This window comes from Oryzias latipes, chromosome 23 (assembly GCF_053564925.1).
Source record: "Oryzias latipes strain Hd-rR chromosome 23, Olatipes_Hd-rR_3.1".
In the NCBI taxonomy this organism is placed as follows: Eukaryota; Metazoa; Chordata; class Actinopteri; order Beloniformes; family Adrianichthyidae; genus Oryzias; species Oryzias latipes.
In genome coordinates, this window is record NC_136259.1 from 14,255,690 (window position 1) to 14,356,737 (window position 101,048).

Here is a 101,048-nt window from a genome sequence, read left to right on the forward strand (position 1 = left end):
TGAAATACTCCAGTTGGATCCAAGGACAACAGAAAACACGACTACTTCGCCTCAATGTGATCCATCGTGATGCACACTAGCTTAGCAGCCTCCGCTCCCGACTCCAGCGCCGTCCTCTCCGACCCAGAAAACGGCTCGCTCGCTTCCAGCTCACCCGCCTTTCCTCGACTCAGAAGCCAAGATCCTCCTCCCAACTCTCCGTTCAAAATTCTTCGTTTGTGTCCCGGTTTTTGTCCCTTCGAAAACGCAGACTTCTCTCCTGCAGATCTGGAGGGAAAAATCCTTCGCCGTCCACCTTCTTGAACTTTCCCCTTTTCAGCAGCGTTTCTTGTTTGGGAATTTTATACACAGATACACTTTCAGTAGATGTATTGCTACATCCAGCTGCCACACAACGACTTGGCATGTTGATGATTAACAGATTTAAACACGAGAGAAACGAAGACTACCGGTTTTGTTTACATGCTGTCCGAAGCGGAACTGCGAAAATCAACGCCTTTCATGACGTCACAGGTCATATCGGGTTCACTTCCAGCCTGCGCTCTAGCGGCAGATCCAAATCTCTGATTCCTTCGAAAGATGTCTATTATTCATATGCTTCGGATTTTTTTCGACGCGAACTATTGGTATCAATAGAATCAGCGTTTAAAGGGCTTTTTTATTTGACAAAGTTGTTCAAAGCATGGCATCCACACTTTAATATTTATATTCATATTCTATTAGAAAAATGACCATGAAATCAAAATGTCTTCTATGTAAACATATAAGGCACAGCTGTAAGCTGTGTGAAGGTTTTGAACAGAGCCAGGCTGCACAGCAGAAACTGACTGGAGATGTTGCTCCTTACTGGAGAGTTGAGTACGAGCTGCTCGACAAAAAGAGAACTGGTGACCTCCAGTGGAGAATCGTACATGGTGCTGCTTGCTTTCAATTCATATTATCAGGTCTTAATCTAACAATTTCTCAGAAAAGCTTAAGATAAAGAGGTTATCAGACCATTTCACTCTTAAAACATTTCCAACTATTTCCAAATATTATTTGTTTTTTGTGCAAAGGAGGATTTGTGTTGGGATGCCCTATCTTGCATTTTTTATGTTCTTTTCTGATTCTTACACTGGATTCCTACACCTATGAAAGAAAATAAATAAATTAAAATATGAGAATAAAGTCAGTAACCTATGAGAAATAGGTAAACATTTAACAAGAAAAAAAGTCATCCATTTACAAGGAAAAGCCATGTTTTTTCAAATATAAAATTGGTTATGTAAGCCTCCAACCCATGTGCCGACTAAATCCATCAATCCAGCCATTTCTGGTGTCGTCCTTTAGTTTATCATTGGAATCCATGTGCCATGATGCATTGTGATCTCTGCAAATACTGCCGACAGTGTAAACTGTACACCTGCTAAAAATCCACTCCTTGTGGATCAAGAATCTGTATAACCAGTCTCATTGTCACCACAAAACCCTTCTGATTTGCTCATCGATGTAACCAGCGTTTACCTGCAGCCAGCCAACTTCAACCATTTTTATCTTTCACGAAAGACACGATTTCTTCAGAGTATACATAGATTTTCTTCTGAAGAGGCCAAAAGTCATGCACATTTTTTTTCCAACTTTTTTATTAAGTTTTTAAAACATATTAACACACAGAGCATATTTTCAAAAGGTAAACGTGTTCAACGGACAATACAGCTCTGTGTTTCTCCATATCCCTCCCAACCCGAACACAGAACAGTCCCATATCCAGGTCATGTGGATACACACTCTTTCACAAACACACACATACACCCAAGACATAACAGAGATCCAGTCTATACTGATGTGCACATATACAAGAACACATGCCACACAAAAAAAGAGGGGTGGGGGGTTATTTGTATGATTATTGAATTGAAATGCTTATATCTGAAGAGAAAACAAAACAAAAAGGTGATATTTCTGCACACTTTTTTAAAGGACCTATATTTTTCTTAAGCCTCTCAGAGTAAGCTACTATAAACCCACACATATGATAATATATTACCTTTGGCACACTAAAGAACAATTCCTAATAAAATATGAGTTATTTTCAAAGCTTAATTTCATACTCAGAAGTAAGAGGACTCAATCTGAGGCTCCGCCTTTCTTTCCTTGTGACTGCCGCCCATTTCATGACGTCATCCTAGAGCCAGCATCGGCAGGCATGTCTGCATTTCACCAAAAAGAACAAGCAACATCTGAACTTTTGCAAAGATGGATGCATATAAAATGAAAGCGTTTAGCACAGGGGTCCGCAACCTTTACCATTCAAAGAGCCATTTGGATCAGTTTCCCACATTTAGCCGCATTAGCCTTTGGAAAACCTGGTGTTTCCAGATAATGGCATAATTTCTCTCATTTTTAAAGTTCCTGAAGAGATCTTAGTTTTTTTTATCCTCTATCATTTAATGGGTTCTTATGAGAAGTGTTGTGTCGCAAGGTTGGTGCAGGACACCAAATGCAGAGACAGGAGGAAGGGTGTTCCAAAAAACAAGGGATTTTAACTTGACAAAAGGTGCTGCCAAGCGTGCAAACTAGAAAACCAACTGACAGGTTACACTGAGGAACATAGTAGCAGACAGTATGGACCAGCACAGAGGAAGGCAGTGACAAGACATATATACTCACAGGACTGACGAGACACAGGTGCAAGCAATTAGGGGAGAAAGGGACAAGGGAAGTCAAACCCAAACAAAGACAGGCAGGAAGAAACCTTCAAAATAAGACAGGAAGTTAAATTAACACAAACAAAACCCAAACCACAACACAGAGGCCACAGAACTAGCAAATATGTCGTACTTAACTAGCAGTTAAGCCGTTTCTCCAACTTTTTATTCTCATCTGCATCAGGAATTTTTTGGGCAAAAGCTGCATGTTTATTCTGGAATGTCTTGTAACATTTGAGACTTTGTTGTCAGCAACATATTATTCATACCGGTGAAGTCATTGAAAGCAAACAAATCTGCCCAGGTGTCATGAAACATACTGTTTTCTTCGGGAACTTCAATTTTCTCCAAATTCTCCATCCTTGTCCTACCTGGGTCGGAACGTTCTTGGGATAACACGCCGGCGGGAGTCGTGTACATAGGACTTTACTTCGAAAATGTCGACATTTAGATTTTTTTTAGACCTTACACTATGCCTGTTAGTTTTTTTTTTTGTTTTTTTAAAAAACAATTCATCTTTTATTTACTGCTTGCCGACCGTAGTCGTCAGCACAGGGGAGCCGCTCCAGGGACGAGCAGATCGCCTGGTTCTGACCCGCTCCTGGATCAGAGCTGCTCACAAAAATAACAGCTGATGTACGACCCAGAGAGGTTCTGCATGATGAGGCTTTAATTTACTTATCATTCAACATGTACTGTCTTCCTGGAAGAGCATTCCAACCCATAGTCAAATACCCCTGGATGTAGTGTGCACAGCGAGGCATGGCTCAAGTTAAATGTGTTTAACCCTGCGAAGGAAACGGTTCTTATCTTATATAAAATATATCTCATATTTTGCACTAGACTAGAAAAAGCAATTTGCTTATTTTTCCCACCTCGGGGTCCCCGAATTCTGCTCAGTGGACGACCCACACTCTATGAAGGTAAAAATGTGTCAATATGGACGAGCTTGTAGATTTGATGTGAGAACTTGTAAAATAGAATTTGAGAACTTTCGCACCAAAAATCTGCAATTGTGTGTCTTCTGCTGTTAAGTTTGACAAACAAAATCACAACAGACAAATTACCATTTACATGTGTTCATTTAAAGTTACAACCACAAATTACAACTGCGCAAATCTGCTGCTGCGAATTAAAGCTCGCCACGGCTGAGCTCGGACTTTAGACACATTCCTTGAGCGACATTTGTGTCAAAACTTATCTGTGTCCGATAATGGAACAAGTGGAGACACAGTAGCAAGATGGCTGCTGAGGGACCATCAACAAAGTGCAAGCTCCGTGAAAACACCATTCTGTAAAAATCAATAATCTTTCAAACATTGCTCCTCCTCTGGCTTTGCCGCTGCCCCACGTCTAGTACTCAGCGTCAGAACTACTCCGTTTTCGTTGTCAGGCTGCGACTCCTCATGCCTCTGCTTTGCTTCCACATGGACTCTCTGCTTACCGGAGGTATCCACCGTGGCACACGCCAACATTACCACGAAGACACGTCCAAATCCATCCACTTCCACACCACTCATTGCCCCCCCCTGTAACACTGGATGCCCTGTGGACCACAAAGTGCTCTCCAGCCTCCCCAAATGTGTGAACTCGACCGCCTCTGCACGTCTCCAAGTCCTTCACTGAACGGATCAGCGAAATTCCAAAATTACTTTTTCTTTAATGATTAATATCTTTCAACCTCACGACAGTCTTCTTTTCTATTCACATGACACCTGTTATTCTCTCCTGTCATTCTTTAACCAGAAAATTTAAGATATCCATCAGCATCTCCACTCCACTTCTGCTCCCATCCCTTATGACTCTTTTTCTGTTTCTCGTACATTTTCTTCCTGTCAGCTCCCCGATTCCAGTGAAATATCCAGCCTCATCCAGAAGTCCAAACCATCAACATCTTTTTTGTAATTTGGGCTAAACTTTATTCATCTTACTTATATTTTTATAGAGGTTTTTTTTGTGTGGCCTTTTTTTTGTGTGGCCTCCAGCCACGCCACCACTCCACGCCACGCTGCTCCCAGCCGCTTCACCAGAATTACCATGCCGTTGGATATTCAACATCCATACTCGCCCACTGGTCCTCGTCCCATCATCAACAAGTTACTGGAACAATAAATCCTTTAAATATCCATTTCTCCTATGGTCCTTCCGGGTTCCAGCATCTGGGTCTGCTCAGCCTAGCTGATCATGACACAATTTGCTGTATGTTTATAATCAGTACAGTCCCGGTTACAAGTAATACAAATCTAGAGGGGGCGGGGCCTGTCCCCACACACTCAAACGTTATAAACATACCTGTTGGCTCCAAAAATGTTCATACAAACATGTCAAAATGGACATATTACAACTATCGCTTACACACGCATACTTATACATTCAGACCAACACATGTGAAACATTTCATTCAGTCACACAAACTATTTGGGCAAAGGTGAGATAGCACCTGTGCTCAAGTGAGTATTTATGTTTTTCTAAGGTGGATGATGGAATGTAAAACAGGAGGGGGAGTACCTACTCATCCCCACACCAAGACCTGACAGCCAGTACCCCTCAACACCCGCACGGTGGCAGGTAGAGAACAACCTCCCCCCGGGCGATCACATCTGCCATCCAGGCCAGGGCCAGCAGGACCGCCATGGAGCCGTGCCTTCAGCCGCTCAGCTCCCCAACTTTAGGAACTCTCTCCCCTCTGACCTCCGTAACATTGACTCCTTTTCAATTTTTAAATCCAGACTCAAAACTTACCTGTTTAAATTTGCTTTTCCAAATCACAATTTTCCTTCATCTGATTTTATTAAAATGTTAATTTATTCATTATGCTTTAACATTTTGTTAAAGGGATTTTATTGTGTTTTAATTTTGAATTTGTACAATGTTCTTGAGTGATTTGAAATGTGATTTTAAATAAAATGCATTATTATAATTATTAGAATGCCAAAACTTTTTTGAACCTGGCAACATGCCAGGTGTGTACAAAGCATCAAGGTTAATGAATGATTGACAGTTTCTGTGCAGCAAATCAAAGCGTTTCTTCTGCTCCTATTAGATACATGGAGCATTTAGTGATTGTAAAAAAACAAGTGTGCCTGTAAAGTAATTGCAGATATGTTGCTGCATTCCCCCTTCAGTCGCAAAGACTTTCTGTAGATGAATGTGTTAATATAGCCTGGCTCAGTTTGTATTTAGAGGATCCTAATGACGTCTGAACTTAAAGCAATCTCACGCAGCCACTACATACATTTTACACCTATTGCAATATTGGTCATACGTGAATATACATGGTAAAAGTGAGAAAAGGTCTTTATGTGAAATTTTCACAAATGCATCATGAATGAACCATGTTAAAACCACGAAAGAAGTACAATTAAACCACACAAAGAACACGTGAATCAACACAACACAAACCGTGAGTAATTATTGCGCTTTTTATATGCATTTATTCGTAATTCGTGCATCAATAACATATTTTAGTATAGGTGCGCCGTGTACGCGATCAAAGAGTTATACATCAGTGAAGAGTCTTTTAGTATCGACAGCATTGATATCAAGGTGAAGTATCGATACTAGCGTAATAAGATTGATACGTTCAATCATCCAATTTTTTAAAATAAACTGCTTGGATTTACTAATGGAGTTGCAATTCACATAAAGACCTGTCAGCCCAAACTCACAATAGAAATCTGCGCACGTCAACGAATGACAAACCCAAGAGACACTTAAGAACAACGGATATCACGCATAAACCAGGAAAGACAGAAATGTCATACATGGAAAATATACAAAATGGATGTAGTGGCTGTGAGGCACGGTCTTAAAGCTGTTTTTATGTGGGAGGGTTTATCAACCGCAGTTTGGGAAAGTTTGGATAAACCCTGACTGGAGTGAGATGTTACCTTTTTCAGAGCATACATTTTAAGAAATGTAAAAACTTCCATGTTGTTCTGTCAACGTTACAAATGAAAAATGCACAGGAACAAAGACAACTTGACTGCAGACTGTTTTGTTTGGTGGGATTCTTGTTTATACCACCAAATATCCCCCACAGCTCTACAAATGAAGTTTGAGAGTGGCATGAAGATCAGCAGATGTGGTGTGGGCAGAAGGGTCCATGCCCTTCAGGACAGGTGGTTGTCATGGACCCTGACCTCCAGCTCCCTTCCAAAGTGATGAAGAGCTCATTAAATTGGATTTCAGAGAAAATTCCCAGCAGCTTTTGCTTACTTCATGTGTTTGGGAGTCCACAGAGATGTGTAGCTCATGGTAGATCCCAACTGTCTGCTTCTCAGAGGTTCCATAAAACTTTGAAACAGGTCTCAATCGGAGTTGCACAATCACACACTGAGCTGATCACACAGCAAACCTTTCACCCCAACCTCTGAGTGAGACGAACGCCCCCCTCCCTCCATGACTGCTGTTTATCTGGTCCTAACGTGAGCACGGTCTCCGCTGAGCTCTGGACTGTGAAGACCTTCTCCTCAGGAGGAATTTCGTCTTTGCTCCTCAAACACCGGAGAGATGCCGCTGTCGCGCTCACTGTCCATGACCTCCCTGAGCGGGGTGCTGCCGGCCTGGGAGGAGGACCAGCTGCCCGTGGAGGACCTGCTGCTCTTTGAGGTGGCCTGGGAGGTTGCCAACAAAGGTGAGCCCCCCCCTGCACCTGCTCTACTTCAAACCAATAACTCTACCACTGTTGAAGGAACAATAAGCTGTGGCACACTCCTTTTTTTAAAACCTAGAAACAACAGGTTTTTGAGCAGCAATCCATTTTGTATAAAGTTTTTCTCTTTTCATGCTTAACAAAGCTGACCATTAGGTTTTTTCAAAAGTAAATACAGAGTTAAACATTAAGCAGCAGATAAGCCTCTGCTGCCCCCTTCCCCATAACCCTGGAACAGAGAGTCATTGCCCCTTGGTGGATGATCCAGAATCATCTGGAAATGAATCTAAAGATGATCAACCTGCTGAAAAAAGACACATCTACAAAATATTTCAAAAACTTGAGATGTCCCCCATGTAGAGTTGGGAGGGGCTCCCAACTCTACATGGTTGATCTATGGTTGACTCTATGGGGTCAACCATAGATGCAGGAATGGCTTTCCTGTGTGCATGTTCTGCAGATCAGCATCACAGCAAGGTTGGAAATACAGACTTAAAGAGAAGTGAAAAAGAAAAGAAATTGTTCCAATTTTCTTCCTCTTCTCTGGGGTTACTAAAGCCTCATTTCCATTTAGCGGTCCGGTCTGGTATTTAGAGTGAATATGAAATGCACCCATTTCATATTGGAAACATATTTCAACCAAACCCTATCATTTCAGTTGGAAGTAGGTACATAGAAAAATGGAACAGACTGGTTAGGGAGGAGCTACTGTTGAAACTCATTGATTGGCTGAAGGTCATTATGACAAAAGAAGCCTCCAAGAAAGCAGCTGTATTCCTCTTCTCCTCCCGCAATCTTTTCTCAAACCACATTAAATGCTTTGTAGATAAGAAGCACCAAAAGCCAAGCAGGAAAAAAAGGAGCTGCTGGATGACCTCCATTGCTGTTGTTCTTAGCTTCACCTTTATGGTCCATCTTTGAGTGGAAACGCTCGCCTTAATTGCCACTCAGTGGAAACTAGGCTTGACAGGCCAGTTTCTTGTACCCCTTAGCAAAAAATAGTCCATTTAACACTTGTGCTATCTTAGATGACCCCACCCTTGCATTGACGTGTTCTCTCTACCATGACAAAGGTGGATAAAGGTGGAAAGATTTCATGTAATCCATGGACACCAGTGAAGTTCACGAATCATTGAAGAAAAAAGGTTCAGTGCACTGTCTTGTGGGTCTAGATGACCCAACTCCCAATGTTAAAGTGCCTAGGATAGCACAAGGGTTACGTGTACAACAATTATACTTAGTCTATAGCATAACTTGAAGTTTAATTTTTACATACTTTCTTTACATTGTAAACTTAAAATGTTCCATTTTGTCTGAAGAATGATCAGTTAGTATACTTCCGACACAATACATGCATGGTTTATAGTATACTTATATACAGTATCCCCAATATTACCTCAAGTGTACTACCTTTTGCTAAGAACCAAACTATGTGTTCTTCCTTTCCGTCTGTCACTTTCCTAATTAGTCATTCAGAGTGTCCTTTGTGTGGACATCCTACAGGCGTCTTATGGACACTTAATAATCATGTTTTTTTATTAGGTCCAATATCTGTGAAACCCTATTTCTATCACCAGAGAAGCAGTAGAGGTGATGAAGGAGTACAAATAACTTGCTGTTAACTGAGACAAGAGACTGGGTTGTATTTTTAGCAGTGTTACTACTTTTGAAAAGCGACAAGGCAGATGTTTGCTGTTGGGGAGGCTCATCAAATAATTTGCGTTGAAATGATCCATACATGTATCCCTACAAGTCTGCTGTGGAGAGTGTTACCACATCTGAACTCAAAAGTGCTCCTATGTTCGTTCGGGTCTGCCTTCACCTCTTACATAAACAGTCACTGGTTCATGTCATTTCTGTGACGTCTGTCACCCGTGTTTGAGTGTTTTTGCCAACAAATACTGTGGAAAACCCACACATGCACACGTGTGCACGTGTTCTCTGGCAAAACAAAATCAGTTTTGTACTGACAGCTCATTTGTGTGTGCGAGTCTCCGTTGTCGTTTATGTGTTTGTGCTTTTGTATTCATATGTGTGTGTGCTATTTATTTATGGGTGTGTTTTTGTGTGTCCACAGTTGGAGGGATCTACACTGTCATTCAGTCCAAGGCTAAGGTCACGGTGGATGAATGGGGAGAAAACTATTTCATGATGGGGCCCTATTTTGAGCACAACTTCAAAACCCAGGTGGAGGGCTGTGAGCCCCCCAACGCTGCCATCCGCAATGCAATGGATGCCCTCATCCACAACGGCTGCCAGGTGTGTGTTGGAAGCTGCATGTGCACATGGAGATGAGTCAAGGAAACTCTGACATTCAAAGATTGTCATTAAACTTGCAGAATTTCAGCAGTCCCTTTTTCATTGCCTTATTTAGATTTTCAAAAATGCTGTGGTTTATAAGGGAAGTCTGTAGTGACACAAGAACGTTGGAGTTGTTCAGGACATGGATGAGAACTGGCAGACAGTCGTGAGATGTTCTGTAAGTGTGACAGAGGAGTTCAAGGTGGAGGTGGGACTGCATCAAGAATCCTCGTCTTGTGTACATGGGGATGGAGGGACTGAAAGATCAGATTAGACAGGTTAAACTCTCAATTTTGCAGATGACATTGTGATCTATGGTGAGAGCATGGAGCAGGGGGAGGAACATCTAGAGAGGTTGGAAAGTGGTAAATAAGCGTGTGCAGGCAGGTTGGAAGGGGTGGAGTTAGGTTTCAGATGTGATATGTGACTTAAGAATGTCTTCAAGAATGAAAGGAAAGGTGTAGAAGACTGTTGAGAGAGCATCCATATTGTTGGTTCAGAGAATGATGCAGAGACAGGATGAAGAGCTGGAGGAAGCATAGATGAAGATGTTGAGGTTCTCTTTGGGAGTGACCAGGATGGAGAGGATAAAGAATGAGTATATCAGAGGAGCAGATTGTTGTAGATGTTCTGTAGATAAATGTAGGGAAGCATTTTTTTACAAATCTCATACATGAAAAATGTTTTAAGGAAGATTGGAAATAGGACAGAGATTCTCAAGGTCATTGGGATCTGATCATGGTATGAGCTCTGGAGAGGTTACGGTGTCATCTGCAGAAGGAGAAAGGTTCAGAGACCACAAAAGGATCCAAACCCAGCCGATTTTTAATACAGGAAGTTCTGCAACTGAAGGTAAAGTCCAAGCTGAGAAAAGACAGATGAAGGACGAGGAGAGATGAATGACTTTGATTTGACAGGAAAAGAGTGTTGATTGTGAGGTAGAAGGAAGCAGAATTTATTTTTTAGAGGAAGTGATAATGTGTGATGTTTTTTAATCGCAAACACTCACCTGTACAATTTTCTTCTGTAAACATCAGATGGTTTTGTCTCAGTATTGATAAACTAAGATCCAATAAAGAAAGCTTTGCCCCCAAACCATAAAATGATTCAGATGAATGACAGGGGTCCCCACAGAAACCTTTGGAATAGTGTGATTGGGTTCATAAGGGGTTCAGATGTGTCCAACACTACACTCTGTAGGAATGGTGGTGGACGCAGTAAAACCCTGAACAGTTTGAAAATGCTTTGTAAACCTTGTGCTATCCTAGGCACTTTAACATTGGGAGTGGGGTCATCTAGACCCCACAAGACAGTGCGCTGAACCTTTTTTCTTCAATGATTTGTGATCTTCAATGATTTCCATGGATTACATGAAATCGTCTTCACCTTTATCCACCTTTGTCATGGTAGGAATAACACGTCAATGGTCATCTTGACCCCATAGGATAGCACAAGGGTTAAGACAGGCAGTCTGGCACTAGATGAAACCCATGCACACACTGAAGAAGCATCAGACAACAACCAAGTATACCTGTCAGTGAGGAAGCATAGCATACCTCTGAAGGTTTTTTTGTCTTCGTCATTGCTCCCACTTAAAAATCTGTCACTGTTGGCATCTAATTATCTTTCAGTGATTCTGCTATTTCTACACCACTCATTGTGCACATAAATGCAAAGCCCCCCCTACTTTACTCCAACCCGAGCCGTGATCTCTGTCCTGTCAGTGTAGCGTGCAGCCCGTCAGCTGCATGTGGGAAATGTTTACTGTATTGCTGTAACTTCTGTCCAATCAGAAGGTCTGGATACTGTGACGTTGCGTCAGCCTGCTAGAAGGTCCTGCTGACACCAACTCAAAATCTGATTTGTTGAAGGAAATAAATGTCCGACACTGATTTAGCATTAGGGGACATTCAGAACTCACAGTGAAGGCCTCTTTAGCTCTGACCCTGCCTGGCAACAAAGGACAGCTGAAATGGGATTGGTTAAATGCTCCAATATGAAAATCCATGTCTGTCTGGAAGCGGCATAACCATCATAAACACAATAAAAGAGAATGGACGGACCATTTGGAATGATTTAATGTAGTATGCCTTGTCAGAAAATAATTAATACATGATTCAGACAAATTTTTCAGGCCTTTAGAGATTAGGTTGAAGGCCCACCAATGCATTAGATAGAGTTTCATCTCCACTGTCACCTTTTGTTGGCTCAATACTGGGGATTGAACCAATAGTCTTTCCATATAGTCTGTTGGTTGCCGATAGAAACTGGTTTGCCTCTAGTATGAATAAAGTGTCTGATATAGAATAACTTAGAGTTTGTGACAGTGAAAAAACAACTTTGAGTCCTTAAAACATTCGGATTTTATTGGAATCATCTGAACTGGATTGTAACAACTGTAATGTTTCTGGCTCGGTTTAATGTTTTTGAAGTTTTGAAGTTAATTTTGTTCTTGAAATGTAACATTTTTCGTACTTTTACTCAATAATTCATTAGGGGTGTGATTATACTATGGGCAAAAAAGTATCTAGTTAGCCACCAATTGTGCATGTTCTCCAACTCAAAAAGATGAGAGAGGCCTGGAATTTTAATCAGAGATATACCTCAACTATGAGAGACAAGATGAGAAAAAAATCCAGAAAATCACATTGTTTGGTTTTTAAGAATTTATTTGTATATTATGGTGGAAAATAAGTATTTGGTCAATATAAAAAGTTCAACTCAATACTTTGTTATATACCTTTTGTTGGCAACGACAGCAGTCAATTTTTTTTTGTAAGTCTTCACAAGGTTTTCACAAACTGTTGCTGGTATTTTGGTCCATTCCTCCATGCAGATCTCTGCTAGAGCAGTGATGTTTTGGGGCTGTTGCTGGGCAACACAGACTTTGAACCCCCTCCAAAGATTTTCTACGGGGTTGAGATTTGGAGACTGGCTAGGCCACTTCAGGACCTTGAAATGCTTCTTACAATCCACTCCTTCATTACAAGAGCAGTGTGTCTGGGATCTTTGTCATGCTGAAAGACTCGCCATGTTTCATCTTCAATGTCCTTGATGATGGAATAAGGTTTTAACTCAAAATCTGACAATACGAGGCCCCATTCATTCTTTCCTTAACATGGATCAGTTGCCCTGGTCCTTTTGCTGAAAAACAGCCCCAAAGCATGATGCTTCCACCTCCATGCTAAGGTATGGTGTTCTTTAGATGTAACTCAGCATTCTTTCTCCTCCAAATATGACGAGTAGAGTTCTTTCCTAAAAGTTCTATTTTGGTTCTATCTGACCATAGGACATTCTCTCAATCCTCTTCTGGATCATCCAAATGCACTCTAACAAACTTTAGTTGGACCTGCACATGCTCTGGCTTTAGCAGGGGGAGACGTCTGGCACTGCAGGGTTTGAGTCCCAGGCGGTGTAGTGAGTTACTGATGGTAGCCTTTGTTACTTTAGTCCCAGCTCTCTGCAGGTCATTCACTTGGTCCCCCCTGTGGTTCTGGGATTTTTGCTCATCATTCTTGTGAACATTTTGACCCCACAGGATGAGATCCTGGGAGTAGCCCCAGAGGGATGGAGATTATTTGTGGTCTTGTATGTCTTTCATTTCCTAGTAATTGCTCCCACAGTTGATTTCTTCACACCAAGCTGCTTAACTATTGCATATTCAGTCTTCTCAGTCTGGTGCAGGTCAACACTTTAGTTTCTGGTGTCCTTAGACAGCTCTTTGGTCTTGGCCATAGTGGAGTTTGGAGTATGAATGTTTGAGGTTGTGGACAGGTGTCTTTTATATAGATAATGAATGGAGGACAGAGGATCCTCTCACAGAAGTTACAGGTCTTAGAGAACCACATTAGACAATGGGAATTTCTGGATTTTTTTTCTCATTTTGTCTTTGATAGTTGAGGTTTACCTATGATGAAAATTACAGGCCTCTCTCATCTTTTTGGGTGGGTGAACCTGCCCAAATGGAGGCTGACTGAATACTTTTTTGCCCTACTGTATAAGTTTGCTTCTTCTCACTCCTTTTCAAGCAATAAATCAAACCCTACTTCACTTTAGTTAATAATCACCATATTTCATAAATCTTATGTGACCTTAATTATTGTATGCATCACTAATAAAAATCAATATTTATGAGTATGAGACAATTATTTTCTTCTTATAGAGTGTGAATCATTAATGTTTACTGACAAGATGTAAGATTGCTTTGGGAAGATATTTAATAAGCACTCAATTTTGTTACTTGAAAACTTGAAATTGTATTCTGATTATAACCAATGAACTCTACATAACTGTTCCATGTTGTGTGTCACTAAAATCATGAATGAACGTTTTTTGAAGAACCAGATTACAAAAACTTTGCAAAAATATAAAATGAATTAACTCAGCAGGGGGTTGGATTATATAAATTCACTTCTTCCCTCTCCTTTTCAAGCAATAAATCAAGCCCTACTTGACTTTAGTTAATAATCACTGTATTACATAAATCAAAGTGACTTAAGTGTGTCTTTGTTTTTGCTTTTTGTATGTTTGTATGTTCTTTACCTATGCATTTCATCATTTCTGTGATGAGTTTGATTATTCTGTGTGATTTTTTTTATTGTATTGTCTACAATTAATCCTTGAAATAAACTAAATCATTCAATCAATTTTTATGTTATTTTTTCTTTGATTGTGTTTATTTAATCAATGCCTTTCATTACTGAATGAGTTTGATATATCTGACTGACTTTGTTGTGTTGTGTGCAATCAATGCTTGAGATCCATAAATAATCAACATTAACCCGAAGATCGATACAAAATTCTTGAAACATCTTACCTTATTGTGCACATCAAAAATCAGACTTTTCCTTTTAAAATCCTTCCCGAATAAAAGTTTTTAACAATGACACTTTGAAGTTTTCTGTTTTTTTAAACACATCTGCTGCTCTTTCAATAATTTTTAGTCAACTTTTTAAAATCTGAGCTTTGATTTGCAGTACTTTTCTGTTTGTGCAGACTACACTCTTCTCTATCACTTTAGATGGCAGCCTCTGTCTGCATGAACCATCAGGTTGGTTAACTGCCCAGACAAATAAACTAACAAACAGGTCAGAGACAAACACAAAGACAAATCAATCTGTTCTAAATTGGCCATACTTAAATTTCCGAATGTCTTTTTTTGAGAGATGAGGTGAGGTGAGGTTTTACGCTTTTGTGATCCTCGATTGTTCTGCAGGTTCACTTTGGCCGCTGGCTGATCGAGGGAAACCCTTTTGTGGTCCTGTTTGACATCGGCTCAGCAGCCTGGAACCTGGACCGTTGGAAGGGTGACCTGTGGGACACCTGCCACATTGGCTTACCGTTCCACGACCGAGAGGCCAACGACTCTCTTATCCTGGGCTCCCTGATCGCCTGGTTCCTCAGAGAGGTCAGAGTTCATTCATTCATACAGCGTCACTGCATTAAGCTGGCTGACTTGAAGCATTGCTCTGCCTTCTACCCCCCTCCTCCTCCTCCTAGTTGACAAACCACCTCGAGGGCAAAAAAAACATCATCTGTCACTTCCACGAGTGGCAGGCCGGCCCCGGCCTCATTCTGTCCCGCTCTCGAAAGATTCCCATGGCAACGATCTTCACCACACATGCCACCCTTCTTGGGAGATACCTGTGTGCTGGGAATGTGGACTTCTACAACAATCTAGACAAGGTGAGGGTGAGAAGAATGCCCCCGTCTGGTGGTTGGAGTGCAGCACACATGTACACACAGCTCCAAGGTTGGTCATCTTTCTTAGGAATATCCCATGAGAACAAACAAGCATCAGATAATCTTCATTTGCCAAAATATTACGGATGACAGATGTTACGAGTATGAGAGCTACCTGGCCTTTTTCTCCAGTCCAAATAGAAAAACACATGTGGTAACAAATTTAGATTTTAAGACAAAGTACTTGATAGTTGAAAAGACAAGAAGCCTGCAGGAAGAACCATCCTGCAGAACATTGTCTTCAGAACTCTCAGAATTCCGTCTTCACCCAGGAGTAGTAAGGATAGGCTCTGGCAGCCCCATGTCCTCGAAAAAGCTACAGCAGGTTAAGAAAATGGATGAATAATGGAAGTTACTGAAGTATCAATGATTTTAATTAAGCAGTTTATGGGACGGCATGGAAAACATAAGAAAGTACAATTTGTCCATCATTGTCTGAGACTGAATGTTTGGACACTTTCACCTGTGGAGTGGAACTGTCACTGCATCCCACGCACAAATCTATCACGTGTAACACCTAGAGAAAAAAACCCAACCCACAGACAGACAAGGGCTCATGGTGTTGGGGTGTGATGACACACACTGTTCGCAACTGTCAGACAAACTCTCACAACCAAAGGTTCAGGCGTTTTAGTCACTCTGAGGTGATTAGTGCTGCATGAGGATGGATCTGCAAGCTGCTCATAATTGGTCCCACTCTAGCGCCTGAAAGGGCAATGAGGAGCGAAAGGTTGCTTATATGTTAAGAAGATGACTGACAGGTGATCTTCATAGCTGCGTCTGTTCAAGGTTTGATCCCTGACAGATAAGTGGGCAGGTGGGAGACCAACATGGAGAGGAAGAACAGAGCAGCAACTGAATATTTGTAAATCCTGAGCTTTTTGGATTCTGCTTTGTTTTCTATTGCAAAGGTTTGGCAATCAATGAAAGAAAAATAACATTTTTACTCTGACTCTTTGAGATAAGGGCTTTAATCCTTCATTGTAGTCCAAGGAACAGTTCTCAACCTTCCTGAAGGACTCTCTGGGTGTGTAGTTTATTTACTGTTACAAGAGAAGTGTTCTTGTTTGTTTATTAAAGACAGTGGCAGCATAACATTTAAAAATGCAAATGTCTGAGATATATTTAAAATATATTTTCCAATATATATTTTAGGCTAATTTTCATCTTTAGTCCCTAGATAGGTTGATGGTGCCTAAGTCAAAAGAGAAGTTCAATCAACATAAGGATAACCGAGCAGATACAGAACAACACAGATGGTGTTATCAACAGACAAGCACAACAGTAACTTTGTTAATTCGATTTAATTCAATTAATTCTTATGAATATAGCCCAATATTACAACACAGTTGTCTCAATGGGCTTCACACCGATAATTGTATAAAACATAAAATCAGTTATAAAATACATTAAGTAATTGTAAAAATAGCTGAAAAATTGTAAATGCTGTTTTCCTTAGAAGGTTCTGGGAGAACATCCCCTCCAGGAATCGAATTCTGGATTCCTGAAATGTAGCCTCTCACCTTACCAACCGAGCTACTCAGCCAGTACAAATGTATTCTAAATTGCGATGATCAGTCAAAACAATAAATGGTACTGAGGCCCCTTCCAAACAATGCCTTCACTCACAGAATGCTGCCTTCATGGCCAACGGCTCCCCATCACCCACATTATAGTTTCATTAAGCATCCATGAGCTTCTGGGAGTAGTAGGCACAGGGGATAGGTCTTGGCAGGATGACCATGACGTTGGGAAAATACAGCCCCGATGAAGGCATCAACCTCTACAATGAATTGGGAGCCTAGGAGCAAGGGTTGATGGGATTTGTAATATGGGAACCAGGAAGTGGTCAGTACTCTGGTGATTGTTCCCGCTGATGGCCAGAGGGGGAGACCTAGGACTGGTTCCTAACACAACTTCTAGCAGCTTACTAGAAACTAATTGTTATTTTATTGAAATTTGAATTAAATATGTACTGTATATAGTTGCATGCACTATGGCACAAATAGCAGATGGTACTGATTATATTAATAATGGAAATTCTACTTTTTTAAGATTTCAATATTGATACAATATAGTATTAATCTAGGAGGAATTTGCTGCCTTGGCCTGGTTTATGAAACAATCATCCCTCTGCTGAGAAACACGTATAATGGGCGTAATGAAAATTGTAATTATTCCCCCAAACTTCATTAAAGTTTGGCATGTAAAATGCGACTACCCCCTCACCATTACAAAGGTCCCTGCCCGGCCTCCTGCCGAATTTGCTGAAAAACTAGCATTTAGGTTGCCTCGTAGTGGCATTTTGGGATATGTGACTGTGGTCTAAATAAGCTCAGAGTTGGCAGTTCTTATGTTGTACTAGGTCTTAAACAAAACTGAAGTGTCTTAAACACCAGATAGAAACACATTTCTGACAGGGAGAATTTGTGTTGATCCACTCATGTGCTCTGTCATTTTTCTCACTCTATTCATGCAATGGAAACACAAATACATCTTTTAATGTACTTCTTTGCGTTTCAGTTTGACATTGATAAGGAGGCTGGAGAGCGGCAGATCTACCATCGGTATTGTTTGGAGCGCGCCGCCGTGCACTGTTCGCACGTCTTCACCACAGTCTCCCAGATCACAGCAGTGGAGGCCAATCACATTCTTCACAGGAAACCAGGTGGAGATGACCCAACATGGCTGCCACAGAAACAAAAATGTTTTCTTTGATTCTATTTAGTTATCATGCCAACTCATATTGTTTTTAGTGGAGGAGATAATATCACCTTATCTTCAAATGAACCTGAAATTTATCAAGAAATATTCATACAAATGTTTGTGCTAAGATTTCATACATTTTTACATAGAGACATATAGAAATGAGGCTCCTGGTTCTTGGCAGTTCGTAAACTGAGTAAATGAATATGTAATGTTAATGTATTTTGTTTGCTTTACTAAATCAAAAATCTGCATATTTAAGTAAAATTCTTGATGAGTCTTAAAGGGGGTCAAGAGTATCAAACACTAATAAAAACTGCTTCAAACTTTCTTTCAAGGAAATGTGTTGCAGAAGGTTGATTTATTTTATTAATTCACATGTAGGATCTTCTGGGGAAGAGAATTGATGTATGTATGTATGTATGTATGTATGGATGGATGGATGGATGTATGGATGTATGTATGGATGGATGGATGGATGTATGGATGTATGTATGGATGGATGGATGGATGGATGGATGGATGGATGGATGGATGGATGGATGGATGGATGGATGGATGGATGGATGGATGGATGGATGGATGGATGGATGGATGGTAAATGCATAGATGGATTGATGAACTGTGTTTGTGTTGTGTTCCTACAGATATCGTGACCCCCAATGGGTTGAATGTGAAGAAGTTTTCTGCCATGCATGAGTTTCAGAACCTGCACTCCATCAACAAGGCCCGGATTCAGGAGTTTGTTAGAGGACACTTCTATGGGTGAGTGAGTTGGTGGTTCTGCCTTGATTTGAACTTTATTCTGTTTTGATATGACTGCAGCATTGAGACTTATCAGTGGAGGTAATTTCCTATATTTTCTTTTATTTATTTTTTTTTACAGTCATCTTGACTTCAACTTGGACAAAACACTCTTCTTCTTCATTGCTGGGCGATATGAGTTCACCAACAAAGGAGCTGACATTTTCCTTGAGTCACTTTCCAGACTCAACTACCTTCTGCGGGTGACGACCTTCAGGTTGACAGAAGCACCTTAATGAACTAAGCTAACCATATTTGAAGAATTCTCCTTTATGTTTTGTATAGGTCCACAGGAATGACATGACCGTTGTAGTTTTCTTCATCATGCCTGCTAAAACCAACAACTTCAATGTGGAGTCCTTAAAGGGCCAAGCTATACGGAAACAGCTCTGGTATAGTATGACTTCCTTTGCTTTAGAATCATACAAAGAGACATCTGACAGAGAACCAAGGAGATGTTCTGCCCGTCATTCACAAAAACAAGCTCTGACCTGCTAAGTTTGTAAATGTTTCTGTTGGAGTATACCATCACGTGGGAGGACTGTACCATCATGTAGGAGTGCTGTACCATCATGTTGGAGTACTGTACCATCATGTTGGAGAACTGTACCATCATGCTGGAGTACTGTACTATCATGTTGGAGGTCTGTACCATCATGTTGGAGTACTGACAGCATACTGGAACACTGTACCACCATTTTAGAGTGCTGTTAGTAACACCATCATACTGAAACGGCGTTACTTCCAACACTGTCGTTCAGTACCTAGGTATTTATCTCTGAGTCACACTGGTTGAATTTCTTGGCTAAAAATGTACTGGATCAATTTTATGTCAGTAAATCGCATCCTTCAAAATGAACGAATATCGACTATGATCCACATCATCCATCCACAAATTATGATAAGAATAGAATCGTTGTTAAAATGAAGCGTTACACCCCTATTTGGAAGTAACTTAATGGATGTTGGAACCAAATGTGGCCCAGATGTCCAAGGCAGAATCATGTTTTGGTGGATGAACGTGCCTAATGCACAACAAGTTATAAGATTAGCCATATTTAATAAAGGATCAAATACAAACATTTTGTTTATACAGACATTTAGTTTACCATCAGTGACTTGGACCAAACAACTGTCTCTCTTAAAGAACAGAAACAATGGCCCAAAGAGATAGAAACTTTTCCTCTTTTTTCCTCTTACAAGGCCAGCTATTCCCATTAGGACATCCCCATGGGTGGATCAGTTGTGAATGTGTTCAAACCCTGCTGCAACTGCAGGGTTTGATTCTTAGTGGTTTGTTAGACGTGTAATGTGAGCTGCAGTGGTGTGTCTGCCTCTAGATGCAGAAAAGCGCGTTGTGTTGTCTTTACCTGAAGCTTTAATCATGCTCAGAATAGGGTTTTACTCTGACGACTGTTCCTGAATGACCTGCCCTTCTCTCTCTGAAAGCTCGGAGTGGGAAGTGTTGGATGCCTGCGGTTTGAAGCCAATCCTCCTCTCTGAGTGATACTGTTTGTCTTGCAGGGACACGGCTCACACAGTGAAGGAAAAGTTTGGTAAAAAGCTCTATGACGCTCTACTGAAGTAAGTGTCTGAGTTAAATGTCAAATACAATGTAAAAAACTTGATTACATTTTTGTTAAATATGATCTATGATCAGAGGACATATTCCAGACATGAACAACATTCTGGACCGAGACGACTTCACAATCATGAAGAGAGCCATCTTTGCTACTCAGGTACACTTTTCATCTTTCAATGATGTGGTCATTCATGTGGTTTTTTATATGGTCACAGATCTTTTTCTGATCTCAGATCAATTATTATACCTGATGCTCTTCAGGAGAACCAGCAGTGCGGTATCAAAGACCCACTCCAGTGAAAATGGTGTTCTTGGTGTTTTTAACATGATCTCGTAGCATTTTTCTGAAGATGGAGGGCATATATAAAAAGAAATTCTGAGTTTCTGAGTATTTATCTATTCAAGTCGTTGTGAATCAAGATCAGATGAAAAAAATGACGTAGGAAAAGTTTCTAGCTGTGATCTGGGTGTTATTTCCTGCTCTGCATATTCTTGTAGACAAATGGATTCATGTACGTCTTGATTTTCCTTGTCTGAGCTTGAATCTTGCTCAAAACCGTAAAGCTGGATAACTCCAATATTGCTCATCATTTTTGTAACGTTACATTGGGGGTGTAATGGGCTGTAAGCTAGCAGGAGAGCATGTAAACAGAGGGCTCTCAGCAACGGAAAGGGGAGGAGGATGGAGGGTTGCTCCACTCCAACAGTTCCTCCCACCTCTCATAGGTGAATTTCCGTCCATTGAGGGTTTCAGGTCTTTACGTAAATTCGGTTTTAAACTGTTCAAAATTTTTAGCCGATTTAGAATCATGCAGTTAATGGGTATTGTACATAGTTTATATAAATTATTATGTAAATCTTACACAATTGTGTGGGATTTTTGTGAGCTGCATATACAAAAAATGTGGCTTTCCACGACCATTCCACATATTTTTAACAGGCTTCTCACACATATACTACTGATGTATAACTTTTATATTGTGTATACTACGCAGATAACATGTTCAAATTACGTAATCGACGCACAAATCACCAATGAATTTTACATAAACAGTGCAATAATCATGTTTTACATTTATTTACATGTTCTTTGCGTGGCTTATTCATCCTTCTTCAGAGGTTTTAACGAGGTTCATTTGTGATGAAGCTGTGAAATTTTACGTTAAGAGCTTTTGTCACTTTTTCCACATATATCTATACATATATATCTTGTCTTTTGGCCATTTATTTAACAGTATACAAATCAACTTTATACAAATTATTACAATGTGGCGTATTAGATTGATATAGAGGGAATTGGATGTAAATATTCTGGAAATAAATTATATTTTAATAATAATTGTTAAAGTCCAGTTTCGGATTAATATTGGATTCTTCCATTGAAATATCCATCTAATCAGATGGTTCAATTTATCCAATCAGTTTAATTCAACCAACCATTCACCCATCTATCTATTTTGGCACATCCATCAATGTATCCACTCAGACACATTCATCTGTCCCAAGGGTCACATTTGTCTGTGCAGCTGCTCGCAGGATTCATCTAAAGGCAGGTACACCTGGACAAATCTACAGTGTGTCATAGGGTTTTTCAGCAGCATGTTTTTTAACTAAAGGCCTGATTTCAGTTTAAAATCCTACACACTTTTTCTTTAAGGCTCATTTTCCAGAAAGAGTAATATGAAGGAAAGAAACCCTGTAGCTTTGCAGCAACTTTTTCCTGTAGCGATAATGTTGTTATGTCAATTTCCTAATGTTTAAAAACTGTTTTTTAAACTTTATCCTTAAGCTAGTTTTCCTGTGTGAGGAAGTGTTGTGCTTTGAATTTCAGAGTTCACACAATGACACTAAAGTTATTGAAGGGGTCTGTATGAGGTCGTTACTTACATGCAGCCTCAGGTCGATGAGCATCGTGTGATAACTACTGCAGCTCAGCATGAGTGCAGATGGAAAGGTCATTCTTGCTTTAACTAATTTGTTCAGACGCCAATACTTCTGTAGTTGTTACTCCTATTGATTAAACATGTGAAGGGTGATTAAAACTGACTCCTGATCACAGGAACTGCTGTTCTTATTTTTTAATCTTTAATCTTTTTTTTTATTTGCGTGTTGTTTTTTTGTTTTATATTTTTAATGTTTATACCCCTACCTTGCTGCCAAACCCCCATCGGTCTTTGTTTTTAGGGTGAATTCACTGGCAACAGCCTCATTTTTTCCTGCTGGTAGGCTCTGACCTACTCATTCCAAATAATGGGAGTGACCTTTTGTTGTTCTACACAAATATGAACGCAAAGTTTGGTGTTATTACCATTAATTCCCATCTGTTGCTTTGCTGTTTGAAACATGCTGTCAAAGGCCCAGCCTCTTCTCTCTGTATTTTGTTTTGTCTGCTCCTTTCTTCAGCAGAATCTTTGTTCATGGGTGCTATGGCAACGCAAAGAGGTGCATGCACAAATGCTCTGTGTTGCTCTTTCACCAAAGTTGAGAGTGTTGGGCCAACAACAAGTTCTGTATTCTTTGAGTTCCTCATTTACTGGATGTAAGTAGCCAAAGAACTGTATAGCTCATGCTGATTGGCTGCACTGTGTGTCGCACTGTTGCCTCACAAAAGGAATGACTAGTTCATGTCCCTGATACAAGCGGTTGAAATGAACTTTCTCTGTAGGTTGGTTGGGTGCTCCCTAAGGGATAGGGTGAGAAGCTCAGTCACCCGCGGAGAATTCGGAGTAGAACCACTTCTTCCACATCGAGAGGAGCCAGTTGAGGTGGCTCGGGCATCTGACCCGGTGGCCGGGGTGACGGAAGTCTGGGCATTTTTGCTTAGACTGCGATCCGGTCCCGGATGAGCAGAAGATGATGAATGGGTGAATAGATGGATGGTTTAAGTCCCGGCTAGGTTTTTTCATGTAGAGTTTGCTCATTCTTCTCATGCATAAGTGGTATTTCTCTGGGGACCCCAACCTCCTTCCACAGTTCAAAAAAATGCTTCAAAGGTTAAGTGGTCATTTTAAGCTTTTTATCCACTGAGCAGTACAATATGATATGGTTTAGAATGGTCCAGGCAATTCAGGTGAGCCTTTCCGCCCAAAGTTGGACTGTCACAGCACATGCGGGGTGAAGCTAGCAACAACAGCAACGATGGAAGTTGTCCAGCAGCTTTTTTTTCCCACTTTTGGTTCTTCGTAGATACAAAGCATTTAATGTTTTTTGAGAGAAAATTGGAGGCAGGAAAGAGGAATACAGAATTTTTCTTGGTGCTTTCTTACATCGCAATGACCTTTAGCAAATAAACAAGTTTTAACAGTAGCTCCGCCCTAAGCGGTCTGTTCCATTTTTGTGGACGTGCAACCAACAAGGGCTCAAAAATGATACGGCTCATCCGGCTTAATGGGTCTATTTTATAATGGAAACAGTCAAAATACCGGACAGGACTGGACTGGACTGTATATTCTCCCCTGCTCACTTCTCTCTCTGTGCAAATCAAAGATGTCAGGATTTCCTGTGGGGACATCCCGTCTTAATGCAGCAGTGTTTCTAAAAAATAAGATGGACTGCAGGGTACAGTCTGAAACACATATCTACAACTAGAAGGACTGGAAAGAATAACAACTACCTGGCTGACCTTGTGTCTGTCTTCTCATCACTCTGCCATGACCTGAACCTTCCTCACCCGATGCAGAGACACAGCCTTCCACCAGTGACCACCCACAACATGGAGGACGACTCCACAGACCCCATCCTGTCCAACGTCCGCCGCATCGGCCTCTTCAACTCCAGGAATGACCGCGTCAAGGTAGCAAAAGAACTGATATTTAACTTTAATGTCACCCACACCTGAAGCTAGTGTCACGACAAGAGCCAGAAGCCCTTCTCTCAGAGCCGCCATGATCAGAGCAGGAGCTGAAGTTTGTATCCAGCCTTTACCTGGACCTTGGCCTAAGACTAGTTCTGATCAACAGACAGTATCTTGATTTTTTTTTTTTTTACCATTTTACCCAGATACAAGCCCCCACATCCCTTCTGTTCAAAATTGTTTTTCATATTAGTAACAAAAAACATGGGGAGGGTGTGTTCCCTTTCCAGTGAGGGGCTATCAAAAGATATCTGTAGTGATATTAACACTATTACAAGTTTATTTTAAAAAGGACATTTAAGACATGATTATACATGGTTAAAAAAGACAGGATTAGCCAAAGGCTAGTTATCATCTTCATCCGGGAATGATGTAAAAAACGCACATACATACACAATACAATACAAACTAAATATGTAAACAACTAGTATTTAGATAGATAACGTATGACATTAAAACATACCAGTGATTTGAAAACACAGTCTGATTTTCCCATATTTACTAAAACCATCTGTTTTTTACTATTATACTGATTTGTCATGGATCACATTCAGCCAGTCAGTCTGAATCGGAGGGCTGGCCCTCAGATTGTTTTGGAGATGGGGTTTCTTTTAAAAGCAACCAGAAGTTTTAAGTACCTGCCCTACAGAGATATCAGATCCACAGAGCCTGAACAGTTAATCCTGATATACAAACCTTGATGAGAATAATGATGAGACTGTGGGACAACATTTCAGAACATTTGCTACACAGCTTCCCCCTCCCCAATAAGTCTGTTCTGCCTGTAACCTTGTGTCTGTAAGGCTTACAAATATCAAGATCTTTTTTCCAGATGAATTCTCTCCATCATCATATTTTGGTTAGTAATTCCCACTTATCAGGTGTACTATCAATCATCCCACTGACTTCTTCGATTGTGTTTTCAGGGGCAGATGCAGACATTTTTCAGTGTTCTAGGTCGTGGTTGAAATTTATTCCAAAGTAAGAGTTTTGAGTGTATTGGTAAAAACTGGAAAAACTACTTTGTTTGAACAAGTTAAATCTCACAGTTCTTAAAACCTTTCAGTGTTGCACTTTGAAAGAAGTCCAGATCAGTTCTGATCTGTTAAGGGCCTCTTCCTGCCACTTTTCTAATGTGAAGGCTGTCTTATTAAGCTTTAACCTGGAGTCAACCTCCTAACTGTCCCTTTATTGCCTGTGAAAAGCAATAAAGGTGTTTCTGTCTCAAAAGACTTTACCACTTTAAACCAGCTTCTTTGGGAGTTGTCCAATGGTGACATAGAGAAGTCTTTACTCCCTTGAATGATTGTAGTTTCAGGAAATATCCTTAGCCTGAAAACACAACAAAAACATTTACCACTGATGCTTCTATAAACCACATTTCCCTAAAATATCTGAGAGCTTTCCACCACAATTTTTCCACAGCAGACTCCAGCTTGAAAAGCTGATACAATGATTTACTCTTTTCACTCTTTCAGATCATCTTCCACCCAGAGTTCTTGTCTTCCACCAGCCCGCTGCTACCCATGGACTATGATGACTTTGTCCGTGGCTGCAACCTGGGAGTGTTTCCTTCTTACTATGAACCATGGGGATACACACCTGGTAGTTTTTTTCACCCCACTACGAGGCACACTGCACAAAAACACACAATCCATAAAACCACTCAGGCACCAATTAGACATCCATGAAGTGAACTCTGCAGTGGTTGAGTGGAGGCTGACACATCAGCTTTTTGAAGTATCTTATCTGCTCAATATTTTAAGATGTTGTAAGACAGTTCATCAGAGCATAACTGAAGGGGCTCCAACAAATACATTTTCTTCAATAACCAGAAGGCCGGCACGGTCACGATGTAGCCAAATGAGGGGTTACCCCCACCTGGACCTTCGTTTGTTTGTCTGTTTTTGTGCAATTGTAGCATTGTCATAACTCAAACACACTGAAAGATTTACTACCATGACCAGCATCTTAACATGGGGGTTGACCCTTGCGGGTGCTGTGGGTATTTGGGTAGTCCGGACAGATGGAGGGTTGTAAAGAGGAGCAGCCACTTTAGGGCGCATCTTGAGGGGAATGCAGGTGTGTCTTACAGTTCTCTTGAGACCCGTTGAAGATGGAATGTACCATTGTCGTGTGTGTGGTAAGTGTATGAAGTATTTGTAAGGTTAATGTAAGTTCCACACACTTGTAACTTTTGGGTGATTTTGTAAGGCGGGGCCCTTATGCCACACTCTAGTCATTAGCAAAACGTTAGTCACAACTGCCCTAATGGCGAGATTTAGGCTGTCTGGAGGTGAAAACTGGGCAAACCTGTAACGTGGCCTGTACTTATCACGTGAATAGGACTAACGGATCCCTTCCACAGTCCACAGAGTTTGGGGGAAGTCAAAAACAAAAATCTGTACAGCACACCTAATTCCCTTATAGTTCACCCTTACTTACTCTTGCGTGTTGTGCAAGTGTTGGCTATGACCTGTCACCTGCTGCATGTACATAGAAAAAAATATGCATGAACCTTTTTGCTCCATAGGTTCAGAGCTCAGTCTACGACTTGTTGTGTCAAGGACACCACCACCTATTTGCCTTGTACTGTTTTGCCCGTTTTTTTGCCCACAGACACCCCAGGTCAAGCTGTACCAACAGTTGTGACTAAAATTTTAGTCATGTTCAGGTTGAAATTTGACTTGTCTGCTCCAAAATCTTCTTCAGAAGAGGGTTTGTTACTGTTTTGGTCATTTTTTCTGCTTTTTCTTTCTTTCTGCTTACATTTGTGTCTGAACAGCCATGTGCCTACTCTATATATACTCACACATGTCTACTACCAAGAGTCTACTCATATAAGGGTTATCATACCCACCTTTTTATGACTATCCAGTACATAAATCTTTTTGTGTACTGATTCTGAAAAGGTGCAGAAATCTGTCTTCCAGTTTATAGTACTTAAACAGTCTTAATCCTTGTACTTCTCAAAGTTTTCTAATGCTTTATGTTTTTTGCCAAATCTGTTTTACCAGGTCACTCACGCACGTCTGTTTGTGTCCAGGTGAGTGCACAGTTATGGGGATTCCCAGTGTGACCACAAACCTATCAGGTTTTGGCTGCTTCATGGAAGAGCACATCTCTGACCCTACTGCCTATGGTAGGAGAACACTCTCATACACTTTTTTTTTACATTTTTTTTAATGTCAAACTCCAGTCCTTGGAGATATCTCCTGTTAGTTTTCAGGTCAACCTGCTGCAGCTTACTTGGTTTTAAAGGGTTTTACCAATCAGAAGTTTTAGAGTAGGGGTTGATTGGAACAGTGGAACAGTGACCCCTGAGGCAATACTGTATTTAAAATCTTTCTCATTAACCTTTATCTCTTATTCCCAGGTATCTACATTGTGGACCGCCGGTTCAAATCCCCAGAGGAGTCCTGCAACCAGCTGACCCAGTTCATGTTTAGCTTTTGCCAGCAGTCCCGGCGCCAGCGGATCATCCAGCGGAACAGAACTGAGAGACTATCCGACCTGCTGGACTGGAGATACCTTGGACGGGTTAGTTTCTGTTGGGGTCTTTAGGGACAGAACAATGCAGAGTTGGAAAAAGGTCAATGCCATTTTATACTATTCCTTATCATCAGCATGAAAAAACACCAAGAGATTTCCTCCTGATCTAACAGAATCAGGCTAAGAGTCAGAATTTAGGCTTTAGGTTTAAGCTCATACAATGACTTCCTGTCTTAGACTGAAGGAGGGAGTATGGGGTAAAACACACTGAACAGTTGTTTCAAAACTTCTGATTTAAAAAACAGATGAGTTTTACAGGAACCTGGACTTTAGGACTGCTCCCACAACTCTTTGGTAGTGAAGAGTTTCAAATAAGATCCCACCACCACACCTGGCTCATACAGTGGTATGAAAAGTTTGGGCACCCCTGATAATATTCAAGATTTTTCTTCATAAATCATTGTTCAGATCATCAGTTTCAGTTAAATATATCATATAGCAGATGAACACAGTGATATTTGAGAAGTGAAATGCAGACTATTGGATTTAAAGAAACTGTGCAATAATTACTTAAACAAAAATAGGCAGGTGAGTAAATTTGGGCACCATTGTTGTTTCATTGATTTGACTACCTTTAGCAATAATTATTGGAACACAAAATCTGTTTTATAAGCTCATTGACCATTGACTTACAAACACATGTGAACCCAATCATGAGAAGAGGTATTTAAGGTGGCCAAGAGTAAGTTTTTCTCCTCTTTGCATCTTCTCTGAAAAATGTCAACATGGGAACCTGAAAACAGCTGCCAGATAACCTGAAAACAAAGATTGTTCAACATCATAGTTTAGGTGAAGGGTACAAAAAGCTTGCTAAGAGATTCCAGCTGTCAATTTTCACTGTGAGGAATATAGTGAGAAAATGGAAGACCACAGGCACAGTTCAAGCAAAGGCCCGGAGTGGCCGGCCCAGAGAAATCTCAGATAGGCAGAGGCAAAGGATGGTGAGAACAATCCAACTCAACCCACAGACCAGCTTCAAAGACCTAAAACATGATCTGGCTGCATATGGTGTCATAGTTCTAGCATTTAGCGCACTTTGCACACGGAGATGCTACATGGAAGAGTAATGCGGAAGAATCTTTTTCTGCGCACATGCCACAAACAGAGTCACGTGAGGAATGCTGAAGGACATTTGGATAAACCTGTTTCACTTTGGAATAAGGTGCTGTGGACTGATGAAACTAAATGAAATGGAGTTATTTGGTCATAACAAGGGGCGGTATGCTTGGCGAACAAAGAACACAGCATTCAAAGACAAACATTACTACCCACAGTAAAATTTGGTGGCGGTTCCATCATGCTTTGGGGCAGTGTGGCCAGTGCAGGTACTGGAAATCTTGTCAAAGTTGAAGGTGGCATGGATTCCAGTTGGTATCAGTAGATTCTTACAATCAATGTTCAAGAATCAGTGACAAAGTTGAAGGCATTCTACAAAGGCATTCACAAAGAGTAACAAGTACAATGTTCTGGAATGGCCATCTTAGTCCCCAGACCAGAATATTATTGAAAATCTGTGGTGTGATTTAAAGCAGGCTGTCCATACTCGGAAGCCATCAAATCTGACTGAACTGGAGATGTTTTCAAAGAGGAATGGTCCAAAATACCTTCAACCACAATTCAGGCCCTTATTAGAAGCTATAGGAAGCGATTGGAGGCTGTCCATTCTGCAAAAAGAGGATCTACTAAATATTGATGGCATGTTTCTGTTGGGATGCCCAAATTTACTCACCTGCCTATTTTTGTTTAGGTAATTATTGCACAGCTTCTTTAAATCCAATAATATTCAGTTCACTTCTCAAATATCACTGTGTTCATCTGCTATATGATATATTTAACTGAAATTGATGATCCGAACGATGATTTATGAAGAAAGATCTTGGAAATTATCAGGGGAGCCCAAACGTTTCATACCACTCTACATGTATATATACACATTTTATACGACAGTCATATTTGACAGTTGTTTTACCCTATATATGGAGTAAGAGATTTTGTTTTTCACAAAGTAAATTTGTGACCTGTGATTGACAGTTCTACGTTCACGCCCGCCAACTGGCCCTGAGTAGAGCTTTCCCGGACAAGTTCAAAATGGACACCATCTTAAAGGTGAGACGTTCGGAATGCGCCAAAGACTGAGGATCAGCCTGTTTACGTCTGTTCCACAGGCCCCTTTCCAGCCTGTTCACTCAACTCTTTAACAGCATGCTGCATCAGAAAGAAGATGATGATGACGGCGACTTCATAAATATTTCTGACATGACCATACACGTTGGTGGATTGTGTGTGTGTGATCATAAAAAATGCTTTCTGTCTCCCCAGACTGAAGGTTTTCGATACCCAAGACCCTACTCCGTGCCACCCTCCCCCTCCGCCTCCCTCCACTCCACCCCCCACCACAGTGACGCTGAAGATGAGGACGATGACGCATACGATGAAGAGGAGGAGGCAGAGAGGGACCGGGTGAATATCAAGGCTCCATTCGCACTGGGCGCGGTTCCGGATGGGGAGAAGCAGCCGGGAGAGTCCAGGAACTGAAGAGGACTGGGATCACATCTGAGTGCACCCTCCATCCCCCACCCCACCCCACCCAGGTGTTTAAATGAAGTTAAATTCTACTTCATTTGTATAGCATTTATCCTGCTACAAAGCATTTTAAAAGTGCTTTCCATGATAAAATAGGTAATAGTAAGATTTTTTTTAAATAGTTGTTAAAATAGCAAACACATTAAAAAAAATAGATACAAAAAGATACATTCTAAGTTTTTTCTTAAAAACCTCCACAGTGGCTGAGGCCCTCACGCCCTCAGGCAGGCTGTTCCACAGGCGAGGCCCACAGTGCTGAAATGAGGCCTCGCCGTGGGTTTTAGTTCTGACCTTGGGACCACCAGCAGACCTGCACTTGCAGACCTGAGGGCTCTGGGAGGGTCACAAACTAAAAGTAAATCTGATAAAAATGAGGGTCCAGTTCCAATTAAATTTTTAGAAACGAATAAAAGAACCTTAAAATCGATCCTAAAGCTGACTGGGAGCCAGTGCAAAGACTTCAAAATTGGAGTAATGTGCTCCTTCTTTCTGGTTCTAGTTAAAAGTTATGCAGCCGAATTTTGAACAAGCTGCAGCCGGTTGATAGTATTCTCTTAACACCAGAAAGAAGAGCATTACAATAGTCTATCCTAGATGTTATAAAAGCATGGATTAATATTTCAGCACTGGCTTTGGAGAGAAAGGGTCTCACTCGGGCAATATTTCTAAGATGATTTATGGTCTTTGCAAACTGGTTTGCTTGTGCTTCTAAGGTAATATCTGCATCTAAAATTACACAGATGTTTCTGACTTTACTGGACGCATTTGGGTTAAAAGTTGATAAGAAGGATTGGACCCTTTCTCTCTCAGTTTCAGGACCATCAATTAAAAACTCTGTTTTGTTTTGTTTTGTCATGATTGAGCTTTAAGAGTTCAGTACCATCCAAGTTTCAATATATAAAACACAACTTAAAAGGTCATCAATAGGTTCCAAATCATCAGGCGACAAAATAGCCACAAATAACTGGGTGTCATCAGCATAGCTACGAAATTATGCCATGTTTCCTGATGACATCACCAAGCGGAAGTATATAAAGGTTAAAAAGGTTAGGACCAAGGACGGAACATTGTGGCACACCACGTCAGTCTGTGCCTCCCTGATGACGAATCACTTACGGTGACATTAAAATCTCTTCCTGTGAGGTAGGACTCAAACCAGCTGAGTACTATTCCAGTGATTTCAACCATGTCATGTAGTCTGTTTAAAAGAATGGAGTAGTCAACTGTGTTGAAGGCTGCACTCAGGTCCAGCAATACAAAAACTGTGCCATTGTTGGACCTGAGATCATTTATAACCTTGACCAGGGCAATCTCTGTAGAGTGATGGGGTCCAAAACCAAACTGAATTTTTTCTAAAACATTATTTTTATTAATAATATCATAAATAAAATGATGAAATGATGGAAAACTAGTATTCTAAAATCTTACTTAAAAACAGCAGGTTTGACACTGGTCTGTAATTCTAGTCTAGATTGGATCGATCTAAACCACTCTTCATATTGGGGGGTTCACCATTACAGTCTTTAGGGACACAGGAGTGATCCCTGTCTGAAGAGAGCAGTTAACGATGCTTGATACTTGCTGCTCATCCCTTCTTGACCTTTCCCACTACCCCCCCCCCCTCCAGTGCATTGTCTGGAGATGCGCTTTGCAGTTACAGTCTTGGGTAGATCCACAGGTACCCTTGTATCTACACATTGTAGATAAGCAGTGTAGAGATACTACTTTTTTTTTACACTGATATGCCCCCCCACCCCCATATTGTAAACCATCTACACCCTTGCTGAGCAAACTGCACCTAACATGGTTGTGCCTCAGTCAACTTTGAACTGTATGTGCGTATTTCTGTTGTGTGTCTGATCTCGTACGGGTTGTACTGAAACAACGTTTCGTATGTCAGAGTAAGCTGTGCATTAAACAATAGACCTCTGTTCTATTCTATTCCTAAGCTTTGCAGCACCAATTAAGCCAAAACTCTCTAGCGTGTTCTCACAAGCCAAATGGAATACAATGGAATGACCTGTTAGTGGTCATTGGGTGATATTAAATCTAATGTTATTTTTCTTATTAGTGAAGTGGGCTGAGAACTTTTCACATTTTGAACTGAGAATAAAACATGGACTGGAAGTGATTGGGTTGATCAATCAGTCTATGGTTGAAAAAAGAATCTTTGGTTTAGAATTGTCAGAAGTCAGAGCTCTGTCTCCCCCCTGTTCAAGCCACACTACAACTCCCAGCAATCCCAGCGCATACTTCCTGGAAGCCGCACACCTGACTCTCCTTCATTCAATCAATAACAGCATACTTAAGCTCTGCACTAAGTGAGGCTCAGTGTGAAGTGTTGTTTGTGTTATGTTAGCTTCATTAGCTTAACACTGGACTGACATAAACCAGACCACATGTTACTCTCACGTCAGTAGTTTATTCTGTGTTCACTGAATTTCCGACAACAAATAATACTTGGCTTTATCCAACTGTTTGTGCCACTCTGCCTTCCTTATAGAGCGTTATATTTGGACCTGGTCTTCTGTCTCCTGACCCTGTTTCTGACTCTGACTCTGTTTGCCTGCCGCCTGCACTGACTCTTGCCTGGATTTTGACCCTCATTTAGCTTTGTCGACTTTTAGCTGAACTAATAAACCTGCTGCATTTTGATCCAGCTGTCTGCCTGTTCTTGTGACAAGAATTGCCTGCTGTTAATTTTAAATAACATTTCTGTTTTGTGTGTTTAATAAAGTTATTGTGTCATGTTAGTTTGTCCCTGAAGATTTGGTAATGACTTGTTGTTTTGTTTTGCGCCAATTTCATTCCTACACTCCTGGAGATTCTCTTCAGTCTCTTGGTTTCCTCTGTTCTCCAAGGAGGAGGTGCTTTAGTTTGAACTGTTTTTATTTTTAAAGGAGTGACTTTGTCCATTACTGATATGAGTTTGTAATTTACATTTTGGACAGATAAATCAACAGATGAACTTAAAGTATTTGGTTGTGTTCCAGATGTGAGGTGAAGTTTGCAGCCACTTCAGGGTGTAGACAACCTCTTCTAACAGTTCTCTTTGGAAGTTTCTGTCTTACAAAACCTTTTACAATAAAAAATACACACGAGTGATCTGAGATACCAATATCAACAACTGAGGTCACAGTGGCCATCAGGCCATCCATTGTTGCTAAAATGTTTAAGAAGGATCGTCCACATGTAGGTTAAAATTGCCCAAAATAATTACTCTACTAAAGTCTACGTGAATAATTGAAAGCAGCTACTGTATACTAATAAACAAAACAGTGGGATTATTAAAAACAATGGCCTGATATTTAAAAGATCTGTATTCATGAAACACTTTGTCTGTAGAACCAATTAACCCTTGTGCTACCTTAGATGACCCCACCCTTACATTGACGTGTTCTCCCTACCATGACAAAGGTGGATAAAGGTGGAAAGATTTCATGTAATCCATGGACACCAGTGAAGATCACAAATCATTGAAGAAAAAAGGTTCAGCGCACTGTCTATTGGGTCTAGATGACCCACCTCCCAATGTTAAAGGGCTTAGGATAGCACAAGGGTTACAGCAGACAGGATTGCAGCAGTTCCCCCACCCCTTCCCTGTTTTCTGCCTTTGTAAAGTAATTAAGGCGTGAAGTCGTTTCAGACAGTGAACCAGTTGAACCACAATTCCAAGTCTCTGTTTAAAACAGGCCATTTAAGTTATGATCTTAAATCAAGTTGTGGATAAGAAATTATTTGTTTGCTAGTGAGCGTACATCTAAAAGTTTTACTTTTTCAATTACCGATACGAAGCCCATCGAGACGACTGTTGTTGTGAATTTGGGCTATACAAATAAAATTGAATTGAAAAGTGCCAGATTCAGTTGAGAGAGGTTACCGTTGTTTTCAGGTCCATGAAAGGTTAATGAGTTGTAAATCTGCACTTGTTTTAGGTTTTCATTATTCCTGCTAAAGCTTTTGACGGGAAAACTGGATCGGTTTGATATAATTGATTGTATGGGAAACGAAGTAGGTGTAATTGAGGGTTTTGAAGGATAACCCTTGTAGGGGCCCTAAGGAGGGACAGAGATTTGGTGATCCAAGTTCAGGTTTCTGGAGAAGTTTGGGGAGTTGGCAGTCAGTCCTCTTTAAAACATTGAACAGGACATTTAATGTTAGTTGATAAAATGCTACTACTACCAAGCAGATTGGGATGAAGTCTTTCTGGGCTGTAGAAAGATTCCAGAAGAGGTTCAAATTGTCAATAAAACCAAACCTGCGCATGTGGGGGGAGGACAGGTGTTCTGTTGCAGCTGAACACTGCTTTCTTTCTCAACCCTCATCAGAGCTTCATCAAAGCTTTGTCATGTTCATTCAAAAAACATCCAGAGACGTTCCTGATTCTCTGAGCCATGTCATACCCTGGAAGGTTGGCCCAGCTCTTAGTTGGTCGGGCTGCACTTCTAACTGCTCATTACCAGAATCATGTGAAGTCAATCAGAACATGGAAACACCTGGGTCAAAGAAGAAAAGGGAGCGCTGGAAAGCAAGCAGGATTGTTGATCTGACAGTGAAACCCTAAGCTAGACCCTCATTAAAACAAGTTGGTAGGAAGAAAAAAACAAGTTACGTGCTTTTGGTGTTTTTAAACATGTTCTTGAAGCATTTTTCTAATGGAGGACAGGTATAAAGACAAGTAGGGCTCAAAATTCTGTTTCTGAGTTTTTTAAATTCAAATTACTGTGAATCAGGAGCAAAGGAAAAATGCTGTTTACAAAAAGAGCTTTTCAGTGACAGAAAATATTTTGAGCTCCCTGCTCCGCTCCATTCTGGTGTGTCCACTTATACGTCTTTGTTAAGGTCCTGTTGCCATTTGGGAGAAAGGTATTGCTACTTTTATTTCCCAACAGTAACAGGTGAGAGATACTCATACTGAAAATGGATGAATGGCATTCAGTGTTGCTGCAAGTAAACGCACTCAGCGTTTTTTTTATTTGTAAAGAATAAAGTTCAGAAATACTACTCCTTCAATGCTTCAGAAGGAAAGACAAAGACGAGACTCAAGTCTGAATTTGAGGGTTAAAGATCCTCTTGTCCAAATCTTTTGTTTCAATTTTAAAAATGTCATAATTGAGTTTTTACAGAACAGGAATGAGACAAAGCTCTTTTCATCCAACCAGGCTGCTAAAAGTTCAACGCGCCACACAGAAGTTGCTGAGAGTTCAAATCTTTTTATTAAAAGTTTACAGAGCATTCACAAAAACAGCTGCATGTTTGTGAGACGGAACCACAGACTCCTTCAGAAGTAAGCTCTCTTCCACACAGGCAGCTCCTGGAAATACACCTCATCCGGGTTTTCATCAGCTGCAGCAGAGAATGGGAGGGGGGTTAGACTCATAGAAAAACTATACCAGACACGTCTGTACCGGGCAGGTACAGGTATCATCTCAGGTAACATCTTTCTCCAGAGATCCTCCATCTGCTGGTGTTTGGATGAGCCTGACCCAGCAGTTCTGGTTCTGTTTGTCCTTCTATCACACATTACATCCTGCTGTCTGCTGCCATCCCATAAAAACATCCTCTGAGTCAGACTATGGTTAAACTCTCTCATTTCTACTCATTATGATAATGAAGCTTCGCAGAAGCCGTGATTTCTGCCTGACCTTTGCAGCTGCTGTCAATAAAAAGATGCCGCTTCTATATCATCACCGTCTACATCGGCTTTAGATGCATGTCCCATGAAAACTGTGAAATCCTCCCACATCACAGTAACGTACACTGATTTTCCAGGCAACTCAAAAAACACGAGTTCACAAACAAACAAAGCTCCATTTTCAGATATGAAATTCTGATTTTCAATGTGGACAATTTTGCTTCATATTTTGACAGCATTGTTTCCAACACATGTTAGTATAGAAATATTAATACACATTTGTAAATATGAACACGTGCGTTTGTGTTCTAATTATTTTTAAAAAGTTCCAAAAGTCTATTAACTTTAAATGGAACTTTACAGGGGCTGGGGGGGCTCACCTCCATCCCTAGCCTGCTGCAGGAAGTTGAGCAGGACGGCGGCGGCCCGGTCCACGCTCAGCTTCTCTGTGTTCTGGCTGCGGGTCTCTAGCAGGAAACAGAGCACAGGTTGGGTCAGAACCGCCCCGGCTCTGCGGCTATCACGGAACCACAGGGCGGGTTCTGTGGACGGCAGTGAGATCTCTGCAGGGACAGGTGGGGGGTACCTAAGTGCAGTGCGTCAAAGACTTCTGCCTCTGTGGGGTCCTCAGAGACGAACCTGCGCCCCTCTGGGAGAAAGTTTGAGTCAGATCCAGAAACACACCAGTTTTAATGGAACCACACCAGAACTTTCAGTTCTGTATGCATATGTGTGTGTGTGTGGGGGGGGGGGGTTCAGATAAAACCGCCACCAATCAGGAATTCAGAGCTGTGTGGTTCTTCTCAGCTGTCTCAGAAAAAATTACTTAAGATGAACTTCATCGTCATGACAACCGCCTCAATCAAAGTCACAAAAAAGCTGATTATTTTCTTTTCAATAGTGAAGCTTCACACTTCATTGGGTCGTGAAGGAGCAGAGCTCCTGATTGGTCACTTCTTCATCACATGCACACCAAAGGAAACACCCCAGATTCCAGACTGAAGATGATGATGATGGTTGGGTGGGTGGGGGCGCTGAAGGGAAGGATACGTACGTGTGCCCTTCAGGTACAGCATCGCCTGCGGCGTCCAGTTTCTCCTCTGGAAGGAGCCCTAAGGAGGAAACCAGGAGAAGCTGTGACCCTGCTGGTGACGGCAGAACCAAGCAGAACCTTTAGAGGAGTACCTTTGGAGCGCTCCAGGACACCGAGAAGAAGGCAGCCAGCAGGAAAAACGCGAAGGAGAAGCTGCTCAGACCCTGCAGGAGAAACACCGGGCTGATCTTCTGCCGAGTCCCCCCCCACTCCCCCCCACAAGTCCAGGACAAACCAGCACCTACCTTCATTCTGCCGCAGATATGAGGGGGGGGCGCAGGAGCAGGTTTGGGCCAACTGCTGGAGATGCCTTCCTTCTGCTGAGGTTTTATACTGTACGCTGGCGTCAGAGCCCCCCCAAAGGTCACTGGCTGGCTGGCGGAAGGATAAATGTTGCAATTTTTTTCTAGTTTGTGTAAATGCTGCCCCTTTGAATACGGGGGGGGGGGGGGGGGGGGGGGGGGGGTCCCCTCACGACAGGAAATATTGGCTGTGAGGGGTGACAAACCCCCTCCCCTCCCAAGAAAGTATTGATATAACCTGTTATAGCTTGTAAAGGGGGAGGGGGCAAGGATGAATCCCGCCATCATCTCACTTTCTTTTTTCATTCATCTTCTAAACCCGTTTCATCCCTTTCGGGGTCACATGGCTGCCGTTGCCCCGTTGACAGGTCGCCAGTCTGTCGCAGGGCAATTAATTTAGAGTAACCAATTAAGCGGAGAAAACCCACGCATGCACGGGGAGAACATGCAAACACAGGAAGATCCACCATTTATGTTCTGGAAAAGTGTATGGGGGGGGGGTTCTCCTAAAAAATGTGAAAAAGTTGGGGGGGGGGGGCAATCAGAGGAGCAGGATATGGACCTTCAAGCCACGGTGGCGTTCAAATTCTTCTGCAGTCGCTGAAATTATTAAAGCACAAACTGCCCCCCCCCAAATAAAAAGACAAGCGTGCCTCAGGGACACCACCTCCATGTGGCCAAACGTTGTAGCGCCACAGAAAAAACAGATGGTCACACAGAAGAGATGAAAAATTGTGTAGAAACCACATATGACATTTCAGCACCATCACCATCATCATCGTCATCATCATCGATCTGGACCTTTTTTAGGCTTGTTTCAGTCCAGAAAACAAATCAAACTTCTTAAATCTTTTTCTAATATTTTCAGGCAACATCCACACATTTTAGAACAAAAGTTCTTTATGAATTCTGCAGTTTATAAAAGGATTAGCACAGACGCACAGGTTCAGGTGTAGTGGTGTCTAGAGTCAACAAAAAACAAGGGCTCCTCTGGCTCCTCCCACCTTCCGTGCTTCTGCATTTGTGAGCCCAGCAGAGCTCAGGAGCCCCATCGGTGGTTGCATCAGCAGCGTCTGAGATCCATCACATGATTCATACAGAGTTTTTCAGCAGAACAAAAATGACTGTAACAAAGGAAATGCTCTCCGTTCTTTGGGAGCGAGAACTGGATGTCAAGATGAAACACAGAGCTGGCTGGGCTTGGGGGGGGTCCTGCTTGTGGAGTCCGACAGAACAATCAGTCTTCATCTCCATTTAGGACCCAGCAGAAGGTTGGAAGGGTTCCCTGCAGCCATTTCCCAGGTAACCAAGCTTGGTTCTACACCATGGAGCTGCTCTCGCCCACTTTGTCCACATACTGAAACAGAATGAGAGCAACGATCAGCCCTCATACCAAACACCAGGAGGTCAGACTCTTTGCTGAGCTATAACAATTTAAAGGTGTCCCGTGTCACAGAACCCAAAAGAACTTCCCCCGCCATCTCTCTTGGAAAACCTTTGAGATGAGTTAGAGAGGAGTAAAGCTATGAACACACCAGGAATGCGCTGCACGTTCAAGCTTAATGCGCATTCTTAAACCAAATATAGCCCCTGTGTTCACACTGGAAAAACAGGGAGGGACTTCTTATTTTTCTATTGTTTACTAGTGCATGTCTACCACCGACAATTGGAAGAAGCTTGGTGTGAAAGGTGCAAATCTCACTAATCTTGCTCCAGGCTTTTTCTTTCACAGCTCTTTTGCACTAAATGAAAGACTTGGTGTCATAGAATTCCAAACTGCAGTTATTCTCTTATTTTCCATTTTCAAATTTTAAACGGTTAGCCCTTCAGTGAATAAAAAGGGACTACATACGTCACTACCAAATCTGAGTCCCTAATTGTTTAAAGTTAAACTGGTTTAACTTTCAACACACATTCTGTACGTAGAAGCAAATTTGGAGACAAATCAGAGACTAGTCTGAGAAGAGTTAGAGACAAATCAGAGACTAGTCAGAGAAGAGTTTGAAAAAATTAAGAGACTAGTCAGAGAAGAGTTAGACAAATCCGAGACTAGTCAGAAAAAAGTTAGAGACAAATCAGAGACTAGTCTGAGAAGAGCTAGAGACAAATCAAAGAATAGTCTGAGAAGAGTTAGAGACAAATCAGAGACTAGTTTGAGAAAAGTTAGAGACAAATCAGAGACTAGTCAGAGAAGAGTTGGAGACAAATCAGAGACTAGTCAGAGAGAAGTTGGAGACAAATCAAAGAATAGTCTGAGAAGAGTTAGAGACAAATCAGAGACTAGTTTGAGAAAAGTTAGAGACAAATCAGAGACTAGTCAGAGAAGAGTTGGAGACAAATCAGAGACTAGTCAGAGAGGAGTTGGAGACAAATCAGAGACTAGTCTGAGAAGAGTTAGAGACAAATCAGAACTAGTCAGAGAAGAGTCGGAGACAAATCAGACACTAGTCAGAGAAGAGTTAGAGACAAATAAGAGACTAGTCTGAGAAGAGTCGGAGACAAATCCGACACTAGTCAGAGAAGAGTCAGAGACAAATAAGAGACTAGTCAGAAAAAAGTTAGAGACAAATCATAGACGAGTCTGTGAAGAGTTAGAGATAATTAAGAGACTAGTCAGAAAAAAGTTGGACACAAATCAATGACCAGTCAGAGAAGAGTTAGAGACAAATAAGAGACTAGTCAGAAAAAAGTTAGACAAATCATAGACGAGTCTGTGAAGAGTTAGAGATAATTAAGAGACTAGTCAGAAAAAAGTTGGACACAAATCAATGACCAGTCAGAGAATAGTTAGAAACAATTAAGAGACTAGTCAGAGAGGAGTTGGAGAAGAGTTAGAAATTTTATTTTTTCAGAACATAAAGGCTTCAAACACTTTTTTGGTCTTTGTTGGAAAATTTCTAATTCTTTGCTTTCCAAAAGAGTTCTTCATCAAACATTTCCGTCCAAAGTCAAGGCATGTCTGTGGTTCAGTCAGAGAACCCTGTGAGGAACAAGAGCTTCCCTGTTCAGCTCAGTCTTCATGCATCCTCAGCCTGATCCACAGTCTTCTGTAGTCCTGGGGATCATCTGCGCCTCAGTCCTGCATACTGCCTCTCTGACATGCCAGGAACTGCTTTCTGATTTTAAACGCTTCTCTTCATGATCAAGAACACTGAACATTCATGAATTTTCATGAATCTTTTCCAAACAAGTTAAAAGGCCCTCCCTCCTGAAGTAGAGCGTCCATGAGGAGAGCCCCCATCTGGGTCAGGCGCGAGCAGCATGCAGGGGAGAACCAGCAGAGGCTGTGGTTGTCCTGAGAGCCTTAGGGAGGCTTTAAGAGACAACAGAGACAGCTTCAGCGTAAAACCAAGCTCCCAGAAAGCATTTCTCCATCAGTCGCGCTGGCGTGTGGAGATCACTGCTGATTTGAAGAGCCAAGGCAGAGAGCCATGCTGCAGAGCTGACGAGGACTCACCGCACTGATGAAGGGCAGGTTAAGGATGGAGCCCAGGACCGGTATTCTCCTGATGAAGCCCACAACCACCGGGAAGAAACCCCTGTGGACAAAGGGGAATGAAGGGCAGGCGGGGCTCTGTAGACCATTTCTGCTTAAACCAGGATTCCTGCAGATGAATCTAATCACTGCACATACCTGAAGAGCAGAAAGAACCCATAGATCTCCAGCACCACTCCAATGATGGGCCAGCCGATCAGAACCACAAAGACCCCCCCCAGGAAGAAACCGGTGGCCTTCATCTTGTGCTTCTGGAAGAAGAAGCGAAAAGTTCTCTCCAGCCCGATGACGAAGGCAAGTCCAGCGACAAACAGGATCTGCAGAAAGTAAAGGTACAGGAAGATGAGCTTCTCACACACATGGACTCCCCAGCTGTGAAGATCAACTTGTTAATGAAGCATTAGCGGGTCAACAAGCAGCAGAACTTCAGCGCGAGGGGGTCTAAACCCTCAGCAGTGGAGGAGCATCACTCACGTTTCCAATGGCCAGGAGAGCTTTGTCAAAGAACAGGACCATCCCGAAGAACAGGAAGAACACACCGAAGCCTGTCAGCCCCATCCCGATCTCTGCAGGACAGACACCCCCATCATGAACATGCTACAGAGGATAACCCCCTCCCATCCCAGCACCAAATCCAAAAACATGACATCAACACCAAGCTCTGTTATTCAGTTCAATCAAAACAAAGATGCATCAATCCCAATGACTGTTTATAATAACTGGACTGAGTGGCCCCTCCCCCTTAGCATTCCAAACAGGAAGTACCTGCTGACTCTAAAGGCCCGTACACACCGGGATGAATATTCGCCAGGCGTTATTTGCCAGCGTTTTTCGCCACGTTTTTTGTGTTCACACTCAGGCGATTTTCGCTGATGATGAGCCGAGCGAACATGCAATTTCATTCCCTGACATTAGATGGCGCTTAATGTAAACAGAAATACTCCTGTACACAAGGTGGCGCTGCGCAACTTTACGCTTCTTAAAGTCGCTTTTCACTCAGAAGAAGAGAGCAAGTATTTACGCGCTTGTCAGAATGATAAAAAGAAAACATGAATATTTCAAGCACCAGTTGCTCCAACCGCGTGGCGTTTTTTCGCGTCTGTGTGCACATTCACATTGGTGCCCTTTGTTTAGTCATGAGGCGTTAAACGTCGGCGAAAATCGCCGGCGAAATTCGTCCCGGTGTGAACAGGCCTTAAGAAGCCAAAATCCCATAGACTTCTATTGAGAAATAAACATATTTGACTCAGTCGTGTTCTCCTCGTGCATGTGTGGGTTTCCTCTGGGGACACGTGTGTAAAAGCGCCATTTTCATTGGTCGAATAGATTTCGACGCGACGCATCGAAAAAAAAAAACGAACCCGAGGCGTTTTTTTTTTTTGACGCGTGGCGTTTTTTCGTGTCGGTGTGCACACTCTCATTGGTGCCCTTTGTTTAGTCACGAGGCGTTAAACTTCGGCGAAATTCGTCCTGGTGTGAACGGGCCTTAAAGCAGTGTTTTTCAACCTTTCTGGAGCCAAGGCACACTTTATTCTTGACAAAAATCCCGCGGCACACCAGCATCCAAAAATTAAAGAAGGAGAAACTCTACAGTCTGTATTGATGCACAGTCCGTCCACAATCTCAAGTGCATTTTGGTGTTAATTGTGGCAGAAAAAGCTGGAATTTGCAGCTGTTTTTTCTAAAAGATGTAATAAAAGTTAAGTTAGTTTTCTGTAATAAATTTCAACTAAATTATTTGACATTTTACCCTGGTAGTTGTTTTTTTTCCATAATTTTACTAACATGCCATTTTATGTAACCTCACAAAAAAACAAATATATTTTTTCTAAATTGTGATTTCTTTTTTTTATTTATTTCAATGTTACTTTATAAGCAACTGTAATTTTGAACAATTTTATGATCAAAATATGTTTGATACATGTTACACAAAAAGACTAACATTATATTTATGTTTTCTGTAGCTACACAAAAAGTGAACATGTTGAAGTTTTATTAGTTTTTCTTTAGTCTTAATCAAAAATGAAGTCTTTGAAAACTTTAACAAAAATGTTTCATATCTTTTTAGATGATTAAATTTTTTAACTTTAGTTTAATTGTGTCTGTTGGCCACTTCACCTTAATCCTGTTTCTTAAACGTTATTATTTCCTCTTAAAGTTAACATATAAAATAATCCAGACGTTAATAGAAAAGTGTTTCAGTTAGAAAGATGACTTGGACCAAACTCTGGGATGTTTGGCTGTTAACTAACACAAACCTTGAAGGAGAACTAAACTGCTGACCTCTGATTTCATCAAGAAGATTTTAAAAAATGTTTGATGTGTGTTTGTTGTGGTTTCAAGGCGTTTAAAAGGGAAGACACATTTTACGCTGAGACGCTGTCACTTGAACCCAATGCCTTATGGGAGATGTAGTGCAAAAATGGCCGCAGATGGCAGAAAGACTCTCGTCGCAGAGGTTCGTTGTTTTGTTCACTTGTTCCACGGTCTGATACCGGATTCTGTGGAAAGCTACACCGCTAAATATGAGCTTTAGCTGGTATTTTTATTAGAACTGAGACTTTATGAGCAGAATCAGAACCCGGAAGTGAGGACTTTAACCACTTCTGATTGGTCAGACTGATGACGTGTGATTAACCCTCCAAGAATGATTGGTGGAGACAGTTTAAGGGACAGGACTTTTCCAAAAGCAGAGGTGTAGCTACGGCTAAATCGCGGTACCGTCATTCTTATCAAAATGTCTTTAATAGAATCAAATAAACACAAAGAAAAAAGTATTATATGATCTTTCATATTCCTAACTACTCAGTGTTTTATCAGGGCCTGTTTGAAACACCCTGCTCTAATGGTATGTCCGAATTCCAACCCTAACCCCTATAGTGCACTATATAAAGCGTTCGCCATTGTGTAGTGCTGTCCGAATCTACAATTCCAAAATCGGAAATTTCCCAGAACTCTCTGCAAAAAAACCACTGTGTATCGATGCTCACTAGATCTGCTAATATAGACCACAATGCATTGCGTTGGATCATTTTTTACCAAATAAATGTCTTCAAATGTTTTTTTTTTTTACCATCAACGTTTATATCTTTCAGAAAAACAGTGGACTCATAAATAATCGTCGCAAAACACTAACTTTAATTAGATATTTGACTTAGTGAAATCGATGACGTCATATATGCCGATTAAAAAAAAAGTTGTTAGCACACTACGACACAGTGCTGCACTTTTTTAGTAGTTTGGGATTAGGGCGGGATTTCAGACACAAATTGTCTCTGGGTGTGAATGGGAGAGTGCAGGGGATTGTGTTTGTGGTCCTGCGACAGACTGGTGACCTGTCCAGGATGTCCCCTGCCTTCGGCCAGGATAGGCTCCAGCAGCCGCGTAACCGGGAAAGGGACAAACGGGTTTAGAAGATAAATGAATGAATGAATGAATGAATGAATGAATGAATGAATGAATGAATGAATGAATGAATGAATGAATGAAAGGTCATTAAATTGGTCAGTTTAATAATTCTTGCTCTGATATGTTTTAGCATGTTCTTGATAATCATTCATTTAGGTTATTTAAGCTACAAACTACCAATCAGACGACTCAATAAAAGTAGGTGGTCTTGCATTGAACGTTAGACAGATTTCAGGTAGGCCGCTTTCAAGTGGTAGGGGTGTGGCCTTCCAACAAGCTCATTCTTGATTGATGAGTGGTTGCCATGGACACGTCGACACAGACCGACTCGGACCAATCACTGCTTACTGAACATTTCTGGTTCCAACATGGCGGCGTCCGTATCGCAGAAAAATAGCAACTTCCTTTGACCTGATTTAATTGGAGCCAAAAGTAAACCAGTTCCTATGGGTGACGTCACCATCGCTCCGTCCCGTTCTCAGATACAGTCGGTCACTCCACAGCTGGACAGTGGGAGAACTTTCAGCGCAACGCCTGCTAGCCGTGGAGCTCCTCACTGACCACGAAGAGGTTTTTAAATGGTCAGACACAAAAGCATGTAGACGTGTGAACTTAGCTTCTTCTCCAAAAAGTCATAAAGTTCTACTGTTACTGGTCTGCACTTGACACCCAGCTACCAAAACTGACATGACATGACGGTGGACAAGACAAGAAGGAACCAGACTGGACTGATGTCTCTGCATTCTCTGCTGGATCATTGAAGATCAGGACAGCTGTTGAACTGTCCGATCTTTGGGAGGGGAAGCACAGTGAAGATCTCTCACACACACACACACACACACACACACACACACACACACACACACACACACACACACACACACACACACACACACACACACACACACACACACACACCGAAACACACAAACCACAAACCCACACTCCCCACCCACACACACAGTAGTTTCCCCTGTCACACAACCAGCTCCAGGGTTGACAGCCCCCCGGACCCCCTCACCCGGCTCTTACTCTGGGAGTCCGTTAGTGAAATCATCTTGAGGCCGGTCGGTGTGGGGCAGGACCGCGCTGAAGCCTCCTAAAGCCTGTGACGGCTGCCACTGCTCCACAGCACCAACAGCCACGTCTTCCGGAAACACTTCTGCTCGGCAAGTCTACTTCCGGAACGATCGAGTGACGTTCAAAGCAGCCGCGGTCCGCCGGTCTCAGACCTCCGTCCGCAGAGTGACCACACGGCACCTGTCTCACGCGCCTGCGCAGACATAAAACAGAAAGTTTCTTTTCTATGGTGTGACGTCCCTTATTGCTCACTTGATACTTGCGTGTTTTAAACAAGTGAAAGTATTTCTGTTTAATTAACCCTGCTCCTTGTCTTGCAGACAAACAACTTTAGATTCTCAATATTGAACAAGAGGGGCGACAGCCTGTCAGACCCAATCCAGGGATAAAAATCGCACAGTCCCGCCTCTGCCCTCGTGTTGTGTTCTATAGTCTATAGTAACGGGATTCCTGGTCAGTGGATGATCCAGTTTGTCGCGGGACGTTCCTTGGAGCGACTCTTTCTGCACGTATGATGTTTGAGTCCTTTGATGCGTCATCGTTCTTCGGAGAAACCGCTATTTACGAAGGCTAACTGAAACTTTTAACCAAAGCAGGTGCAGCTTTTTACAAGGCGGAGGCGGAGCCTCAGGAGTTCTGAAGTCCACTGGTTTCACTTTTGTTTGGTTCTGAAGGTGGAGTCCAGGACCCAGGAGCAAAGCTTGCACAGGTCTCTAAGAACCAAGGGGGACAGGTAACCGCTGGCAATCAGGTGTGCAGGTGATCAGTACCTTATGTACCTGGAAGACTGCTGCTGCTGCAAGGACACCAAAGAATGACTGAGTGTTTCTGCAGGACGCTGCAGCTGTGAAGGCTGACCCGTTTCGGCAGGCATGGATGCTGGATCCACAGGTAAGCCTTCAGTTCTGAAGCTGAGTTTAGTTTCAGATGTCTGTGAGTTCTCTGGGAACATCGTGTTTCACCATCCTTTGGATCTTCATAACATGTTCAGGTCTTTGGGAGCTTGTACTTCCAGCTTGGTAACTAGTCAACTAACCAGCACTATACTCCATGGAAAATGATTGGTGGATATGTCTGTGAAGATCCTCCTTTAATGTAGGTCATGGATTTTGGTTTTCAGGGTAACCAGACTTTAACGGATCATCTAGATCAGTGTTTTCCCAACCCTGGTCCTTGGGGAACACTCTCCTGCATTTTTTCAATCCTACCCTGCTCAGGACAGTGTGCCCCGAGGACCAGGGTTGGGAAAACACTAATCTAGAAGACGTTTTGATCCTCATCCTTGTAGTTTTGGTGAAACATCTTCCAAACACACTCTTGCATACGTACAATGCATGTCTAAAGCTCCACTGCAGACAGTCCTGCAGTCTCCAGCTGAGATCCACAGGTGTGTTGAGATGTTCTGCTGCAGATCAGTACCTTTGCCTTACCCTCCAAGTGGATCAGTACTTATGGTTTCATGTAAATACACCAACCGTTCACCTGCTTTTTAACAGCCCGCTTCTACAAATCAGTTTGAGTTTCTCAGTCTTCATCACCTGCGGCCTCTCCAGAGCTTCAGCTCCCATTTCCAGCTGCAAATGCTTTAATCCGGTTTTAATCCTAAAGTGCAGAAAAAGCAGTACTCGAAGAGCTGCTGTTGTTTTGGAGAAGAGCTTATCCTCGGGGGTGCAGGAGAGGAGGAGGCTGACATCACAAACTGAAGAGGAGCGGTCCTCAGAGGCCTCTAACCTCAGCTGGTGTGAGTCGGTGGGTCTTCAGGGGGAGCTGGCTCCTCTTTAATGACCTCATTAAATCTGAGAAGCAGCGTTCAGGCAGACCAGACTCTCACTTCAGTGCAGTAGCTCCACCTCCCATCCTCGCAGAATCTGGGCTGCATATTTCAGAACCCTATGAGGGTCAGGACTCCGGACCTGTGTGCAGCAGAACTGTCTCCAGTTGTTTTAGTGGAGAGTTTCTGGAGGGCACTGCAGGGATGAAGGTGTGGATCTTGAAGATGGTGTTTTTGGCTCAGATGTGCAGGCGGAGCTGGACTCGGTGGAGGAAGAGCTGCAGCTGCTGCAGGTCCAGATCTCGGAGCTCCTGGAGAAGCAGGCGGAGCTTACGACTCGGAAGGAAGAGCTGCTGCAGCGGCTGGAGGACGCCTGTGAGGCAGCACAGTCATCCTCCTCATCCTCGGCTTCCTCAAAGTCTTTGGCGTCAGAGCCCGTGATGAGCCAGCAGGAGATGCAGCGGTACGATGAAGCAGGTATGGGGCGGGGGGTGCAATGAGGCTAACAGGCTTGTTTTTTTAAAAGAGACTAACCAGTAAAGGGCTGTCCCTCACCGGGCAGAGTTCCCCTGGTCTGCAGCGGTGGACCAACACCTGAGGACCTCCTTCCACCTGTCTGCCTTCAGGCCGCTGCAGCTCAGAGCCATCAACCTGACCATGGAGGGCAGGGACGTCTTCCTGGTGATGCCCACAGGCCGGGGCAAAAGTCTGTGCTACCAGCTGCCTGCAGTGTGCTCTGAGGGTACAGAACTCCCACCTGCACTCACGTGCACTTTGGGTCGTGTCACATTTGTTTTCCTGCTGCAGGGTTCACGCTGGTCGTCTCGCCGCTGGTGTCCCTGATGGAGGACCAGCTGCTGCTCCTGCGCTCGCTGCAAGTGCCGGCAGCCGCTCTGAACGCCTCCAGTGGAAAGGTATGCCCCCTTCTGCTGAGCCGCCTGTCACTCACTTGGAGAAATGTCACAGAACTTTCCCTGGAAGCTGCTGCATTTTTCCCTGCAGATGTGTGTGAGATAAAGAGTTTTGAACAGTGGTGCCATGTTTTCATCTACGAAAAGATCATGAAGGAGAAAAGTCCTTGAAGCTGCTTGAAAACCTTGAAAAGATGTCTGATACCATTTTACATGTAAAGAAAAGCTGAAACATTTCAAGAATAGGGGTGTGCAGAAAATCCATTAGGCGATATATCACAATATTTCATTTGCCGATACTTTTATCAATTCAAAATGCTGTCAAAACTATATTTAATTATTTTTGAGCATCCTATAGCAGCTGACTCTTGTTTTTTACTTAAATCTCCGACCACTAGTTGGCAGCACCACCCACTGAGCCTCTTTGAGCAGCTCTACACCACGCAAAACAACTAAAAGATCTCAGCGAAAGGCATCTTGTTTTGTTGTTATGAGACATGAACTACTTAGCTTTTACTTAAGATGGGAACCGAAATTCTTTGCCACTTAAAAAGATTAAAGAGGTCTGTAATTTTCATCATCGGTATACATCAACTATGAGAGACTAAATGAGAAAGATAAATCTAGAAAATCACACTGTCTGGTTTTGAAAGAATTTATTTGTAAATTATGGCGGAAAATAAGTATTTGGTCAGCTACCTTTCCTTTTTATTCTTTCTGATTTTTGCCTCTGAGGACAGCCCCCTCTCTGTTTATGATGTCCTTTTCACAGAACTGTAACTTCTTCTGTAGAGGATCCTCTGTCCTCCACTCATTACCTGTATTAATGACACCTGTTTGAACTGGTTATCTATATAAAAGACACCTGTCCACAACCTCAAACAGTCTCACTCCAAACTCCAAGTCCAAAGAGCTGTCTTAGGACACCGGAAACTAAATTGTTGACCTGCACCAGACTAAAAGACTGAATCTGCTACAGTTAAGCAGCTTGTTGTGAAGAAATCAACTGTGGGAGCAATTATTAGGAAATGGAAGACATACAAGACCACAAATAATCTCCATCCCTCCATCTGGGGCTTGGTGAGCAAAAATCGCAGAAGCACACAGGGAACTTAGTGAGTGAGCTGCAGAGAGCTGGGACCAAAGTAACAACCATCAGTAACTCACTACACTGCCAGGGACTCAAGTCCTGCGGTGCCAGACTTGTCCCCCTGCTAAAGTCCGGGACATGTGCAGACCCGTCTAAAGTTTGCTAGAGAGCATTGGGATGATCCAGAAGAGGACTGGGAGAATGTCCTATGGTCAGATGAAACCAAAATAGGACTTCTTTGGAAGAATTCTTTTTGTCTTGTCTGGAGGAGAAAGAGTGGTGAGATGCATCCAAAGAACGCCATATCTACTGTAAAGCATGGGGGTGGAAGCATCATGCCTGTAGGCTGTTTCTTTAGCAAAGGGACCGGGACAACTGATCGTCAGATTTTGAGTGAAAATCTCCATTTATCAGTGAGGGCATTGAATATGAAACGTGGCTGGGTCTTTCAGCGTGACAACGATCTGCCCGAGTAACAAATGAGTGGATTGCAAAAAGCATTTTAAAGTCCTGGATGGAAAATCTTTGGAGGGAGTTGAAAGTCTGTGTTGCTTAGCGACAGCCCCAAAACATCACTGCTCTAGAGGAGATCTGCATGGAAGAATGGGCAAAAACACCAGCAACCGTTTATGAAAACCTTGTGAGGACTTACAGAAAATGTTTGACTGCTGTCATTGTCAACAAAGGTATATAATTAAGGATTGAGTTGAACTTTTGTTCATGACCAAATACTTATTTTCCACCATAATTTACTAAATTCTTTAAAAATCAAAAAAATATTATTTTCTGGATTTATTTTTTTCATTTTGCCTCTTAGTTGAGGTAAACCTATGATGAAAAGGCTGCTTTCCTCTTTTTAAGTGGGAGAACTTGCACAATTGGTGGCTGACTAAACTGTATAGAAGTGGTAGCAACACTGCGTTCAAGAACCCACATTTAGTGCGTTATTGCATCACATGCCTGTTGTGAACGTAGCTTCAAAGTTAGCTTTGTTTTTCATTTTCAGGAGCACACAAAAACGGTTCTCGCTGCACTGACGGACCCAAAGGCCCCCTTCAAGCTGGTCTATGTGACTCCAGAGAAGATCGCCAAAAGCAAACTGTTGATGTCCCGTCTGGAGAAGGCTTACAAGGCCAAGCTGCTGAGTCGCATGGCGGTGGACGAAGTGCACTGCTGCAGCCAGTGGGGGCACGACTTCAGACCAGGTGAGGCCGCCACAGCCCAGGCCGGCTTCTCTCAGCCGAACCTCTGCCATCGGTCTTTCCGTCTAACTGGACAGTTGTTTTCACTGTGCAGATTATAAACTGCTCGGCATCCTGAAGAGGCAGTTTCCATCAGTTCCTCTGCTCGGCCTCACGGCCACAGCCACCAGCAGCGTCCTGCAGGACTGCCGGAAAATCCTGTGCGTGCCGCAGCCCGTCACCCTGACCGCCTCCTTCAACCGGGCCAACCTCTACTATGAGGTGAGTGGACCGCGAACACACATTCACACACACACACACACCTGTTCCGCTGGTATTCGTGCTCACCAACAAGATTTTCCCGCTCAGGTTCGTGTCAAAGACTCGGACAGCGACTTGTCTCTGAGCGACATTTCCTCTCTGATCAAGAACAGATACAAGGAGCAGTCAGGTAATTGGTCACATATGTGGTGCCGTCTTTCCTCAGCAGAACATCTCAGAACATGGATTCCACCTGTCCTGTGAACAAAGCAACTCGCCACAGACCCAGCATGCTGTGAATTTAGAACCAAATGATGTCACGGCGATGGGTTTAAGATGAAATCATGTTGAGTGTGTGCGACTGTAGGGTCGTTTGTTTCACTGGTAGCTTTTGTTGGGGACGGGGCTACTCTCCCAAAGCACTACCCAACTAATTTACATGCTAGAGGAAGAAATGTGGAAATAAAGGAATACCCGTCCCTCTTGCTGCAGGGATCGTGTACGTCTTCTCTCAGAAGGATGCAGAGTCCGTGTCCTCCGCTCTCCAGAAGAGCGGCATCCAGGCGTACCCGTACCACGCCAACATGGACCCGGAAGACAAGTCCAGAGTCCACCGAAAATGGACCTCCAACAAGATACAGGTCAGTAACTAGAACGCTGCCTAAGTCTGTCCCTCAGATCCTTTTGGCGATTTTTCTCTCTGACTGTACCTTTGAGCAAAAATCCGACCCCAGCCACAAATTGTGACACTCACCAAAGTTTGTACATCCTTTGTACCCAGTGAAAAAACAAAAGAAGCTGTCCCAAAAAATGGAATAGGCGCTAAATCTATTATGGGGCTTTAAAACAAAAATTCAAAAATCAAATAATGAAACCAAAACAAATTTCCTACAGAAATTTTGAAATTATTATGGGATGGCCACAGGACCCATAGCTTGTTAACCATTTTGTGGAAAATTGTGAAATGTAATATGGTATAATGGAAACTTGTCAAAGCGTACATTTCACAAACACTCTCAGGTTAAGTCTACAACCACTTAACCACCGTAGTTTGGTTGACTTTTGACTTCAGGAGGATGCCACCATCATGAATTTCTAAACCTTGAATTCCTCTTATGTATTTTGATCTACGATATCCTAACTCCTCAAGCTTAATTAGGAGGCTACTTGGAAAAAAATGTTGGAATTAAAGCCGCAACCCGCCTTCCACGCCCAACTCTACGCACTCTCCGCCCTCACCACCCTCATCGCCCACCTTTGATCAAGGCTGGTCAAAGCATTATATGCTAATTAAGCTAACTATGCTAATGTGGCTAAAAATGCTAGCATAGCGATCAGCATCATCAACTGACTCAGAAAAACACATTCATGAAGATTCAACTTATGCCAACTATGCTAGCTATGCTAAAGTGGCTAAAAGTGCTAGCATAGCGATCAGCATCACTGACTGACTCAGAAAATCACATTGCTCCGTTGGTGAAAGCTATACGTCATAAGTTGATAAAAACCCACTTTTTTTCAAAATGGCGCCTTTTCTGTTGATTTCATCTCCATAGCAAGCATTTTATGTTTTGGTCCCCTTGGGAGGACGAAAAGATTGATGTTTCAGACATATCGGTAAAAGTAAACTTTTTGTTGTCCTTAGCAACAGTGGTTTTATGCTAGCCACGCCCACATTCATTATATGTCCATATCCAGTGTTTTTCAATGTATTCAGTTTCAGGCATGAATGCATGCATTTAAATTTCACAGAAGTGCATTGAAACACAACAGTGCGCCACTTTGCTAGCTCGCCGCGCGAACGCCCTTCAAAATCTACAACTTTTAATTCCAATATTTTTTCCACAGTAGCTTGCCATTGATGCCCAAAAAGTTTCGAGACAATCGATGAAAATTCCAACGACAAGTTTACGTTTGAATCCGCTGGTAAAGGTGTTTTTTATAGAAAATTCAAGATGGCCGCCTTTTCCTGAGGTCATAGGTCGACGAAACTCCAGAGGTGATTGTAGACTTACGCTAGGGACATGCAAGTCAAATTTCGTCTAAATCGTTCGAAAAAAAGTTCATTTTTCCATATCGTGTAAAAACGCGAAAATCTAAAAATGGCGGATTTTGGCACAAAATGGCCACCAAACCGTAGGTCATGTTGCCATCACGTAATGATTTCAAATCTTTCTTTCGATATACCCGACAAATTTATCTGGGTTTCGTTAGCCGATTCTTAAAAAAAAATCTGTTTTTTATTTTATTTTGCAGAGTCAGCACTTTATTTTGCGATCGTTTTTTGTTTCCCCTGCCCACATTCCTTTATCGATTTTGTCGTATGTGACATCATTTTGTTCAGTGTGGGCCAGGGGATCGCATTTTCATTTTCAAAACATTACGATAAAATATGTGCAAGCTAGCTAAAACGGCGACGGTTGCGAATTTGCCACGCGCACGCCTTTCAAAATCTACAACTTCTAATTCCAACATTTTGTCCACAGTAGCTTGCCATTGATGCCCGAGAAGTTTCAAGAAGATCGATAAAAATCCCTAGAACGAGTTTTCGTTTGTATACGTTACTAAACGTGCTTTTTAAAAAAAAAATCAAGATGGCTGCCTCTTCCCAAGGTCAAAGGTTAAAGAAACTTCTTTGGTAGTTGTAGAATGATGCTGGTGGCATGTGTGTGCAATTTCGTGAAAATCGCTCAAACAAAAATGTCGTTTTCCCATATCGTGGGAAAACACAAAAATCGCCAATTCTCAGAGTTCCCAACAAAATGGCCACCAGGCCGCAGGTCGTGTGGCCGTCCCGTAATGATTTCAAAACTTCTTTGAGATATCCCCAACACGTGTGTTTGGGTTTCGCAACTGTATTCTGAAGTACATTTTGTTCGGCCCCATACGCGATTTTCGGCCCATTCATTTTTTTGACGGGATTGCTGGCCGTGATGTCATCGTCTTCGGGGGGGTGACGTTGACTTTGTGGAAAATTCATTCGCAATTTATCCCAGGTGTGTGCACGTTTTGGTGACTTTTCGAGCATGCGGCGGGGGTCGCATTCTCGCTGAAAGGCGGCGAAGTCGTCGTTCCAACTGCGAAAACAATATGGTCCTTGCAGTCAGTGACTGCTGCTGCGGGCCATAATTAGAAGTTGTAGATTTAGAGCGGTGATAGTGTGGCAAGCTTGCAAAAGTGGAGGTTCCATGTTGCTCGCACATTTTTTACCAGAATAATGTGAACATTTAATACATATATGTCCCTGTTTCTAGCCTAACAAAACAACATAACATATGGTCATAACAATATGACCGCATTCCTAATGTGGGAGTGGTTAACAAAAAATCTCTATTGCTAAGGAAATCCCAAAGTTTACTTTTGCTGATGCTACTAAAAATTACAGCGACCTGTTTGTTCCCCCCAGGTGACCATTAGATCCAGGTGTGTTTGAGCCGTGTAGGAATGAAAAAAACAGCACGGTGCTGAAAAACACTGGTGTAGAGGAGCACGTTTGTCCTCTGAATGAGGGGGTGTCAAAGACTGTGCTGCTCTGCAGGTTGTCGTGGCCACGGTGGCGTTCGGCATGGGCATCGACAAACCCGACGTCAGGTTCGTCATCCACCACACCATCAGCAAGTCCATCGAGAACTATTACCAGGAGAGCGGCCGAGCAGGTACGTGCACAGGAACCGCTCCTGGACAGGAATGGGTGGTTTGTGCCGCTGCCCTGTAGAACCAGTTTGTGGTTCTGGGGGGCCGGCTGTTCGGTGGTCACATTCCTCTGCCCCTCCTCAAGGTCGAGACGACCGTCCGGCAGACTGCATCGTCTACTTTGGCTTTGCGGACATCTTCCGGATCAGCACCATGGTGGTGATGGAGAGCGTTGGTCAGAAGAAGCTGCTGCAGATGGTGGACTTCTGCCAGAATGTGGACCGGTACCGATGGACCCTCTAAGTATGGCGCCCGCCCCACCTTCCAAGCAATTCCTAAGTGTGTCATCCGTTGGGCAGGTGCCGGCGCTCTCTGATGGCAGTTCACTTCGATGAGGTGTGGGATGATGAAGACTGTAACCAGATGTGTGACACCTGCCGACACCCAGCAGGTGTGTGTACAGCTGCTGTTCCATCAGAGATGCCTCCCCCGGACCCCCCCGTCGCTGCTATATCCCTCGCTGTTGTCTCCAGGCTACAACACCCTGGATGTAACTCAGCATGCACGGCAGGTGGTGCAGATTGTGGAGCTGGCCACATCTATGGATGAGAGGCTGACCCCGCTGAAGCTGGTTGAGGCGTGGAGAGGGCGAGGCCCGGCCAAGCGCAGGAAGATGATCCAGACCACAGAGCTGCCTCGGAGGCAGGCTGAAGCAGTGATCGTCTTCCTGCTGCTGCAGGGATACCTGAGGTGATGCTGCCTTTGACAACTGAGTTCAGAACAAGGCAGGTTATTCTTTAGGGACAGGGTTGGCGGGTCAGACAGTCCCTGAAGGTCAAACTTTTTTTCCTTTTGGGTAAATGATGTTAAAGAGCCGAAGCGTCTACCTTCCTCAGCGCTCACGCACCTGATGAGCTGAAAGTAGGGACGCACCAAAATGAAAAGTTGTGGCCGAAGTGGAATGATGACTAAAACCCTTGGCCAAATACCAAATAGCTTAGCCCGACTAACTCTGCCACTATGTACATTTTGTGCATTTTCCACGTATGATATTTTGGTCTTTCGTAATCCATTTGTGATGGACATACAGTACAGACACACCTGAAGTTTGGACACACTTCTCATTCAAATGAATGGGAAGGTGTGTCCAAACCTTTGGATTTCAGCCAACGGGTCTTTACGTGAATTCGGTTTTGAGCTGTACAACATTTTTGGTCGGCTGAGAATTACACCGTTTTTACGACTTTCACGTAGTTTATACGTTATTATTATGTAGATCACATTTGTTTATGATTTTTGTGAGATGCATACCCAAATTTGTGGCTTTCTATGTATGTCTAACAGACTTTTCACATGTGCCATCGATGTCTCACTGTAATATCACACATATCACGTCAAAGTTGCATAATTGACGCAGGTCATTCCTGATACATCTGTAAGGTCAGCAGAATGAACCTGGGCTGCATCAGTGAACACATGACAGACTGCAAAAGCAGAAACTATTAAACTGGGATTAACGCGTGAAGGGTGGCCACTTTCAATGACAAGTCAAGGTACAGGTGCGATCAGAGGTCCTGCCGTGCCATTTGAGTGTTACATATGGCGCGGCAGTCTAGCCGCAGTGCAATTCAGGCATCTCTAATTTTATTCCTATTTTTATTTTTCCCTTTTTGGACTAATGCGGGACAGCCAACTGTGTCACAGAGAGATGGACACTCAACGTGGGTTCTTGAGCCTACTTTAGCACACGGTGCTCACACTGGTCTGTCACTACCCAATACTAGCGCATGTACTCACAGTTGGAAGAGGCTTGATGCGAACAGACAAATTGGTGCAAATCTTGCTCCAGGCTTTTTCTATCACAGCTCTATTCCGATATATGAAGGACTTGGCGTCTTAGAATTGTGGCCGGGAACAAACCGCAGTTATTAATTTCTCCTCTGTGATCAATTGACAAACAGTTGGCACTTCTTTGTTTTGGAAAGGATGCTACCCATACATGACAACCAAATCTAAGTCCCTGATTGGTCAAAGTTTGACCTGGTTTAGCTTTCAGTGTTCAGTTGCCACACTTGTATGTAGACCTCAAAAACTGACATAAGCTTGCATAGAAACGTGGAAACAAAGACAATTCTCGCACCCGGCAGAGACACCATGACCTGACAGATGGGAGGATGCCGCCATTTATCAGTCTATCCATTAAGAACACATAGAAACCAATAACCTTACCCAGAACAGGTCACATGACGAGGTCACCATTGCCTTCATTATTAAAAGAAACATTTTTAAGGAGTAATCAAGGGTGTGTGTGTGTTTGTGTGTGTGACATGAGTGCAGAGAGGACTTCAGCTTTACTCCGTACACCACGTACTTCTACGTGAAGCTCGGCCGCAGAGCTCCTCTGCTGAAGAACCAGGCTCACAGTCTGACCATGAAGATGAAGATGTCAGGAGCAGAGCCCGTGTCTGTGAGTAAACCCCACCGCTCAGGAGAGAAGTTAGCGCAGCTTTATATAAGAACTAAAGTTCTTTACGTTTACTTGCACTTTTTAAATGAAACTTCAGAACACTGAAAAGTACACACCAAAGACATTAAAGGTTAAAAACCGAAGATCAAATCCCAGAAATACAGGAGGCAGCATTGACCGTTAGATTGAGTCTTCTGTACCAAACACCAGCAAGTCTCTTCTGCTTTCAGCTTCCTGCTGTCTGGGATGTTCCTCTTCTTGTGTGGCCCAGATGTTGGTAACAGTTTAGCCTTAGCAGCCCCTGTTAACGCTGGCTCTGTTCCGTTGAGCAAGGTTGTTGAGTTGATATTCCTCCAGCATCAAACAAAAAACTTTTGTTTTTTTACAGCAGAAGCATGTAGAAACAGAGGAGTATAAATAATATTCATTTGTGTTTTCTGGTCCACCACCCTCTGGAGCCTTCCTGGGTGGGTTGGGTTGGGTTAGCCTCTTTGGGTCCAGCTAGTGGCTGGGTTGGCCAGGGGCTGGGCACGCTGTCCATACCTTTCTAGGTGAGGGTTGCAGGGTAAGATGGGGAGTTTACAGATGGGCTAGAGTCTGGGGTGTTGGGTCAGCTGGGGCCTGTTGCACAAAAGTAGGATAAGGGATTAAGCCAGGATATCTTGGTGATCCTGGCTCAATTGATCCCCAATCCGGTTGCACTAAAGCTGGATAGGGGGCAGGAGGATATGTTATGGTATAAGTTACCATGGAGATTTATTCTGTGGAGCTAGCCTGCTCCAGACCAGGCTAAATTCCAGGATCTATTTAATCTCATCAGTCAGCAGTCGCCACAAATGGAAACCAATAGTTATTTCACTGCTCACTATACATTTTTATCACATATAACTAGACCCACTGTCATTTAAACGTTTGTGATCATTAATTTCAATCATTTTGTATAAATAATGAGTTTTAGATGATGTTGCTATCATTAGATAATTTACAGTTTCCCATAGCCTATAAGGCTATATATAAAATGATAGAATATTAGGGCCACAGAGGGAAAAAAAGACAAGTCATAATATTGTAACCAGTTGTTTTAAAGGAGGACAGCTGTTAAAATGACAGATGTGGGGCATTTCGTGAAATTGTACTTCAGTATGGTTTCATAAACGAAGACATGCTGATGTGCCAGAATATGAAGTATCACATTTTCATAACTATCAAAACTGTAAAAAGAATATGTTGCTTTTCTGCAGAAAGAACCAGTCTCATAAATTTATGACTATATCCTTTTTCCTCAGTGGGGCCCTAGTACTCTGTCATATAACAAATACACATTCCATTAAAAATATGAAAACACAATGTGTAACATTATGTTCCTTTATTGAATAAGGATAAAACAAAGCAGGTAAACTACACTCAAAAAACGTTCACTTTGAATGAACATAAATAAATTATGGAAATGATTTCCACATGGTTAGATAGCGTTACTTGAACAAAAATGAATCATATTGGTCCTACTCAATGTACTTAGGCTCAAACTAATAAATTTAAGTTGATTCAATCTAAATACTGCAGTTGGACCCAACTTTAAATGAATATTGTTGCTCACTCTCAAAGGATAAAAGTTGATCCAACTTAATTGAATCACTCCAATTGGTCACACCTCATTAAATTAAGTTTATTCAACTTAAATTTGTATGACTACCTAACACAATTAATGTTTATATTACTTAATTTTTTGCTTTAATTTTAATTATACATCTGACAATGATAAGGTTTTCCAAAGTTTCAACCAATGGGTCTTTTAATTTTCACATCAAAGACATTAAATACGCAGCAAAGTCCCACTTCACAAGACAGGAGCTCAAATAATGCAAATTCTGTTTTAAGTTACATGAACATTTTACCGCACAAAGGGTTTGGTCATCATCCTCTCCCACACTCTAACTCATGGTGCAGAAAAGAAATAAAACATATCAGTTTAAATCACTAGTTAAAACAGAGTAAAACAGCTAGACAATAAAACCCATGGACAAAAACTCACACTTAGACCCCAATCTGCCCAGATAGACAAAGAAAATGGAATCCCACAATTCCTTGCGATTACTAATGTATCCAATTTAATGGTATCATGTTGGATCAACATGATTGAAATTAGTAACTTTTAAATGGATTATTTTTATGTACGATCGACATGATTCATTCACGTAAGATTAACAAACATAACATTTTCTGGTTGAAATGACAAGTTACATTTTCATAAAATTAATTGGCTGGTAATTTAATTTAAAAAAATCTTGAGTGTGCTTTATCACTGTGGTGGTGTTGCCTTTCTTCTTAATTATATCTTTTACCTCCTCGTATGCCTCCATGAGGATTTGTGCTTCCGACGGGGAAAGGTACGCGGCTCTAGTTGCCATGGTAAATCAGTTTATCTGTGATCTGTGGAGGGGTCTGTTTGAGTGAGCCGTGAGCGCGCACCTATCCAGGATTGGTTCCACCTGGCTTGATGAATCCGTGTCTGCTCATCCTGGCTTGGTCTTTGTGCAACCAATTAAGCCTGGACGCACATGTTTTGGATTCATTGAGCTCAGCTCAGTCATTTATCCCCGATGTCTTAATTCTACTTTTGTGCAACAGGCCCCTGGAGTTTCCACTTACACCCTTGTAAACACAGAACATGAATCTGGGCGTAAAACCGGCCTAAAAGGGGTCAAACTGAGGGCTTAACACTCGGTGACAGAGGCTCTTCTTTGCTCCTGAGGCATCCAGCTCATCTTGCAGCAGGCAGACTGGGACAGCTGGCCTGGAAGGTTGGTTGGTGTACCCAATGCCTCTGTCATGATCTCCTATTTGTTAGGCAAACTTCCCTCCAGGAAGGGCGGGGAAAAAGACAGCTTTGGTATCTAGTGACAGTCTGGAAGGTCTTTCAAAAATCGCCTTCCTCTTTTTCTCTGATTAGGTTGTTGTGATGAAGGGGTCGGCTTATGTACACCTTAGGCTTTGGTCACAACAGCCCTGACCGTAGCGGTTTTTAAGAAGAGGCTCCAGACCCACCTTTTTAATTTCGCTTTAAGTTGATTTTAACTGCTAATTTATTCTATTAGTTTTAGTATAGGTTATTTTATTTATTTATTTCATTTTATACATTTCATTCTCAGTTTTAAGTTTTTATCTACATCTTATGTCTTTAATTTTAGCATCTTATCATGATTTTAGCCCCAGTGTTTCTTGTGGGGATCTTTTCTTCCAGGGCTTGCCGGCTTGGTCGGTGGTTGTTGCTGCAGTTGTCGCCCTTGCTGGGGCAGCTGGAGTCTAACTTTGCAACTTCAAGGCTAGGAAGTGGACCCCGTTGCTGTCCCAGTCTGGGTGGTCGCTGTGGCGATGTTCCTATGGCCAAGCTGGCTCCTGGTATGAAGAGATTCACTAATACCGTTTCCTCACAGCAGAGCAAAGCCTTACATTTCTTTTTGAAGTTACATAGTCATTATGCACTGTACGTGGGGGTCATGGGTCGTCTGTTTTAACGGAGGGGAGGGGTAAGGGTGGGTTGGGTTTTTACTGTAATATTGTTTATTTTTGTTTTAAATGTTAAAGCGCTTCGAGCTGCGCAAAATGCATGAGAAGCGCTATTTTATAAATAAAGTTTGATTTGATTTTTCTCTGTGTGTAAAAATGGGCAAATCTCTGCAGAACATGCAGGTGGCCTGCAGAAAATATCAGGGTTATAGACCACTTGAACCTGTGGGGTGAAAATCTTCATGCATGTTATTTTCTACGGGCGTGCTGCGGGTGACAGTTAAACAACACAAAAGGGGGATTGAGGTGAGACGCAGGCGAGTTATACGGATTTGTCTTTTTGTCAACCCCCTCAAATCCTGCAGATTGCACTAGGAGCCTGTAGGTGCTGTTCATGTGATGCATGCACACTCCTTACGTGCGGTCGGACTGTTAGAAATTAGGAAATGAGACAATCATAGTGCAGTTTTTGTGGACACCGTACGGGCCCGTTACAGGCACCTACACCTTTGTGTGTAGCATCTGTGCACAGGAGCCAGTGCGCACACCTCTCTGATGGCTAGTGTGGTGTAAGGCCACCGTACAACAGCATCACCCGTGACTTCCAGTAGCCTTACAAATACTTCACAGTACACTTCCCACACACGACAATGGTACGTTCCATTTTCTTGATGTCCCCTAAGGTGACCGTACGAGTCTCAAGGTAACTGCAAGACACACCTGCTCTCTCTTTAGGATGCGGCCACATCTCTCAACAACCTTCTACATACGTGAAAAACCCTAAAATCCGCAGGACTCGTACCAACAACACACAAACCCAACCCAACTGCACAATACACACCAACATCGCACATGGAGGAACAACGGCATGAGTGTAGTGTATGCTCATCCTGTGCAAATATTTTTGAGTGTTTGGCAAAACTCTGTAATTGTTCTAGACTTTACTGACCTGTTAGTTTTATTAACAAACATCTCATTACCATCGCTGGCTGATATTCTTTTCTAACTCTAGATCTAGTTTGTTGCTCTGGGAAGACTTCTGTTCTTTATGGTTTAAACTCCAGAACTTGCTGACCTGATGACTTTTAGGTTCAGGAAAACAAAACGTCACCATTATCTGCTTTTGTCTCATAGAAAACCCATTCAGGCTGATGCTCACAAAGGAACTTTCTGTAGGTGTTTGTGAACTCGGATCACTTAACTGATCCTGGTTCTTTAGGAAGTGTTCTTCACTCTGATCCACAAAAATAGCAGAAGAACCCTAGTTGCTGAGCTATTCTAAAGAACCAAAGTCCAGCTAAAGCTGGAGGGGGGCGGGGTCACTGCTGTCCTGTTCCCGCTCATGAAAACTCTCATTAATGACCTGCAGGTAAAAGGTGTTCGAGGCCCGAGGTCAGTTCAGAGCTCTGGAGAATCCCCTGAGGCCAAGAAAGTCAAGACAGAGCTGCTGTAGCCCCCCCACACACACCTTGAAGACCAGTCCAGAAAGTACAGTTGTCATTCTATCCTCTGCTCCAATCACTGCCATGCACACCGGGCCAACGCTCGTGGTTCTGATCCACATCAGAAACACGAGATCCATTCTTCTGTCTGTTTGCTGCTTCTGGGTTCATCTGGAAACGAGATGCGTTCAGTTCATGAGGCACAGCAGCAGCATGGAGGCACTCAGACAGAAACGTAACATGCACACACACTCATGCACGAGCACATACACTCATGCATGCACACACACACTCACGCATGCACACACACACTCATGCACACACACACTCATGCATACACATACACAGTCATGCATGCATACACACACGCACACTCATGCATGCATGCATACACACTCATGCATGCATGCATACACACACACAGTCATGCATGCATACACACACACACTCAAGAATACATACACTAATGCATGCATACACACACACACTAATGCATGCATGCATACACACTCATGCATGCATGCATACACACACACAGTCATGCATGCATACACACACACACACACTCAAGAATACATACACTAATGCATGCATACACACACACACTAATGCATGCATATACACACACACTAATGCATGCATACACACACACTCATGCATGCATGCATACACACACATTCATACTTAAACACACATACACTCATGCATGCATACACACATACTCATGCATACACACACACATACTTATGCATACACACACACACTCATGCATGCATGCATACACGCACACACATTCATGCATGCACACACACACGCACTCATGTCTACACACACATACTCATGCATACATAAACACACATACACTCATGCATGCATACACACGTACTCATGCATACACACACATACTCATGCATGCATACACACACATACTCATGCATGCATACACAAGTACTCATGCCTACACACACATATACTCACTCATAAGCTTAGCTATGCTCCTAAACGCAGAACCAGAGCAGATCTTCTGCCTAACCAGCATCTATTGACAGACGGTGAAACAATTCAGATTTCTGCTTCCTTCAAACTGCTTCACAGGATGATCATTATTAACCAATGATCGGCATTGATCATATATTATGTAGTACAGCAGATAATATAATAATATAGTATTGATCATCGATTAGTATTGATCCAGACTGATCAGAATTATTGAGATGCAGCAGAAAGGCTGAAATCGGATTTCTTCTCTGGTTCTGTGTCTCAAACCCATGTGTGGGGGGGTAAACCGTCTAGCACCTTTAACTCCCTTTTCAATGACTGATCTGTTTTTATGGTGTCTGTTGGAGAAGGGGGGGGGGGTGCATACCTATCCTGTTACTAACATTTTCACTCTTTTACCCACTGGCAAAAGAGGAAGGGGCTCCTGACACCCCCCCCCCCTCACACACACACACACACACACACACACAGACTAAGATGCCGTTTCCTGGTTGCAGGATCTGTCGGCTGCAGAATCCAGTGAGGTGAAGGGGCCCCACGCCAAACAGAAAGTACTGAAGGAGCAGATGAACATGACCAGGAAACAAGACCTTCAGCCCAGCAGCCAAAAAGATCACATCCAGGGGGCGTGCAGACCATCAAAGGGGGCGGGTCTGCCATATCCCACCATGCATCTGGACTTGAGAGCACTAGATGGTCAGGGACCAGGCATGCATAAAATCAAATCTGGTTCCAAAAACAAAACCCCCTCCAGAAGAAAAGGAACCCCCAGAGCCCCTGCTAGGAGTTCTGCCCCCACCCCTGCTACGTCCAACTGTCCGTCACAGGCCTCAATCATCTCTGAGACGGCGGCAGAAGAGCTCTGCCACCTCAGGAAGTTCTACAGCCAACAGCTGCGCAGGATAGACCAGGCTTCCCTGGAGCAGCTGGGAGCCCCCCAAGAGCCAGGGGTGCTGTCCTGCATTCGGGGGCCCCTGAGGAGCCTGCGCCTGCCCTGCAGCACCAGCATCACCCAGACAGCCCGCAGCTTGTGGACACGGGTCAGCGGCAGGAGGAGGCTGCAGCAGCACTGACGGTAGCCCTGCAGTGATCTGTTGACACATTTTTCTGGTCTCAGAGGGAGGGGCCTTATGGTGATTGGTCAGTGGTGAAGCTGGTTTACGTTTAGAGCCTCTCGCCTCCTCTGGTGTCACTGCAGCTCAGAGATCGACTGTAAAAACTCCAGAATAAAATCTGCTGTCTTAGGTGTTTGAGTCCAGTTTCTTTGTTGTTCCACAGTTTGAATTGATTGAGATTAAATATGTGTAATTGTGCAAACGTGCGTGCAATTGCGCATGTGTGCCCCTTGTCTGAATAAAATAAGACAGGTTATAATATTGGAACAATATGACACTGTAATAGTATATCACATCAAAATGTTGGTGTTTGATGGTATTGTATGCTATGGTCTGGGTGAAAATTCAATTCTGATTGGCTGCAGAGTCTCTGTTACGTAAGGGATAATGTCTGACAAGGAGTCAACTATCAGAAACTAATGAACAATGCAGTTGACTTCTGCGAAGTTGTTAGTTCAAAATGAAGACAATAAAGATTGACCATGTTAATAAGTAATGGATAATGCCCGACGAGGAGTCAACTATCAGAAACTAATAATCAATGCAGTTGACTTCTGTAAAGTCATGTTAGAAGTGGGTATTTCCATAATTTGCTGCAAGGACAGCAGCATCTCCTGCTCCTCACTGGACTCATGTTGTTCTGAGGCGTTCCACTCTTCCGCAAATACTGCATGCACTTCTACCAGGTCACTTGAGGGTGAGGTACCATCATCCAGTCTCTGCTTCAGCTGGTCCCAGATGTGTTTTATGGTGTTCAGGTCAGAAGTCATTGCTGGCCAAACCATATTAGGCCACGCCCACTTTCTGAAGTCCAGCTGTGACGATTCTGGCACCTCATGGTGAAGCATTATAATCCAGGTAAGAACGTGCAGCAACTGGACCGTCTGCAAGAACCTAATGGGTTTTGCTCCTCCATCGTGTGAACCCCGGTGTATTGCTCACCTTGCCTTCTCCAGCAACGCTGACGACCATCATATCTATGTAAGGTGACCTGACACTCATCCTTAGAATCTGGTCATGGTGATGGTCCTTCACTGGCGGGTCCCAACTCCTGGTTCTGTCACTGTAGTTCTGTGTCTTGATGCAAGTCTGCTGATGACTGAGACTCAGCAAATTCACCTGCAACACCTGACTGTATAAGCGACACGTGTTCATGGTTGTTTGAATGATGAACTTGGAATGACTTCCTGACTAAATCACCGTTTTATACTCATAGAATGCTGACATTGATTCCACATTTGAAAAGGTTGTTCTTTTGGAATTTCTTTTTTGGTTTTGGCTTTTGGCTCCAATAAGTAAGATCCACTGAAAAATATTGGAGTAATATTTATGCCACCACATTGCAGACAAAACTTCATAGGCTGCAAATAATTTTTTTTTTTTTTTTTGCTGCAGTGGATTTTTTTTTGGCTTTCAATTTTTTTTTTTTTGGGCTTTTAAAATTTTTCGAGTTTGCAAAACAAATGTTTTTTCTAAGTGTTCTGTCTCATCTCGCTTTTTACCTATCTTTAATTTTGCTGAGTTAAGTTTCCTTAGGGTGTCAAAGCTGCCATCAAACAGATGCTGATTGGTCCAGATTCTAACCAATCAAATTGCAGTATTTATCTAACATGGCGTCTGCTAACAAGGCTCAGAAACAGAACCAGCTCTTTTTACCCTAGATTTTGTCTCTTTGGATGAAGAATATTTCATTTTTAAACATTTTAGCAATAACTCATTTTGTTTTATTTTTTAGCATTGATTCATTTTTATTTAGTCAGATTTGTGAATTGAAGGCTGAGGATCTCCTGAAACCCAAATAAATATGGAATAATATTTATGCCACCACGTTGCAAACAAAACCTTCTAAGTTGCGACTTAGAAAGTTTATAGATTGTCATCTTTATTTTAGTTTTATTCATACTATGCAGACATTACATTCCAGCGAAGTCTGCAATGATTCTTCTGGTGTGTGTTGGGGGGGGGGACCTTTTAGATAAGGTCCTGTTTTCTTAAATCCTTCAGTCCCTCTGGAAGATTTATGTCACACTGGAGATTCAGGAGATAACGGCCCAAGTAAGCACAGGGAAGGGGGGGGGGGGTAAGCCCACCCAATTTAAGTCTGTAGCAAACTAAACAAAAGGGACTCCCACAAATTTACATCAACTGGAAGCTTCTGAACAAAAGGAACAAGGAGGCAGCACGTGGATCCACAGAACTAAAACCAGACACGTTTTTAAACAGAAAACTCTTAAAACATACATCAAAAACCGCTGTGAACATGAAGTCACTTCAAAAGGTTTGTCATTTACAGTTTTACAATTTATGGAACAAAAGCTTTCAAATCAAAACGGCTGGTGAGGATTGTTTAACGCTCAGTCTCTTTGGAAAGAGCTGCCACTGAATGGACTTCTGGAGAACTGTCTGGTTCTGGGCTGTCCAACTCTGCATATTAGAGGGAGACAAAAATAAATAAATGAGTAATAAATTGGTACTTTCTGTACAGTTTTTGGGATTAGAACAGAGGTCACCTGGTCTTGGATCCATGTTGGGTTGAGTTCTTCCACTTGTAGCCATCACCAACAGGGAATCCTGTGTTCAAGAACAAAGGTGATAAAAATGTAAAGACAAGTATAAACTATTTATGACAAAACCTCCCAATCCAAACCAGAACACACTTGGGTCTGCGGGGGTGCTGCACTTCCTGGCCCTGGTGAACTCAATGGCCCTTAACTTGGTCTTCTTCATGAGCGGTGCAGACTCGTGGGGGTGCCGGCGTCTGAGGACTCGGCCTGGTTGTGGTCTGGATTCAGCCGGCAGGTCGCTGGCTTTAGTTCTGAAGCCTCTCTCTAATCGATCCCCGGTTTTCCTCCCGATCGAGAAGTAGGACATCTGCCAGTCAGAGCACACTTTGCTCTTTGCAGGGTTCGATGGCTGCATGGCACTTGACGACGGCCGGTCCTCAGAAGAATGAGAGGTTTTGGATGTTGAAGATATGCTTGAGGAGACAGACTTCTGCACCACGGATGCAGTTGAGGATGTACGTGGTTTGGACCTCACAGATTTTTTGGCTCTTTGATTGGCCGTGACTTCTCTGAAGGCAACTGTGGTGGGGGTTGGATTAGACATGGACTGCTCCTCAGCCTGCCCTTGAGTGCTGGGCCCCTGTAGAGGCTGAAGGCGTTCATAGGGATGCTTCTGAATCCATGGGTCAGGTAAGAAGGAATTCTGCTTCTCTACCATCTTCACTGGGGGAGCTTTCTTTACTTGAGCAGATTTCTCAGCATCTGTAGAGTTGATCCCCAGCTGTTGTGTCTCTGGGGACCGTGCTCTTCTCTTTGTTTTGGACTTTTTCGTTACAGACTCTTCAGTAACTGTCCTAGGTTCTGGGAATCCAGCAGAACTGTCAGCAGTCATATTATGGCTGGGAGAAGCAGCAGAAGTACGGTCTGTGGTCTTTGAAGTCGGCGTTGCTGAGCTGTCGTCGTCTGAGTCGGACAGGATTATGATGATGTCATCCCTTTGTCCATGGTCTTCTGTCCTGTGTAGATCTACAGATGTGACCTTGTCTTCATCAGCATCACGGTGTGCATCCATCTTGGAATGTTCCATTCGGTTGTTCTCACAAGCATCCGGGGCTGGCTGATGTTCCGTCAACTCCATACAGTCATCGCTCTCATCACTAGAATCCAAGACAATCACAGGAGTCTGATGGTTTTGTCCTTCTGCTTTCACTCCTTTTTTTGGAGTGGTCGTCTTCCCGTTGGTCTCTTCCTCATGAGATGGCCGGTTCTTCAGGCTCTGCAGGGACACGACCATTAAGTTGCAGCCAGGACCAGGTGAGTAATCGCTGCTGTCCTCTGTGTCACAGCAGTCTTCAGCGTCAGAGGGACTCTCTGAAGTCTCTCTCCTCCTCGCTACTTCTGCAAAACTGTATTCATCAATTGAAGGAATAACAAAAGACAGTTTCCCTAACTTCATAGCTTCTTGTTGTTGTTCAGGAGTGTCAAAAACCTTCATCTGAGTAAATGCAGAGGCAGGGATGAAGTTTGCACGCCTTGAGCCCAATGCAGTCTCTTTTTCTTCATCATTCAGGAGAAGTCGTTTGTCCCTAGGTTGAAATGTGAGGTTGAAGATGCTCAGGGGTAAGACCTCCCAGTCATCATCATCCTCCACATCATCATAATCTAAAACGATGCAGGGGCCCACGTCCTCCTCTGCATCAGACAGTTCAGGTGGACAGGGAGACTTCTCCCCGTTAATCTCGTTTTCATCCTCACTAATGTCTTCGTACACAACGGGCTGAGGGGACCTTCTCAGCGTTGACACGCCCACATCCGGTGGATTCTCTGACATTTGGCCCACAGGGTTTGGACGGATATCCCCTTCAGGTGTGTTCTGAGGAGAAACGGCACCAGCTGCAGCCTTAGAACACAGCAAGGTCTCAGCCTGAACTGCAACTTCAGGAAAGATCTGGCCGTGCTTCTGTGCGGTGGGGGTCACTCTGATGGGTTCGGCTTGACTCCGTCTTGCGTGGTCAGCTGCTGCTGGATTGAGTGTGGGGTGCACGGTGGGTTCACAGTTCACTCTGGGAAAGTTCTCCTTAATCTCTGTTCCATTGAGGTCCAACATACGTCTTGAACATTCTGTGAGAAAAAAATTGTTTAAATGCGTTTTGTTCATCACTTCAGCCACTGAAACATTTGTTGTCGTGAAAGTAAAATTATCGTCACAAAAGAAGTTCCAGTTTTTCCCTCTCAGAAAAACAAAAACCGTTTTTTAATTTGTTCTGATCTCACGTTTTGTTGGTCTTGCCCACTGTTCCAGCGGAGGGTGTGGGAGTTGATATTGTTAAAGCACCATTGACAGAAAAGGTCATTTAACCCTAACCTAACTCTGGCCCTCAGCCCAACCTTGTAACGGAAGCTGAACTTTATTGCGTTTTAGCTGCTCTGACAAGAAGAGAGGCGAGGAGACAAAAGGGGAGAAGTGGCAGCAGATACAAAGAGATGGGATAAGAAAAGTGTCATAAGCACGCACACACACACACATTTGTATAGCCCAAAATCACAACAACAGTCATCTCAATGGGCTTTGTACCGGTAATTGTAAAGTAAACATAATCAAAACGATCGTGAATACATAGAATTCAATAGGAAAATACTAAACTGAACTAACTAAACTAAACTGGGCGTCCCTGCTCTTAGACACTCATTCAAAATGCTCTCAGGACGATATTTATTAAAGATCTCAGCAAGAAGCAGCTTGTCTCTGTTATGAGACATGCACTACTTAGTTTTTACTTGGGTACCGAACAGAAACTCTGAGCCACATAAAAAGGCAGATTGCTGTGCTGCAAGTCAACACCATAGACTGAAAAAATACACTAATCCTAGTCTCTTCTATATGTAATGGGAGGCACCTGAGGGTGTCACTATACCCATGGTGCAGAGGGTATAAAAAGGAAGTTGATGCGTGGTTGCCATGGTGCCAGTTTCCTGTGAGAAAGCCGGTTAGCTCAGGGAGCAGCATTAGTTGGCTCGAGCCTAGAGTGTGGTAAGACTGCTTTTATCCTTACCTGTGGATGATGCTTTTAAGCAGTGCTTGAGGTTTTATTTTTATTTTATGATAAGATCATGGCAGTGATTTATCAAGGGTTTTTACAGACTGGGCTTGAGGTTTTGCGACGCACCAGGTATTTACACTTATCACAGCAGAGGTATATTTTAAACAATGGGTAACTTCTGTTTTGTCAAATGTTTTTAAGATGGTGCTTCTTCTGTCTTTAGTGTTGGAACACTGTGCCCTGCTGTCCCATTTAAGTTTTTGGTTTTGGGTTTTGTTTGTCCGCTCCTCACGGGGCTAGCTCGGCATGATTGACTACGGTAATCAAGTGCAAGAGCAGACTACTTCTTTTCTATTTTGTGTTCTGTTTTTTTCTTGTTAAAGTCACCTCCCTCCGTTTATACTGGACATTATTTTTTATAAGTGCCGTATCTGACCGAGTGTGCAGTTTCTTGCATGTTTGAATTTTTTGATTATTGGTTTTGCATCGATTGTGATTTTTTTTTCCTGCACATTTGCTGTGGTGTAATCAGTATGATAATGTACTGCAGATAATGATGATCCTGTGTTAATAAAACTTTGACTTGCTCCACGGCAGTTATCATTTTTGCTTGGTGCAACATAGACTATAGTTAATCTAAAATCTTTGCAGTATTGCTCTGTAAATTCTATTGAGAATATTACTAATGCATATATGCTATTTTAAATACTCACTGTAGTCTATGCCAGAGACGTGACATGTTAGTATGTGAGAATACGGTGTGAGGCATTTGATCTTGACATTGTTAGAATCTTGTCATTTTTCTACATGTTAAACACTACATTTATTTTAAATTTTAAATTTTGAACAAGACAACAGGCCTTATTAATGAATTATTAGTATCCTATTGTAGAGTCTCGGGAGATCGTGCTCATTGTTACGTAGATGTGTGACTTTACTGCACTGAAGCGGCAGTTTAAAAACCAAAATTCAGCGAACGTCAATTGACTTTTTTCTGGTTAATAAATACCTTTAACGACAATTTCCAAGGCCATAGTATCAAATCAAATGAAAGAATGAAGGTAATTCAGATAACACAAATTTATTAAAAAAACACAGAAGACCAACAAAGAACAAGAAAACGGGAACAACACTGTTAGGAATAATTAGAAACAGATGGTTTAAACTTGATTCACTATGTATTATCATATCAAAATTATATTACATTTGCACAACCAAGACTTTTGTCTCGTAACATTCCTTCAGCATCCTCCCCTTCATCTTTGTGTGTGCTGGTGTATGTGCTCTGGCAAATGTCTGTGATAACCTCAGAGAGATCTGACACTTTAAGCTCTTTGACCTTCGAACATCTCGCCTGCAACAATCTGTGGGTGGGTTTTTCACATCATTGTCTATCGGATGATCTTCTGAATTTGCAAATGCAGGGTTTATATACCAAGCCCATCTCTGAGCTCGTTGGTTCGGACTTTTGAATGCAAAATGTTCATCTGTCTGTCCCCTTCGTGTTTGTACGAAGTAAAACCTCCACAAAAGATAAGTAACTGTCTCTGAGTCATTATTCATTCATTTCTGTGTGCAGGAAACTGAAGGGGAACAAAACAATCTAATATACCTATTTTACAGTCCTGTTTAGAATCTCCAGTTTCCTCACAAACACTCAGACCGAAATGCGGGATTTACATACATAGACCATGTTTAAATTTCTATTTTTTGGCCAGAAATATCAACACGTTCACTTTGTCTGGTTTTAATAAGCTGCGAATTGGAGTAACTACATACCAACGCCATTGTATCAACTCTTTAAGTGGAAGGACGATACCATTTTCCCTCACATGCAACCTATTGGTAATCAGGGATGAGTCAGTTGGGAAATGAAATAAATAAAGTAATAAAGTAAAATAACGAATCATAATTATATAATAACGAAAATTAAAAAATACCACCCTGGACGATATCATCGTCCATCCCGATCTTTCACTGTAAACGCCGTCAACTGCCAATTTAAGGGACATCGCCCATCCCTAGTCCAGGTAGAGTTTTTTCTAAGTCATACTCTTTAAGAAAAAGAAAATGTGTTCCAGTACAACACTGCGTACGCATCGTATTGCTGGAATCATACCGGGACACGTATCGTACCGCCAGATTCTTGCCCATACACATCCGTAGTATCCACACAAGTACTGAAGTACATCTGTACAAATTTACAGTATTTATATAGAACTTATGTCACAAATCACCTTGACTGGTATTTCTTTGGGCACACAGTCAGGCAGACAGGATTTACATGTCCAATAAAGAAAAGAAATAACCAGAAAAATCCACCATGCTTCTGTTTATACAAAGTAAATGAGCAGGTGAGTTAAGTGAGTTCAGTAGGGGTGTAACAGATCACTAGTTCACTAGCCTCGGTTCGACACGCATATGTACTACAGATCACAACAACCCCCCCGCACACGTGATCTGCGCGTCAATTTCACATACATTGTTTCACCATGTGGCTGCTGGAGGCGTGTCCAAAAGTGTGTTTATGACCCTGACACTCCCGCCGCATGTGGGAGGAGCAAATATCGCACGTTTTTCTTGACCTCATTTTAGAGGAATGTTTTATAGCAGCAGGGGACACAGTGGAAGAATATAAAGTTGTAAATTCTGAAATCTCATTCTTTTTTTTCCCTTAAATATGCTTTTGTTCTTTTCCAAGATGGAATACAAAAGAATACACTTTGTTTATTAGGGCATCTGGAGTATTTTTTTTATATAAAGGAAAATAATGAGTTAAATTATTTCATTAATCTTTTGTTTTTAAAAAATTGGCCTCAATGAGCAAATGTTTTGATGTGATATATTTGCGTGCGTGTGTGTATATATGTTAAAAGTACTTTATATGTTTGATTATATAAATGTTTTAAAGCTTTACCAAAAAAGAAATCCTAGGCTTTTACCTTATTTTTCCCGTTGTTTTTTTCCTGTGACTCTCAAACCGTGACACGATCCGAACTGCAGGTTTTGTGATCCATGGCACCCCAGTCACTGAATTTTTATAACCTCTTACTCATAAAAACTGAAACAGACATGGGTGTACCTGAACGTCTTGAAGATGTACTTCCCCTCTCTGCAGAGCTGCACCGCGGTTCTGGGAGCTCACGGCTGAGGTCCTCCTCTCCCCGCAGATGCTTGGAAGCAGAAAAAGGGTGGTCCAAACGCTGAAACCTGGGGCTTTGTCCTGGCATCTCCACTTGCTTAAAGTTGGAGGTTGTGGGTTCACTGTCAGCATTGCTTGGTAAAGGTATGGAAGAACTCACTTTGGTGGACGAGTGTGTGTCACTAATGAGACTGCTAGGAGGAGAAGATCCATTAGCTAAATGCAACTTGCACTGCGCAACCTTTTGGTCGATCAGCTCCAGTATTGGATCGTTTATGGGCCTCCTGGCTCCTCTGTGGGGGACGCCGTCAGTGTCCACTGAGGGAAGGGGCGTGTTTTTTTGAAGAGAATGACTTCTTACTAGAGAGGATTTTGGGGTAGAATGACCAACAGGTTCTTGTAACTGTGGGTTCTTCTGATGTCTGTTACTTAGAAAAAAGGAGCTGACTTCCATCCTGGAAGATAAGGTTCCTAAAATTCCTCTAGAATATTAGGACGAAAACTGTTTTTGGAGAACGGGTAACAGTTGAAGGTTGAACTGATCCCACGTCAGCAGAGCCGCTATAATAAGCTGCAGCAAAGCGGATAAACATTTCAAATCTTCTCCTTCAACATGACTTTACTGAACTGCTGCTCGGTTGTCCACCTTCAACAGTGGTAATCAGGCTTTTAAATCTGCTGCTAGGTCTGTCCTGACGTGGAGGTGGCCGCTTTTCAGAGGATCTCCGTGGACCCTGGATCAGCGTTCACCGCAAATGGACACCTAGGTGCAGCAGGAAGCTCAGGCTGTTCCTGTGCCGCTTGCATGAGCCAGCCCTCATTTCACCAAAAGAAGTGAAGACTCTACAGCGACGTCCTCTGCTGCTGAAGCATGAGCCTCGTCAGGACATCATTGCTCCTGTCTGAGGAAAACAAAACAAAGGTCATCTTTAGTAAATACATTTATAAGCAACCCCATAAATAACAATAATTCATGCTTCTTGGCTGTTTACAGCCTCCCCTAACTAAACTGAGCAGAAAGGAAATGGCTTCTATCTACACCACGCTTTTCTACCTTCCTTTAAAGCCCCCCTCTGATCTTCTTTTGATCCATTTGAAAAGCATTTCAAGAGGTCTTTTAACTATGATTAGGCCGTTTTTTTTGACAAAATCTAAAAACATTTTTTAGGACATAGTTTCTGCAAAGTGGCAGGAGTTCATCTGAAATTCACCTCCGAGTTGTGAACTGAGCTGTTGGCTCAGATGTAAACATTTGCTTGATTTGATCGTTTTCACTTTCTCCCGCTGGCTTACAACCCCTCACACCCTCAACCAACATTACCAGTGCAACATGAAGGCCGAAAAATATTGGAGCTATCCACCTGTCCATTTTAGAGCCAGATTCCAGCTCAGGTGAGGAAAACAAAGACGTACATGGATCTATGTGTCTGCATCAGAATGGAGCGGAGCAGGGAGGTTGTGTCCCACCAACTGTAGCAGCTATGTCACATCTACAAGCTTTTTCATTTTTACGTCTGCTCCGGATTGAAAACAATTTGAGTAAAGAAATATTCAGAAATGCAATCTGAATCTTAATTTTTTCTTTATATACGTCTTTCATCATGATAAAAGCTACAAAAACATGTTTTCCTTTTGAATCGGTCTTTCAGTACTTTGAGGTGTTCTGTAGCAGCAAAGTTCCTCAATAAATTAAGGTGAATTTGAATTGGTAACCACCAGAACCAATGTAGTAATCAATGCCCATCTGACTGAACACACTAAATCTAGGTAATCAGCAGAAAATTGTTGAAGTTAAAGAAAAAACAGAAATCAGAAAAATTTAAAGAACTATCCAATCAACAAAGAAATAATATAATGAGGATTCGAACGAAAAAAAAAAAATGGAACATGCGTGACGTGCCCCTCTCTGGGAACTAAACGGAGTGCAATAAAACGCAGCCTGCGTTTATAAAAAAAGAAAACAGCCGCCTTTTGAAAAGGTAAAGTATAAAAAATCTAATTAATACAGTTAAGTATGATTTCTGTGCAAATGCCATGCAAGTCAGTGCAAGGGTAAAACGCAGCAGTATCCTTTTCTCTTTTTTCGCTGTACATCTCTGGCAAAGACAGTCAGCTTGCGCTCAAATGACAAAACAGCTTCAAGCATTCGCGGCGCCTGGAGACTTTCATTCAGCTCGTTTAGGTGGCATATCCACCAAAAAGTGCAGCTATTGGAGCCACTCAGTATCTTCCAGTTGCGGGTAGTTCAGGTCTTTGCTTTTCAGGGAATTTTTTCACGTGTTCTAAACAGACGACAAAGTGACGCAAAACGTCACCCTTGGACAGCCATCAGACTTTGTTGTGTAGCAGGAGATCAGAATATTCGCCTTCAACTTCATCAAGCAATGCACGGAACTGACGGTGGTTCGATTTTCATCAGCCACCTGCTTAGCAGTCCGCTGCCCTGCTGGTAGAAACGTGTGTCGCAGACTATGACGCAAATCTTCGTTGACAAAAATGCTCAAATTTTATATTGTAGTGGCAGTCATGTGCATTTTAGGTCTGTTAGCAGCAAGGGATTGTGGGATGCGGTCTCCTGATCTAATTAGGGCTCAGCATGAGAGTTTCTGTTTGCCCATGTTTCTTTTCATATGGCAGTTTTGTTGTTCCACCTTAGTTTATTCTTCCTGTAATGTTGTTTCTTTATGTTGCACCATGAGTGTTGGAGGGGGAGAGGTTGATGACCCCTGTGCAAAGATCAATGGTGTGTGTGTTCAAAATAAATGGACTTGTTATGCTGGAAAGAGACTGCGCTCTCAGCTTCTCTTTCTGCCTCGTCCTCTCAGACTTTTCGGAGTTGTGCGGTGTATGGGAGACAGACAGTTCTCCAGCGCAGCCAGTTCATTGACAGCTCAACTCGTTGACAGCTTGGCTCCCGTATTTCCCGCTGCAAGTGACGTACCTGCTGGGCGTTTCAATATATATTGTACACATTCTTACAGCATTGGAAAACGTTAAGAATGATGGTCTTGTTTTTCCTCCTACAGAAACCATATTAAAACGAAAAATTTATTTCTCTCCCCTATCTTTTTACATTTTCAAACATTTTTGAAAATGCTCCAGGGAGCCACTAGGGCAGCGCTAAAGCCTGAGCCGCGGGTTGCAGACCCCCGCTCTATAAGAACAAGGGCGACCGCAGCAACTAACAACTACCATGGGTTCTTTTTCCTCGGTATTGTGGGTAAAGCCTTCGCCAGGGTAGTCCACAACTGCCTGCAGACACTTGCAGGTCGCGTGTATCCCGAGTCACAGTGTGGGTTCCAGGTCAAGTGATCAGCTATCGATATGGTGTTCTTCCTCAGGCAGCTTCAGGAAAATGCCGCAAACAGCAATCTCCCCTGTACCTCGCCTTCATCGACCAGGCCAAGGTTTTTGACTTGGTCGGTCAGTCAGTCTGGCCTCTTCGCCTTCCTCCACAAGATTGGATTCCCTCCTAAGCTACTATAGATGGTAGAATCTTTCCACGACAATATTTCTGGCACTGTTCAGTATGACGGAGCATCATCGGTCCCCTTCCCAATCAAGAGCGGTGTGAAACTAGGGTGAATCTTTTTCGGCATATTCTTCTCCTTCCTCCTGCAAGATGGGATCTTCCTCCACGTACGGAGCAACAGCAGCCTATTCAACCTTTCCCGCCTCAGAGCAAAGACAAAGGTGTGCAAGGTTCTTAGCCAGGCGCTGCTCTTTGCTGATGATGCCGTTCTCGCTGCTTACACAGAAAACGCCTTTCAGCAACTCATCAATCTCTTTGCAGAGGCTTGCACAGAGTTTGGCCTCACTATCAGCCTTAAGAAGACCAACATCATGGGCCAGGATGTCAGCACCACTCCCGCAATTACCATCGGCGATCACACCTTGGAAGGACAAGTTCACATAACTCTGCTCCACAAGCTCCAGCAACCTAGCCTTAGACCCTGAGCTCTATGGAAGCGATTCAGTATCATAATTAAAAATAAATGTCAAAACAGAAATGCTTTTTCATATTCAAAATGAAGCTGCATTTTTTTTGTTTTGCTTTTTTTTTTGTTGGGGGGGGGGGGCACCGTGCCACCTGCTGGTTCATCACCGCGGTGATCAAAAGTCCCACACTGTCACAGCTCTAGTTCTGATCACTGCGTCTATGTATGCATGTTGTTTATTTTTAAGCTTTCTAAGTGTTGTATGTGTACCACAATAATATGAACCGCAGCAAATTCCTAGTGTGTGAAACTGTTTTGTTCACTGACAATAACAATCTCTCTCTCTCTCTCTCTCTCTCTCTCTCTCTCTCTCTCTCTCTCTCTCTCTCTCTCTCTCTCTCTCTCTCTCTCTCTCTCTCTCTCTCTCTCTCTCTCTCTCTCTCTCTCTCTCTCTCTCTCTCTCTCTCTCTCTCTCTCTCTCTCTCTCTCTCTCTCTCTCTCTCTCTCTCTCTCTCTCTCTCTCTCTCTCTCTCTCTCTCTCTCTCCTCTCTCTCTCTCTCTCTCTCTCTCTCTCTCTCTCTCTCTCTCTCTCTCTACTTGCGTAACAATCTCTAAATGGATCCACCCAGGTGGTGTCTGCATCTAAAATGGTTTAAGGATGAAAATTTTGTTGAATTTGTAGGGAATAAAATAGATGAGTATTTTACGGTAAACACTACTCGAACTTCACCCAGTGTAAGATCGGAGGCATTTAACGCTTTTTTAAGAGGGCACATAATTTCCTTTATCTCATCAAAATCAAGAGAATTGCATAAAAAAATAGAATACATTTAGAGGAAGAAAAAAAAAAAAGGCACCTAAAATAAATAAATACTGAATTTAAAAACTTTCTGCAATCTTTATAACTCTTTTGATAAAGTAAATTATGGAGCATTTCTTGACAGACTGCCTATACCTGTTATTCCAGAGGATTTCAAATGGCAGTTAGGAGACGATATAACTGTAGAGGAAACTGAAAAGGCAACGGAAAATATGAGTTATGGAAAGAAGGCTGGACCCAACAGGTTTTCAATAGACGTTTATAAAATATTTCAACACAAAATCCTAAAGCCAATGTTAGACATGCTTCAAGACTCGTTTAATAACGGACCCCTTCCTAAATCTGTGACCTAATCATGCCCTTATCAAGCCAGGAAACCCAAGTGATAAATGAGAAAACATGAGACCTATACGTTTACTAAATTCTGTAAAATTTTGGCAATGCGTCTGCAGTATACTTTCACTCTCACTCACTGCTGTTCATAGGGATCACAATTAGGGCTGCACGATATGAGGAAAACTCGCGATATGCGACATCAGTGATCAAAACTGCGATGACGATATAATTGGCGATACATGAACAAATAGCAAAACAACTAAAAACACAATTTCCATTACACTGCAGTTTAATAAAAAAAAAAAAATAATAAAAAAAAAAATAAAAAAAAAGAGTCAACATACCTTAAATTATACTCCAAATGAAACCTGGCTACATGGGAGGCAAGCATGTACATGCACATAAAAGGGTTCATCTGATTGGTCAAATGGTCAAATCCCTAAATGAATTTATTTGATTCACTAAATACTTCAAGCTGCCATAAGATTGTATTAGCACATTTAAAGTAACCATTTATTGCGATTTTAGACTTTTTTTGCGACATGCATATTGCACAGCTTGATATTGCGATAACGATAAATTTGCAATTTATTGTGCGGGCCTTAATCACAATGGTTTCATTTTAGGTTGCCAGGGCGTGCACTATGTTCGCAGAGTGTTAAAGATCATTCATGGGCTGGAAGACACTGCAGACCAGGGCCTGCTTTCTTTGGATGCAGAGAAGGTGTTTGATAAGGTAGAATGGGCTTTTTTCAACGTTTTAGCAAGATTTGGCTTGGTGAAACCAATGAGTTATATCGCTAGAGGAGACATCACGTGGTTCCTCAAGGGAGGAGAGCACCGCCATCTTGGTGAGGTCAAGTTACTACTGCGGTGCATGCATGTGTACACATTTTTTGCATAACACCAGTTCATTGTGCAGGTTTCAACTGCCAAAATCAGATAAATGAGTCCATGAAGGAGGTAGGTGTATCATTTCACAGGTAAGTATTTTGATTTTTTTCTTTTAATGCTGCAGGGGCTTCACATGTTGACATGCATGATGCTGCAGGGCTATTTTCAACATGCTGCATGATGTACGTATAATTTGCTGTCGACATAAATGTACATTTTATTTTGCTAAAATGTATTACAGCATACTAGGGTATTATAGTAATATAGATTTATACATTTCTGACTCAGCGACTGAACTTTTCTTGCAGGTTTCCAATGGATTCAGCCTTAAAGAAAAAGTGGGCCTTAGCAATAAAAAGAGCTAACCCAGATGGATCACTGTGGTACCAACTAGTAATACAGTCTGGCTATGTTCAAAACATTTTGTGGAAGCTGATTTTGATAAGAGGCCAGATTGTTTGCTTGAAACCCGACACCATACCATCTGTGTTACACAAATTGATCACTCACATGAATCAGTATAAATCAATTTTTTTTCTTTGTTGTTGGTTTTTTTTTTTTTTAGGGTAAATCTATTGTTCACGTTTGGACTTCTATTATTATTATTATTATTATTGTTTTTTTTTTTTTCTAAATATTTTAAATTACATGTCAAAGAGGTCTATAACTAAATGTTTAGAAATTATTTTTAAAAATTCTTTGTAATAATTTTTTTTATTTGTAAGAAGTCCTGCAACAATGCATTTTCATTAAAGTTTGAGCTTTTAAGGCTGACTGTTTCTCTTCAACAACAACAAATGTATCAATATCAATATATATATTTTGATATTGATACATCATTTGTTGTATATATTGTATATATATATTTACATTTATTTACATGTATGTATAAATATATATAAATGTAAAAATATATATAGTATATAAAAGCTACTTAGACCCCGCTAAAAGCAATAGAAATCATTGTCATGTGGGCGCGGTCGACCTCACCAAGATGGCGTCGCGCTCCTCCACCGTCAGCCAGGCTTCTAAAGCGGTATAGGCAGTCTTCTAGCGAGATAACTCATTGGGTGAAACATTCCGCAAATGGATTCAATGACTTTACAAAAAAATACCACTGCTGAAATTTTAACAAATAAAAATGTTTCCGCTACTGATGAAATGTAAATAAATAAATAAATAAATAAAAGTCTGTTGCAGGAAATACATCAAGGTTTTGTGTTTAATTGTTGAAACTCATATGAAGTATGTTATAAGACAAACAACTTAGGGTGTCTAAGAAAAAAATATTTTTTTAATTTTATGTTTTAAATTCTTGCTTGTGTACGTGTGTGTGTGTGTGTGTGTTGTATTTCAAAAAATAAATTAAAAAAAAAAAGAAAAGAAAAAAAAATTGTTGGAAGAAAAAAAAAAAGTCAGTGATTTGTCCAAGTCGGTCTGAGTCATTGGCCCTTTGGCAACCACTATTACGTGCTTTTATTATTGTTATGGTTATTATGAAGTGCCTGTTCGCTCATCATTTTATTTTTAATCTGTGTGGTCAGTGCTTTTTTTTTTGTATGGAAAAAGGGTTAGGAGAAGGCCAACACGTGCTAAAACATTAGCCTTTGATGAACATAAAATCCATGCAGGAAATACCGCAATCTGCATCTTGGCTGCACGTAAATATGTGGGAATAACGACAGCCTTTATTTTGTCTGGACACTACTTGAAACACAAATCCATATGATTGTTTGAATGGTTTCTAAGGACTGAGCGGCATTTCTGCTTTGAAAAGCTTACACACCGCCCCAAAACTGCTGTGTGAGCAGCTTGCTAACCCAGAGCTGCAGGACGGATCGCCACACATAACAAAACGCACACGTAACAAAGGCTACGTTCACACTGCAGGGCTTAATGCTCAATTCGGATTTTTTCAAAAAATCCGAATTGTTTGCTAGACAGTTCACATTTCCAAGTAAATCCGAACTTTTGTGATCTCCAGTGTGACCGTGACACGACCCAAACGAGACCCGCATGCGCAGAAGCCAGAAGAGTACTCAATGGTGAACGACGTCACTTGTTGTTTGTGGAGCCAACGTTAACAATGGATGTCAACAACGGTGTTGTCAAAAGCGGAGCTCTTTTTGTAATATTAAATTTATTTTCACGAAGGAGCAGCACAATTACAATCTTCTCATTTTAAGAAGGCATTGGAGTCGGGATCGTCTGTACCCACTGTAGTGGAAGAGGAATGTGTATGTGTTGGGGCCGCGCGCCCGCGTGTGTGTGTGTGTGTGTGTGTGTGCGCAAGCGCGTGCCGCGATAGAGAATGGGGGGGGGGGGCAGTGTGGGCGCGCATTCATGTTGTGTGTTACGGAGGACGGTAATAAAAGAAGGTTTCCCCCAAAATAAATGCTATGGACTCTTTATTAACCCGTTCTGGAGATTCTAAGGATCAGAACAGGGAGGAGGAGGATCGCCTCGGGTCCCCCACGCTTGAGCACGGTCGGAAAGGGGAGAAAGAAAAAAAAAGTTATCGCAGTAAAGGTTCAACACCACGCTCTGCCATTTAGCTGGAATTTTTTTCAAAAACCGCCCAGTTGCGATCAGAGCCCTGGAGTTTGGCTTGAAAAGAGCGATCACCCCAAATATTAATCCAATCAGTGACTTCCCTTCCCTTCCACTGACTGGTCTCAGCAGCATCGTCCACCATGGTTGATGTTTACGTTCTCGTTCCCGCCTACTTCAACGCAAAATGATGACGTTTGTTGCGTGTCGATGACGTACAGTTCGGAATCAAGTCGCCTGGCCGGTCAGACGGCGGTCACAATTGAAAAGAACGGCTACAATTCGGAATCAGGACGGCAAATCCACGGGGCCTGGGTCGCAATTGAAAAGATCGGATCTGTGTCATTCAGACTGTCATGAAAAGATCGGAATTGGGCCGCTTAGGGGCAAAAAATTCGGAATTGGGTCGTTTCAGCCTGCAGTGTGAACGTAGCCAAAGCATCCTCCCCTCAAACATAAAGCTATAAGTCCGGCTGCTCTGCTCAGAGACACTGTTCGCTCGGTCCACTGGCAGCCGCGCCCGGACCACGCAGGGTCCGGACGTCAGGGGGCACAAAGCGCTCCTCCCCGGCACCCCCCCTCGTGAGGGGTGTAAGAGAAGGGAGAGGAAAGAGCGGGGCGGCACTCCGCACTGGCCGTCCACAGAGCAGCCGGTCGGTCCCGTTTGAGCTCCAAAGCCTCCTCTGGAGTGAAACATCCGTCTATGCATGACGTAAACCAGAGCAGTAGTGACACGAGTGGAATAAAACGGTTTACATGCACAACGGACAGCATAACCCACCTATCTCGATCAGAAAGAAATTTTGATCTGAACGGCATGTTTACATGACGCAAATTTCTTCCGATCAGGCGTTCTTTCAGATTCCTTGTGTCCATGTAAACACAGCTATTGATTGTATATGAGAACTGCATGGAGGGACCCTTTCGCTTTGCATTCCAAACAGTACATACCCGCCGGTTCCAAGACACCAAAGACTTCAACAGAGAAATCTTTCTCTTTCGGCTTTTCCCATCAGGGGTCGCCACAGCGAATCATCCTTTTCCACCTCACTCTATCATGGACATCTTCTACCCTAACATTAGCCAACTTCATGTCCTCTGTTAAGACATCCATGTATCTCCTCTTTGGCCGTCCTCTTGCCCTCCTGCCAGGCAGCTCCATCTCCAACATCCTTCTACCAATATATCCACTATCCCTCCTCTGAACATGTCCAAACCATCTCAGTCTGGCTTCTCTGACTTTGTCGCTAACACAGAGAAATAAACAGCTATTAATCAGTCGTTCTATTTGTCAGAATACCCATTCTTGCGTGTATATTAAAAATTGGCATATTTCAATAAGAAGAACAAAACAGTAACTGGTGCAGGAAAAAAAAGCAACAATGCAAGAAAAGAAAAAAAAAAAAAAAAAAAAAAAAAAACAACATGATCTTGATCGTCTTCATTGACCCCTGAAGAGATATGCCACAAGGTGAACAACAACTATAAGTTATAATCTGACCAATCAGATGCCTCAATGTGGACCATCCAACAAGCTTACTCCTGGTTGGAGAGACTGGTTGCCATAGTAACGATGACTGTCCATTCACTGCTTACATATGGCTCCAATTTACATCCGACTTCATTTGGCTGGAGCTGGAAATAAGTCATTTTCTGTAGATGACGTTCCACACATATGTCCAGTTCTCATATACAGTCAAGGGGGCCGGCAGGCAACACTTACTCTTATGGAGGCATCTGATTGGCCAATTTATTTCTCTATAGGAGTTTATGGGATTTTGACATTTAGAAACGTGAGTGCCTCCTGTTTGAAAACGTGCGTGCGTGTGTGTGTGTGGTGGTGGTGGTGGTGGTGGTGGTGGTGGGGGGGGGGGGTCACCAAGGGAGTGCATCACACCCGGTGGAGAGAAGAAGAAGAAGAGCATGATTTTTGACCGCGAGTTTACAGGAAAAGGCGGACTTCTCGGTCTGGTGCAAAGAACGGTCCGAGCTCAGACTTCAGTTCAGTTGAAAAGCGCCGCGGTTCACGTTCAGGACACTCGAAAGAAAATTTAGGACCGAGCAGCTGATGGCACCGTGACGATTTATAAGACTTTCTGTAACTGTAAAGTAATGTTTACCTATAGATACAAACATAGTAGAGTACACCATAACAAAGTTTTCAAAGAACTTTTTAAACAAACGTGTGTAGTTAACGGTTCACAAGCCAACTATTGCGAGGTATGATTTAAAACAAAACAAAAACCACTTACGAGTTTCTGGGGCATGTACCCAACCTTCCACTCGGCCTCTCCACGGACAGCTAAACTCCACGCAGATTGACTGTAACTTGGCAAAACCTCTGAAAAATAGCCCAAGTGCTCATTTCCGGCCGCCGCCGCCGGTAGTGCTTCCGCTCAAGCTCCTTCAAAGTAAAAGTCAAAGCTTGCCCTCTTTTTTGTGAAAACATTAGAGATCGTGAATCCAGTATGGAAGCTGTAGTAAAAATGGCAAAGAGGAATATAACATCATGCGATCAGTTAACGTAGATTCTGCCCTGTGTTTGTTCAAAACTCCAAAAGTACTAAACAACAAACCTAAGTCCTATGGAGTAACAGAAAGCGAAAAAAAAAAAAAAAAAAAGAGCCAGAAAACTAGGATATAAAACACACCAATACTGAAGTTAAACACAGACACTAATAACTGTGGGCAGTTGTGGAAAAACTCTAGCAGAAATCACAGAAGCAAATACTCAAAGCACCAGGTCCCCAGTATTTGTTTACACAGTCAAAACAGACCACATAGGAAATGCGTCCCTCTTTGGACAGTCAAAAAGGAAAAGCACAATATTTGTAAAAATATTTTTTAAAGCTAAAATGTTGTAATGAATATAAATTTTTTCTCCAAATATCCAAAAGATAATTAAGGTTTTTATTGCATGAAAATAATTGCAATTTTAAAGAAATCGTAATGTTTGTAAAGCAGCAGTGAAATTGTTCCCCATTGAAAGAAAACAAAAGATTTATCATTGCACATCAGTTATAAGCCAACGTGAGCACATTTCTAATACTGTAAGTTAAAGGAATTTCCTTTTTCTTAATTAAAGCAAGTTTTTTTAGGGGAATTTGGCTATTGATGTGATACCAAGTCATTACCATGGCTACTAATCCTGGTTTTGATAATTTTACCTTGAAATGTTGGGACTGTAGAAGGATTTTGGAAATGCAGCATTTTTTGTTAAGTGTACAGTAAAACACAGGACACAGACTTTTGGGAAATAAAATATTAACTAATTACAATCTGAAATGAAAATACAAATTTAGAACATGTATATTAAAAATTGGCATATTTCAATAAGAAGAACAAAACAGTAACTGGTGCAGGAAAAAAAAGCAACAATGCAAGAAAAATTTAAGTTATGCAGCACTACAAACATTCTTAAATAAAGGCAGCAAAAAACAAAATAATTAAAAGAAAACAAGGTATGGGGTAAGGAATCTGTCAAAAAGAAACCTATTCATAAAGACAAAGTTGTGCACAACATTTCAGAAAAATATGAATACTACATTTAGTTTTAAATTTGACATGTCCTAAATAAAACTTTCCACTGTTGAACTGTCAAAAATAAAGACTGTCATGTGGTCACAGGGTAAAGCATCAAGTCCCGAAACAAACTGTTCAAATTTGCGCATGCGTATTGAAGTTTAGTTGATAAACTAAAATAAAACTGAACTTTTTAGAATGTTAATGATCCAATTACGAGGAAAATATCTTGTTACTGTAGCCCTGTTGAAAATTGAATAAAAACGGGTCAGAAGACAGCCATATCCGCCGCATTTTGTCGGTGCCGGGCGTCACCAGCTGATTGTGTAAACAATGCACCAGCGGATCGTTTCAGACCCAGAAGTGGTGGAAAACAATCCAGAAAGTGGTAGCAGACATAATACTCAGTTGTTTAAAATAAAAAAACAAAAACTGCATGTCTGTCTAAGTTGGTTGATACTAAGAGAACGAACAAAAACAACTAAGCCAACTCTAAACTGAAGGCTAACTGCAGGAAAATAATATCACATTAAATAAAAGGTCAATAGGCTCAGAATACACAACTTCCTTTTTGAATTTCCTTTTTTTTAATATACTTTTAAATATTGCTACAGTTGGCCGGCCACCAGTTACCCTACTTCATCTTGGAGTTAGCTTTTTATACAAATTGTTTTTTTTTTTTCATAGAAAATGGCAATTTAAATCGCTTAGATTACTTTATTAGAATTTATTTTACTTTAAACATTTAATTCTTTGTTTTAGTTTTATTTTTTTACTGATAATCACTTTGGTTTTAATGCTAAACATCAGACTAACATTTGCATTTATGCAGAAAAAAAATATAAGAGGAACCCATAAGAACATGCATAAGAAATCATCTGTGGTTCTGTTTTTTATTCCTGCCTTAAGAAGTCCACTTCAATTTTATTTCCCAGGGTAAGTGCACATTAAAAGAGTCACAGCAATGAGCCAGAATCAGCCCGGCAGCTATTCTTCAGTTTTCGGATGGATGTTAAAAAGTAGATGTTAAAAATGTCTACCTTTAAAGCCAAAAAAAAATATATATATATATATATATATATATATACACATTTTTAATTAAAAAAAAAAAAAAGATATACAAGAAAAATGCAATTATGAAGACAATGGAAAATACCTAATAGGCTACTTACATTAAAAAACATTACAATGAGTACAAAAGATATAAAAGCACAGATCCTGCTAATGGGGAGAGGCATTCAGATTTAAATGAATCTTGAGGACAGCCCCAACTTTCTGTTATTGTTCAGTCTCGCTGCAGCTCAGCGTTCGCCCCCATCTCAGGCACCTTTCCCCGCCCCATCCTGCAGCCGCCCACCAACGATCCAAGCGAGGCTCTGCTTCATCTTAAACATGCCTAGTGTTGTCAGATTGGGCAGTTTCCTGCCCAAAATAGGGAATTTTGTTTGCCTAATTTAGCAAAACTGCAAACAGATAAGATAATGTGCTTGCATGAACTCTGTATGTAAATTCAAACTCTATAGTCCATATCGAAGAAAAACTGTGACGAGAGTTTTGATCTCATCACGCAAGTACAAATACTGCACCTTGGTAGCAATACACCCACCTCTAGTTTTTATGTAAGCATCTGACAAGGAGTTATGAACAGTAAAGCACAGTAGCAGTTACTCAGTGTTGAGCCAAGTAAAAACCAAAACGGAAACAGTAGTGCCGTGTACAATATCTGATTACACCCAGACTTCCTGACAACTTTTCTTCTTTTTTGAAGCCAATTTAAACTTGCCGCTGGCTTTATCCCAACAAGAAGCACCCCGTTTGACACTTCCAACATGGCTGTAACACTCCTGGTCAATGCAGTTGCTCACTGGCTGAGGCAATGCAAAGCAGGCTTCATTTTGGTGGTGTAGGCCAAGAGTCCAATTGAATCGGCTAGTACAAAAGGGGCCCCAAGTCCAAGAGGTTTGTTTTTCCAGGAAATGATTTTAATTGCATAGCTTAAAGGGAGGCTACACCAAATGATTAATACTTTACCCAGATTTAGCACCAGTTCATAGCTTACAAAAGCTAGAATATGAAGCACCTCACTTTTATCATTTCAGATGACTAGCAAACTAAAGTCTCTGGACTTGGGCCCTTCTTGAATTAAACAGGGGTGCTGCCATCTTGGATAATTAGTGCTGCCATTTATGGGATAAAGCAATACCCATGCAAGAGGGCCCCAAGTCCAGGAATTTTGCACTTAAAATGCATTTTAAATGTCAAGCATAGTCAATGCATTACAACTGACTTTTTTTGCACATAATCAGATAGCTTTTTCCTTGAAGACCATAGAACATATAATATCTCTATTCTAAGAAATTGTGGACTTGGGCCCCTTTTGAACTAACCGATTCAATTACCAGAGGTAGCAGCAGCTTCCTAATCCAGCAACAGTGTTGTTAAATAAATAAATGAGTTGCGGTAAAATGCTCCACCGTCCGCACAGAGCCAGAGACAACAGATATAAGCACCGGGGGTTTGTGATCCAACCCAGACCAACACACTTAAACACAGCATCCTGAGAGCCACACACCCTTCAGTAGCCACTGCACATTGTGCTGCAGATCCATAAGCAAGGATCTAAGGCAAATAAGTGAATGGAGCATCCTGATTAGCACACACAGAGCAAACAGAACCTGTGCAGATGTAGCCACCTTACCTGAATGGGCCAGGAAAACTTGAGGCACAGTGAACAGTCCCTCTTCAGTCCCTCAGGCCCAAAGCAGTTCTGCTTTTCTAATCTGCTCCACACCGTCCTTGCAATCAGGACAATTAACACCACCTTTGCAGTGGTGGAACCCAGTTTATCCTGCTATATTAGCAAACCCTCACAGTATTTTTGGGCCTGCCAAGTCTTTCTGGTCTCATTTCCCACCAGTGGATCCCACACACTACCAGGAAGTCATTGATGGACAGCTCTGCCGCTCTCTTTACCCGAGCAATGTGATTTTAATGAAACAGAGACCATGCTCTCAAGACAACATTTAAAACAGAAACTGTGCATGATAGTGTCAGATAAATAAATAAATAAAGAGAAACACAGTAAGAGACCTCACCAATGAGCAAAGTTTCTTGTGCACAAGGGAGGAACAAGTTTAATGGAGAAAATCATTTCTCCATTATTTGGTGTAAGAAGCTACGACGGAGTTCTAGGGCCAGTTTACAAAAAAAAAGTTTTTTTTTAATAACGACTTTTAAGTCGTATATTTATGAGACAAAATCTCATAAATTTATGAGAAAAAAGTCATGGTTGGGCTGGGGCGGCACTCTCTTTCCCCCCAGGCCTCCCTGCTCTCTGGCTCTGGGGGCCTCGCGGCGGTCCTGCTGGCCCTGGCGGATTTGGTCTCCCGGGGGGCGGTTGTTCCCTGCCTGCTGCCTTGTGGCGTTGAGGGGTTCCGGCTGCCGCTGCTGCTGCGGCGGGGGTCTTGGTGTGGGGGTGGCTGGGCACTCCCCCTCATTCTTTTCACATTCCACCATCCATTTTAGAAGAACATAAACACTCACCTGAGCACGGGTGTTGGCTCACCTTTGCACTAATAGTTTGCATGATTGAATGAATGAAAGATTTCACACTAGTTGGTTTTAAGGCATAAGTATGCGTGTGTGAACACTATCTGTTTTGTGTACATGTTGACATGTGGACATTTTTTGCAGCTAGCAGGTGTTTTGATAACATTGGAGTGTGTGTGTGGACAGGCCCCGCCCTTTTTGTACTACATTTGAACCTTACCGTAATGATAAACAACCAGTAAACCTGTCTGCTCTATGCTGCTTCATGGTCTTATCCCCCCCCCCCCCCCCTCCCACTATCACCCCCCCCCCCCCTCTCTCTAACGTCCCTCTCTCTTCTTCCCTTCTTTCCTTTTCCGTCCGGTCCAACACCAAAGATTTTCAAACATGATCGAAATTAATAAGTTTGGCCTAAATTACAAAAGGGGTTTATTCAGACATACCTTTGGTTTATCTGAAGGTTAACAACCACTGTTGTTAAAGTAAAATATGTCCAACACAAGAGGCCCTCAATTCTCATCTGTTGGACAGGACAAGTTAAAGAAAAACAAAACAAAAAAAACACTGAAGTTCCAGACATACACACAGTGTCCCAATCGCAGGTCGAGAAGGTGATCTGTGGGCCTAAAAGCTCTAGAGCTTAAGGCTTGGAAACATTATTTCTTAAAACTCTCAAATAACCTCTCCTCCCACCAATTGAAGACATCATTAATGATTCTATAATTGATGGTGTATTTCCAATCACACCAATTCTCAGATACGGAGACCAACGATAACTAGTCATTAAAGACCAATCAATATACTTTCTTTTGTATCAAAAATGAGAAATTGGTGGCAGAACAACTCATGCTGTATCTAAGTAATAGCCAGATGCTCCATAGCATTCAATTTGGTTTTAGAAAGCATTACTCAACAGAGACAGTTGTTTGACACCTTGTGGAGAACATCAAATCCAAATTTGATTCAGGTGTTGATGGGCAAGTTTTTTTTACCTCAGTAAAACCTTTGATAAGGTCAACCACCAGATTCTGTTAAAACATCACTCATTTTTACTTCTCTGATGAATTGTAAAAATGGATAGAGTTGTACACATCAAGGTTACAGTGTGTTAGGGTTCATCAAACCAAATCTACAACCTGTGTACACCCTATTGGAGTGCCACAAGAGTCCATCCGAGGTCCACTGTTGTTTAGCCTGTGCATTATCAATCTGGTAAGTTGCTGTCCAGCAACAGTAACCTGTCATGCTATTATACATGTTTATACAAAAAACAAACATCAAGCTGCACAGCAGCTAACATCAGTCATGACCAATGTTAAGTACATGATTGCAAAGCTCACACCTACAACTAAATGTGTCTAAAACTGTCTGTTTGTAGTTCTTACAGCTTCAACTCTTCTGGGAAGGCTGTCCACAAAGTTGAGGAGTGTGTTTCTAGAAATTTTGGACCATTCTTCCAAAAGCGCCTTAGTGAGGTCACACACTGATGTTGGTCGAGAAGGTCTGGCTCTCAGTCTCCGCTCTAATTCATCCCAAAGGTGTTGGAGCGTGGAATTGTCCAAAAGGTTTTGGTATCCTGAAGCAGAGTTCCTTTTACTGGAACTGAGGGGCCAAGCCCAAGTCCTAGAAAACAGGCCCACACCATAATTCCTCCTCCACCAGATTTCACACTCTGCACAATACAGTCCCAAATGTACTGTTTGTGGAGGTGAACAGGGGTCCCATTTTCTATGATCTTTTCATTATCCATTACAGGGCTTCTATTATATTTTCTATATTCTTTTTATCAAGCATTTAATGGATTCCATATATGCATGTATATTGCATTGCAAAAATATGCTTGATTCCTGCCTTCAGTAGCAGATAATATGTGCTGAGGTCACCAGTAGGCCTGTTTTTGACTTTTGGTCTCTGTTTTCTTTCTGTACTGAAGTGTTTATGGAACCACAACACCTGCAATGCAGATTAGACAAAAAAACACCAGGATAATAACCTATTTTGTATGTTATTAGTTTCCCTTACTAAATAATAAAAAAAAGCTTTTTTACCTTGAGGACAAAGAGAGCGGACAGCCACAAAGCATAACAGGTCGTGTTTTTCATCCTCTCCCCTTTTGCAAAAGGTTTTAAAATTCACGCAGACTCTTGTGTGTCTTTTCGGACGAGACAGCAACAATTTGGAAGTACGGACGGGGTGGTTAAGGACAGTTTTCCGGAGTAATTTGGCCTGGATGAAGGGTTTCTGACGAGTGGACTGACGACACGGATGCACCCCACAAAGGTAAGCAGAAACCTGTTAATCAAATTCTGTATTGGGCGTAGCCAAATCAAGTGTCTGATGTCCACAAAGTGAGTAACTCAGAAAAGTGTAGAATTGTGCATTCTGGAAAAGTACAGTTTTTGAAAAAACTAAAGTCAAAGTGCACAAAAGAAAAGTGAAGTTGAATTTTACAAAATAGAAGAAAGAAATTAGTGATTAATTGTCCTTGAGGTAGTGGCTCCAACAGTTCTCTGACGGGAGGCTGATTTACTAGGTTCGAAGCCTGGGGAGTTGAGGACCGCTGAATTTCAAAATTGAGTAGGCTCAAGAAACTATAGAATAAAATTAAGAGACCAAAAATCGCGAGATACTGTAATAGGTGAGCGAAAAAACAAATTGGCCAGTCTCAAGAACCTACAGAAAAAGTTGAGGGACCAAACGCGCAAGAAAATCAAAGGATTGAGCGCTTTAGATTAACCATGGTGTTTTAGATAAACACGTTTAGGCTAGTAGAGGTTCTGCAGTGTTGAACGTTCTGCTATGTGGTGTTGGTGTGAATGAAGTGCCCGGCTGCATATGTGAGTGTGGAAGCCAAGTCTGTGCTCTGAAGCAGCAGCTCTGCTGGAAATCGGATGGTGTCAACACAAGGCAGGGTCTGTTAAAGTAGGAGCACAGACCTCTGGATTAGGATATGATATTAAAAAACACATAAATATTATAGTTTAATATCTTATACTCTATTAGCATTAGGATATAGTGTTGATAAACACATAAATACTACAGTTGAATAATGGATCCTATACTAAATTGGCATTTTAAGCTTCTCATGATATGTATATAGAGTAGATAATATTGAGGGAGAATCTGACAGGGAAACTTATGATGATGATGATGGTTGGGGCTGGGATGGGCGTGAGGGTGCAGTTTTTAGACGGAGTAAAAATGGTGGTCTCGGCTGGCGGTGTGGGGGCAAAGTGCAGAACATATGATGAGGTGGACTATTACTGGTCTTTAGAAATTCCATCTGGACTTAGATAAAGCATCACTGAGGGTCATATAATGCTTGTGACCCTCAATGCTTCAGGATTGATTTTAAGATACTTTTAACAGTTTTTAAATGTCTAAACGGTCTTGCGCCTTCTTATTTATCAGATCTTTTAGTAAAGTATGAACCCTTGCGGACCCTGAGATCCTCTGGCACTGGTCTATTAACCTTTCAACCGGTAAAAACCAAAACCTACGGAGAAGCATCTTTTGCGGACTATGGCCCCCGTTTATGGCACAGTCTGCCAGAGGACCCTAGAGCCTTCAGAGAGCATTAATACTTTTAAGAAAAGGCTCAAGACCAATTTTTTAACCTGGCTTTTAGCTAATGTTTTACTACTTTTATTTATGTATTTAGTTATTCATTTATATATTTTTTTAATTTACTTACTTATCCATTTTATCTTGTTTTATGAACTTAAACTAGGTTTTTAACACACAATTTTAATTCACCTCATTTCAATGTTTTATTGTTTGTTGTTACCAATATGTTTACTTTTTTAATTCTCATTTTTATTTTATTTTCCGGTGCTTCCTCAGTTGGGACCTTTCCCTCTGGGTCGGCTGCTGTTCAGCCGCTGCAGCTCTGGGTGGGGACCTGCATCACCGCTTAGCTGTGGTGGAGCGGTCCCCGCCTGTGATGCTGCATCTTGTAGGTTATGCAGCTGTTGACAGAGAGCGAGGTTCCAATTATCAGCGTTTCCAACATCTTGTTTTCGTGCTCAGGCTATTTCTCTTTGACTTTCCCCATCAGTTAGGGGGTGGGAGGTGTGAAAGGAGTGGGGGGCTGTGTGTGGGTACGGGGAGGGGGCCCTATTTTTGAAATATTTGTGCTTGTTTATTTCAATCTTCATGCTTGTTTTTATATTTTGTTTTGTTTTAATGTAAAGCACTTTGTGTTGTGCCTTCATATAAAAAGTGCTATATAAATAAAGATTGATTGATTGATTGATTGATTGATTGATTGGTTGATTGATTGATTGATTGATTGATTGATTGATTGATTGATTGATTGATTGATTGATTGATTGATTGATTGATTGATTGATTGATTGATTGATTGATTGATTGATTGATTGATTGATTGATTGATTGATTGATTGGTTGGTTGATTGATTGATTGATTGATTGATTGATTGATTGATTGATTGATTGATTGATTGATTGATTGATAACATGAAAGTAGAGTAAAAATAAAAATTTAAATAAAATGACCTGGAAGACAGACAGAGAGGCAATTCTGCTGGGAAAGGAGGAGCAGCCAATGTCTTTTTTATCCTCCACTGTTTAATGAAACTGTCCTCTTTATAGCCTGTCGTTGTTGAAGAATTATAAATTAAAATAGGAATGTTTTGAACTATTATTTTGTAAGGGAGCAGAGGGTTGAGGTTTTGCACAGAGAGGTAGGGGCAGCTGCGCGTTCCCGCATAAGTCTGCTGGTGGAGCGGGCGCACGGACGGAGTCTGGGTGTGTGTGTGTGCGTGTGTGTGTGTGTGAGTGTGACAAAGAGACAGAAAAAGGTGGGGGGAGGACATTTAAATTAATACTAGTTAGAGAGATTCATTTCAGTGAAATGGTTTATTTTGTGTAGGGGTGAAGAAACCTAAGTGTGTGTTGTGTATTTTGTACTTTAGTGTAGAAGTTTTTATTGTGTTAAAAGTTAAGGACTGTTGTCCTTTGCTTTGTCTGTGTTTTAACAAACCATTTGTGGTTCGCTGTGTGAATTGTGTTTTGTTTCATTGGAGTTGTGTTGGTGACATGGCTAAGGAAGATAATGAGAAGCGGGGCTCTGGGGACAGCATGAGGTCAGAGGTTATGGGGGAACCAGCGTATGCAGAGGCAAATGAAATGCAGCAAGGAGGGTCTGCAGACGTCTGACAGGACAGAGCGGTGAAGAAAGGCAACGTCTTCCCTCTGGGGCTGTCAGAAAAAAACAGGAAAATTAGATTAATTTAGGACGGGGAGCTGTGTGACAAAGCAGGTTCGTCTGGGAACTGCTTATCGAACAGGATGATGGACGTACAGCACACACATACATACTCCATTAAAAAAAAAAAATAAAAAAAAAAGGAATATGATTGTGAGGATTGGACAGACAATGCTTACATTCATTCTATCCACTGACGGTGCTTTCGAAAATCACAATCAGTTCTATGTTTTGGACACACATACTAGAGATTCGGCCTCTCCTTACAGCTGCAGGTCTGCAGCCTTGAGTTCCCCAGGGAAAAGAAGTCAGAACGGTTTGTTTTGACTCTCCTTTCAAACCCCCACAGGTGGTACTTTTCTTTGTTGGTTTGATTTCAGCATTTGTGAGTTCATACATTTTATGGTGTTTTTGTGAAATGCCTTTTCAGGGTTGTGGTGAGTTGGGCAAGGTGTGATTATGTCTGTTGTGATTTCGTGTTTGTTGCTTTTTTGTTTGTTCGCCTGGTTTCGTTTTTGTCTGTTTGGTTGTTGTTTGTTGGTACACTCTTCGTCCACCTCCTTTCCTCCACCATTGAAGGCCGGGTCCCAATGGGGACGATGACCTTGTTGGTGGAGGGGGGTGAGGGGGACTGTTTTTGTGATGTTTGGTCCATTTGTTGCTTTGTGTGTGTATGTTGTCATTGTGGGGTGGGGTTTCTTCTTTTAGGATTGCATTTTTGACATCTGTCTGAAGCTCAAGAGAGGCCTTCACCACCAAACGGGAGGTTTTTACGGAAGCATACTCCTCTAAAAACGTTGAGTTCCACAGACGAGTTCTCAGCTCAATTGTTGTACCATCAACACCCAGCAGAGTGCATTTTAGATGCCCCCAGTGGATTCCACTGTCCATTGACAAAACATTGTTGTTTTTTATTCCTGCCTTCAGTAGCAGATAATATGTGCAGAGGTCACCAGTAGGCCTGTTTTTGACTTTTGGTCTCTGTTTTCTTTTCTGTACTGGAGCAATCCAGACTAGACAAAAACACACCAGTCTAATGACGTATTTTGTATGTTTTTATCTTCCCTTACTGAATAATAAAAAAAGCCTTTTTGCCTTGACGACAGAGAGAGTGGACAGCCTCAAATCACAACAGGTCGTGTTTTTCCACCTCTCCCCTTTTGCAAAAGGTTTTAAAATTCATGCAGACTCTTGTGTGTCTTTTCGTTTCCAAAACTGCACATTTCATTTTTGGATGTCATGAACCATCCGAATCTGTGAAGGCCAGATGAGACAGCAACACATTCTTCTGGCAACTTCTAATCCCAGACTCGTCCATCAGATTGCCAGATGGAAAAGCGTTACCACTCTCTGGAGTGATGAATCACTAGAGTTTCAGTAATCCAGAGTCCAGTGATCATCGTGCTAGTAATCACTAGAGTCCAGTGGCACCGTGCTTTACACCACTGCATCCAACACATTGCACTTGGTGATGTGTGGCTTGGATGCAGCTGCTTGGCCATTGAAACCCATTCCATGAAGCTCTGTGTGTACTGTACTTGGGCTAAACTGAAGTCCACATGAAGTTAGGAGCTCTGTAGCAATTGACTGTGCAGAAAGCCGGCACCAAAGAAACTACTTCTCTCCAAAAAGTATGGTGAACGGACTGCTGAGGACAGGGGCAAAGTCATATTCTCCAATGAAGCCTCTTTCCAATTGTTTGGGAAAAAGGGAAAGGGCTTTTCCGGAGAAGAAAAGGTGAGCAATACCATCCACCCTGTGTCATGCAAACAGTAAAGCATCCCGCACCAGCCTACCGCCTCTCACCATGAGCAACTCCAGAATAGTAGAGTCCAACCTTTTTTGAGGGATTGAGTTTCACAGTCCCAGGATGTGTGTGAAGGTGAGCCCAAATATATCTAGCTGGTACCTCTTAACCTTCCTCACAAGCTCAGGCTCCTTCTCTTCCAGATGGGTAACATAAGTCCCAAAAGCAGAGTTCTATAGCCGAGGGTTGGGCCGCAGAGGCTCCCCCCTTTGACTGCCACCCAAACATCTTTGCATCACCTCCTTATGAGTTCTCCCGCAGGTGGTAGACCCACAGGGAAACGATCCCACATTGTCATATTTGGCTGGACCCCTCTGGTGGCCTGTGGGAAGACTCCCGACCCCCAAATGCTTGCCTGCAAGCCCCAACCCCAGGCCTGGCTCCAGAGTAGAGCAATCCGGGAAATGTAACTGGATCTTTACTCTCATCAAAGGATTCTGAACCTCAAAAGATTTCAAATGTCTTTCTTGAACAAATGAGTCAAGCAAACACGATTGCCACACTAGACGGACAGACCCACTAGACAGTGCGCTGAAGCTTTTTTCTTCAATGATTTGTGATCTTCACTGGTGTCCATGGATTACATGAAATCCTTCCACCTTTATCCACCTTTGTCATGGTAGGGAGAACACGTCAATGTAAGGGTGGGGTCATCTAAGATAGCACAAGGGTTAAAGACTGTATGAGCAACTCCGAACCTTCCAGCACCATACAGAGCATATGGAGCTGGTCCAACGTTCCACAACCAGGATGGAAACCACAGTGTTGTTCCTGGATCTGATCTGTTGTTCCTGGATCTGGATCTTCAACTATCAGACTAATTCTACTCTCTCAATACCCTTGCATAGACTTTCCCATGGAGGCTTAGGAGAGTGATCCCCCAGTAGTAAAGACTCACCCTCTGGTCCCCCCTCTCAAAGAGGGGAACCTTTACAGCTGTGCTGTATTGGGTTGACCCTCTTGTTAGGGTTTCCCATTGCAAACAGGTCCTAGGTGACAAGCCGGACTAAGAGCGATTCAGAAAATCTTGATGGAAATTCTTACATTTAAGTCACCTTTATCTTTTCTTTTTTGCTGCTTTACTTTAGACTTCACAACACACTGTTAGATTTTTCATGGCTACCTTGTCCCTCCAATCCATCCTCACTTCTACTCACCTGGAAGTGTTTGTCTATCCTCCTCAACCCATGGTACCAGACCCTCTACTGATTGAAGAACACGAGAGACTTCCACTTCACAACACACTGTTGGACCAGCTCCATATCCTCTGTATGGTGCTGGAAGGTTCTGAGTTGCTCATCCAGTCTTTGATGATTTGGAGAAGGCATTTAACTGTGTCTCTGTTGGTGTCTTATTGAAGGGTCTCTGTGAGTATGGCGGTCCAGGGAGCCTGACTGAGAGTTGGCTGGTCTATGTATGCTGCTAGCTGAACTCTAAAACCAACTCTGTTGACCATTGACCTCGAGAAGAGGCACCTTTAGTACCAGATACAAACGAAAACTCGTCGTTGGGATTTTTAACCTGTAAAATATGTGTTCATAGGGTTCTATAGTGTCATCATTACACTATAGGACCCTATGAACAATTAACTTACACCCCTGGGGTAATGGTTAGCACTCTGGACTCTGAATCCAATAGTCTGAGTTAAATCTATAAAAACTGTGGAAATGCTCTTTCTTCATTGTTAGATGGAAGTAAACAATGCAGAATCTCAAACTTATGAATATAAAATAACTTTAGCTTCTGGCATCTACCAACGAAATTCTTTTTTATTCATTCATTCATTCATTTTCTATTCCGTTTTTCCCTTTCGGGGTCATGGGGCTGCCTGAGCCTATCCCGGCCACTTGTGGGCGAAGATTCTTTTTTACGTTATTGAAATAATCGCACTGTTATTATACAAACAATGCCACATTATTTTTTACATATAATCATTATTTTATTCATGAATCTTTTGTGTTGGTCAGCATATATTCCATTTGGTTAGAATTTATTTTATTGAAACCTGTAAAAATGTTAGTGTATATAGGGTTCTATGGTGTAATGGTTAGCACTCTGGACTTTGAATCCAGTATTCTGAGTTCAAATCTCAGTTGAACCTTGAAACTGTCCTTGTGCATCATTGTTACATGGATCTAAACAATCTAGTTCCTCAATTTAATGAATTTAAACATAATATTCAATATTGTTTAAGTAATAAATCTTTTTCTTGAATTTGTGCGCTTTCATTCCAACAGAATCTCTACGCTTCATTACATGGATCTAAACAATTCAGCAACTCGAACTAAGCAATTTAAAATAACAGACATCTTCATACATAACTTCTATGCCCTTTAATGTTAGTGTAGAAAATATCTGATCATAATGCTAGCACTTTAATCCACATTAGGATAACTAGCATGGTTAGATTAATCAGCACCTTAAGCAATGTGCTTTTTTCAGTCAGTTAATGATGCTGATTGCAATGCTAGCAATTTTCGCCACATACAGCTCAGTTAGCCTTACAGAAAGAGAAGAGGGAGTTATATGCGCGTAGTGGCTGCTCAGCAAGTGGGGTTAGGTCAAAGATGGGTGGTGAGAGAAGAACCGGGCAGCAAGGGCGGTAGTGGTGCATAGAGGCGGGCAGCTAGGGTGGATGGCGTGCAGAGGCGGGCAGTGAGGGTGAAAGTGGGTAGAGGTGGGGGGCGAGGCCGGGTAGCTCCTGCAGGCCATACAACGCTGCTCGTCGCTTTAATTGTTAGGTTTCATTTGAACATGTTAACAATAAATGGCGTGTAATTGTATCGCGATTTTCTACCATCCTCGAAGGTACTTTACAGTCACAGTACCATTCACACACACATTTACACGCTGGTGGTGGCTCCGCTGCCTAACACTTGCGCCAACTATCCACCAGAGGTAAGGTAAGATGCTCGTAGCTCTAATACAAACAAACGAAACAATCCGGCAACAAATGCAACGGAGACACAGACTATAAAACAGGAGTGATTACACAATTACAGGGAAGACAGGTGATTACATTGAGGGAGAATTACACTGGGAAGGAGGAGTCAAGACATTTGAAATGAGAGGACAACGGGAAGTAACCCAATTAACCAAAATAAAAGCAGATAAACCACACTGGCCCCGATACCTCACACAACCAGGATGGATTTGTTGATCCTGGATCTGGATCTTCAACTATCAGACCAACTCTAATCTCTTACTGCCCTTGCATAAACTTTACCATGGAGGCTTTGCAGAGTGATTCCCCAGCAGTAAGGACTCACCCTCTGCTCCCCCCTCTCAAAGAGGGGAACCACCACTCCTATCTACCAGTCCAGTAGTACTTTTCCCCACTGCCATGCAATGCTGTGGAAACGTGTCAACCAAGACAGTCCCACAGCATTCAGAGACTTGAGGAATTCCAACTCCTGCTGCTTTGCCACAGAGGAGCTCGTCGACTACCTCAGTGACTTTGGCTTGGCTGATCTGGTCTTCTTCATTCAGTAGAGGGTCTGGTACGATGGGTTGGGGAGGATAGACAAACACTTCCAGGTGAGTAGAAGTGAGGATGAATTGGAGGGACTAGGTAGCCATGAAAAATCCAACAGTGTGTTGTGAAGTCTAAAGTAAAGCAGCAAAAAAGGAAAGATAAAGGTGACTTAGATGTAACAATTTCCATCAAGATTTTCTGAACCGCTCTTAGTCCGGCTTGTCACCTAGGACCTGTTTGCAATGGGAAACCCTAACAAGAGGGTTAACCCAATACAGCACAGCTTCCAGGATCACTAAGCTAGGATGAAACGGGCCCCCAGTGTCCTAGGAAAGGTTATGTCAAACTGGGGCCCTGTGATGAACAGCTTCCTTCTGATGCTATACCTGTAGTTGCACCGCGTAGAATGCAAAAAAAGGACAGTTAGACTGTCCAATCAAAGAAATCTAGTTCATATCCCCTGCAAGAAGGTTTTGACCAGTCCCAAGGAAACTAATCTCAAACTTGCTGCACTCAATGTCAGATCTTTATGCAACAAATCATTTTTAATCAATAATCTTATCTCTTCTTTTAATCTTGATTTTATGTTATTAACTGAAACATGGCTTGAAAAAAACACAGGAAACATAGTTCTACTCGAATCGACTCCCCCCAACTACAAACATGAATCAGAAATACGAGAAAATAAAAAGGGTGGAGGCGTTTCTGCACTGTTTAGAGATAATATTGCAACCCGCAGACTATCATTTGGTGTGTTTTCATCATTTGAGTATGTGTCCTTTAAGATTGAGTTAAAACAAACTCCTCCCTTACTCTGCATAGTCATGTACAAACCTCCTCAGCACAGCCAAAGTTTCATTGATGATTTCACTGAAATGCTCTCAGTTGTGTGCACAGACTTTGATGGTCTAGTCATTACAGGTGAATTTATGGTTCATGTTGAAAATGTCAATGACAAAAATGCAAAAGAGCTCAATGCTGTCCTTGAAACCTTTGATCTAATTCAGCATGTGAGTTGCCCCACCCACAGCAGAGGGCACACTCTGGACCTGCTCATCACAAAGGGGGTTAATATTTACAATGTCAGTGTGGTTGATGTCGCCCTCTCTGATCATTTCTGTGTATTCTTTGACCTGTCTGTTGCTCCCAAACCACCGCCTGGCCCTGCAGTTGTCCAAAGGAGACAAATAAATGAGAGCGCTAGGGCACAGTTTGTAGAAATGAAATGCTGAATTCTGTTACTTCTTGAATGTTCTGGATGCCATTGCCCCTATGAAGGTTAAATTGAGAAAACATAGACAGAAAGCTCCCTGGAGGAACGATGATCTAGTCAGGGCACAGAAACAACAGTGCCGCAGAGCTGAGCGAAAGTGGCGCAAGTCAAAACTCCAGGTTCATTATGGAATGTATAAGGGGAGTTGTACGCTTACAACCAGATCTTATGCAGAACAAGGGAAAGGTACTTCTCTGAAATCATTGGAAGTTGCAGCAGCAACTCTCGTGTCCTCTTCAGAACAGTAAACAGATTAACTAACCCTCCAACCCAGCTACCAATAGAAATGGTTTGCACACCTAAATGTAATGAGTTTGCTGTGTTTTTTAATGACAAGGTTCAGGGCATTAAAAAAGCCATCAACTCCACAACACATATAACTATCCAACGGCCACCTACTCACTCTAAGCTGACTCACTTTGTACCTGTCACTGACCAAACTGTCCAAGAGACCATCACCCGTCTGAGCTCGTCTACATGCTGCCTTGATGTGTTACCGATTAGATTTCTAAAGTCTGTCAAGGAAAAGTCCTTGAAAAAGTTGTCTACCAACAGCTCACTGATTTTCTCTTATTAAACAATTCATTTGATGTTTTCCAGTCAGGTTTTAGAGCCTATCATAGCACAGCAAACTGCTCTTATCAAGGTAACCAACGACATCCGCCTGAACACTGATGATGGCAAAGTCTCTGTCTCAATCCTGCTAGACCTGAGCGCTGCCTTTGATACTGTCGATCATGGGATCCTTTTGCACAGACTCCAACACTGGGTTGGCATCTCTGGATCTGCCCTAAGTTGGCTCAAGTCTTATCTAGAAGACAGGAAATATTTTGTTGAAATTGGGAGTTGTGTCTCTGACTACATGGCCTTGACTTGTGGTGTGCCCCAGGGATCGATCCTGGGACCCCTTCTGTTCAACCTCTACATGCTGCCACTATGGCAGTTAATACGCAGTAATAACATATCTTATCACAACTATGCAGATGATACTCAGATCTATGTGTCACTGACAACAGGTGAATATGGGCCGGTGGATTCACTCAGCCACTGCCTCCAACAGATCAGTGCGTGGATGCAGAACAAATTTCTCCAGCTAAACTCAAACAAGACCG

The 101,048-nt window shown here is 42.2% G+C and overlaps 5 protein-coding genes and 1 non-coding gene across 21 annotated transcripts; 3 read left to right on the forward strand and 3 right to left on the reverse strand.

Moving 5' to 3' along the window:
* Positions 1-7,057: 7,057 nt before the first annotated feature.
* gys2 (glycogen synthase 2) lies at positions 7,058-33,123 on the forward strand. The gene is made up of 16 exons (XM_020714103.3): positions 7,058-7,323; positions 9,419-9,600; positions 14,858-15,049; positions 15,142-15,327; positions 17,908-18,052; positions 18,738-18,855; positions 18,977-19,097; positions 19,180-19,286; positions 20,419-20,478; positions 20,555-20,633; positions 24,156-24,269; positions 25,808-25,934; positions 27,376-27,471; positions 27,706-27,869; positions 29,913-29,987; positions 30,201-33,123. The coding sequence occupies exons 1-16, from the start codon at positions 7,200-7,202 to the stop codon at positions 30,414-30,416; spliced, it is 2,106 nt and encodes a 701-aa protein (XP_020569762.1). The 5' UTR covers positions 7,058-7,199; the 3' UTR covers positions 30,417-33,123.
* Positions 33,124-35,657: 2,534 nt separating this feature from the next.
* Positions 35,658-37,980, reverse strand: spx (spexin hormone). Of its 2 annotated transcripts, XM_023952112.2 has the most exons (6): positions 37,438-37,980; positions 37,285-37,356; positions 37,154-37,211; positions 36,686-36,748; positions 36,480-36,566; positions 35,658-35,810 (listed from the first exon to the last, which is right to left on the reverse strand). In XM_023952112.2, exons 1-6 carry the CDS (start codon positions 37,798-37,800, stop codon positions 35,746-35,748), a joined length of 708 nt encoding a protein of 235 aa, XP_023807880.2. In that variant the 5' UTR covers positions 37,801-37,980; the 3' UTR covers positions 35,658-35,745. The 2 variants fall into 2 exon arrangements, with proteins under 2 accessions (XP_023807880.2, XP_023807882.2); XM_023952114.2 differs by lacking the exon at positions 36,686-36,748.
* A 396-nt stretch (positions 37,981-38,376) lies between these two features.
* Positions 38,377-45,573, reverse strand: golt1ba (golgi transport 1Ba). 2 transcript variants are annotated; one of them, XM_004082999.5, is made up of 5 exons: positions 45,431-45,573; positions 41,465-41,556; positions 41,129-41,307; positions 40,952-41,033; positions 38,377-38,851 (listed from the first exon to the last, which is right to left on the reverse strand). In XM_004082999.5, the coding sequence occupies exons 1-5, from the start codon at positions 45,453-45,455 to the stop codon at positions 38,813-38,815; spliced, it is 417 nt and encodes a 138-aa protein (XP_004083047.1). In that variant the 5' UTR covers positions 45,456-45,573; the 3' UTR covers positions 38,377-38,812. The 2 variants fall into 2 exon arrangements, with proteins under 2 accessions (XP_004083047.1, XP_004083048.1); XM_004083000.5 differs by having other exon boundaries at positions 38,377-40,807.
* recql (RecQ helicase-like) lies at positions 45,572-63,986 on the forward strand. 13 transcript variants are annotated; one of them, XM_078941940.1, is made up of 18 exons: positions 45,572-45,707; positions 45,799-46,074; positions 46,153-46,229; positions 46,313-46,369; positions 47,493-47,726; positions 47,812-47,991; positions 48,057-48,163; positions 50,257-50,455; positions 50,547-50,713; positions 50,801-50,882; positions 51,185-51,333; positions 54,231-54,348; positions 54,471-54,609; positions 54,685-54,776; positions 54,859-55,075; positions 56,663-56,792; positions 61,669-61,787; positions 63,238-63,986. In XM_078941940.1, the coding sequence occupies exons 4-17, from the start codon at positions 46,351-46,353 to the stop codon at positions 61,750-61,752; spliced, it is 1,917 nt and encodes a 638-aa protein (XP_078798066.1). In that variant the 5' UTR covers positions 45,572-45,707; positions 45,799-46,074; positions 46,153-46,229; positions 46,313-46,350; the 3' UTR covers positions 61,753-61,787; positions 63,238-63,986. The 13 variants fall into 13 exon arrangements, 12 of the variants coding, with proteins under 12 accessions (XP_078798066.1, XP_078798064.1, XP_078798065.1 ...); XM_078941938.1 differs by having other exon boundaries at positions 45,799-45,987; positions 46,072-46,229; XM_078941939.1 differs by having other exon boundaries at positions 45,799-45,987; positions 46,075-46,229.
* Positions 63,987-65,684: 1,698 nt separating this feature from the next.
* Positions 65,685-87,418, reverse strand: LOC101164365 (uncharacterized). Of its 2 annotated transcripts, none has more exons than XM_023952109.2 (5): positions 87,301-87,418; positions 72,483-73,444; positions 66,513-68,480; positions 66,366-66,426; positions 65,685-66,279 (listed from the first exon to the last, which is right to left on the reverse strand). In XM_023952109.2, exons 2-5 carry the CDS (start codon positions 72,994-72,996, stop codon positions 66,210-66,212), a joined length of 2,613 nt encoding a protein of 870 aa, XP_023807877.1. In that variant the 5' UTR covers positions 72,997-73,444; positions 87,301-87,418; the 3' UTR covers positions 65,685-66,209. The 2 variants fall into 2 exon arrangements, with proteins under 2 accessions (XP_023807877.1, XP_023807876.1); XM_023952108.2 differs by lacking the exon at positions 87,301-87,418 and adding an exon at positions 83,333-83,495.
* Positions 87,419-97,217: 9,799 nt separating this feature from the next.
* Positions 97,218-97,289, forward strand: trnaq-uug (transfer RNA glutamine (anticodon UUG)). The gene has a single exon. It is a non-coding gene; the product is annotated as a tRNA-Gln (tRNA).
* The last annotated feature ends 3,759 nt before the right edge of the window (positions 97,290-101,048 follow it).

What these genes read in the sequence shown, in the direction of transcription:
- spx (XM_023952112.2), bottom strand. Translation starts at nt 37,800, where the DNA reads ATGAAAAAAGAAAGTGAGATGATGGCGGGATTCATCCTTGCCCCCTCC. An exon ending in TGTCCTGGAGCGCTCCAAAG is followed by an intron (nt 37,212 to 37,284) that starts GTACTCCTCTAA and finishes TTTCCTCCTTAG; the next exon opens with GGCTCCTTCCAGAGGAGAAA. An exon ending in CTTTGACGCACTGCACTTAG is followed by an intron (nt 36,567 to 36,685) that starts GTACCCCCCACC and finishes GTTTCCTGCTAG; the next exon opens with AGACCCGCAGCCAGAACACA.
- golt1ba (XM_004082999.5), bottom strand. Translation starts at nt 45,455, where the DNA reads ATGATTTCACTAACGGACTCCCAGA. An exon ending in TTCACTAACGGACTCCCAGA is followed by an intron (nt 41,557 to 45,430) that starts GTAAGAGCCGGG and finishes TCTGTCCTGCAG; the next exon opens with AGATCGGGATGGGGCTGACA. An exon ending in CTCTCCTGGCCATTGGAAAC is followed by an intron (nt 41,308 to 41,464) that starts GTGAGTGATGCT and finishes TACTTTCTGCAG; the next exon opens with ATCCTGTTTGTCGCTGGACT.
- gys2 (XM_020714103.3), top strand. Translation starts at nt 7,200, where the DNA reads ATGCCGCTGTCGCGCTCACTGTCCATGACCTCCCTGAGCGGGGTGCTG. An exon ending in TCTACAACAATCTAGACAAG is followed by an intron (nt 15,328 to 17,907) that starts GTGAGGGTGAGA and finishes TTTGCGTTTCAG; the next exon opens with TTTGACATTGATAAGGAGGC. An exon ending in GTTAGAGGACACTTCTATGG is followed by an intron (nt 18,856 to 18,976) that starts GTGAGTGAGTTG and finishes TTTTTTTTACAG; the next exon opens with TCATCTTGACTTCAACTTGG.
- recql (XM_004083117.4), top strand. An exon ending in TTCTGCCAGAATGTGGACCG is followed by an intron (nt 54,610 to 54,684) that starts GTACCGATGGAC and finishes TCCGTTGGGCAG; the next exon opens with GTGCCGGCGCTCTCTGATGG. An exon ending in CAGGAGCAGAGCCCGTGTCT is followed by an intron (nt 56,793 to 63,237) that starts GTGAGTAAACCC and finishes TCCTGGTTGCAG; the next exon opens with GATCTGTCGGCTGCAGAATC.
- LOC101164365 (XM_023952109.2), bottom strand. Translation starts at nt 72,996, where the DNA reads ATGGAAGTCAGCTCCTTTTTTCTAAGTAACAGACATCAGAAGAACCCA. An exon ending in TACATCTTCAAGACGTTCAG is followed by an intron (nt 68,481 to 72,482) that starts GTACACCCATGT and finishes TTTTTCTCACAG; the next exon opens with AATGTTCAAGACGTATGTTG. An exon ending in CAGCACCCCCGCAGACCCAA is followed by an intron (nt 66,427 to 66,512) that starts GTGTGTTCTGGT and finishes TCTTGAACACAG; the next exon opens with GATTCCCTGTTGGTGATGGC.